Below are 144,179 nucleotides of genomic sequence, written 5' to 3'. Positions count from 1 at the left end.
TACAGCGTCACTCAGACATCATGTTACAGTGTCACTCAGACATAATGTTACAGCGTCACTCAGACGAGTTAATAGTTATTGATAGTTGTTGATAGTTGTTGTCCAACACACGCTCGGCCTCTGATGGATGGGTTCTGTTCTCATGGTTCTGGCTGTATGCTCATGTTGTCCTCCTGGTGGTTTTGACGTCCCTTCTGCGTCAAAATCTCCCTCAAATTACGATGACTTCATTGTGATTACGGCATTACTATAATCAGATTATTGATTATCAATACATACATGATTGAACTGTTTTGATGATTCTCAATGAAGTACCACACAGGCTAAACCATGACAGAGACTACGCCAGTTAACTGAGGAACTTCAGTATTATTTAGTAATAATGTTGCACCTTTATCTTTTTTATATTTTTATCTGACCTCATGGCTCAAACCTATAACATATGTTATGTACCTGGAGCTTCTGGTGCAGAAGACAACAGCGGAGATCTGGCGCTCCAGCAGCCAGCCTGAGGGAGGAAGGTTTGTGTGAGATGACACGCCCTGTACTCCCACCGTGTGGCATGTAGATTAAATCTATGAGCGACTTCAGAGCGTCGCAACAGGGACGGCTGCTCATCGTCCAATGGGACGGCTTCCTCTGGCGTGTGCGCCCACCCGTAGATGAAGTAGTTGTTCTCCCAGCGGTAACGCAGCTCAAGGACAAACTCCTGCCAGAGATGGGCGACCGCACGCAGGCCGCCATGGTTGTAGTTCACCAGACACGCACACAGAGCCAGCCGGTAGGTCAGGCTGTCGCTGGGGGCCGACTTCAGCTGCAGGAACAGGTTCTGGACAGCAGGGGGACGATGGAGTGGGTTAATGTTTAATGTTGTCATGGTTTCAGTCATTCTCGTTCCTTTGATAGCGATACATGTACAGTACGTACAGTGCAGTGTGTTGGTGGTGAAAGGCTCACGTACATAGTCAGAGTGTTTGTTGTGCTCGCCCTTCCCACTGGAGCCCAGCTGGGTGGTTCTGTTCTTGCTGTTCTCGGAGGACTTCTCCACGGCTGCATCTGGGAACAGATACTGAGACCAGAACCGACACATGAACACTCAGGATACAAGTCCAATTTACCAAAGGGCAATCCATCGGTCCACTGGAGAGGTGGATGAAGGGTGGACGTAGCAGGTGGAGGAACGTCTGAACTCGACCACCACGTCCTCTACGGAGGAGGCCGAGTTTAAAGACTCAGAGCACTCAGCTGGCTGAGGTCTCACAGCTGCATGAGGATGAAGCTCTGGATATTATGGGGTGTCTTGGCTAGTGGCAGAGCGGGGTGGTTCCTATTTTATTTTAATTATTGGGGTATCGCTACTAACGATTATTTTGATGATCGATTAATCTGTAGATTACTTTTGAGATTAATCGATAGATCGTATAATTATTTTTTTTAAACATTCATTTGAAACCCTAAATTCAAAAACAGAACTGACGGCGCTTTACTGGCGCGAGTTTACTCGTCCGACTATTTGCGGTTCATTCGCGTCAGAGAGGGGCGGGGCTTATCTCCATGGAAACAGTTATCATCTCCTTCATCCACCATGAAGAACTAACCACTAGTTCTGCTTCATACGTGTTAAGGACGTCCCACACACGTCTGAACATGTAACGCCCTCGTGTCCGAGTATATAAATGCTGATTGGCTTCCGCAGCGCAGCGTTATGGTCCTTCCTCTACCTCCGCTCTGCACTCTGCACTCAACTCAATACTCAAACATCTCTGAGACTTATTGATTGGTCGTAATAATCGCGGGACACAACGAATCGATCATGAAATTCAATGCCATCTATTCTAATCATCGATTTTTAGCATTTTTATCGATTCGTTGTTGCAGCCCTCGGTGTCTCACTGATCAGCCTCCCAGGAAACGTTACTCCAGGCTGATGGAGGCTCAGGGCAACTCAGGACCCTCTACCCTCACAGGGCCACCGGGGGAGGGGTCCGTGGGAAGAGCTGAACGCCTTGTGAGCCGGACTCGGATAAGCGGATGAACATGAACGGATGGATTGGTGGAGATCATCTTGTTGTAATATACTAATATGAAGACACCTAATGCAGTAATGAACCCATTACCAGAAGGATAGAATTGAGTATGTCCGTGTTGAGCGGGGACTCGTCGACGCGGCGGCGGCGCCGGATGTGCTTGCGGGCGCTGTGCACCATGTTGGACACCGACAGTTTGGAGATGGGCACGGCAGCCGACGGCTCCGTCAGCTTGGACAGAGCAGAGCTGATGTCGCTGCTGTCTGCAGAGGAAACAACAGCAGTAACAGTCATGCTACGCAGCGCAAGAAGAGGCTCCTCCCTCTAGTGATGCGTGTGATGTCACCACGGTGCAGCCGGTAACCTGACCTTTGCCCTCCTCTTCTGCCGATCCTCTTCCCAGTACCTCTTCTGTGGACTCCTTCCTGCAGCAGAGCTTAAAGAACTCCGTCAGCAAGTCACCTGCATGGAGAGATGACAAGAGATTTGTCTACTGGTAGAAGGTGGAGCATAAAGAGCTTTGTCTACTGGTAGAAGGTGGAGCATGAAGAGGTTTGTCTACTGGTAGAAGGTGGAGCATGAAGAGCTGTGTCTACTGGTAGAAGGTGGAGCATGAAGAGCTGTGTCTACTGGTAGAAGGCGGAGCATGAAGAGCTGTGTCTACTGGTAGAAGGTGGAGCATGAAGAGCTGTGTCTACTGGTAGAAGGCGGAGCATGAAGAGCTGTGTCTACTGGTAGAAGGTGGAGCATAAAGAGCTTTGTCTACTGGTAGAAGGTGGAGCATAAAGAGCTTTGTCTACTGGTAGAAGGTGGAGCATAAAGAGCTTTGTCTACTGGTAGAAGGTGGAGCATAAAGAGCTTTGTCTACTGGTAGAAGGTGGAGCATAAAGAGCTTTGTCTACTGGTAGAAGGTGGAGCATGAAGAGCTGTGTCTACTGGTAGAAGGCGGAGCATGAAGAGCTGTGTCTACTGGTAGAAGGTGGAGCATGAAGAGCTGTGTCTACTAGTAGAAGGCGGAGCATGAAGAGCTGTGTCTACTGGTAGAAGGTGGAGCATAAAGAGCTTTGTCTACTGGTAGAAGGTGGAGCATAAAGAGCTTTGTCTACTGGTAGAAGGTGGAGCATAAAGAGCTTTGTCTACTGGTAGAAGGTGGAGCATGAAGAGCTGTGTCTACTGGTAGAAGGCGGAGCATGAAGAGCTGTGTCTACTGGTAGAAGGTGGAGCATGAAGAGCTGTGTCTACTAGTAGAAGGCGGAGCATGAAGAGCTGTGTCTACTGGTAGAAGATGACTTCAATGTCTTGAGAGAAGCTGTCCTTCAAACCGGATGATGCGAGTATCAACTGGACACCGAGGGATTCATCTTACCCAGAAGACACTGGGGGTTTTCAGCTGAGCGGACTCGGACGGACCAGTGAGGAGCTTGGAGTGGGTCCAGGTCACTGCCGGGTCACAGAGAGAGAGAGATGGAGCCGGTTACATCACCCAGTATGGGATTGATTACTTTAGGTTGAAGCACATGAAACAGTGTTCTGAGAACAAACATGGCGTCAGCTGATGGTCATCACACACTGTGGTCAACCACCATCACGGAGATGACGTGCACTTGCATCTCTCTACCCTCATCTTCTGTCAACTCAAAGCACGTTAACACTACATGACATCACGCAACCATTCGTACACTGAATGGAGTCGCCCCTGGTGGTCAGTAGAGAGAATGCAGCTTTAAGACACCTCCTCATTGGCTTGACCCGGCAGAACCGGTAGAAGCTCCTTTGTTGTTTGTTTACCAGCAGGTAGATCGTCTTAGCCTGCGGATCGGATCAGGATTCTTCATGTACCGCTGCTAACACTAATGAAGTCTCCACCTGTCTATCTATGAAACTGTGGAGGCAGAGAGCTCAGGGCCCGTACCTGTACACGTCATTATCCACAACGATGCCTTCTGTCAGGTGGGACCAGGTGGTGGCCAGATGAAGCTCACTACAACACACAAAAACAGAGACAACTTCATTCATTTTGTCGGTGCACATTGCAGATTTAGAGATTCATTGTAAAACTATTTGTGAATTAAAATCCATCTCAGTTGCTTGTCGTGTGTCAACAGGGTTACAATGCCTTTACCTGATTGGCTCTTCGCAGGCTCCAAACGGAAGCTTCCCAAACTCCACCCCGCCCACCTCGCCTCCGAGGAGTGTGTCAAAGTCTGCCAAACAAAAGCCGACAAGAGGGTCGTCACAAAGTGACACGCAGCATGAATCAGTGGGAGGAGCTACAGCGAGTCAGTGGGAGGAGCTACAGCGTCTTCCTCCCGCGTGATACCTCGTGCGCAACATGTGTGCAATGTGTATGATCCTTGTAGCCACTTCACAAATATGAAATTAATTTTGCAATAATTCTTGTTTTCGAACAAAGCACTAACATAATAAATAGACTTATAAACACCGTAAACAGCTGGCATGCCAACATTTACAACATCTATTGAATGTCCGGGAGTTAACGCACCAATGTGAAGCAGATGTGTCAAATATTAAATGGCGATTATTGCCACATGAGATTATTTGGTTCTGAGCCCACCTGGAGGCTGCTGAGGCCACGCATACTGCTGCCAGTCCTGGAGGATGTAGGTGAAGCGGATGGCGATGTTGATGGGAGGCAGAGGGGACAGGGTACAGCCCTGAGGAAGGAAAGGAAAGGAGAGGGCTAGTACACTGTCCTCTGCATCTGTTCAGCCAACCAAATTATCTGTATCTGTCCTCAGAACAGGCAGAATGTAAAGCAGACCTGGGTTGATTATTTATCAGAAAACTAGAGAACAGAATCAGAGATGAGCTTCAGAGACAGAAACCCGTTTCAGATGTGGTATCGTCATCTTTTGAATCCCTATTTCTGTCCTTATATTTAAAAACATAAATAGTGTAAATCTTAAAGGAGCAGTGTGTAAGATGTTGTGCCATCTATTGGTGAGTTTGCAGATTGCACCAAACTAATACCCCTCCCTGTCCAGGTGTGGAGAGAACACGGCGGCTTTCAGGTAACGTACAACAGTGTTTGTCCCCTCAGGGCCACCGTAGGACGAGAGCCCTCCCTATGGAGACGTGAAGGGCTCATTCTAGGCAAGGTATACACAACAAGTCCTAGTTTCACCTGGATATACACCAATAAAAAAATAGTTATGAATATTATATTTCATTCCTGCCAATAAATCTTGCTTGAAACTTAACCTTTAATTATTTTCCTCATCAGTTATTTTTATGAGCTATAGTATGAAAAAAAGGGTCAGGCCACCCATCCCACAACATTTGATGTAGGTTTTTGTTGTAAGTTCTACATGTGTCTGTGGTCAAGTATTTAAGTGGTTCCTCTGGTCTTATTTGATATTATTAAATGAGCAGCGACAGCCTGTGCTGTGATCCATAATGTGACCGCACTGCTTTATGTATTTTATAAACCAGAAGCGAGCCGATGGAAGAAACTCACGATCTTGGACTTGAAGATGTCGAGCAGGCCAGACAGGTGGTTGTACTGGCTCGGCACCTTGCGCAGGTGGACCATCTCAAAGTCTGTGCGTACACCTGGACCCTGGCACTCCCCGGCATACACCCGCCTCCACTTCTGCTGGATCTGCACAAATATGGGCACTTGGCTGAGGACACAAGAGGAGCAGGCAGCAGCCATTACCCGGAGGAACTGAATGACTTGCACCGTCTGACAGCACGGAGGGTTCTCTGTGAGCCATGAGGCCTCACCGTCACGTGGACACACACACATCAATACGTTACTGTAACAGTTCATCAAAGTACTGCCGGCTCACTGGGTCATTTGATACGAGAGAACAAGGAACAACAAGGCCCAACGTGCCACCCCAGGTGTCCGTTGGAGAAGGAATGACGTTTCCCACGCAGCCGGCGGCAGCCGCGATGGGACGACTCACCTGCCGCTGTTGGCCAGAGAAATGGAGATGGAGCTGAGGAGCAGGTTGCATTTGGACTCGCTGATGATCGCCTCGCAGTTGGCTCCGGGGGACAGGACCACAAACTCTCGGATGCCATACCTGTCGCCGGAGACACAGTTACAGCAGAGCATAATCAGCATCACATCCCCCCCACCCCCTTCCAATGACCACTGCAGCTGGATCCTCGTGATGTCAGGAGATCACATGTCAAACGTACAGTGCATCCGGAAAGTATTCACAGCGCTTCACTTTCCACATTTTGTTATGTTACAGCCTTATTCCAAAATGGATTAAATTCATTATTGTCCTCAACATTCTACACACAAAACCCCATAATGACAAAGTGAAAACTGTTTTTTGCAAATTTTTGCAAATCTGTTCAAAATAAAGAACGAAAACATAACATGTACATAAGTATTCACAGCCTTTGCCATGACACTCAAAATTGAGCTCAGGTGCATCCTGTTTCCACTGATCAACCTTGAGATGTTTGATTGGAGTCCATCTGTGCTAAATTCAGTTGATTGAGAAAGGCACACACCTGTCTATATAAGGTATCACAGTTGACAGTGCATATCAGAGCATAAACCAAGCCATGAAGTTCAAGGAATTATCTATAGACCTCCGAGACAGAATTGTATCGAGGCACAGATCTGGCAAAGGGTCCAGAAAGATTTCTGCAGCATTGAAAGTCCCAATGAGCACAGTGGCCTCCATCATCCGGAAATGGAAGAAGTTTGGAACCACCAGGACTCTTCCTAGAGTTGGCCGCCCAGCCAGACTGAGCGATCGGGGGAGAAGGGCCTTAGTCAGGGAGGTGACCAGGAACCCGATGGTCACTCTGACAGAGCTCCAGCATTGTTCTATGAAAAGAGGAGAACCTTCCAGAAGGACAACCATCTCTGCAGCACTCCACAAATCAGGCCTGTTTGGTAGAGTGGCCAGACGGAAGCCACTCCTCAGTAAAAAGCACATGACAGCCCGCCTAGAGTTTGCAAAAAAGCACCTGAAGGACTCTCAGACCATGAGAAACAAAATTCTCTGGTCTGATGAAACAAAGATTGAACTCTTTGGCCTGAATGCCAAGCGTCATGTCTGGAGGAAACCAGGCACTGCTCATCACCTGGCCAATACCATCCCTACAGTGAAGCATGGTGGTGGCAGCATCATGCTGTGGGGATGTTTTTCAGCGGGAGGAACTGGGAGACGAGTCAGGATTGAGGGAAAGATGAATGCAGCAATGTACAGAGACATCCTCGATGAAAACATGCTCCAAAGCGCTCTGGACCTCAGACTGGGGCGACGGTTCATCTTCCAACAGGACAACGACCCGAAGCACACAGCCGAGATAACAAAGGAGTGGCTTCGGCACAACTCTGTGAATGTCCTTGAGTGGCCCAGCCAGAGCCCTGACTTGAACCCGATTGAACATCTCTGGAGAGATCTGAAAATGGCTGTGCACCGACGCTCCCCATCCAACCTGATGGAACTTGAGAGGTTCTGCAAAGAAGAATGGGAGAAACTGCCCAGAAATAGGTGTGCCACGCTTGTGGAATCATACCCAAGAAGACTTGAGGCTGTAATTGCTGCCAAAGGTGCTTCAACAAAGTATTGAGCAAAGGCTGTGAATACTTATGTACATGTTATGTTTTCGTTCTTTATTTTAAATAAATGTGCAAACATTTGCAAAAAACAGTTTTCACTTTGTCATTATGGGTTTTTGTGTGTAGAATGTTGAGGAAAATAATGAATTTAATCCATTTTGGAATAAGGCTGTAACATAACAAAATGTGGAAAAAATGAAGCGCTGTGAATACTTTCCGGATGCACTGTACATCTTGCTTCAAGTGATGCGTTGGTGTCCAGTAAGCCAGAGCACGGACCAATCAGCGTCCTGTGAGGAGCTGATGGTAGCTAGGGGCGGGGCTTAGGTTAGCGTAGCTGCTGCTGTAGCATCCGCTCTTAAGCACTAGAGAGTGTTTCTACATTGAAAGAAGACGAGAGAGCGACACTGAAGACTTTTCTCACGACTAGCTTCAGTAAGAGTTTGACTGACAGATAGTTCATCCAGTCACCTGCCATGTCTTTTTAAAGTGCCTGCCCTTTCCCAACAGCGTTTCCAGTGAGGGTTTCTCAGGGTCATCATTGCATAGGGTTAACCCTCACCCTAACTCAAGTCTGTTGTTCGCACCAGTTTCATCTCTGAAGTGTGGTAGTCACCAGTATTTAGTCTACATCAACATAAACTTATAACAATATTATAATTATTAGACAATTGACGAGGAAGACAACATCCACATTGTTACCCCTGCTACCAGAGCGCTGGTTTCCAACCAGAGAAACATTGGTGAGCGGTCACATAGTCACAAAGTCACACACAATGATGGAAGGAACAACTCTTCACTGAACTGCTGCATGTAAAGCATCCAGCTGCCAGGGCTGAGTGTCCGCGCGGCTTCCTGTGTTACCGGATTATGAAAACACGAGTCATGATGGAACTCACCATCTGACAAGACAGTGGGCTCGGGGAGGGAAGTCATTGTTCATACACAGAAGGTCCTGCATTGCCAGGGGGAATGCATCTGGACACCAGAAAAAGAGGTCACTCTTATTGTGCATCTTTACATAGGAGACATCTTTAAATCATGAACTGTGTGCCTCCGCATCACGACACACGTACCTTCCTCCAGCTCGTCCGTCCCCTTGTCCTGCTCACGCTCTTGTTTCAGGAAGTAATGAATGATGTGGAACTTAAAGTCGGCAAATTGGATATCCTGAGACTTCTCCCCCCAGGTGCCACTGGTGAACTCGCCCTGTGATGAAGTAACGTGGCGTCACACCAGAGGGACACGCTGTGGGTCAGTCAGCCACATGTGGAGGAGAACCATACCTTCTCTGGCGTGGAGCTCCCTGCACAGCTCCCAATCAGCTTCCAGTCATTCAGCACCTCCTCCACTTTGGACACAAACCTTAAAGGATGGAGGAACACACACACTTCTTTTCAGACTTTAGTTTCAGGAATAATCTCCAACAATCTCATTGAAGTAAATGTCAGCTGAGTCAACATCTAATGCAGACTTGTCGTTGTTATAACTGTCACTTTAGGACCATTCTACGACACTGAGGGCAATGCACTTTAATAATATTGAAATTCAGATAAATAAATATTCATTTTCTGATGTGAGGGTCCGAGGACAGAGACCGTCACATGCGCGTGAAGACCACGGAGGTAGTTTGTGTTCTCGGTGATGTGTCACTCATCATGATGAGCTGTCAGTGCGCGTGCGCGTCACAGAGAGCCAGGCCCGCTCACCGTTCCCACTCGGACGCGGTGGTGAAGTCGGTGATCTCGAACACCTCGGACTCGGGCTGCAAGAGAGAGAAGCGGGTCAGAGCCTCGCGGGGAGACGTGGAGCCAGAGACGTGACTCGGCTTAGGAACTCACGTCACTGTCGGCAGCCATGTCGATGTTGTTGTTATTTTTCCTCTTCCTCTTCTTCTTCTTCTTCTTCCGCAGCCTCTCTTTCCTGCTTCCGGTTGCGGAGACGCCGCGTGGCGCAGCAACGCCCCCTCTGGTCGAGCCCTGTAATGACACTCTGACCGCGTGGCGTCTGATCTGTGAGCGGACTCATGGTGGCAGAGAAGGAGGGAGGAGGTGGAGAAAGAAAAGGAAAGGAATCACAGTTAGTGTCTCTGGTAGTTTGGAAGGGAGAGAGGAAGGACACCGATGAGGAGGAGGGGTACAACGTCATTTTGAGATTCAAGGAAAGGCTAGAAGGGAAGTCAGGGGGGCTTAGGGATGGCCACTTGTTGATCAAACGTAAAGGCGATGAGCAGAGAGGGAGGAAGCAATGAGGGAGCGAGGAAGCAAGGATGAATCGGGATGGGCCCTCTGTTAGAGGCCTTCTAGAGCACAGGTGCCAAATGTGGCCCGCCACATCATTTTATGTGGCCCCCTGAAGGCTTGAAAGACACACGATCGCCTTTTCTAAGAAATCTGAGAAAAATATCCTGTGCTTTTATTTTGAAGGTTTCAAATTAAATGGATGATATGGCCTACGGGGGAAATGAGTTTGACACCCCTGTTCTAGAGGGTGAGATCAAGCATGAGAGCTTTATTGGGATTCAACATATGAGGAGGAAGAGGTGGATGAGGAGGAGAGTTGGGTAGTGTGTAGGTGTTGCCCGATGAAGCGACAGGGAGAGTTTATGTAACTTTGATGTGTTTCCAAGGCCAAAGTGGACGTAATGCAGTAAACAGGATTACACAAGAGCGGGGGCGTCTCTAGGATTTTGATACATCTGGGGCTTAGCCAGTGCAGCTGCTCGCCATGTTGGTGCCCTAAACATAACTCGGCGCCAAATCTTTTTTTTTCTTCTTCTTTTTAAAATTAACATTCGGGGCGAATTACAAAACATCCGGGGCTTTAGCTCCGGATGTTTTAGCCTAGGGACGCCACTGCCCACGTCTGACCTTCGCCTCCGCTCCGCTGCGTCGATGCATCGTGAAGCGCTGCGGCTACCGGAGCCCCTCGGCTCCTGCCGCTGCTCCACTTAGCCTTATTTAGATTTATTGATTTGTGTGTGTACCTACCGAGTACAGACAAAACAAAGAAGAAAAACAAAACGCAACAACAGGTCTATACATGGATTAATTTAATTACATTTACAAACAAAAACTCAGCAGAGCTGAGGGGAACATGTCAAATGAGAAAATGAAAAAGTACATATTAACTTATATGTACAGTTTATAAATATAATAAATATGTACATTTACGAGTGGCTTATTTGTCAACTAGCACCAGTTCATCATCATCTTCATCTGAGTCTCTGTCGTTGGAGAAGTAGCTGGCCTGACCTGCTGCCTCTTCCCAAAGGGTTTTATGTGGGCCTCAAACAGCAGAACCCTGTCTTCTGCATCACATCCACAGCATCACTGCTGCCATGACGACCCACATGTAGTGAGTAGGATTGTGAGTGTGACTGGGGTGGGTGATGGTGGTGGTGATGGTGGTAGTGATAGGAATGGGGGTTATGCTGCCCAGGGCAGTAAGAGTGAGGCTGTGGGAAATGGTGAGGAAGGAAAGAAAAATGGTGCTGGTGAGAAGCCCATAGAAGTGGCAGAGCAGGTGGGTAGAGGTGTAGAGGCGGAGGAGGAAAGTGTAAATAGGTAGGGAGGGGCTGGGTAGGTAGAAGGAGCGGAGATGGAGGAGGATGAGGTAGGGGAGCAGACTCCTCTGGCTTGAACTTAGAGTTAAAAAAGAAGAATTTGACAATATCAAAGCTTTTCCACAAAGAACAAAAAAGATGAGTTGGTGTTTGTACAGTCTTTAATTTATTTTCATGTCTTTATTTGGAAAAGAATAAATAAAAAATTCAATATGTAAAATAATGTGTTCTTGAAACCCACCACCACCCTATCTCTCTCAGATCCCTCAGGTGAGCTACGCCTCCACAGCTCCGGAACTGAGCGATAACACCCGCGACGACTTCTTCTCCCGGGTGGTGTCCCCGGCCCAGGCCATGGTGGAGATGGTCAAAGCCATGCGCTGGAACTACGTCTCCACGGTAACTACGGAGAGACTGGCGTTGATGCCTTTATTCCGAAGTCCAGAGAGGACGGTGAGTGTTTCCTCAAACATTCCTTCAAGCCTCCTGGGTGTAGATTACGTAACAATGTAGTAAAATATTCATGACACACCATGGGGACGGAATCCTGCCTGCTCTGAAGTGCTGAGCAAACACTTTCGCCCTCAGGCACTCAAAGACTGAGGAGGATGAGGAAGAGCCCAAAAGTAAGGAGCTAAAAAAACAACTGCAAGCATGAACCCAGTGACAGTCAGGAAACCAATGATTTCCTTCATGAGGACGGCCAGCAGCGTAAGCAGCAGTCCTTCTATAATTATATCGCTGGTAGGCTATATTACGTGTATTGTATGTTTACGTGCTCTTCTGTTCCAATAAAATCATGAGAATTTAATGAAGCAACTAAAAAATACAGACGGCAAAATAAGAAACAAAGGACTGTGACACCTCGTTACAACTTATTAGGGTGTTCATCATTATCGTGGATTGTGTAGATAACAATCCAGTGGTTGTGGTAAATGCATATGCATCATCATCATCATCATCATCATCTTGGGTTTAGTTTCAACCCAGCGAAAACGTTGTAAGGAGAAGAACCCGACTTTTGAAGTGGTGAGCAGTGAGACTCTCTCGGCCCTCAGGGGAGTCCTACTTATGGTTTTATGTGAGTTTAATGGAGAAAAGAACCGGAACCGGCAGAGCCGTGCCGGAGTATAACACTAGCTTCACTTTAATACCAATATCCCGAGGGGTAACGGCAAGCACAGAGGATTGAATGAATTGTAATTGCGGCAGAGTATTTTAAAATTCCAATAGTATTTGTTAAAATAGGCTAAGATTATGGAGAGAAATACTTTGAAGATGAAAAGCCACCCATCGTTTTATTTTGTACATACCCTTCCTCCCTAAATTGATCTTCCTCTGCACCCATTTGTGATTACCTGCCTTTCCCACAATGCATCTGGACAATTGCCAGAGAATCGGCATTAGTTCCACCAGAGCCGAGAGAAAATTAGAACTCGGCCAACTTAATGGCCGACGCGCTCTAACGTCACTCTTGTTTAGTGGTAAAAGTAATATGTTGGGTTCATGTGTTTGCAAGAGTGATGTATAGCCTTGATACCAGCAACAACAAAAGGTTCATTCTTCCCCATCACCTGAACTAAATACAATTATTAAATGAAATATTGAAATCAAATAAATTATTATTTTACAATTAGCAACATTAAGCACAGTGGGACCATTTCATCAACTTGTTTTATTAAATCCTGATGAGAAAATTACACAAATAAGGACATCACCTAAAACAAGAGGTGATGCATCTGCTGCACTACAATATATTGAAAAACAAGTACCAGGTCGACTTCATGCATATCCACTATCATCTTGTGACATCTTGTAACATTAATACAAACATTAAACCCTGTATTATTCTTTTCAACTGGGTACACTTCCGGGCCCCATACAAATCACATTTGCATGGCCTCTTGTTTACATATAAGTGTGATTAATGCACATTTTTTCGACGACGAAATGCAAGATAAGTCGATTAAAAGCTTTTAGAGCTTCCCAGTTCTCCACAATGTTTAACTGTCAGGATCTGGAGTTTTTGTGTCTTGTGTCCTGTTTTATTTTGAAGTCCCTGTCTCTCGTGTCCTCTGTTTCCCTGCACTTCCTGTCCCTGTGATTGTCTCCCCTGCCCCTGATTGTTTCCACCTGTGTTCAATCACCTGCACCTTCCCTGTGTATTTAAACTCTGTTGTCTCATCCCCAGTGTTGGTTTTAGAACCATGTGGATGGAGTGGTTTGACCTGTTATTTTGTATGAGTCTCTTCATGAGGAAGATTAAAGTTTCTGTGGAACGTCTTTGGCGTTTGGGTCCTCTCTCTCGGGCTACAACAGTCGTGATACTGTCAAAGGGCCAGAGACATATTTTACAACTAAATTCAGTACAAATCCTATTAAATATTCACTGAATGATAGAAGCACAATTAGTTCATCCTTCGAGCCGGAATTGAACCGGCGACCTGAGGATACTGCATACTTTCCACATGGAAATGATACTACAGTCCACTGCTCTACCAACTGAGCTATCGAAGGGCCTGAGACACATTTTTTTCTGTGTCTGTATTGAAGCTGAAAATAAAGCCAAAGCAAAGGTTGTTTCCAAATATTTGACAATGTAAAGATTCAAAAAATTACAAATAGCCTCCTGTTGTCTCCGTACCTGCTCTTTTAAAAACTGTGTAAAGTTAAGTAGTAGCTGTTTACAACTAAATTCAGTATAATCCCCTTTTTAAATATTCCCTGAATGATAGAAGCACAATTAGTACAATTAGTTCATCCTTTGAGCCGGAATTGAACCGGCGACCTGAGGATACTGCATACTTTCCACATGGAAAATAATACTACAGTCCTCTGCTCTACCAACTGAGCTATCGAAGGGCCGGACAGACATGCATTTTTTATTCTCTGGAAGGGAACCTGCATTGGAGATGATAATAATTCGCATTAGCCTAAATTTAAGAGAATATTTTTTTATTCTGTGGGAGGGAACCTGAGCACCAGGAGTAAACCTCAATTTGGAGATGAGAGTAGTTCGATCCATCCGGCCTAAACCCCCCCTCCTCCCTGCCCCCCCTACTCCCTGCCCCCTCCTCCCTGCCGCCCCCCCTACTCCCTGCCCCCCCTCCTCCTCTCTCTCTCTATCATATCTTAAGGAGCTTGTAGTACCATATTGCCCCACGAGAGAGCTACTCTCACTAAATGCGGGACTACTTGTAGTTCCTAGAGTCTTAAAAAGTAGAATGGGAGCCAGAGCCTTTAGTTATCAAGCTCCTCTTTTATGGAACCAGCTTCCAATTTCAGTCCGGGAGGCAGACACAGTCACCTCATTTAAGAGTAGACTTAAGACCTTCCTCTTTGACAGAGCTTATAGTTAGGACTGAATCAGGTTTGCCCTGGTCCAGCCCCTGGATATGCTGCTATAGGCTTATAGCTGCCGGGGGACGTTTTAGGATGCACTGAGCACCTATCTCCTCTTTTTTTTTTTCTCCTTAGGGATGAATTTTCATCTCTCAATCACACGTTACTAACTCTGCTTTCTCCCCGGAGTCCTTTTGACTTCACGTCTCATAGGGTCATCGGACCCTATGAGACGGCATAGATCCTATCTGCCTGATGGATCATCGAGGTCTGGGTCGTGGAATTCCTGCTACCGACGACGCCACTGTCCTGTTGAGACTCCGCCCACTGTTGAGACTCCGTCCACTCCGCCTCCCCACCGCCATCTGCCTGATGGATCGTGGAGGTCTCCATCGTGGAATAAGCCTACTATGAACTATTCATACACTCTGTCATATTCATTGAATGTATTTTAACTCTAAATCTGTCCCTCTGTACACATGACATCTATTGTTCTGTCCATCCTGGAGAGGGATCCTCCTCTGTTGCTCTCCTGAAGGTTTCTTCCCTTTTTTTCCCCCTGAAGGGTTATTTGGGAGTTTTTCCTGATCCGATGCGAGGTTTTGGGGCAGGGATGTCTATGTGTACAGATTGTAAAGCACTCCGAGACAAATTTGTAATTTGTGAAATTGGGCTATACAAATAAACTGAATTGAATTGAATTAAACCCCAAATTGGACATGATAATATTTTGAATCATCCTACAGATAATATCTTTGTAATCTTTGGGAGGGACCCTGAGCACCAGGCACCAGGAGTAAACCCAACATTTGGAGTTGATGATATTTAGAATGATCCTAAAGATAATATCGTTGTATTCTTTGGGGTGGATCCTGAGCACCAGGCACCAGGAGTAAACCCCAAATTGGACATGATAATATTTTGAATCATCCTACAGAGAATAGTTTTGTTTTCTCTGGGAGGGATCCTGAGCACCAGGCACCAGGAGTAAACCCAACATTTGGAGATGATGATATTTAGAATGATCCTAAAGATAATATCGTTGTATTCTTTGGGGTGGATCCTGAGCACCAGGCACCAGGAGTAAACCCCAAATTGGACATGATAATATTTTGAATCATCCTACAGAGAATAGTTTTGTCTTCTCTGGGAGGGATCCTGAGCACCAGGCACCAGGAGTAAACCCAACATTTGGAGATGATGATATTTAGAATGATCCTAAAGATAATATCGTTGTATTCTTTGGGGTGGATCCTGAGCACCAGGCACCAGGAGTAAACCCCAAATTGGACTTGATAATATTTTGAATCATCCTACAGAGAATAGTTTTGTTTTCTCTGGGAGGGATCCTGAGCACCAGGCACCAGGAGTAAACCCAACATTTGGAGATGATGATATTTAGAATGATCCTAAAGATAATATCGTTGTATTCTTTGGGGTGGATCCTGAGCACCAGGCACCAGGAGTAAACCCCAAATTGGACATGATAATATTTTGAATCATCCTACAGAGAATAGTTTTGTCTTCTCTGGGAGGGATCCTGAGCACCAGGCACCAGGAGTAAACCCAACATTTGGAGATGATGATATTTAGAATGATCCTAAAGATAATATCGTTGTATTCTTTGGGGTGGATCCTGAGCACCAGGCACCAGGAGTAAACCCCAAATTGGACATGATAATATGTTGAATCATCCTACAGAGAATAGTTTTGTTTTCTCTGGGAGGGATCCTGAGCACCAGGCACCAGGAGTAAACCCAACATTTGGAGATGATGATATTTAGAATGATCCTAAAGATAATATCGTTGTATTCTTTGGGGTGGATCCTGAGCACCAGGCACCAGGAGTAAACCCCAAATTGGACATGATAATATTTTGAGTCATCCTACAGAGAATAGTTTTGTTTTCTCTGGGAGGGATCCTGAGCACCAGGCACCAGGAGTAAACCCAACATTTGGAGATGATGATATTTAGAATGATCCTAAAGATAATATCGTTGTATTCTTTGGGGTGGATCCTGAGCACCAGGCACCAGGAGTAAACCCCAAATTGGACTTGATAATATTTTGAATCATCCTACAGAGAATAGTTTTGTTTTCTCTGGGAGGGATCCTGAGCACCAGGCACCAGGAGTAAACCCAACATTTGGAGATGATGATATTTAGAATGATCCTAAAGATAATATCGTTGTATTCTTTGGGGTGGATCCTGAGCACCAGGCACCAGGAGTAAACCCCAAATCGGACATGATAATATTTTGAATCATCCTACTCATCTTTCTATTTGTCCTCCTGCGGCTCCATTTTCCTCATCATCTTCTGCAGCTCGGTCCTTCTGTCTGCCATCTTTTTGCCGAAGAAACCTCTGCTCTTTTTTTTCATTTTGAGACAGATGTTTTCGAGGATGATGTTGACGTCTGTCAGATTTTGAAATCTAAACCTCCAGTTTAGACATTCAGCGGACAGTTCTTCTTCCATCTCTTCGAATTTAGTGTGCTGCAGCTGGAGCTCTTTCTTCAGGCTCTGATACATCTCAACCATGCTTTCCGTTTCGGCCCGAGCCCTTTTTAAAGTGGCCTCCAACTGGTTGTTTTTGTCCAGTTCCATCTTTAATTGCTCGACCAGAGCCTTGTTTTGGGAGTCCTTCTCATTGATGTCTTTGATGTTCTGCAAACGGAGGACATCCATCTCTTCGTTAAGAATAGCAACTGTGTTGTTGTAATTCTCACGGCTGCAGCGCTGAGTGTCTTCCAGTTCTTCTCGCATCTCTTTGACCTTAGAGTGCAGCAGCTGGACTTCTGTCTGATGGCTTTGATCTATCTCAGCCAGGCTCTTCTTATCGGCCAGAGTCATTTTTAAAGTGGCCTCCAACATTTTGTTTTTTTCTAGTTCCATCTTTAAATGATCGGCCAGAGCTTCGTTGTTGGCGTTAAATACTTGTTTACTATACTCCATCATATGGTCCTTTTCATTGAGGTCTTCGGTGAGTGTCTTGATCTCTTCCTCAAACTTAGCAACCATCTCGTTGTAATGTGGGTGACTGCGGCGCTCAGCGTCCTCTGTCTTTTCCCTCTGTAGTTGGAGTTCTTCTTGCATCTCTTTGATCTTAGAGTGCAGCAGCTGGACTTCTGTCGGCTTGCTCTTGCTTAGTTTGTTTAAGAAACAAGCCGTGAATCCCATTTTCTTCTTAATGTCCACAGCACCAACGGTGGCCTGTGGCTGCTTGACGTGGGGGACCTGTTCTTTAGGTGCAGGTCCTGAACAGTTCTGGAGGAAAGAAGCGCGAACGTCGACAGCACTGGACATTTTCTGTGGCGGTTTGAAGTACAGTGTAAAAACTTTGGTGAAGGTAAAAGAGTGTAGTCTGACAAACACTGCTTGTTTGATAAACACTGCTAGTCTGATACACACTACTTATCTTATTATATGTTTTCTTGAACACTGATTGTCTTGCAAACAAAGGCAGCACTGGAACACAAGAATCTCTCCTGAGCTGCTGGTATATACACTAAAAGAATAAAGCCACATGCTGATGTCACTGTCATGGATGACATCATCAATCAAAGGACGTTCCATTCAGGGGGTTTCCATTAGAAAATCTTCTGAGTGGAAACGCCCTCTTTGTGACGCATTCCATCTCCATGGATACTGTTAGAAGAAGGACAAATAAATGCGAATTTTTCTGGGATTAGCAAGAGCAAGACCAGACGGGATGGCACCTCTTGTGAGATTCAAATGCCTGGATTCATGTGTTTTAACCTGCCTGTAGATCAATGGTCATTGATAGGATAATGTGATATATGTCTCCCAATGTGTTCCTTATCCTGACCCCCGGTTAGAGGGTGTTGGCGGTCACTGGCTCCGGAGAGTCTCACCAGTCTGAAAGGATCAGAGAGTGTCGCCTGAGAGGTCAGAGGAGGCATTTACAACAGGCTGGTCAAGACAGGACAATGGCATCTCTGGTGATATTCAAATGAAGACCTGGTGGATTGTGTGTTGAGGAGCCCAAAGCCTGATCAAAGGGGCCAGAGAGGATGAGACTCCGGAAGTGAATAATCAAATGCATGGATTCATATGTGTTGGCCTGCCTGTAGATCAATGGTCATTGACATGATAATGTGATATATGTCTCTGTCACTGGCTCCGTAAAGTCTGACCCAGTCTGAAAGGATATAGAGGGGGGACCCAAAGTACCCAGAGACAGGAGGGAACAACGTCCCCCTCTTTGATGTGGGACAGAGAGTCTCTCCAGGACCTCTCAGGAAGAGAGGGGGGGCGGGGATGAAACCCCGTCAACTCCCCAAAGAGGGGGACGGATATCCGGTAAAAGTGGGAAGGGCCGGGGGTATAAAGGTGACGAACGGAGGAAACAAGAAGGCTTTTTTGGAAAATGAGGTTTTGAAAAGAAAAGAGGTTTTTTCATAGGTTGTGGTTTGCGTCAGGCGTCCGTGAAGAACTCACGGGCGCCTGATTTTGTCTATTTTTCTTCTTTCTTTTCTGAAAGGCTGAAGAAAAGAGTTTTTAAGTTCTTGTGACTTTGCGTCAGGCTCGAGAGGGAAATCATTAATAATTGTACTTTGTTTATTTCTTTCTTCCTTTTTTGAATAAAATACTTGGCTGCCTTGCAGTCTTAAACTTTACATTCGGTTCGTGGACCTACTTTTTTGTGAGTCCTATTTCTTCACCCGTCAACCCGCCCGAGGAGACCCAACGAGGAGACCAGCGGAACCCGCCGCCTCGAGGTGAGTCTGAGCGACATCTGCACGGCTACACCCACTGATCTACGTCACCAGGACACATACTGATTCCTCACACACTGGTAACTGACATTTTGTACTAAAGAGATATCGCTGCAACTGGTAGACCTCCGGCTCTCGGCCGAGCCGTGGTTAGCTCCGGGACCAGAGAGGGACTCATAACACTTGAGTCCTCGTCGGAGTTTGTCCTAAGAATAAGAATATTAATAAGTGTCCGCCCGCCGCTCTAAGAGCCTAGTAACCTCGAGCGTGTTTAGGAGGAGACTAGATTATTGAATACCCAGCATTTCTCTCCATGGAGATCGATCTGACATCATCCGGGTGCAGCGTGCGAGAATAACAGCTACCACTGTCTATGTGCACGCGTCATTCATCAGGCCCGAACGATCGCGGAATCATATAGAGGAGTTACTGATCTCCGCCTCCTCTCCCCTTAACTCGGTCTTCGCCTCGCTCGAGTTTCCCGTTCCCCTCGAAGCGTCTGGCGCGGAGACCGTGACCGGGCCGTTCGTCAGAAGAGGGACAGGGCATCGTGACGCGTGGTCCCGCGTCCTCTCCAGTGCGACAGGTTAGCAGATCGCGGTGACGCGCTGCGCTTGGCGCCGCCGACGGGCTCTACGACAGTTATCTACAGGTCTGTCATTAGAGCACGGTTATTTCCCTCAATGTAGTACCCGGTGTGAGCCGCCTCGCACCTCAATCCTTTCCCCTTCCTCTCCATCTCTCCGCTCCCGTCTCGTTCCGTTCCCCCTCTCCCCGCTCCTCTTCCCCCCCCGGGTTGCCCTTCCCAGAGAAGACTGAGGCGTGACTTTTTCTTCCCGTCTCTCACCCGAGGCGACAGAATTCGGTTCACGTACGTCGTCTCTCTTAACATGGCGCCCGAACAGGGACTTGAGAGGTAGATAGGCTTGTGTATCATACCTTAATTAATCAATACGCGGTTAATTAAATGGAAAATAACGATTCACGTTTGAAATCTTATTTTAACTTCGAGCACAAGGAGCGGATTCTTCTCTCTCAGGTTAAAACACACGAACCCTCCCCGGCGAAAACTGTATGAAACCAGTGAAAACGAACTGAATTGATTTGTTTACTGAGCCAGAGAAGGTAACGGGTGATTTCCGCGGGAGCATTCGGACTAACTGTATGTTCTGCACCCGTGCCGGCAAACACCCATTATCTGTCCTCTGCCCTACTCACCGAGGCACTCCACCTGTTTATCGGGGCAATCGAAGCCCGTAATCTGGCCGTCCTTTTCCCTGGAAAAGGAACCGTCCATTTAACGCGGTACCGATCGATTTTCAGCGTTTTGGTAGTTCCGGAGAGGAGGAAATCCTTTAAGACTAGAAGTACTTCAAGAGAGGGCGTTTTAAAGGGAGTTAGCATAAAGTAAATAAATCAGTGCGCAATAGGTTGAAGAGTTACCTAGCTCGTTGGAATAACCCGCTTGGCGAGAGCGTACATTTCTACGCTCGTCCCCCGTCTAAAACCCAGCTTAACCCTAAAAATGCGTTATTGGCACACAGAGAAAGCCGAGCTGAGCTGATCCCTTAGTGCGATAAAGGCCGAGGAACTGAAGAGACGAAAAAAGGCACAAAAACTCTCCTAGTACTTGTAATTAATATAGTCTAATTACAAAACCTTTAAACACAAGCCGATGAGTTAGGCTCCCCGCTCGGAGATAGCCGTCGCTAGGCATATGTGTTTAAATAACTAACCGCGAATGAACAGAGTGAGCGTATCACCATTTATTCCGACTGACGTGTGTGGGTGTGATTGGATATAGTGACGCCGTTCTAACCAGACTGCGGCTGTAACAATTACTCGAAACACTATCGGGGTCGAAATCCTTCTGGGATTTCCCCTCAAACATATTCCAAGAGGTGTGTGCGTGGGATCACAGCCTTTTTATTTGGAAGAGATGTGCGCGGTCTGAGCGGAGGCTGAGAGGAGGTAAAAGGGGCCGGACGACATCGTCACCACGGCTGGAAGTGACGTCCCACTCCCCCCGCAGATGGACCGTCCTGATACTGGTCTCCCTCTTCCATTATTGTGCATATTGATGTGCAGGGTGGCGTGAATAATATTGCAATAACGGCAGTGTTGTTTTGACCATCTATGATAAATCTGGCAGTGTTGGATAAACAATCCTTGTGTTCCCCCAGGACATGTGGAGATAAATATCTGACTAAATCCCGATAGGAGGCTGCAGTGTGTTACATGCTGGAGCTTTGTTTTCATTGTTTCCCCCCCTCTTCCCAACAGGCTGTTGTCAAATGCATTGTGCTTCATCCTGAACGATATCACCGAATACGGCAGTTTATGTACCCTCGGACGTCATAGTTATACAGAAACATATACCAGTAACCTAGAATAGGATAACCGATCCTTTATTTTTTTTATTTTTTAACTTCCAAAGCAAGTTAGACTACCGTGAATAGGGAAGGTCCCCCTTTAAGAAGGTTATGAGTGTTCGATTAAACACACTTTATTGACTTTAAATTAATTGATAGTTTAAATTTAAATGACCAATAACTTTAGTTTAATTTGATTTATCGACTTTGATTTGATTTATCGACTTTAATTTGATTTATTGAGTTTAATTTGATTTATTGAGTTTAATTTGTAAGAGGCGTTTTAGTTCAGGTTGATCTATTGATTGCGAATTTCAGTTTGGCGTCAAGAGTGACACGTTCGAAAATAGGCTTCTATTTTTAAATCGACGAACCAATAACTACCGGTGTACCCACACCACCCGCAGCAGGGCAGTACGAAGTCCACAACCTAATACCAATTTTGATTTGTTAAACAGTTCCCCAGATGATACTCTAAACTATATCCATAGGACTAAGACTAGGAAACCACAGACCCAAAGATGGACGACGGGGCGTCAGAATTCTCCGATGCCAGTGGCATCGAAGGGGAGACGTACACCCCGTACCACGCAGGCCAACGAAGGACGTTAGAGCCCAACCCCCATAATTACCGGGACCCGGGAAGTTATCTAAGGGACTTCATGGAGTACAAAGACCCCTCCGCACCCCCCGCCTATAGAGACCACAAAGCGCCCGAGCAGCACCAATACACGAACCAAGACCGCAACGCCCGACAGACTGAACCTGACTACCCGGCCACGCCCCAACGTGAAATTAGAGCGGCCAATGGAGGCAAAGGTCAGCTGACCCTCCTCCAGACAAGGTTGCAGGACTTAGCCATAGAACACCCCAGCATGTTGGTAAATCCCGCCAACGTTAACCTCCATCATGATAGTGGCGTGTCTTTAGAAATCCGACGAATGACAGGGGACCGCATGCAAGACGAGTCTCGAGAAGAGCTGAGGAGGAACCAAGGACCTTTCGCTCAGAACTCAGTGGTGACCACTCGGGAGAGTAACAACCCACTCATTTCCACTGTCCTACACACCGTACTTGTACCACGACAAGACGCGGCAACTCATGATCCAATCTATGCCTTAGGCGAAGCCTACGATGCCACGTTTCTACACGCCATAGAATTAGTCAGAAGGGACGAACCCAATTACCTCATAATGACTCCCTTCGGGGGCGAACCACTGAACTACCACGCCAACGACTCTAAGGCCGCTTTCACTCACTCATGGGAAAAACACGGCCGTCATTTGAACATACTATTGTGCCTTAAGGACCGGACAGAGTACCAAATGTGGGCCTCCGTCCTAGAGCCCTCGACACTTTCCCAAACCCCACACCCCATCCCCGCCAGACGTAGCGGACCCGTCCGACCCCAACCAACCGAGACGTTACTGGAAGCGGACTTTTCGGGACCCGACGTGACAGACACGTTCACACTAGGGACGACCAGATTCCTAATCGAGGTGAAAGCCCCGGATCAGATAGACCCCGCCCTAGGACGAGGTCCCTTGTTGACTCTACACGAACCCCTACTCACCACAAACCCAGACCATGAAGCCGAGGTCAGGAGAATGTTAGGCGAACCACTCGCCCGCCGCATTTGTGGAGTCTAATCGCAGAGCAAGGGCCATAGATAGGATCAATTGCATTTATCATAACCAGTAAAGATAAATAAAGTTAGATTGGGTTGGATAAGTAATTGAGACTCTGTTGGACGACGGATGGCCATTTAATAGATGATTCCTCCCACACGGGGTGAGAAGCTGTTCCTCCGACTCAGTTAAAGATTGCGATATTCAAGCCTAGAAAGTATTAGATACTTATTAAATATAGAAATTAAAATACAATTTTTCATAGTCAAGTGTCACATTCTGTATAGATCCGGCCTAGTGGCTGTTGTGTATTAGTGGACACCCCCAGCTTAAAAACCTACTTGAAGGCCCAGCTAGAAGAGGCCTACGCAGACAGCTGCAAGTCGACTGAGGAATCCGACAGTGAGGGAGAAGAGAGATACCTACCCCCTAGAAGCCCAACGCCCCACCCACTCCAGACGCAAGACATAAGACCGTCCCATCACAGCTGGCTACCCGACATAGGGAGACTTAACATGACTGACCCTCCTCTGACCTCAACTCCCAGAGACAAAGGCCAGGACCGGGGAAACCCGATCCGTCCTGATCCATCCCAAAACCCACGTGAGGCCCGCAGCGTGAGCTTTGCGCCCACTCTAGCGCCCATCTCCCGGGGCAATCATCCACGAGCCAAGCCCATAGCTAGGAGACAGTATGAACCCCGACAGGCTCCTGCCCAGGAACCGACCTGGTATACGCCCGAAGGCTACCCCTATAATCCAAGGACCACCTTTAGCGACCCACCAAACATCGCGAGTAATCCTGTCCATCCCACTGAGCCCTTGGCCCCATGGTACCCAGTGACGCAAGCCGAGGCTCAATATTCCCAGGCCGCTCCATCGGCCAACACCGTGTTAGGACAGCCCCGACTTCCCCGACCATGGAAGGATTCATACCTATCGGCCGGATACGACTGGTACCGAACAGGAGCAGTAAGAAGAGATGAAGCCGTACAGAACCACGTTCAAAACCCACCGGCGTCGGACCAGCGAGCAGACAACCCCCAGCCCGGCAGAAACCCTACAAGACGTTGGCGGACCCAAACCACAGAACAGAGCTCCCACCCGACATTAGGCTCGAAAGTAGCTCCTTGCTACTGCCCACCTCGACACAGGGGTCAGGTCTGACACACCCCAACATAGGCCCCAAGGAATTAAAGTACCTGATCCCAGGCGTTACAAGGGTGAGTCGGACCTCGCATTCTTCACCCGGTGCAGAAGCATGGTTCCCCACGAAATTCTGACCGATCCCGCGTACACGGGTTTTTTTCAGAGTAATGAGACAACAACAACATCAGACTTATCCCTCAGAGAGACAACAACAACATCAGACTTATCCCTCAGAGAACCGACTTCGCGAAAACCTTCCGCCCGAGGTAAATACCGCAGGGGCCACAGGGCAACCGTCCGACCCCCAGTCAAAACTTACCATCAAACGCCGAAAAGACCCGAAGACCCCGAGTCGACAACGCCACCTATCAGGCCATGAGCAAGGAGGAAAAGGACAGTCTACGGAAGCAGCAGGAGGACTGGGACGAGGAACACCCCAAGAAGAACCACACCCGATCTTAGAGATGTTGAGAGAGTATACTTGGGAGAACGGTACGGGAAATTTAAACGCAGATTTTAAAGGGACGGCTACAGAGTAGACACAGGAGCAGACCTGTCCGTTCAGCCTCAGGGCATGTTCACAGGAACAGAATCTCCGTTGAATTAGCCGACGGGAATCAAGTAATGTTAAAAGAAATTAAGCACTGTGGCCTGATCGGGGTTCAAGGCATGATAGATTAATTGCGCTAAAAGACCTACCATTATGCCGTAAAATAGCTTACCTAAAGGAGGTTAACATCGAGACCCAGATCCAAGACCAGGTAGCCAAGACTAACCTCCCGAACCCCCGAGAAACTGAGAGAAGTACTCAAACGAGGAACTTACGCCCGGTTCAAAAATGATGTCGGATACGCCCCAAGTACACACATTCCATTCAAGGAGGAATGCCACCCAGACAATCCCAATACCCGATTAAACCCGAGATCAAAAAAGAGCTTAGACAAACCATCCAGGAGCTAGAACAGCTGGAGATTATCGCAAAGGTGCAGAACCCGCCCACTAATCTCCCCGTGATGGGGGTTCCAAAGCCAGACGGCACCAATCGATTAGTCCACAACCTCATCGAGCTAAACAAACGATCGTACTCCGACGCCCGACATTTAATTAATCCTTCCCGCACTATGCGAATTCTCCCACAGAAACGATACAAGACCAGCTTGGATTTAAGCAATGGATTTTGGTCGATACCCATTGATCCGCAGTCACAGCTAAAGACGTGTTTTACCTGGGGGGTAGATGCGTATCGTTGGCTCCGGCTGCCAATGGGCTACAAAAATGCACCGAACGTTTTTCAGACGGCTGAGGTAAATGCCTTTTTGGAAGGCCTCTTAGCAGCTAAGAAGAACAACACTTCTAAACCAAGACTTGTAACTGACAGTGATTACTGTTACAAAGCGGGTACTCAAGAATTGGAGTACTGGAAACAAAGAGATTTTACCAATGTATAGGGTGAACCACTCGCCCACGCACATTTGTGGAGTCGGATAGCAGAAATAACTGGTTCTATGTACCTAGATTGGAATCATGTTAATGGTCACACCGACGTTAGAGATTACGATCAGAAAGGTAATAGACAAGTTAACCTAATGGCCCAGACACGACTCAAGGTGGCCAAACTCTCCCTGAAATTTCCACCGGGATGAAAGGGAGAAGACGCATTCACTGAGGTGCCGCCTGACGATGCCTATCAGGTGGTCACTGAAGTGCACGAAGGACTAGGGCATGTGGGTCATGAGAAGATTCTAAAGGTTCTGAAACATGATCGGCATCCCTGCTCTGAAAACACACACAACACAGGTCAGATCACGATGTCAGCAATGTGCCATGGTAGATGGGTTTAAGAAAGCTACGCTGTAGCGACTTAAGATATTGTGTAACAGACACATCCAAAACTAATTTGGAATGGCAAGTCCTTATCCCATCAATCCTGAACTTGAACTTGACATCGGTGACCTGACCACACACACAACACAAGCCATGTGGACGCTCAGCTGCCAGGGGGACAAAATCGGGGTTGGCGCAAGCCTGAGTAACTTGACGTTGGCCCTGAAAGGTACCATTGTTTCCAATTGGGAAAGAACTTGTCGCTTGCAGTGGCAAAGATACTACCCGGGGACATGCGCAGCATGTCAACAACCCGTCTCGGGATGTATCTGGCAGGGCGACCCCGAGGATCGCCCTGGCAAATTTCGATCCCCAATTGCGGCCACAAACCCCGTGGGTTTGGCCAGAGAGGGTCTTCCTTTCTGTCGCCTGATGTTCTGTGGGCCTTGCTTTACCGAGTACGGCCTCAGAACGACCATGGGGCGCTATGACCATCCGGTGGGGTTCAGAGGCGACTGCTCGTGTTCAGCGACCAGTGACGGCCTCCTTCCCTGTTCCGCGACCACTAAGCTTGGCCTATGTAGCGGCCTGTCCCTCCTACGAGGAGGGAATGATCTACACCCTTCTGACTCAGAGAGGCTGGGTTTCAGAAAAAAGACACGAAAGGGGCAGGACTGGGGAATGTACACCTCCACTCCCGATCTGACCCCAAACCTGTCTCCTTTGCAGAGCATGATTATGAGCCAGTTTCCGTCATGCAGAGAAGAGCGCCCTAGCCATTCAGTTGGCACTAAAGGTGACTCTATGGTCACCTTGCATCCGCACCCGTGCGTGAGGCCCTTTCCCATTAATGGCCAGCAAGAAATCTTACGAAGTTGAGTTTCAGAGTGTCGTCCTCCAGATGGTGGAGGGCACCTTTGTGAAACATGCAGTCCCATACCTGGGGCGCAGGCCGGGAAAAGGAGAAATGGATTGGGTGATACTGATGACTCCGCAACGTGACCGAGATATTACCTGTTGGGTGAATGAAATAACTCTACCCTGCTCTCACCCTCAGACTTTTTCCCACTACCCCAGTTCCAGCTGACGGTGAAACTGACGTTGGTGAGAGGTGACCATGGACAGGTTAGGACCACCCAGGTGTCAGTGACCAGCCAACCACTAGAGGACCCGGAGTAGCACTCCTCAGGGAAAAGAAGACTATTCAGGAGCCTATTGGGAAAATTCCTTAGGCTCCGAGGTTGAGTAAGCAGGTGTACTTGACCAGAGTTTGTTGTTATTCCTCGTCCTGCGTTTTGCTCTCTCCTCCACAGGAAAAAAGGAAGGGGGAGAAGGGCGGGATGACGGCAGACTCGCGACCACCAGGGAATTTACCTCAGACTGTGGACGAACCGACGATAGAACAGAGACCTCTAGAGACCAGACGACAAGAACGGTACCAACTGACGCAATCATGTTTGTTTTGTGGTTTCTACATACTGGCCTCCATTGGGATCGTAGCCATAATCCTCATGGACTATGCGGAGGTCACCACATACTCGCTGCGCCGATGGGAGGTGTGGCAGGTGACTATAGAGACCAAATTAGCATATGCCACGTCACACGTGAGTTATGTACATAGGTTTCCCTGCACCAGCGCCTGGACCGACTGTTCAGAGGCATCTTCCTGCGGTGAAACCAACAAAGGTGAATACAGAACACATATGGTACGAGAGATGCAAGCCCGTGGAGTAGACGTTCGTTCATTCCATACTTCACGGTTCATAGTAGATGGTGAATGGCCCGAATTCTCCATGCCCCATGAAGTCTGGGTGTTCGCTAAGATTAATCGCATGATAGACACCTTACTGAATACCACTGAATGCAGCTCTTCTTGGCATCAGATTGCCAAGGACAAACCAACCCGAGAGGAGGTTCCAGACGAATTATGGGTGGAACCCCGGACATATGCCAATGACACACACATAACTTCGACCTATGGTTGGTTAGCCCCGACCAGAGAGGATTTCACCTGCGTCAAGGTGCTAGCTAATTATACAACCTATTACTCGGCCAGGGCATCATCCGTACGTCGCCCCATGAAATCCTTATCGAACTGTTCTTTTAGGACCTATAAAGACAAAACATTGATGCGGAAAAGGTCTTTCACAAATCCAATTAATGTCATAAATGACGAAGTACTTGCCGAGCTTTTTAATAAAACCAAGAGGGGCAACCCCGTCATAACCTTGTCAATACCATCTGCATCCAAGGTGCACATCCAAGAACTCTTGGATGTGTTATTTCCCCCGACAGGCTCTCCAGGAGCACCTGCTCATACACCGGTCATAAGACCACCTCCACCTGCAGTAAACGAGAGCGTCAGCGCAAGGAGGCAAAGACGCTTCCGGCGTAGAATGGAGGATAGATCTAGTCATGTCATTCATGAGATGTACCCTACCATGTTTGGTTCAACTGACTTTTCCCTCTTAAAGGAGCGATTTTTTCCGTGGGGCTTACAAGTGCTCCTGTCTCAATATCCCCTGAGGGCCTACCCGAGCGGCCTTAACTGGCTGCAAAATAAGACTAGCGGCAACCTGGTAATGTATTATATGTGGGTTCCTGACTTCGACAATAAAGATAATCAACGATGGGTGGAGACTAACGGGGAAATAGCCATGACAAACTTTCTAAGGTGCGTCAACCACACGTTGATCAAACCGTATGATTTATCAATTAAAAGACTAAGAAGAAGACAGATGAGCGAGCCCGAGTATGAAAACGGGCAACAGTTACAACCTTATTGCTGGATCAAAGGGGAGTATTTAGATAACCAAGGTACCACAGGGTACAAGACTGACTGTGGGACGAAGCACATTAATTTAATGTGGAGGGAGATGACCTTCACAGACAATCATCCAGGTAATTTAAAAAGAGGATTCGACCGTTATCATGGGTTGGGCCTGTTACCTAATGAGACAACGTTATTAGGACCATGCTTTGCTACCAATACCTTTAACCCATTAAAAGACCCCATAGGCTCGCAATTAGAAATATTTCTCAAACAACAATGGGCCGCTATTCATGTTGGCCATCGGTATGATCTGGTTGACCGGAATCACCTGCGTGCATCTAAACGAACTCCCTCGTTAGAGCTTAGATTATGCAAGGGATGTCTGGCGCCACCTGCAGTCCTGGCTAAACATGTTGACGAAGGGGCGGAACCGTTTATCCATTATGAACTAGGCCTAGTAGGCACCTTACCAAACCAGTACAAAGCCCAAGGTGTGAAATATGGTTATTTTGGGCGACGGTTTTGCGCAGAGAGCGACAACTATCTGCACTGCTATTCTTACGACGAGTACGAATTCTTGACCATGATAGAAGCCAGAGAGGTAAATCGAAAGCTTAATTGGAGCCGGAGGTATCAAATAGCAGGAAAGATATTTAGGGGAAGAACTGTAGAGGAGCTTATCCAAGAGTGGAGTCGGTCTCCCCCTAGAAATGCAAGTAATCACCTGTGGGTTATGGCGCATACATATTTCAGTATGGCTGAGCCGTATCCCTCACGTAAATTTTCAAACCCTAATGTACATAACGAAAACCACTTTAAAAACCGACATGATCTGTGGATTTCAAAGAAGGCCGATCCCACTTTAACCGGAAGATCGACTGCATTTCCGGAGGCGTGGCCAGAGTTTCATCAGGTTTCTCCGTCCGAATTACGTATTGCCCGGACTAGCTGGGTTAATCAGGTTGTTCGTCGGGTCGAAGTAGGAGAAGCCCCGGGTACGCTGCTAGAGCTCGAGCCACTGATCCACAACTTAGACGTGCGGCTACCCTGGGGACCTTCTCGTAGACCTGTCAAATTCGAGGGGTTTGATATGAACATGTTTTGGCCTGCTAGCATGCTAGCAGAGATCGATTACCACAGCAGACCCCACTGTAAACGAGGATACCTACCAGGACCCTTTGAAGGGGGCTACGATGGGGCTATGGGTAATTCAAGTGACAGACTTCGCCCTCCCATTATGACCATTTGGGGAGGGGCAGCCGGAAGCCTGTGGGGCACCGTAAAAAATTGGGGACAGCAGACCATTGGCGGCCTGAGCGGAGTGATACCAGGATATTTCTGGTGGCGGAAATATCTGATACCTGTTCTGATTATGGTGATATTGGTTGCCATAATTGGTCTGCTGCATAAATTAGGTTTGTTACCCTTAGCCCGATACATCACGGCTAAAATTCTGAAGGGGATATGTTATGTCATCAAACACACCATTATCATACTGTTCCGGGTGTTAAAATATTGCATAGTGGCTCTAGCAAGGGCACTACATTCAACAGGTGCGAGCCCGAGGAATCGGCTCGTGCGGACCAGAGGTAGATCTCCCAAGGTGAGATTTGCACCTGGTACTAAATAGACAGGTAGAGCGCCTCCCACAAATGTTCCTTAAGAACAGGACGAGGGGCGCAAGGAGAGAGAGAGGGTGTTAGGGGAACGGCGGTTCTCTTAAACAGGATCTCCTGATGACAGGTAAAACAACAATTTTTTGACAGGTTTTTAAGACATTTTTAACGAACTGACTGATCGACGGAATGTGTGGATTTTTGTTTTTGTTTTTAATTTTTATATCACTTTTTTGCCAGTTAATGGTAAATGTTTAGACGGGGTAACTCTTTTGTTTTGAATTTTGGGGACGGGCGACCTGTTGACCTTTTTGTTTCTCTCACAGGGTGACCTTGTCACCTGAGGGGAGTTTACTTTTGCGCCCGTTTGACCTTTTATCTTTTTGTTTCTCTCACAGGATGACCTTGTCACCTGGGGGGAGTTTACTTTTGAACCAGTGAATGTCCGCTATATTTTTCTTTTTGTTAGTTTTTCCGTCACATTCCACGATAAGTCGTTTAATAGAATTTCAGTAAATCATTGATGCTGGCGCGGCTATCTAATAGGAGAGCACCGTGAATTGGAAGTCGCGTACAGAATCATTTGTTCGCGCCAAACCTGGCCATAAAAGGGCCCTCACTGTTTAAATGTTTAATTTTAATTTTGAAATTTTAATTTTTTTAATTTTAAAATTTTTTATTATTTAAATTTTTAATATTTTAATATTTTTTATTATTTTAATTTTTTTATTATTTTAATTTTTAATATTTTAATTTTTTATTATTATTTCCATTTGATATGAAAAACTAAAAAAAAAAAAAAAAAGAACATGCATTAATTAGTCCAACAGAAGGGTTCTAAAACGAGCTTTCTGTTTTTCTTTGATATATTCTTTATTATTACCTTTTGTGTTTATTGTTTTAACCTCACATCACCCATCGGTACTTTGACAAGTTCAAACCCTCCACCCAGAATGGGTGCACCATGAATCCCAATGTCAAGCAGGTCCAGGGCTGTTCGCGTCATCCACACAGCGAAGCCTGGATCTGAAAGAAAGAGAGAAGCCCTGCATGTGCATCCTGTGACCAGAACCAGTGATCCGTCTTCCTGAAGGCCGAGCAGCGCATGCAGTGACGTTCCGACCTCGACCTGGGGAGCAAGACAGACTGTCACAGATCCCACCAAGGCCAACGGCGTTTTGAGAATCCCCCGAGCTGACCTGCCTCTTGGAGGCAGAGCCAACGGACGTGGCACTACCAGGACCGCAGGGGAGCAGCAGAGATCGAGCAGTATGAGGCTTCATACTGGGGGCCCGAAGTTGACAACCAAGGTCAACACAACGACAGTGTGGGCTCCACCCACATTGTTTTTCTACAGGCAGGACCGGGGCAGACGCGTCCCGGTGCTGACCTTTTCGAACTGAACTGTTCGACCGGGGGGACCAATTGTAATTCGTGCAGAGGGTTCCCCCGAAGGAACTCAATTGCACCCGGTGCAGAGGGTTCGAAGAAGAAGACCCGGCTGTACATTGCACAGCGGGTCAGGACAGTTTGTCTACGAACGGAATATTGGACTTGATGGGTAATCATAACTCATAGACATTTAGCGGTCCTGATTTCTGGACTATGTGGATTATATGGTGACAACGATGCGGAAGAGACACTGGGACAATGGAGGGGTACCAAGGTGATTGAGCGTGAGTAACATGGGAAAAAAAGAAAAAAAAAATATGTGATATGACTTGTATTGAGGTATTCATTTTATGTTACTGATTTCAAGGTTTTCAATAGTTTATGTTGTATTTTGTTTTTTTATGTACATATAGGGGTTTTGGTTGGAGCATGATTCAGGTTTTGATGTTAAGTATCTGTGGCTAATCCGAGAGAGGGTGTGAGGAGTAGTCGGGTTAACACAGATAACTGATAATAAGGGAAACAAATTAAGTACCATTTGCCTAAAAGTAATTGAAATATTAAAGGGGCTTGGTTTATCAAAATTCACAAGAGAGGGTGTTAGAAGAAGGACAAATAAATGCGAATTTTTCTGGGATTAGCAAGAGCAAGACCAGACGGGATGGCACCTCTTGTGAGATTCAAATGCCTGGATTCATGTGTTTTAACCTGCCTGTAGATCAATGGTCATTGATAGGATAATGTGATATATGTCTCCCAATGTGTTCCTTATCCTGACCCCGGTTAGAGGGTGTTGGCGGTCACTGGCTCCGGAGAGTCTCACCAGTCTGAAAGGATCAGAGAGTGTCGCCTGAGAGGTCAGAGGAGGCATTTACAACAGGCTGGTCAAGACAGGACAATGGCATCTCTGGTGATATTCAAATGAAGACCTGGTGGATTGTGTGTTGAGGAGCCCAAAGCCTGATCAAAAGGGCCAGAGAGGATGAGACTCGAAGTGAATAATCAAATGCATGGATTCATATGTGTTGGCCTGCCTGTAGATCAATGGTCATTGACATGATAATGTGATATATGTCTCTGTCACTGGCTCCGTAAAGTCTGACCCAGTCTGAAAGGATATAGAGGGGGGACCCAAAGTACCCAGAGACAGGAGGGAACAACGTCCCCCTCTTTGATGTGGGATAGAGAGTCTCTCCAGGACCTCTCAGGAAGAGAGGGGGGGGGGGGATGAAACCCCGTCAACTCCCCAAAGAGGGGGACGGATATCCGGTAAAAGTGGGAAGGGCCGGGGGTATAAAGGTGACGAACGGAGGAAACAAGAGGGCTTTTTGGAAAATGAGGTTTTGAAAAGAAAAGAGGTTTTTCATAGGTTGTGGTTTGCGTCAGGCGTCCGTGAAGAACTCACGGGCGCCTGACGTACTTTGTCTATTTTTCTTCTTCCTTTTCTGAAAGGCTGAAGAAAAAGAGTTTTTTAAGTTCTTGTGACTTTTGCGTCAGGCTCCCGAGAGGGAAATCATTAATGATTGTACTTTGTTTATTTCTTTCTTCCTTTTTTGAATAAAATACTTGGCTGCCTTGCAGTCTTAAACTTTACATTCGGTTCGTGGACCTACTTTTTTGTGAGTCCTATTTCTTCACCCGTCAACCCGCCCGAGGAGACCCAACGAGGAGACCCGAAAGCGGAACCCCGCCGCCCCCGAGGTGAGTCTGAGCGACATCTGCACGGCTACACCCACTGATCTACGTCACTCAGGACACATACTGATTCCTCACACACTGGTAACTGACATTTTGTACTAAAGAGAGATATCGCTGCAACTGGTAGACCTCCGGCTCTCGGCCGAGCCGTGGTTGGCTCCGGGACCGAGAGAGGGACTCATAACACTTGAGTCCTCGTCGCGGAGTTTGTCCTAAGAATAAGAATATTAATAAGTGTCCCGCCGCTCTAAGAGCCTAGTAACCTCGAGCGTGTTTAGGAGGAGACTAGATTATTGAATACCCAGCATTTCTCTCCGCGGAGATCGATCTGACATCATCCGGGGTGCAGCGTGCGAGAATAACAGCTACCACTGTCTATGTGCACGCGTCATTCATCAGGCCCGAACGATCGCGGAATCATATAGAGGGAGTTACTGATCTCCGCCTCCTCTCCCCTTAACTCGGTCTTCGCCCTCGCCGAGTTTCCCGTTCCCCTCGGGCGTCTGGCGCGGAGACCGTGACCGGGGCCGTTCGTCAGAAGAGAGGACAGGGCATCGTGACGCGTGGTCCCGCGTCCTCTCCAGTGCGACAGGTTAGCAGACGCGGTGACGCGCTGCGCTTAGGCGCCGCCGACGGGCTCTTACGACAGTTATCTACAGGTCTGTCATTAGAGCACGATTATTTCCCTCAATAAAGTACCCGGTGTGAGCCGGCTCGCACCTCAAACCTTTCCCCCCCTCCTCTCCATCTCTCCTCTCCCGTCTCCTTCCCGTTTCCCCCTCCCGCTCCTCTTCCCCGGTTTCCCCTACCCAGAGAAGACTGAGGCGTGACTTTTTCTTCCCGTCTCTCACCCGAGGCGACAGAATTCGGTTCACGTACGTCGTCTCTCTTAACAATACATCAGGGACTACACAATTGTCCAGTAAAATACTACACGGTATTTTTATCGGTTACATCATTTATTTGATTCACTTTTTAAAAGGCACTTGCATTTGATACATACCCATGTATTCTCAGCTATTTATATAGCGAAGCACCATTGTGTTTCCGATCCCGTGAATCTGGCGTATATAAAGTGTTGAATCGTAATTCTCGCGGTACCATATGCTTCCTGAAGGCAACGTAATCGAGGGGGGTCCTCAGATCTCGCTAGAAGAAGGACCCGGAAGTAGAGCGTCCACAGAGTCAATAAGCAAAAGCCAAACATATCTATGTGCCGTTTGACGGCGGAGATATAAATATAACCACCGCGTAAACAACTCCTTCTCCCAACTCCAAACCACAGGTACACCTCATTTCCCGACACCCCACAGCAGGACAGTTATCAACTTCCACTTTTATTAACCATGTGTTGTGGCTCCTGACAAAATAAATAGTGGTCGGATAATTAGTTTCACAAAAATCTCCATTGTCGCTTGAGGCTATCTTTTAGGAGTTATTAGTCAGAGGAGAGACAAGTGAAAGAAAAGCAGCACAAAGGAGGGGGAACTAAACGTGAACGAGTTTGAGTTTCTCCAGTGGCGCAGGGGATGAAGGCTGCCGAGCTCACAGGCGTCGAGTCCTAAAACTCCTTAAAGTGCCGTAGCAGCCCGTGAAATGGCTTCTTAAAGTCGCGAAACCCCATTTGTTTAACGGAGTGTATTCCACCACCGCCTCCGAATAAACCACTGCGCGCTGATGGCAGCTAAGCATACACTATAACCAATGTGGGCAGAGTCTTCAGGCTGTGCTGCTGTTTGTGTCCACTGTAGGCGTCTGGGGTCATGGATTACAGTTATGTTGCCACGATATCATGGTTGAGAAAGAACTGCATATTTTCTTTGTCTCCATGTGAGGCCTGTGTCTTCAACTGGTGAGTTTGACTGATTCGGCCCCTGGCATGGCGGTCCAGTGTGAGTGAGTCATTTAGAACTTCCTATAGGCACTAAGCACATCTGGGCAACACTTCCTCTAGGCACTAAATACATCTGGGTAACACTTCATCTAGGCACTAAATACATCTGGGGAACACTTCCTGTACGCATTAAATACATCTGGGTAACACTTCCTCTATGCACTAAGCACATCTGGGTAACACTTCCTCTATGCACTAAGCACATCTGGGTTACACTTCCTCTATGCACTAAGCACATCTGGGTTACACTTCCTCTATGCACTAAGCACATCTGGGTAACACTTCCTCTGGGTTACACTTCCTCTATGCACTAAGCACATCTGGGTTACACTTCCTCTAGGCACTAAGCACATCTGGGGAACACTTCCTCTATGCACCAAGTACATCTGGCTAACACTTCCTGTGTCGTCCTGTAGGCGACGTGTTTCGTGGTGACCGCCCTTCCCCACCTCTTGTTCATGGCCTCCTTCTCCTGGATGCTGATGGAGGGCCTGCTGCTGTGGAGCAAGGTGGTGTCAGTGAACGTCAGCGAGGACCGCCGGATGAAGCTCTACTACGTCATCGGCTGGGGTGAGCTCTCTTCTTCTTCTTCTTCTTCTTCTTCTTCTTCTTCTTCTTCTTCTTCTTCTGTGGTTTGTTACAACAACAGTGGCAAACTCGAGGGATGTGGAAGAATGGTGGAGTAAGAGGCTGGCATGGGAGGGTTAAACATGAGCCTCATAATGCATTCAGAAACATAGATCTTTTTTTTTTGCGTGCAAAAATCTGAACACTTACTTACCCCCCAAAAAGAGTACTGCCAGGTAGGCCTACTATACCTGCCAAAGTCTGAGTGATGCCTTTAGTAAAACTGTATGAAACAAAACAAAAACAGAGGTTTTGGTGCTTGAATTAGTGTTTCTGTTTGTTGTGATTGTTGGCAAGAGGCATTTCCTCACGTGACTTGCACATATTTCTCAGAACAGAAACATGTAGATGAAATTCAACAAGAAAAACACAGACATGTGTAAGATTTCGACTCCAGTACAGAACACATTCCCAATTCAATTCAATTCAGTTTATTTGTATAGCCCAATTTCACAAATTACAAATTTGTCTCGGAGTGCTTTACAATCTGTACACATAGACATCCCTGCCCCAAAACCTCACATCGGACCAGGAAAAACTCCCAAATAACCCTTCAGGGGGGAAAAAAAGGGAAGAAACCTGCAGGAGAGCAACAGAGGAGGATCCCTCTCCAGGATGGACAGATGCATTCCCACTGCTTCCCTGCATGCATGTTCTGTCACAAGCATTCCTTGATGACTGTCATCATATGTCAGCCGTTATTTCTGAAATGTGAGCTTATGGAGGGAACAGATGATGAAACAATAATGCTTATTGATGCCTCCTGGAATCCTGAGCTGCATAAATTGTTTGCATGTTCAGCTTCATCTAATAGGTGCTGTTGTCAGCTTGTATCCTGCGGCATTGTTTTAAGAAAGCGTCACATCTCATCAATCAGGGGAGGACATTTACATATTTTTAGGGGGCAATTTTTGCCCCACTGACTGAAATCTAGGGTCATTTAAAAGGAAATTGGGGGCACTTTGTGAAACGTGTGAAAAATAAAACAAAACATGTGTAAACCTGAAACATTACATGTTTTGTCTGGAAGAAAAGGTGATTGAATACTTACGTTTTTATTTAATGCCAAATAGGGAATTTAGGGAAGTTATTGATGTTACATTAGAAGTTTATTTATTTATTTAGGCTCATTGCCACGATTAGGAAAAACAGATATTACATAACCTGACATTCAATTTTAAATGAATGCACAATATTTCACTCTGAAACGTCGGTCTCTTTTATCTCATAACTCCTTTAAGTCGAAATGAGATTTCCTCATTATCATAAGGAGTGTCCAGGAGCTCTCTGAGGGGTGTGTGGTTCAGTAATGCACATTAAGTGTGCACTTCTTGAGGCAGCAGAGGAAATAAATCAATGAATCATTGAGTGGGCAAATGGAGGAAAGGAGACAAGAGGATGTAAAAGGAGAGAGGAGAGATTTCTCAAAGGAAGTGAGAAAGAACACCTAAACTGAAAGAACACCCTTTCTCCTCTCTCCTCTGCACTCATTCCTTCTCTCCTTTCCTCACTTTGGGATGCTGTGTGGAGGATAGTGATCATAACCGCCGGACTCGTGTGCTGGGGTCATTGTGTTCATCGGCTCCGGATGCTTCTTGTGTTACTGTTTTCAGAGCGCCCGGAGACACAGAAGGACGCTTTCAGACCGGCCGGCATCATTTCCTCCGATAAGTGGAGACCGAAGTCTTTGGAGAAGTTTGATCTCAGACCAACTGGTTTTAGACCACTTTTGACTGACAGCGTCTGTAAACGGTGCAGGAGCAGTGATTAAAAACAGCAAAGTGCTTTAACATCTCAGTGCTGCACAGATCTGTATTATAAAATTAAAGGCAGGTGAATTTACTGGTAATTTCTAATATTTATGAGTAATTGTCTAGAACACTGCTCAGCTTAATGAGATGAGAAACCTGCTGTTGACCCCACAGCTTGAGATCACCGACCTCGCAACGAGACAACAATGCTCCAAAAATAGTTCACTAGTCTACGCGGGCATTTATATAATTTTCACACAGTGATTTTATATATATAAGTTAAATAAGAAATAAGATAATAATTTAAAACCAAAATGGAATTATGCAAACTGAGAAAATAAAAATAGAGGGAAGGACTAAAGGGAAAAAGCTGCAGGGATTTGAGATTTCTTCTGGTGTTCATTATGCAAAATAATACCATTAAAGCTGTGTGTTTAACAAACCACTGCAAGCACATATGGACGCAATTAAACGTTCTTCTTATTTATGAATGAGTCAATTATATTTTCAGCAAATATTTGCTCAACAAACAGGCCGAAGTTATAAGATGTTGATGTTTTAATGATATCAAAAGAAGAGAAAGCTGTAAAGCCTCACACAACGAGTATATGATCAATATTGTGATTCATCAATTAATCAAGATCACAATGAGAGGAAAGGAGGCTGAGCCTGAAACGACTTCCTATTAACAATCTACTGCACAACATTTACTTTACACACATCATAATGAATGTCAGTAATATGTATACAGATATATTGACCTAAATAAGTTAAATAATTTATTTAGCAGACTACAAAACAACTATGTGAAGAGTTATGAAACAACACTTTCCAGTGAAGGTGCACACATAATGATGCATAAGAATCTGTAGGGAAGAATAAATAAGAAAATGACACAATTAAACAAATAAAAACCTAAAGACTGTAGGTTTTGGGACAGGGATGTCTATGTGTACAGATTGTAAAGCACTCTGAGACAAATTTATAATTTGTGAAAATGGGCTATAACAAATAAACTGAATTGAAAAAAATATGTAGCTTCAATGATAAAAATCACATATTTTACAGTTATGCCCTTGTTATAAAAACTACAATCTTCTAAAGACTTCTAGTCTGTGCTGTGGACACATGTCAGTTGTTTTCACATGGACTTTCCCATTGAACACAGGAGGTGTTCCCGCAGTGCGCAGCGGCCGCTGCTCTAACCGTTGACTCCTCTCTCAACTTCCCAAAACGTCTGACCACAGATCCGACTTCCCGTGGCCTCTTCTGAAAAAGCATATTCAGCGGATCACGCCGGTCGTTTCCTCTTCCGTGTCTCGCGCGCGCGTTAAGTAACGCTGACGGGCGCTCAGAGGTCACGTGGCGGCGCGTTCACACGCTTCCATTCATTCACAGATCGAGGGCCTGTCAACGGATGAATGGAGGGCGTGTTGGACACGTTTCAGCGCGGCGCCTCGGCGCGAGGCAGCAAATCAATATCCGCTCAGCTCGCTCGGGGAGAGGAGGCCGCCGACTAAGCAGCCGACAACGAGATCGGTCAGACTACTCCAGAGCTAATTGTGTCATTAATTATTGACAGTGACAACGGGCGGTGATGGATTGGTGCTCGGCCTGCGGCGTGGACACGTGCGCGGGAGATTAGATGTGCCCCTCCGTGTTTGCACAGAACGTAATCCAAGACACGTTTAGTCCGATTAACAACATCAAAATGCCAGAAAGATGCCACAAAGAACATAAAACATTGCTGTCCTGGCTCCTCAGTGGTGGAATGAGCTCACCACTGACATCAGGACAGCAGAAAGTCTCTACATCTTCCACCGGCGACTCGCACATTGTTTTAGTGGCGTTTGCTTTTATTTTATTTTATTTTTTTGCACTTTTCTCTCTTTTTTTTCTTTTTTTCCACGTTTGTCTTAGTTACGGTCGGACACTGGACCATAACTACTTTTTTTGAATTATTTATGGCTTTTGTTCACCTTTTGTTCACTTTGGAGTAGTAGGAGGCAAACAGGAACGCTGACCGCTGGCCGACCCTTCAGCCGATCAGCTGATCGCTGTGCAGCTGGACTTCTGCCTGGAGACCGGAGAGCCTGGGGAGCTGGCTGCGGAGCTGGAGGGTCGCAGGGCTAAAACGAGAGGGGAGGGGCTAAAGCGAGAGCTAAAAAACCTGGGGTACCGTCGATCATAATAGAGATCATAATGATTGGCGTGCCCAGCCGGCTGAGCTCGGAGGAGGTAATTGATGAGAGAGGATCTTCCGTGAGCTTTCTCTGGCTACCACGGGGGAGGCGGATCTACGCGGATATCCGGGCCGCCTTCAGGACTTTTCGGGCTGACTGGCAGAGCTGTTGACAGACACAGGTAAGAAGTAAGGCGGGAGGGATCGCTGTGAATGATGAATGGGTGGTGTGTGTCCGGACCATGTGTGCGTGTGAAGCCGCTAGCCCGAACATTGAACTGTTGGCCGGGATGCGCCTGCCATATTTATTGCGAGAGAGTTTCGTCCGTCCATTTTGGTTTGTGTCATGTGCCGCATCATCAGCTGGCTGAGGAAGCTGTCTGTATGCTAATACTAAGGACGCATACAGCGCCACTGCCCTTCCCCTCGACTGTGAGTGGGTGGTCTGGGAGGCTACGACGCTCTACAGGACTTCATCAGTCAACGGACTGGGATGTGTTGTGTGACCGCACGGGAGGACAACAGGGTCCAGAGCAACCTGACCTGAAGGCTCAGGGAGGGGAGGACTCTTACAGGAGGAAGGGAGAGGCAAACCCAGCTGAACAACATAACTGGGTGGGAGGAGACAGCCAGGGGGGCCTGGGGGAGGAGCCAACAGGCTGAACGGTTTTTTTTTTCAATCAGTTCACAGCCTCTCCTGTCTCCTCCACACATCCCCCCTGGCTGCACTGCGCCTCAACCTCAACATCAATCACCTCCTCCCTCCCCCTCTCTCTCTCTGACTGCCCAGGTGAGAGACAGCTGGAGAACTCCAGCCAGCAGGGGCTTAAGGTCTGATGGGCATCAGCCCCAGGGTCCCTAAAGACCTCGCCCTTCAACCTCAGCCTGAGCAGGGGAGGAGGTCGTGCCGTGGAAGACGTGCCTGGCCTCCTACTAACCGGTCGCCTCCTCACCTCTCCAGTGAATGAATGACTGAAGCTGGTCTTGGCCACACCTCACACCGCCGCAGGGATCATCATCGCTGGACTCCTCTGCTTGCTTGCCAGCCTCATGGAGTGGACGACGCCCATCATCTACCTGCTGCATGAGCCTGGGTGAGTGAGAAAGCTGGTGGTGGTGGTGTGGACGTCCACCATCTAATGGGCCGTGTGCTGCTCAGGTGGGGTCAGTGATGTTGTGAGCCACAGGGAACTGTTCTGTCTCCTCTCCTTCACCTGTACACCACTGACTTCCAGTACAACCGGGGGGGGTGGTAGGGGGGGAGAGGAGGTACAGGAGGCAGTGAGTGGTGACTTAAAGTGGGCGAAATGAACCACCTGCTGACTGAGCGTGGCCAAGACCAGAGATGGCAAGGGATGAAGGGGATCTTTCCTGAGAAAGCTTCGATCCTTCAACGTGTGCAGGGGAAACATAGAACCGGTGACACCAGCCGTCTGAACAAACTGTGGTGGAAGAGGACGTTGAAGAAGGGAGTCCATATTGGACAAACCGTCCACCCTCTCACCCACCACCTCCTAGGGACAGAGTTCTTTCTTTCTCCTCTCTCTCGCTCCGCACACAGACAGATACACAGGCAGGTTTTCTGCCCAGACGATATGAGCTCTATATAACAGATCCTCTTGCCAGATCATAGTGCAATAACTACAACAATAACTGAATACTTACACTATGTTGATCACTTCACACATCTCATTTGTTTGCACTACACATACACACATTTTCTTTCATTTGCTCTGCACTCATACACACACTTTGCTTTTTGCACTCTGTCTATATTTAATATTTTTTGTATTTGATTTGTCAGTGTTGTTGTGTGTTGTATATTTACATATATATTTTGTTTTGTATTTTACTTTTATTTTACTTGTATACTTCTATATCTTTCATCCCTGTTTCTTATATTTTGTGTTTTGTTTTTTATTCTTGTGTGTTGCTGCTACTGTCACGACAAATTTCCCCTTGGGGATTAATAAAGTATATATCTATCTATCTATCTATCTATCTGGATTAAAACACAGATTAGCACTTCAGTGGCACTTACTTATGGTATTACTTTTGGTATTACTTATAATATTACTTATGGTATTACTTATAGTATTATAGTATTACTTATGACTTTTCTTGAAGAAATGGTACTTTCTGGATTCTTGTTGTTCTGAGTTTGTACTCTTGGTTGATGCACTTATTGTAAGTCACTTTGGATAAAAGTGTCTATTAAATGACGTAATGTAAAAAAAACATTGTTATATATTAGTATAGAACATCTCTGAAGTTAAAAAAGAAGAAGATCATGCTACTGTCAGTATAACAAACGGACTTCTTAAACCTCTTTATTGTAACCCGATTTACAATCACGTTTTATTTATAAAAAACAGGATACCAGAATATGTAAATATAAAGGAAACATAGATGCCACTAAAGAAGAAGCTTTGACATGAACGTCCCCTTCAACCTCCTAGAGAGGTCTGTGTTGTTTATACACAAACAGAGACAGGGGACATAAACCGTGTATTTGTTTAATCTTTTTCATTATAAAACGCAATCATTGTTGTTAAAATAGTTGGATGATACGCAAACAAACAATACATTATTATTATTGTTATTAGTGACAAGTGGATCAAACCGATAGACCTTAAAGAATGAATCACTTTTGCAAATTTATCAAGCAAAAGGGAACACAAGTCTGGTTTAAACAATTTAGGTTAATTTATTTAATTCCCTTATACTGAATGAATCATAAACCAGCAACATGCATACATATCCACATCTTTCCTACGCATGAGGCTTTGCAGGCCTGTTGACCCTAAATCAATAACCTGAAGGGGAGGAGAGACCAGCGAGAAAGACAAATAAACACGAGGGGAAGACAGTTTGAAGAGCACCATGCATTCAATGTGTTCCTATATTCTGAAAACAACATAAATCAGCTGCAGAGAAACAGCTGGCAATGCCAGAGAGACGACCTTCAGGCTGTCGAAGGCCGTCTCAAGGTCATGTGACTAACGTCTAGTTCCTCGTATGTCTCGTCATGGTGACAACTCAACATCAGAGGCTTTATTTGCTGCTCATTTTGAATGTTTTACTGAAGTGTCAAAAATGAAGTGGAAGTTTCAAAACAGCACATAGCTGTTGAATTATGATTAGATGGCAATGAAGGAAAGGTTGGCATATTAGAACACACAACAACATACAGAAGGATGTAATTAATTGGGACTGTGATAAACACAATAATACTGAAGTAAATATGTCGGATAGTTATGAGGTTTCGCTGTCCATTTTGAATGGCAGGACGTGTTTTCTATTGAGTCAGTATAAACAGAAGGTATTATGAACTGAATAATGTGTATTCAGGACCTGTTTCTAAGAGCTGTAGTACTCTTAAATAGCCACAAGAGGGCGTGGTGTGTCACCTGTAAACATTTAACTAATTAAAAACTGCTGTGCTGGTGCCTTAAACTGACTTCTCTTCTGTACTTTATTACTATGTGGGTCAATTATAATTGCACTCCAACTGTATTTCTGGTATATTCGATGTGTATTATTTAATTTAAAGTAATTAAATTTCATCTATCTTCTTCAATTCTAATCTGATATTTTTGTTATTTTTAATGTCATGCTTTTCTTTGTCCATGAATAAAATAATTAACTTTGAGCTGCATTGTCAACATGTGTCATTCATGAACAGTTAGTAAATATAAATGCTATGTATTACATCTGTTTAGTTTTGCACTTTGTTTAGTTTTGCACTTTTTTTGAAAATTCGACAACTACCACACTAAAAAAACGATTCAAGCCCTTCTTAGAGGTGACACATTTAAATATTGTTTGATACATTTAAATAAATCAATTACAAAACGAAGATATTTATTTTGAATGGGTGTAACACAAAATGTATGAATACTTTCATTTATTAGATTTATTTAGGTTACACTCACAAAAACGATTCAAGCCCTTCTTCGAGGTGACACATTTAAATATTGTTTGATACATTTAAATAAATCAATTACAAAAATAGATATTTATATTTAATGGGTGGAACACAAAATGTATGAATTCCTTCATTTATTAGATTTATTTAGGTTAGATGGTGTGCATATCAACTCAAAATAAAGGTGTTTCATTGAGGACTACCCTTTGCGCATGCGCCAGCTGAAAATCAGTTGTTTACATCAAATGTGATATGTTGTGACGTATTTATATAATAAAACAATCTTAATATATAAATAAAAAACATTACAATAAATAATGTCTCGGAATGAATGTATCTTGCTTTGTCCACCAGGGGTCAGTGTTTTCTGACAGATAATGCCATATCAGGGTTTATTTGTTTACTTGCCATCTTTAAAGGGGGGACGAAGTAAAGATATATTTGTAACATTTAGGTATATTAGGCGGGTTCATCACCATTTTAATCCAGTTGTTCATTCAATGATACACCTTTCTACCAGAGTCCATTTAAATATCCCCAATAGTTGGTGCTATTCCAAACATGCACTCGTATTAACCACCACATGCTAGCTGCATCGATGCCTGACAGAAAAACAGCCCCCTTCCCCCGCGCGCCTGCCTCAATGTGAACACATAGCACGCGGTCCTGTGTGCCCGGCGAAAATAACACACCACAGGTGTTTCTTTTTTTAAATTGCCGATGACGTCACAGCGGGGACGCCTAGCCCACGTGCGGGCGGCAGTGCGCGCGCTCCTCCTGCCTGCGAAGAACGATCGAGAGCAACCCGACCGCGCAGCACAGGCGCAGTGAGACGCGGCGCTAGGAAAAAATAACAACTAATTCAACCCGTTTCGGATTATTTCTTTTATCTAAACCTCCAGCCGCCAGAAACAGTGGCACCCCTCTCTCCCACCACCCCCTTGAAGATGATGATTCGCGAGGAAGATGCCCACGTGACAAGAGGAGACTGTAGTCACATGTTGCAATGCTCCATAAGGAGTGAAGGAAAGAAGGAGTGAAGGAATGAAGGAGCCTCGCAACCAGAGGAGAGAAGAGTCTGTTCTGTCTCTCTCCAGTTGCATATCCTTTGTAGCTCTTCTCAGGCTCCTCCTCCTACCAGCATCCCTGATGATCAGTAGAGGGTACAGACGATGTCCTTGGGCAGTGGTCCCCAAACTACGGCCCGCGGGCCGAATCCGGCCCGCCTCCACATTTGGACCGGCCCCCTGAACAATACCAGAGACGCGTTCCGATTTATTATTTTTTTCACCTGGCCCGCTGCCGTTGAGATTGCAGTGAGACGCGGAGAAAATGTGAAGTGGTGCTCTTCGCAATAGAACATCTTTGATGGGACGTGTCGCGTCTCGGCCAATCAGCGTTCAGATGTCCACAGCGTTTGGGAAGTTAGGTTAGCTTGAATGTCAGTCCGCTACATCTGCTGCACGGTGTAGCGACACTAACAAAGTACCCGTACGTGAAAAACGATGTGATTTAGCATATTTTTAGTATCGATACTTCATAAAAAGAGCGATCAGAGCGCATGCGCTCCTCCGTTAAAGGTTGTCTGCACGCGCAGCGCTCACAGCGAGCGTGAGTGATGCGCGCGCACCATAACTTTTATTATAGTCCATAGCGTCACTCACACATACAGGATTTACTGAGCGGTTCAACACTTTTACAGTAAATACATTATTATGACCTCACATTTATTTATGTTGATTACAAAACACAAAATAGTCTGAATGAAGTGATTAGCAAGAGACCTTTATTAGTCAGAACAAGACACACTGGAAATATTACAATACAAGAGATGAGCATTGTCTCTTCCTTCTCCTTCTTACTGAAATCAGCCAGCACATCAGCCTGGAGTCAGCTGACCCTTCATAGACCACATGAGGTCTCAGAGGTCAGGTGGGCCGTGCCGTCATGGAGTCAGAGACGCTCTTTGAGCAAAGATCCCAGTTCACATCAGTTATGTCCACACACAACTTCGTAGTCATTCAAACCTAAAAGGATGCAACGTTTAACTAAACACTGTGCCACCGGTCCTCGCTTCACAACACCGTGTTCTCACCGGAGTCGGTCATTTGTCAGCTGGGAGGACTGGTCCTGGACCCTGTCACCTAATGGACTGATCCTGGACCCTGTCACCTAATAGACTGGGCCTGGACCCAGTCACCTATGGAACTGGCCCTGGACCCGGTCATATTGGACCGCTGCGGTTCGCCCTGGAACAAATGCAACATCTTCTTTTCTACTCGTGTTAGTAGAATTACTGCACAGTATTAATAGTAACCGTTGGTTAAAAACATTAATAATTACATTGCATTAGTAACAGGGTATTTTTGTGGTATTGATAATTCTTTACACCCTAAATTAAAAAAGTTCCCCCATGTCCTGTAAACAGCATCTATTTCATAGATCAGCATGTTCCACAGAGGTCATTCAGTAACACTTAGTTATACGACATGGTGAGGACACTCTGCGTTACAGCTGCGCCGCATGAATCACAACGGCTGGCTTTCAGAAGCTTTCCAGAATTTGGGTGAGTTTTGGTTCACGAGACCAGAACCACAGAGGAAGAAAACAAACAATACACGGTGTGATCGAGTCCCCTGACACACAGGTAAACAGACTTCTTGTGGACAGAATAAACAAATAATAAATATATAATTAAAATAAAAACACACTCCAGAAGCTCGGTCGGTAGGAGGAGCCACACATCTACATGAGCAGAGCTTGGTTGTGGGTCGTGAGTTGGGGGTCATGGAATGACCCCGAGCAGCACGGCCAGACAGCTGACTGTGCATTGCTGAGCAGCAGCTGTGGCGCTACGCTAAGCTACATTACGTCCTAGTTGCTCATGTGTTAGGAGTACAGGTGGCGCATGCTGTGTACGATATTCTCTTACAGTCTAGACATGTTAGAATTGCTAGACATCACTGAATTGGTTTTAAAGCATTTGCTGACGCAGCAATTAATACCAGAATGGAGGGCTGTGTGACCACCACACTGAGCTGCAGCGTCTGTGGCCTCCGAGCTGACGGGGACTCCGTGGCGTGGTTCGGGTATCCGTACCATTCACCTGGTGGTCGTCTCCGCCGAGGATAAAACAGTTGAGAAAGTTTCAGAACCTGCTGAGCAACATATTGTGATCTGACCAGCCGTCCAACACACACTGCTGTCTCTCAGAGCTGTGTACTATACTCTGTTGGTATGTGTACGATACTTAAAGCTGCCGATATCCTCTGTGTGAATACTGCCCGTGTAAACAGTGACACATGTGGCATTTGATACATGAATAATACCTCATGACTTAAGGGGCAGGAGCTAGTTGAAGCACAGTAATGACAGAGAACTTAGAACAGCAGGAAGACGGCAGCTGACGCTCCCTCAGGGAGGGAGGCCGCTGCTTGACCAAGGAGATTATAAAAAAGATGCATTTGGGGCGTCGGGGCGTTAACAACACCGAGCGCAAACATGCTGTGTATTATTCTCACGGTATAAAACAAAGTTGGCAATGTTGTGATATTAGTGGGATGGGGGTGGGTGAGAGGGTGGGGGCATGTCTAGCCCTCCCTTGCTGTGAGCCGAGACTCAGCCAGTGAGCTGTGGATGATGCTGCTGATGGACTCCACCCCCTCCCCTTCCAGGATGGAGCGGTGGTCTCCCTCGATGATGTGGACCGACACCGGGCCATCGCACACCTGAAGAGACACGCAATCAGCATTCAGGGACACACACTCAGGGCTGTCTGGGGGATGGGACGGTAAACGCTGTGCATGATGATAATAATAATAATAATACAAAATGAATGCAATGAAAATTGATGCATGTGTAATATTTGAAGAATAATAAAAAGTATATTTTTTGACATTTATGGAAGCAAACTATGGAATACAAAATGTGTGGAGGCTCAGAGAGTGGACTGCATCTCAAGGAGACCCTGACCAGCGTTACACTAGAGAGTGTGTGTGTGTGTGTGTGTGTGTGTGGGTCGCTATTGTAGTGAGTGAATGTTCACATCCGTTTACACTTTGAGTAACAATGGAAGTCGACAATGCACACGCGTGTGAGCTGCTGTCCTTTACCTCGCTCAGCTTGTAGTCGGCGCCCAGGCTCTGTTCGTATTCGCTGCTGGTCTTGGCACGCAGCAGCGTCACGTTGCTGTGGAGCTTCGACGTGGGCACGTAGCCGTCGGCCGCCTTCAGCTTGTTGTAGAAGGTGGACGCGGCAAAGTGCAGCGACTCTCGGCTGATGCTCTGGTGGCTGGCGGTGATGAGGTCCACCGCAGTGTTGACACGGGCCTCCAGGTCGGGCAGCGGGAGGAGGGTCTCCAGGAGCTGCAGAATCAGGAGAAACGAGACAGGAACGTATGAGCAGAAGTAATGTAGAACTTCAAGAATGTCTTAGTGACATAAAAACATGATGAGCTGAACTTCTTGATGTTAAACTCAGACAAAACTGAAGTTATTTTACTCGGCCCTGAACACCTCAGAGACCAATTATCTGGTGATGTGGTTTCTGTAGATGCCACTGCTGTACCAGTACTGTATGTATTGATGGCAGTACCATGTTGCCCCACTAGAGAGCTGCCTCACTAAATGTGGGGCTACTTGTAGTTCCTAGAGTCTTAAAAAGTAGGATGGAGCCAGAGCCTTCAGGTATCAAGCTCCTCCTCTTTTATTGAACCAGCTCCACCTTCAGCCCTGGAGGCAGACACAGTCACCTCATGTAGACTGAAGACTTTCCTCTTCATAGTCTTATAGTTAGGGCTGAATCAGGTTCACCTGGTCCAGCCCCTAGAGATGCTGCTATAGGCTGATAGGCTGCTGGGGGACGTTTAGGATACACTGAGCACCTCTCTCCTCTTCTCTCTCTCCTTATGGACGCATTTTCATCTCTCCGTCAAACATTACTAACTCTGCTTCCCCCCCGGAGTCTTTGTGCCTTCTCGCCTCACAGGTTCCATTGGGCCTGGCTGTGTCTGAAGCTGGTCCTGCCTTCTTGCCCCTGCTTCCTTCATCCAGCCCCTGGCCCTGCCTCCTTCTCTGTGCCTCCTGCCTCAAGGGCCTGGCTTCATTGGTCCAGCCTCTTTCGCGATGCCTCCTGCCATGGCCCTGCTGACCTTCCTCTGTCCTCTATGTTATATTCTGGGATGTGTATGTGTGTGTGTGTGTGTGTGTGTGTCTCCACCTTGTTGTACGTGATGCCGGTGAACTGCTGGATGAAGGCACACAGGGCTTCGGTTTCAGCCTCAGACTCTTTGCCCGGCGTCAGCTTGGCTCTGTAGCTCTGGAAACCAAACAGTGTGTTAACTTGACATGAAATACACCTTTAAAAGCACATATTCTCCTTTTAACTCTGCTGAAACATCAAATCACACCCTGGTTTATTTCTGATCTCACTTATGCTGAGCCGTCTTGAACTACTGAATGCAATAACGCAATCCTCTGTCATCTGTTATATTCTGGGATGTGTATGTGTGTACGTGTGTGTGTGTGTGTGTGTGTGTGTGTGTGTGTGTGTGTGTGTGAGCTCTTTGCTCTCACCTGCGTGTATGCGGCCACATAGGAGTGGGATCCATCAAACAGGAAGAGGGACTCCACCGGCAGGTTGCGGGTCTGAAGCTGGGAGCACATCTCAAACGCCACGCATGCACCAAAGGAGTAGCCCGCGATGCGATAGGGCCCGTCGGGCTGGACTTGTCGGATGCAGTCCACATAGTAGGCTGCCAGGGACGGGATGCTGTCCAGAGGAGCGGCTGGGGGAGAGATTAGTCCGTCATTGTACAACCACTCCCATGAAAACCCTCTCAGTGTGTGCATCGACTTCAAAGCTGTGGCGATGTGGTCGTGATCAACAAGAGAAACATAAGCGGCCCAAAGCAGTCAACATTCTCCATGAATAAGCATGGCTCTGAATGAAGGGAACAAAGGACAGCTTTACATGATCAGTGACTATGATGTTCTGGACTGAGCAACTCAAGGACCGAGTTCTGTTGTGGCGGCTCCAGTGATATACTTGTTCTCTGTGTACCTTGGGTGCACTGCAGGCCGTAGCACGGCATGCTCATCTTGAGAGCCAGCGTCTTAAAGGCGGAGATGGAGCCCTCGATGGGATGGACCAGGAACAGCGGCCTCTCCTGGCTCTGGACCTTGTTGAGCGGCGTCACCGTGGGGCCGCTGGGGTTGACCAGCATCTGGGTCAGATCCGCCTCCAGCAGGGAGCGGACGCTGTCCCTCTTGGCTCCAGCGGTCTGAGCTTCTGGAAGCAGCAGAGACAGAACAAACTATTCTCTCTGTTGGGAGTGTCGCTGCAGCGAATCCTCACGGAACCAAGAGGCGCCCGCAGTCATACCACGAGCCCTGCCCGGCTTGCTGGTGGACAGCTCTCGCAGCTTGTTGATGGTGATCTGCCGGATCTCCCTCATGGCCATGACGATGTCGTAGTCCCGCTCCAGAGTCTGGCGAACCTCAACACCCATCAAGGAGTCCAGGCCCAGGTCGGCCAAAGAGGCGTCGGCGTTCAGGCTGCTGACATCACGCACGCCTGAGAGAGAAGCACATGGTGAACGTTCTGATCGCTGGTTGGATAGAACAAAATATACAAATATAATATACAGTAGAATGACTATGTAGTAATTAGATCGTGTTCAGCAGCCTCTGCAATGTACTGGAAGGTTTGTACAAACTGGATACATTGGTACTCAATCCCAGAGTAACCTTGTGGGTCTGTTAGCATCTCAACATGAAGAATACATTTCATACTAATGAGTATAAATATGTACATGTGTGTAAATTGAGCTGTTCTTAATTCCTCTGGAAATCAACAACAGTGTGAACCTTGGACTTGACCTTCACTTAGTACCAGATGAGATAGATATTTTCTGGTGGTTTTAGAAAGACTTTGTTTGAGATAGAACTTCATAAATACCATGAAGACTTAATTGCCCGATACCTGCGGGCTCAGTGGTAAACACAACAAGGTCAAACACACATTTAGTGGCAGCCATGACACCCACATGGTTGTGAAGGTGTCACCACATCATACATGTTATCGTATTCTGGCACGACTTTCAGCACCTGCAGTCGATGGTAACAATAAATACTCTCCAGCCCTCTGATTCCTCCCAGTGCACAGCATCACCTTCATCTTCCTCCAGCTGAACTCTTCCTCCTGCATGAACAGTCGCCCTGCTCTTCACCAAGCTTACCAAGAATGTGGGCGACGGCGTCCACCAGGTCTTTCCGGCTTCCTGCCTCGCTCTTCACGGTCGCCCTCTCCGCCAGCACGAAGCTGGACATCACCGGCCGCCGCTGGCACATGAAGAGGTCGAGCACCTCCAGACAGGAAGTGATGCGCTGCGGCAGGGTGCCGCCGATGACCGCGTCGTTGCCGCCCATCGTCTCCAGCACCACGCCCACGTCGCCAATGGCGCCCCACTGCACTGCCAGTCCGGGGAAGCCGTCGTGGCGCCGCTGCTCACACACGCGCTCCATGGCCGAGTTGGCGTAACCGTAGTTACTTTGGCCGGCGTTGCCGCGGCCGCAGCTGACTGAGGAGAAGGCCACGAAATGGCTGAGGTCGGGACACGAGTCTCTCGTCACTCTGGAGAGGGAAAGGACACGAGTCAGGACCCAGAGACGAGCCAAGTCCTTCGCTTCAGGTCCCCGGTTCAAACACAAGTCTTACTTGTCCAGGTTCACGGTGCCGTCATATTTAGGTCTGTTAACGTCGAGGAAAAGCTGAGGACTCAGGTTCTCCAGCATGCCGTCTTTCAGCACCTGAAAAGAACAGAAACAAAGCAAACGTGGAAAGCAAAGGTTAGACCAAAGTGGAGTTCAAGAGGTCAGTCTCAACAGCAGTGCTGCCATAGCAACAAGTCCAGTCAGTGGCGCCGCATCAGGGCCGTAATATACTGAGAATAATTCTGTACAAATTCGTATTTTCTGATATCAGGCTATAGAAAATAAAGTGAATTGTGTCAAAGACGAAGAAACGACAGCCGGGGTAAACTCCTGACTTCATGTAGACCGCTGCTCAGAGCCTCGTGTCTGAGGTCATGGGGCTGAGGGTCAACGACTGGCTGAAGCACATTGACTAAATATACAGTCAGCAGGCTTCATGAGGCCTCTATGGAGAACATGAATGGATGGAAATCCATCCAATAATTACTGAAATCTTTCAGCAAGTCACCAACGTGGCGTGGCTAACACTAAAGTCACTATTTAGTATGTATTTTGATCTGTGTGAATATTGGATCTCAACATTACCTGTAGCAGCTTTAACACACTGATGTTTAATTATTTATTATTTTGTCATGCAGACAAAGTTCTCCTGGAACGAGCTCAGGGCAGGATACACAACATACCCAGAAAGCTCAGCGACAAGCTAACCGCAGAGGGTCCGGCACGGTGAGAAGGTCTCACTCCTCCATGGAGCGCTACATTAAACATTATATAGCCAGGGTTTTCCTACATTTGCAACAGCGTTTATGATTTCAGGAGTGAACTGATGATCCGTTACCATGGCGAGGTGGAAGACGCCGCCCACTGGGCCCAGTAAGGCGGCCTCGGCGAGGAGTCGCTCGGTTCCCTCCAGCGTGCAGACGTCATTGGTCGACACCAGCACCTCCACATCTCGACTCTGCCATTCACGCACTCGCTTCGCCTGGTAACCTAGCAACAGTCACACAAGTTAAAACTGTGAAGACGCAAACTGGTTACGGCCAAATGTCACGAGAGCAGATCTCAGGTCTGTTGCGTGTGCCTTACCGTTCCTGATGCCGGATCTGGAGGTCAGCACCAGCTTGCGGGCTCCTCTCTCCGTCAGCCACTGAGCCAGCTCCAGACCGAAGCCCCCCAGTCCACCGGTGATGATGTAGCTGTGGGAGGGGGGGCAGAAGGTGCGGCAGATGGCTGGGAAAGACAAAAGGGGGGCAGTTTGGACTGCTGAGCCCTTCTCCTCATGGCAGACCTGTGGCGAGAGAGACGCATGCTGTCGTTATAGTCACATGACAGTTATGTGAAGGGAATCGGACGCATTGACCTCGTCTACTGAGTTCAAGGCTGAAGGCCAGATGAGATACTGACCTGCAGGAGGACCTTTCCAATGTGTTTGCCCTGAGCCATGTATCGGAAAGCTTGCTCCACTTGGTCCCTCTCAAACACGGTGGTCTTCAGGGGCTGGACTACACCTCCCAGAATGCCCTCCTTCAGCAGCTCGGACACTTCCTCCCACTCCCGGTTGCCCTCTTCAAAAAGAGCATCCAGCAGGATGCCGTGGAACGTCACGTTCTTGAGGAACAGAGCCATGCCTGCAGAGATCACAAGGACACGACGCTCACGTGAGGCTCAGCCGGCGATGGCGAGTGTTTGTCATCCGAGGTGATGTTATAGTTTTTCAGAGGACGCTGAGCACCATGACCACGGGATCACTCGTTTGGTGGGTGTGTTTTACAGAAGTGTGAGCACAGCTTCAGCCTTTATGAACACACAAGTCTTTTTTTGGTAAATATTTGTCTTTTTATAGTATTAGTAACAACCCTTCTTACACCCTGAGAGAAATCAAAGATTACTTATATAATATGTAACCTCCCAGACAGTTTATTCAAGATGGTCATTGAAGATAATAAATCCTCCTATTCAGTTTCACCCAGAATCCGTTCTGCAATTCCCTCTTTGTCCTCTGTACTAAGTACTAGCAGGAACAACAAGTGGGATGTTTCTCCTGGTGTTTCGAGGAACATGGACTCACTAACATTTATATATCCGTCTATTTAAGAAATGAAAGGAGTAGCTGACGCCGTGACGGAGCCTCCTACTGACCCAGTGGGGAGTTGTTGGACAGGTCGAATTTGCCGATCTCCAGGAATCGTCCGTGTCTGGCCAGGCAGCGAATACTCGCCTGCAGCTTCTCCTCAGCCAGAGAGTTCAGCACCACATCCACGCCTGAAACACACACACACACCGCGTGATGAAGTGGCTCTCGCTGTGGAAACCCTACAGAGAGAATGTGTGAAGCCTGGTTTGTCAACCGCAACTGGTTGTTCCAGAGAGAGCGGTCTGACCTTTGCCCTGCGTCTGGAGCAGGACGTGCTGCTCAAAGGAGGAGTCTCTGGAGTTGGCGAAGGACTCTACTGAGAGCTGAGGGAACCTCTCCTGCAGGTAGGCCCGCTTCTCCACCGAGCCTGGTGGTCCAGCACCAAGGGGAGAGTTAGTTCTATCAGATTCTATCTCTTAATTACTCATAATACGCCAAGTCTCACAATTACTAGACACATGACATACGTGTCATAATTACTGCAACACAAGAACATACTTCCACAAGTGTGTCCCGTGAGTATAGTCATGGGTTGAGTCAATACTCACCGACGGTCGTGAAGACTTTACAGTTCTTGCTGAGTGCGATGGCGATGGCAGCCTGACCGACGCCCCCTGACCCCGAGTGGATGAGGACCGTCTCTCCGGGGCGGAGCCTGCCGCGCACCACCAGAGAGTAGTAGGCCGTGGTGTAGACCAACGGCACCGAGGCTGCCTGCTCCAGTGTCCTACACACACACACACACCAAGAGGATGATTGCCTTCATAGAGTTGTAAGTAACTGCCCCTACCGACACTCAGCTAATCCTTAAAACCAAGTCTGAAAGTGAGGACCGGCTAAGATGTCTTTAGGTCTAAAGGTCAAACACTTCCATCACATCAATAGATGTGAAAGTACACGCCTCGTGTTTAACCATGTGACACTGACCAGCTGGAGGGAACGCTCCACAGGAAGCGCTTGTCAGCATCCACACTTGTTGCCAGGCCTCTGGCGGGCAGCAGCCCCATCACACGCTGACCCGTGGGGTCACGACCGGAAAACTCCATACCCAGCATGCACTGCTGCAGAGCCAGGGCACCTACATGGTGTGTGATGGCAGGAGAAGTAGAGGGAAGGGGAACAGGGACACCGTTATTCACGTTCTGTGTAGTCTGATGTCGAGGGTTGTCACGACAACATTGCTCGTCTCCTCTGCACACTCTACCTGGAATAGCATCCGGTGGCAGTTTGCCGGTGGCCAGCATTATATCCCTGAAGTTGAGCGAGCTGTAGTAGACGCGACACAGTTGAATGTTGGGGTTGCTGGTCACAAAGTGGCGGAGCGGGGAGGCGATCCAGCGCAGAGAGGAGAGGTCGCCTCGAGTCAGCACGTTGACGTAGGCCTGCTCCGTCAGTTCTTCATTCAGATCTGACAAGACAGACAAAGGCTTCAGTGGAACCAGAAGCTGAGAGCGTCTCTCCCTCTTAGCAGCTGCAGTGCCTCAGGCCACACAGTGGGACAGCGCTCACCAGCACTGCTGCAACACTGATGTCCCATGGAGCGTGACCATTGGAAGAAAAACAACCTCAACCTCAAAAGCCATGTTATTTTCTAGGAATGAATTCCAGAAGAACACATCTGCCATCGCTCCACTAACCGTCCTGAAATAGAGCTTAGTTCATGAAGCTGTGGACTTATTATTTCTAACTTTATTCTGGTTATCATGCCGCCACTGTTACGAGCAGAGAGAACTACTAACGAGAAGCAAATGAGGGCCCGTCTGATGGATTGGTACCTCGGGTGATGAGCTGGTGCCTAAAGACGCCCCACTGTCCGTCTCTGAACACGTTCATGACCAGGTCCCCGTCCAGCACCGACCGCATGGACGCGTGGGCCGGCTGGAGGCTCGGCGCTGGCGACGACGCATTAAGGTTGGAGACAAATGCACAGCTGGAAACATGAAGAGGAGACGCAGGACACAAAGCATTACATTGACCCAGGACATGGCTCACACAGTGAACGGTGCTGTGAGTGATGTGATGTCATAATGCCAAAGCACCAGGTTCACTTCTCAAAGCTGCAGTGGGAACCACTAACTGAATAAACTGCTCAATATGAAGCAACGTTTAAGCTAAGCTAAAGAACGGTTAAAAGCTGTAGATAAAACCCCTTCACATTGCAGTGAAGTCTTAGATGTGTTGTGTGTCTTATAGTAGAGGAGGTGTCCTACCGTATTCGGTTGCCTCCGGGCTCCTGTCGTAAACAATTGACCATTCCCACAATGCCGCAGTGGGATTTAGAAGCAGTCAACCAAACTGGACCGTCTGATGATGACTCTGCCATCTCCGCCTGCAGCACAGAACCACACAGGAACCGTGAGGAGGACATAATACCAACTGTGTTCTCCTCACTGCTGCTTGTCATTCAGACTGAACATCACATTCAAGACAGTGTCGGACCAAAGCCAGGAGGACATGGAACCCACCTTGAGTGTTTCCACCCACTTGTAGTCGGTGCCATCCACAGGGAGGAAAATGGGCTGTTTGCTTGGAGAGCGGCAGCGGCACAGGAAGAGGGCGGAGCCATAAAAGGACTTCCTGACAGCCACAAGGCTGAGGGAGGCCTCAGAGAACACCTTCTCCCACTCGGCCTGAGGAGGAGGAGATCTCATCAGCACCGCGTCTCCTCACACTCAGCCTACTTCACAGAGAGGATGAGGAGTGTTTAACCGTTATCATTGGCTCTCCACTAACCTGTGTGAGCAGTCCTGATTGGCTGCTGCTTTGGGCGCTGCTAGAGAGAAAGGCAACCATCTCTCCCAGAGTCTCTCCCTTCAGCAGCGTGTGGAGGAGGACAAAGCCCCCTTGTTTGGCTCCAGAAGCCAGGTTGGCCACCAGGAGTCCAGGGTCCCCGCTTAGAGGGCCCCATGCGTGGTTACACACCACGAGGTCAGCCCCGCCTACCACGCCTCCAGGAGCCGGGCCCGTCGCCGGGTCCCACTGAGCCGACGCGACCGCCAGCTCCTCCAGTGTGGCCTGGTGGGGGGTCAGAAGGTCCAGGTTGGTCGCTGTGGCGGTGTAGTCCACGCGCAGCATGGGCTGGATGTTGAGGAGCGCCACCATGCGAGAGAAGAGCTGGCCATCGTTGGAGAGCGCCTGGTAATGGTCAGAGAGGGGAAGGAGGTTGAGGACCATATATTCTGAGACTCAATATTGCATCTGCATGACATTTGCCCAATTTCTTCTGTTGTGTTTGTATCTAGTTTGCAGTCTTACCTCCAGGACTTTGATTTTGCCGGGCGTGCTGTTTTCGATGGTGGTGTCCAGGCAGTGTCTGAGGGCCGGGCTGTCCAGCAGGCCCTGCAGCAGGCTGTCCTGCAGCAGACACGCCCTCTCCTTCTCCACGGTCTGCTCCAGCTCGGATTGAAGGTTCCCGTTCAGCTCCAGGCCGCAGAGCAGAGCCAGCAGCCGCACCAGGCTGGGCTCCGAGGCTCGGGGCTGGGCAGGGGGCCATCAGACTCCCCCTGTAGTCCGGGGATGGAGAGCTTGACACCGTGTGAGGCCAGCTTCTTCTGCAGTCTCTGGGTCAACCCTGGAGGGAGAGAGTTGGACAGAGACTTAGAAAGACATGTGGAGGCAGAAGGAATCTCAAAATGATACACACCTTAAACATTATGTTAACTAAAGTGATGAAAAGGGAGTGTGTCGTACCTTTACAGAGCCTCAGCTGCTCTGCAAGTTTCCCATTGGCCGTCAGGCACTCTGTGTCCACATATGGAACAAACACAAACTCTTCCAGGGTGGGGGGGCTCTGCTGCTGCTGTCGACGGGGGGCCACAGTGGCGTGAAGGCCGGAGATCTGGACTCCACCAGCAACGATGTTGTCGAGGTAGCGGTTCACGTGGACGGCCATCGCTACGGGAACGAGAGGGAGGAGTTACAGAAGCACTCCAACACACGCAGGAGGAGGACATTGAACACATCGTCACCAGTAGATGAAACTAAATGCTCCTCACCGCTCCTTCAGAGGGAGCGGAGTGATAGTGGCCGTGACTAGTGGTCAACAAAGCAACCGACCGGTGGGTAGACATGTTTCATTTCATTTCAATTCAGACTCCCATACAGCTGAAAGCGATTGTGAACGCGACAAACTAAACTTCAAACTGTAGAGATTCGGTTTTGAGAGAACACAACTTCTTTCTTTGGGCTCTGCTGCACAGAGTTCAGTCCTGCATCACATGCTGTTTTGAGGGCGAGTAAGGGGACCCTGGACTTGGGGGATGGTGGGGTGAACTTTGGCCTGGCGCCGGAGATGTCGGCTCACCTCGGCACGCTTAAACTGGTCGTGGAAACGCCAATCAATGAGGCATGTTCTGACTGAAAAAGTGCTAATGGCTTTAAATAGTTTCAACTGGTTCACATTAAAACATTACCATTTGATCATCATCATCATCATATATATACATATAGACAGACATTTATTCCTAAAACATCAGACTTCTCAACACCATGTGACCCTAAAAGTTTACAAATGAACAGATATTAGTGAGATCAGTGAGTTACGTAACGCCGACACCGAATCAGCTGCACTAGAATCAGTGATAAACAGGAACGCGTGTCCATGTCGATGAATGTGCAGACAATCCGTGTCGACAACAGCGATAACACACACCTGGCTGTCCATCAGTGTGCTGGCAGACCTTCTCCAGGTGGACGGCTGGATCCACACACACCGAGCGGATCCTGGTTGGCAGGCGTAGACTACGACCCGACAGCCCGACCACGATCATCTGCAGCATGTTGTCCAGAAACGTCACCCAGTTTCCTGTCCACTGCAGTTTGCCACAGTCACCTGGAGACAGCAAAAACACGGTTGACCACCAGAGTGTTGTAGTAGCAACCTATTGTCTCTTTCTTTTGTCTTCAGATGCAACAGTAGAAACACACACACACACACACACACCTGCATTGTTGGACTCCAAGATGCCCTGGAAGGTCTTTCCATAGTCATAGCCTCGCAGTCGCAGCTCTTTGTAGATGTCGTGTGCCGTCAGCTTCATTTTGGGATCGTCGTCGTCGTTGGTCGCTTGCTGACTGATCTGATTATGGAACGACTCGAGCGCTACGTCCTCCAGAATGCTCACCTTACCTGAAGATCACATGCGGGACAAGAAGGTAGACATTTGTGGGGCGACTGGGTGTTCATGATGAAAAGTGGTCTCACTAGCTGCCTGACACTGTTCCATTGTGCAAATGGAAATAAAGCAGCTAGGACACCTGATGCAGAGGAAGTCGAGAGGTAGTGGGACACTCTACACCAGGGGTGTCAAACTCATTTTCACTGTGGGTCACATCAGCATCAACTGAATCATATAAACGTATAAACTACTCCCCAACATAATGTTATAATTCTTTGCATTTGATTATTATTTACTTGAGTGTAGATATATTGTACATAAGAACATTTCTCTAATATTACATTCACATATTAACATAAATCCATTTAATTTGAAACCTTCAAAATAAAAGCATTTTTTTAATTTCCCCTATTAACCCTTTGGAGTCATTTTCTCGATTTTACACAATTTCTTAAATTCACCTTTTAAATGCACTTACATAGGACACATACCCATGTGTGTTTTACATAAGAAATTGCAGAACGATCTCAGCTCTCGATACAATGAGGCACAATTGTCCTCAGGCACAGTGGAATGAAAAAAGTTCAAATTTGTTTAATTATTCATATCTATGGTGAAAACACACCTTTACTCATGTGGACTAACTGTGTTGGTGTTTGAAATTGGTTTACCAAAGGTCCTAGGTTTACCCGCCACGTCCTCGCCCCTAATTTTCTCTGTGAATCGAGGACGAGCTCCTGGGCGGAAGGAGCCGGACGAGGAAACCCTAATGATTCATCCAGTAGTTTAAACTGATTTCTGCTCCATATTTTTGCGGAGAAATACATATTTTTTAAACGGAAACAGTGTCAAATGCGAGGGCGCATGCGTCGACCCCAGAAGGTTAAGAAAAGGTGATCATGTGTCTTTCAAGCCGTCAGGGGCCACATAACATGACGTGGCGGGGCCAGATTGGGCCCGCGGGCCTTGTGTTTGACACCAGTGCTCTACACCATCATCTCTTATTCAGAGGAACATCAGAATAAGATCCACGCCAGGACGGTACTCATGAACAGCTGTGACCGAAATACTATGTGCTTCATTAATTCTAAAGGACGCCGAAACAATGCACCGTGAATAATGTAGAAACAAATTAAAAAATTATATTCAACTAAAATAGTGGTCAGATACTTAGAACACCTGCAGCTCAGTGCAGAAAAGACGTTTAGTCTGGAGTGTTGAGGCACCACTAAACCTGGAGAACGTTGGACTCACCCTATGTTTCATAGCATATCCCACAAGAGTCTCTAGTGCTAAGGCGTATAACAATATATATACACACATGAGTATCACGATCTAATGCTGTGGGATACTTTGTTAACTTGGATACACTGTATTGTTTTATCAATAGTTTAAAGCAAAGACTGTACATAAAGTGGTGCTATGATAACTGTAGATGTCACTGATGCATTACACTAGTTCCACTCAGAGGTAATGATGTAATGCAGGGGTTCCCAAACTTTTTAGGCCCTTCTGCATCCCGACCGGGTTCACGCACCCCCAATCCCCCACACTTATTCATTCTTTTGCTCCGAGAAGAGTTGTTGAGGGGGGGGGTGCTCACCTGTGTGCGCGGATGTGTCAGCGCGTAACACGGCAGAGCGATGCGCGTTATGGGAGCGGCGGCGCTGGGCTTAGCCCAGAGGAGTGAAGCAGCGAAATTTGTAGACATAGAAACACTCTCAGACAGAAGCTTGCTGTTACGTGCGCCTGCTGCCAGTCTGACTCCGCTGTTTTGGGTGAATGACGTCACGTGCGACCTGGAGGTGTTAACCACTTGTGTGCCAAATCTTTTTTTTAATTTATTAACATTCGGGGCTAATTAGCCTAGGGACGCCACTGAGTCTCACGCTCAATGCGTGACACTTGAGAGCCCTGAGAATGTTTAATATTAATTATTACACCATTAGACCGCCATTACATTTTTCCTCTCGCGCACCCCCTAGAGACAGCTCGCGCACCCCCAGGGGTGCGCGCACCACACTTTGGGAATCCCTGATGTAATGCATATGGTGGTGTGTTCAGTGTCACTATGTAACCCCGTGATGGGTTTTGTATGGCTAGGTTCTCTCCAGTAGTTCTCCCTGTTCTTAAAAAGGTACGAAATGATGTTGATGGCATGACCCAGAAGTAATGTTGAATTAAGCTCAATCTACAATAACACATGATGACATTCTAATACTTGTAATGAAACATTACAATGAACCGTTGTGTACACAAACTACCCACCACTGACAGCCAGGTTTCCATTCTCTGAAACCTCAAAGCGGTTGGTGGCAGGCATGAGATGCACCTTCAGCTGGACGGAGCCTGAGAAGAGACAGACAGGCGGTCAGAGAAGCCGTCAGAGGCTCAACCCCCCCCCCCGGCCCCCAACACAGACCCGCTGCTCACCGCTCTTGGGCAGGATGGTGGCCCTGTGGATGGTGACGTCCTCAAAGGTGACGGGGGTGCTGTCCATGACGACCCCCAGACTTCTCACTAAGGTACGCCAGGCCAGCACCAGGTAGCCCGTCGCCGGGTACAGGACACGCCCATCAATGCAGTGTCCAATCATGTAGTAGTCTGGAGACTCTGGGTTTATCTCTGTGGGACAGATGATGAGATGAAATGAGGACGCACCGTCTCGCGGTGTCTTATCGTGACACAAGGGGGCAAATGCAGAACTGATGCACTTTTCTCACCAATATTATAGACGGTAGACGAACTGGATCCTCCTGAGCCACAGGGGAAATCCTCCACCTTGGGAACATACCAGGTCTGGGAATGGTCCCACTGAATCAAGGGGGAGATCAGAGGGGTACCGACTGGCACGGGGTACTTCACCTCTGGGCAGAAGCCGTTCCCGTCCACGCTGACGCTAAAGAGGTGCATTAAAATACAATTCTAAAATCTCTGAACGTGCGGAAAGAACTCACAGAGTTTGAGGCATTTACTGACCCGTTCATGTAGACTTTGCCGATGTTTGAGAGGAAGAACTCCAGGTTGTTGGTGTGGCCTCTCTTCATCAAGGGCATGATGGAACACGTGTGCTTCAAGCTACGCTTCAGGATGGACTGAAAACGCGTGTGGAAAACGTCAATAAGATGCAGGATCGGCTTTAATAATCACATAAATGGTGGACAATTTGTTGAGGCTCACTGAATAATAATAAATAAATGTATTCATCAACTTTAACGACAGGAGATGTTCACCAATGACTTATTTAGTACAAAGGATTTGGAAAAACTCGACAGATATTTATAATTAATCTAAATAATACATCAAACTTTTGTCTTCTGTAGTTCAGGAGCAGTTCAGCAGCCGGGATGTGTTTAGGGCCATGTAGTACATCGAGGAGTAGCATGGCGTACCTGCAGCAGAGCGTGAGGAGCGATCTCCACCACCACGGCGTTCTCAGGCACCAGGCTGAGGCCCTCGTGGAACAGCACGGGGCTCACCAGGTTGTTGACGTGGTAGTCGGCCGAGCTGTACTGAGCCAGCGGAGAGTCCCACTGAGCCTGAGGGATGCTGGTGCTCACCCAGCGGGGGGAGCGCTTACGTGGCTCCTTAATCACCTACACACAACATGTCACGGTGTGAGAGTAATCCATTAGGAAAGACCACGATTTTAGATATAAAGCAGCCAAAATGGAGTTGGAACCGCATTAGAATATTAAAAGAATATAGATCAATTCATTGACAATAAATAAGCTACTAAAAATAACATAACAAAAAAATAGTTAATTTACAAATGAAAAGATAATTGCACAGTGTAGTGACTGTATAATTCATATACAGTCACTACACTGAAGGACAGTGAGCATGCGTTTCCCAGTGTCCCCAGCAGGCGGCACAGTACCAGCAGAGCTTCCTACCTTCTTCAGGGCAGCCAGCAGGGTCGGAGCGATGGAGGCCATGTAGTAGGAGTGGAAAGCCACGCCAGCGCTGCGTACCTCCTTTGCAAACACTCCCTCCTCTTTCAGCTTGGCCACAAATTTCGCGATTGCTTCCTGATGTGACACACACACACACACACACACCATTAGATTAAAGAGTTGCCATTGTGTTGGTCCAACCTGACAGTGAAGCTTTTTAGGTTAGCTCAACAGCTCAATACTGTTTCCAAACCAGCAGCATTCAGTTGAAGCACTGGGAACATTTAAAGTCTTCTCATGAACGCATGAAGTACATCACAAAGTTTCCCTAACTTCACAATGTCTAGCACAAAGAACAAGCAGAAGTACAACATGTGAGCGAAAGGAAGCAGAGGCTGAGTGAAACGGGGCTATGACAGACTGATAGGTCTGACCTGAGGACCGGAGATGGTGACGGTGTCCTCAGAGTTATGGCAGGCTGGGACAACTCCCTCAGGACACTGAGCCATGCACTCCACCCACGTCAACCCTGAAACAGAGACAGCATATGTAAGATATGCAACAGTGTTTCAAGCCCAGAGCTGTGCTCTGTGTGGCAAGAAGACACAAGAATGAGCTGCATCCATTTGATGAATAATGAGTCATATCAACAGAAAAGTCAAAGCTTGACCCATAACGTCAGACAGGAAAAGGTGCTTCTATCAGTGGATATAACTTATATTGATAAGTGGAGTTGTTGTTCTCCAGATACCAGTATCAGACAGTGTACCTTAGTCCGAGCACAGAGCTAACGAGTTAGCTGAAGTTAGCTTCTATTGATCTGTCCATTCAGTAAAACAAGTATTGGGTGACGGTAAACAATAACATTGTCATGGTGCGTTTAAATGTAGTCTCGGGGTATTGTTTGAAGGAGATGTTTTTACAGCAACATTAAATTGACTTTAGAGATAATTGTTCAGCTATCTGAAGAGAAGAGGGTATGGGAGCATCTCTAGAAACAACTTTCCTTTGCATCCTAAACATAATCTTTCTGTTGTCTGAAAGCTTGATCAGGTCAACATCAAAGAACTATGGCATCCTTCTTTCCAGGCCGTTGAAACAGTTGACACACTTCAACTCAGAAGGTTTTCGTTCATGATTTTGTTAACTGTAGGAATGCGGTGAAGGCCCTCTTACCGACTGCAGCCATGCCTCCTGGAGGAAGGTTGGCCTCCTTGATGCAGCGGCCTCTCCAGTAGGCAGCCAGGACGGCCTCCGTGTGCGTGAGGGAGCCGTCTGCGTAGCCACAGGCCAGCTCTCCCACCGAGTGGCCCACGATGCCGTCGGGCTGCAGACCCAGCTTACTGAGCAGGTCGATCTCAGCTATCTGGAAGGAGCCACACGACACGCATAGTATTCATGATATGATAATCACTTCAATTCAGTGTACTTTGTACAGCCAAAAATCCCAAATTGGCCTCAGAGGGCACTTCTGTTTGATGTGGTTATGCTTCCTGTTGTTTGTGTCACTCAAAGTTATTAAAGGACCCTCTTGAGAAGGCTTTGCTGCTTGAATACAGGCTGTAAAAAACAGCTGATATGGCAATGCCTCAGAATTATTGCGATACGGATTTTATACACTACAGCCCTGTTAAAGGTCCCAGTAAGGAAATTATGTTTTTGGTAAAAAAGGAGAGAGCCAAGGAAAAAATAATAAGAAACAACTAAGAAAAAGAACAGGGGGCCAAACTGTTTCCTGAGGTTGACCAGGATAAAGCCCTTCAGATAACTCATCTCTGAGATAGGAGTACGCTCAGAGGCACATGTGGATCTTTCTAGATCTTTAAGTCAAACACTCATCAGCACTTTGTGTATAGAGTCTACCGATTCTCCCGGCTTCCTACACCAAACACGCCGTCCGTACTCTACCTGTATGGCGGCGAGGCCGACAAAGGCGTGAACAGTGTCCTCAAACGTGGCTTCGTCTGCGTCCATGAGGAGGCTAGACACAACCAGGCCCGTGTCCTTCAGGGCGGCGTCCGACCGCAGGATGGACTCCCTGAAGTATTGCAGCTGCATGAGGCTGCGGCCCATACCGGCCCACTGTGTTCCCATACCTGCCAATGCAACACACAGTCACACACCTTCATCCAGCCACACACACCTCCCGGCTGTGGAGATCTGAATCAAACCCCAACGACAAACTGGAACCTGCACCGACGACTCACCTGAACAGACATACCAGAGCGGCCGGGTGGTGGCCTGCACCTGCTGCACCTCCTTGATGTCGCTCTGGGAGCCAATCACAGCGTAGCCTCGGTAGGGCATGCTTGCGGCCGGCGCTCCGGAGAGCTCATTGAGCAAAGACAGGAAGCTGTCGTTGTCCTTCTGTTCCTTCCCCTTTTGCAGCAAGGCCTCCACGGCGGCCTCCGTGCGCCCACAGGCCTGCAGCAGCCGGGGAACCGTCCTGGCCGGCACGGTTTCTGTGGTCGGTTTCTCAGCCGGGCGAAGGATCACGTGAACGTTTGAGCCTCCGAACCCAAAGGAGTTGATGCTTACAAGGCCACCTCGGACGGGAATAGGCCGGTCAACGACTTGAATCCGCCCGTCGGAGAGCGCTGGAATGTTAGTGTTCGGAGAGCTGAAGTGCAGGTTGGGAGCCCAGAGTCCTCGCTCCAAAGAAAGCACCACCTGTGAGCGGGATGAAAAACAAACAATCAAATACAAAGAAATACATGAAGCTGCTCTTTATCTACTACTTTTCTCTTGAGTTGCTTGGGTGCCTCCTCTCGTTCTGGGAATAGAAATATTCATGTGCCGGCGCAATAAATTAGAGGTTAAAAAGAGAAAGAACGCAGCGAATATGAAAAGGCAGAGAGCAAAGCCGATCCCTGCAGTATATTTTTATAATGACTTTATTATCTCCCATGAAGAAATAAGGAAACGGTTTGATGGACTGGGCTTTGTACATCCCTCTCCAGCTCTCTGTTTTCATTCCTCACACATCTACTTCCTTCCAGAAGGGGCAGGAATTAAAAGTGTGTCCCCAATTCTACAATTCTTCATGCCGCCATGAGTGTGACTTGCCTTGGAAGAAGTCTGCTATGTTCTCTGCAACTGTACACATAAAAATGACCAGCCAGCTACGTGGATGTGAAAGGGAATCTCTGTTCTACCGGCGCTGTCTACGGACCTCATTGCCGGCGGGTGCAGACTAGACGAGTCTCCACGGCAGGATTCACCGTCCACTCGCATATCAGGAAGAATTACGCAGCAAGAGAACTAAAGGGGATGTTGTTGTTCCCTCTCACCTTAGCCAGAGCAGCCAGACCAGAAGCCGGTTCGGCATGGCCCATGTTGGACTTGATGGAGCCCATGAGCAGAGGCTCTCGCTCCGTCTCACAGAAGACGGCGGCAATGCCGTTCACCTCCTGCGGGTCGCCGACCTGCATGCAGAGAGCAGAGAAGCCAGAGGTGAGACCCTCCCGGGTCATCGGTCTGGTGACGCAGGGAGCAGCGCAGGAAACGGGCCGGACCTGGACCTGCTGCGATCACTCACCTTTGTTCCCGTGCCGTGGGCTTCCACGTACTCCACCTGCTCGGGAGATATATTGGACTCCTGGTACAGAGAACGAACCAGCCTCTGCTGCATCTCCCCTGAAGGGAACGTTACACCTGAGGGGCCGAGAGCAGCGGGTCAGGACAGGTGTGGAGCTACTGTACCGACGGTCCCAGCACAGACCCAGTCTCACACAGCATCTCGCATGGATCCACCAAAGACCTCACCACGAGGCAGAGGTTCTCGTTGCAGCCATAAAGTCAAGAGGCTAAAGCAGTTATGGGACCAACAGTTCATCCACATTCTCTAAATGGTTCTGGAGGACATGAGAGGGAACCAGAGAGCTCCTCTTGCCGGTGAACTCTACCCTTTCCTGGGATGTTGTGCTTCATGCGGAGCAAGAGAGGGACGAGGAGACCTTCAGCTGCTTACTTTAGCCGGTTAACGTTCAAGCCCTTACCTCCTGTATTCCCACATGTTAATCCATTTAGCCTCGATGCCGTTGACTGGTTGCCCTGGTGTTCCTCATCCATTCATTCATTGTCGCACTCGTTTGTTCATGTGTGTCATTAGTGGTTAAATAAACCCCTCACTGTACACAAACCATGTTGTCAATGAGAGGTTTATTGGACGTTAAATGCGTGCTCACCCTGCTTCTTATATCCGTCCGTGTTGTTGCCGGCGTTGACCACGGTGGCGTAGACCCTTTTAGCCGCCGACCTCTTGGTCAGCAGCACCGCCACAACAGCCTCAGAGCGGCAGTATCCGTTTCCTGGCAACAGCAGGAGAGAAGTATGAATGTGTAGGTACTACATCGTATAATCAGTATGACTGATGTGTTGAGGTAAACACACTAAGGCTCGTTATACACAAATATTGCACAGAGCTGTGCAATATTTAAAAACCAGAACATTTTAACATGAATAATGTTTGATTAATAATAATGTATTCATGCCAGCTAGTCATGGTCCAGTTCGAGGACTTGGTTCTCAAATTCATGAATTAAATATAATTTGATATTTATATGACATAATAAATGACCCTAAATCTGAGCCACAGATTTGAAAACAAAAGAGAAGTGGAGCGGGAACCAATGGAAACCGAGAGCGGCCGGCAATTTCCTTTTACCTGACGCGTCAAAGGACTTGCAGGCCCCCTCAGGGCTGAGCATGCCCAGCTTCATGAACTGCACCGAGGTGTTGGGCTTGAGCAACAGGTTGACCCCCCCCACCAGAGCGGCATCGCAGTGGCCCTGTTGGATGGCGTGGAAGGCGTTTTCTAAAGCCAGCAAGCTCGAGGAGCAGGCTGTGTCGATGGCCGTGCTGGGGCCTGGAGGAGAGGAGAGGAGGAGAGGAGGATGAGAGCTAGAAACCACATCTGCAGAACCGGATACCCAGGAGTACATGAAGGCATTTAAACTGTGGGATCATCCTAAACTGAGGAATCCCCGTGTACCTATGTAGCAGCTCACATCACAACCACATCTCACCACATGGTTGGATCCAGATGTGCAGATAGAGGAGGACCACCAGGACAGAGTTCGAGGCCACACAACAGCCAGTTAAAAACAACGACACTGGGCGAACAAGAGTTTGCCTACAATACTAGCGGGGAGTACGTGTATGAGGTCGTGTCTGTGTGATGTCTGGGACGAGCAGAAAAAAAACATGGAGAGAGCTGTTACGACCCGATGTGCTGGGTGGGGAACAGAGAATGAGCTGGACTCTAGTTCTGGTCAAATATTCCTGGTCTGAGCAGAACACAGTGTGAAGATGGACGGTTTCCCTCATCTTATTTGCTTTGTCCGTTTTGAATGTGTGAGTCTTCTTGTTGTCTTGTTAGTACTTGACAACGTCTAAGAGTATATTCACTATTCTCACTCATTGGAAAGCGTAAATATTGTACAAACGTTGTATATGTAATCTTATGTTTTTAGGTTTGTTGTATGACCTCTGCCTCTCAGGACTACAGATGAAAAACAGCCTCTTGGCTAACTGGCACATTTACAGACATGTTGTTATTGATGTGCCCTGACGGTCCCTTATCAAATACACCGAAGAAAAAGAAGAGATAGAAAAGAAGCACCGTGTGTGACGTCTCCCGCTTAGTCCATTGGGGTGTGTGTGTGTGTGTGTGTGTGTGTTTCAGAACCGGGCCGTCACCAGACCAGCATCAAACAGCCATAGAATGGCATGTGTATGTGTCCGTGTGTGAGACTGCGTGTGTGTGTGTGTGTGTTTCAGAGCCGGGCCGTCACCAGACCAACATCCAGAGTATGGTGTGTGTGTGTGTGTGTGTGTGTGTGTGTGTGTGAGAGTGACTGGGGGTGTGTGTGTGAGTGAGGGCGTGCATGAGTGTGTGTGCGCGTGTGTGTGCGTGTGGGAAACTGTTAGACTGTGTGTGTGTGTGTGTGTGCCGGGCCGTCACCAGACCAGCATCAGACTAGTGTGAATAGTGTGTGAGTCTGTGTGTGTGTGAGAGTCTGTGTGTGTGTGTGTGTGTGTGTGTACCGCTGAAGTCGAAGAAGTAGGACAGCCTGTTGGCCAGCATGGCGCGCTGGCAGCCCGTCATGCTGTAGCCCAGCAGCTCCTCGGGATCTCGGCTCAGCGCCTCGCCGGCCTCCGAGCCGCTCACCCCGATGTACACGCCCGTCTTGCTGCCGCGCAGCGCGGCCGGGTTCAGTCCTGCATCACAACGGCGTTGACTCACTCGGAGAACACGCTTCATGAATCACAGAAGTACAACTCCTTCTCTCCAGCTGCCTCACCTCCGTCCACGATGGCCTCGTAGGCGGTCTCCAGCATGAGGCGGAGCTGGGGGTCCATGGTGTTGGCTTGTTTGGGGTGGACTCCGAAGAAGGCCGCATCGAAGTGGCTGATGTCCTTCAGCTTCCCGTTCCTCTTTGGGAGGCCATACAGACCTAGAGAGGAGAGGGGTCATCTACCCGGATCAATAGAGCTGTTTGAGGCCTGTGAACAACCGACGGGCTTCAACCGAAGAAGAGCGGCCCGTTTCAGGGGCCGTCCGCCCCGCTCGTCAGGGGACCAATGTTGTTATTAGGTGATCATTTAATACAAGTTTAATATTATTAGGATTGTTTTTACTGTGGTTAAAACCAGACAGTTTGGTAGTGAAGCTGTTGGCACATTTCAGTGTTTAACATATTCGTCAGGACTCACTGACCTCCGGCTCCAACACACCCAGAACCCAGAACCTCCTCACTGACCTCCGGCTCCAACACACCCAGAACCTCCTCACTGACCTCACGCTCCAACACACCCAGAACCCAGAACCTCCTCACTGACCTCACGCTCCAACACACCCAGAACCCAGAACCTCCTCACTGACCTCACGCTCCAACACACCCAGAACCCAGAACCTCCTCACTGACCTCACGCTCCAACACACCCAGAACCCAGAACCTCCTCACTGACCTCACGCTCCAACACACCCAGAACCCAGAAACTCCCACCACTCTCAAGCACCAGACCTGGGGGGGGGGGATCTGCCTCTAGACACACAGAACCAGTCTGCCTCTAAACACACAGAACCAGTCTGCCTCTAGTCACACAGAACCAGTCTGCCTCTAAACACACAGAACCAGTCTGCCTCTAAACACACAGAACCAGTCTGCCTCTAGTCACACAGAACCAGTCTGCCTCCAGTCACACAGAACCAGTCTGCCTCGAGACACACAGAACCAGTCTGCCTCGAGACACACAGAACCAGTCTGCCTCTAGTCACACAGAACCAGTCTGCCTCCAGTCACACAGAACCAGTCTGCCTCGAGTCACACAGAACCAGTCTGCCTCGAGACACACATAACCAGTCTGCCTCTAGTCACACAGAACCAGTCTGCCTCCAGTCACACAGAACCAGTCTGCCTCGAGACACACAGAACCAGTCTGCCTCTAGTCACACAGAACCAGCCTGCTGTACGTCAGTCCTCATTTTCAGTTAGCAGGGCCTCCCTCGGTCCATGAACCTCGGGTTGCTTGCTCCGCTTCCCTTTCTGTTGGCCCTGCTCTCCCATGATGCCGGTGTGGTCTAAAGTGGCACAGTCCGACTCTTTCAGCACATGAATGTGTGCTCAAGATGGTTGCCAGGCACCGAGTGAGGGCTCTTATTCACAGAGAGAGGGGGGGGAACTGCAAGCTAGAGAGGGAGGATTGGAAAGAGTGGGACAAGAGGAGGAGGGGGGGGGCACCTTTTTTAAGTCAGGACCAACTTTAGTTCAGTTTAGTCCCGTGTGAAAAACGCCAGCCCCCTCATTCATATGAATGAGTCCAGTCCAGTAACAAAGGCCGCCGCACCGGCCAATCGAATCCATGCAAGCGCGCATTCCTGGTGGATCACTTTGTAACTCTAACCAGGACACCGGTCGGCCATCTGACACCAAACTATCACTCGCTGGCCTCGGACTCTCTGGTGACAACATGTGGGCTTTTGTCCTACATTCAGGTCCCTGTTCTTGCAGAGCGTCTCCTCTGGGGGTTGCATGTGTCCTCTCAGGCGGCACCTCAGCACACCATCAACACCATCAGACGTCATAAATGTTTACGACTCCACCTGCTGCGATAACCTGCTCCGGGTCACGCTGTTAATTTCAACAGGGAGGAAAAGAAAGTCATCTCATAAACGGGACCGATAAGAGGTCATCACAACGGAGTCAGTTAGTGACTAAAGCCTCAACAGGGACTGACAGAGGTGATGGCCCTCTACACAATGATAGGTCTGATACATGAATTAGAAGTATATACGACACATAATATAAAAAATATGAAGAACTAAACTCATAATTTAGACTAAAAGCAGCACGAGGTGCAGGAAGGTGGCCAAAGAGTCAGACGCTGTGTCTATGTAAATTGACAGATTATACATTAAATATCACGGCTTCATCTCGAGAGCACGATAGATCTGACTGATATTACAGGCGTGTATTCTGTTAGGTTAATGCGCAATATTGTTTTCATTCAGCTGACTGGGGAGTAAGTAAAGAATAAACATTATCAATTCACAACATATATTAATTTATGTGCGACAGCTTCTTGAGCTGTGTTTCCGTGACATGTTGAGTCGTGTCTTAAAGTCACACTTTATAAGCGCACGTTTAGGTTTCCTGTGGTTATGGAAGAAAATCTTCTTATCATTTTGAATTCTGTTTTTTAGATTTATTCTTTATCTACCCACACGTGTGTTTCACTGAATAAATAATATGGTCAGACACTATGTATTTGTCCAATATCAAAGATTTATTTTCCTTTGTAAAATGCGCCGCTGTGCTGACAGCAGGCGTGTCCATGTCTGTGATTGGAGGTCCACCTCCAGAAATTCAATCAATCCAGTAGCTGTGTGAGGGGTCTCACCTGGTGTCCACCGCCGGTCGTCCTCCGTCACCATGTCCACACCACCGATGAGGTTTTCCCAGAATTCCTCCAGATTGTTGGACTCGGGCAGACGGCCCGATATCCCCGCTATGACTATCTCATCCATGCTGAATTACTGCGAGTAGAGAGAGAGCGAGAGTGCGAGAGAGTGAGAGAGTTAGACATCGAGGCGAGGCTAAAGCTGCATGGACACATCAACATGGGCTACTGGAGCCGGGGATCGAACCGCCGATCCTCTGATTGAAGGACGACCCTGCTCACTTCTGAGCCAATCGCCAACTTCAAACCATGGTCTAGTGTTGAACAAGTACAAATAAAATCACAATAGACAGTAATATCAAATCACGACGCCCGAGTATCTCGTCCCGGCTCACGTCCATCAACACAAAGATCATGAACGATGTTTGCTCCTCAACATCCTGCACAGACCGTGTTGAGGGAGCTTTAGTTTAATTATGTCTGAGAAGTTGTTTTTTCCATTGCAACATTGAAGGACCAGACTAAACTACTGTTCTCTCTTAAATCTCTGATGGTTTAGTTACTCAACTAATAACTGAAGGTTATTCTTAGCCTCCTCTGAAATACCATATTTTGGAGGATAAATATGTTGGCTGTTAGATGTGCATTAAAATGCTCTCTCTCTCTTGGAATTTCAAGAAATACAGAGGAAAAACAGGCACGTTTCATGACTCACAGATACACTGTTGGGAAAATAAATATGTGGAATAGCTTTGAAACTCTTTGCCACAGCAACAATGAAATATCAAATGTATAAAAAAAGGTCCCAGTTATCCAATAATTCCCACTAAACATGTGTAACTGTGTAGGCGTTGACTGGCAGGTTTGGGAATGAGGAGTCCCTCTGAGCATGCATGAGGGAGCACTTACAGCAGAGTCGTCTACTGATAGAATACTCTGTGTACATGAGTGAGCATCTCCATGCTGTACTGTGTGTGTGTGTGTGTGTGTGTGTGTGCACACGCTTTGTTCTTGTTTCTAGGCCAGCGATAGACCCATGGACCAATGGGCTAGCAGCTTGGGACAGAGCCACTGGAAATGAAACTGTGTCACCAGCTGAGTGTATGGAGACCCCCCCCCCCCCACACCCCCACCCTCATGACACAGTGTACACAAGGCTGCCCCATCCAGTACACCGCCTAAGCCCTGATGGACACACATGGAGCTAAGTTCCATGGTCTGGTCTTGTGCCTTGTGGACAGGGAGATGAACGTCCGACGTGTCCTCAATCTTTATGACATTGTTATTACTGTCAACAGATACCAACTGGTCCACGCCAGCAGAGCTGGAAGTCACTTACGGAGGTTTCTAGGCCACATTAGCTGGTGATAGATGTGGTAATTTTGCCTCTTTCGACTCTCCATACTACCGGTCTCACCTGTACGACCGGTTTGATAATGGAATGCACGAAGTGAAGTACTCCCTCCTTCATTCTAACCAACAAACCTCAGCTTCATCACGACCATCGTCATCCTCCCTCGTTCCTACCAACAGCTGACTGAAACTCAAAACACATACAGTTTGACCAACAAGTGAAGTTTACAGGCAATTAAGGGGGCACAAATTCCACTGCCCACATTACCTATAATGCACTGTGATAACAATTTAACACAGACACACACACGCGCACACACACATACACAGACACCCACACACACACACACACATGAAACGGTAGTCAAAGAGGTCCGTTTCAATTTGGGACAGGACACGGTGGTAGAATGCGAATGATGTGATGCTACATCATTGGCTGTCTTTTATACGTCAACAGAACGAGGCGGTGAGCCCGGGTAGACGCAGGATGAGCCCGGTGTGACGGGCTGTCCCGGTCCCTTTATGAGGCTCAGTAGCCAGAGGGATTTGGCCTCCGGGACAGTGACGCCAGGGATTAGAACTAATGTAGCAACTTCAGGACAACATGTCGCCTTACCTGACCCGGATCACACACTAACACCCCCTATCTGTTTGTCAACGCGCACACAGCGGACTTACTCAGCACTCTATGACGAGTCAGCCCGCTCCAGCCTCATGCTGGACTCTACGTCAGCCCGAGTTATATATTCAATAGGGGGGAGTGACTGCATGGTCTTCTCGTTATTACGGGCCAAATTAGTCTGAGGTTCGGGGACCACGTGCAGCCCATAAGTAACCTGCGAGTGGTCAAGCACACATACATCTGATGTATGAATGTGTGTAAACTCCATATTTAGTGTCTGGAGGTAGGACCAGTGAGCCAGCTGGCTTCCTTCTCTGTTGAGTTACACATGCTCAGCACCGATCTGACAGCATGCTGACCCGCTACACCACCTGATCCTGAACCCAGCACGGTGCTCCTGGGTTCAGGAGGGATACACTAGTGGAGAGAGAGGTACAGAGTGTTAGTGTTGACTCTTTTTGTTGCTTTGTGCACTGAAAGCTCTTTTTCTATTTTGTGCGTCGATCAGATCTTATTTATTGTACTTTCACAAGAGTGAAACAATGATCATTGCTAGCTTCGCCTAAAAAGTGTAATTATAAAACTGTCCAGGTCAATTACATTCCCTTCTAAAATCTGGCCCCATTGAAATAGTAATTGAATAGCCCTGCCTTGTTGTTCATAGCAGCCCGGACATTCTGGATGTTAGACTGCTGAGCTTACCCTGAGCACTCACCAACAAGACCTGACCCGTCACACAGCCCGGGGAGGGAACGCAACTGACAGGTACACACACACACACACACACACACACATTAATAAACTGCTTTCAATTTCATTCAAGCCTCATATCAAAGTTCACAAATAACGATGGTGGATGCCCCCCATTCACACACACACACACACACACACAAGGAAGAGTCAATTTACTTTTGTATCCAAGTCATATAATTTTGTTCCTGCTCTGACACAACAACAAAAACAAGCATGACATAAGACTCTTGAACCAGTGAGGGACTATTCTAAGCTCAGTACAAGGGGTTCTCACCCAGTGGTCATGCGCCCACGGAGACACAGAACAAGTGAAAGACACCTTGACATCAGAGGAAGGCCGAGGGGAGTTCACAGTCTTCCATTCATTCCCCCTTCACTTTGTGGCCCAGGTCCAGGATGGCTGCTGGCCTCAAAGACCCGTGAGTCATCATCAGACCAAGGCCTTCCTGTGGTGTTGCTGGACTCCTCACCAGTATCTCACTACTGTGACAAGGTGCCAGCAGGGATCAGGGCTCGACTGCAGCACGGAGACAACAACACGGAACCGGCCTGCTGACCTGCGCACTGACTGCTTCATCCAGGCAGAAACATACACACCGATCTTTGTGTTGTTGGATGGGGGGGGGGGGGGGGGTCAATGGTTTCTATCCCATAATACAGCGGTTCCCAAACTCAAGAATGCCGCGGCCCAATTTGAAATCTGAAAATCTTCTGCGGCCCAGCCAAGCCTTTAATCACAACCAGCGTTGCGCGGATGTGTCGGCGCGCATCACCTCAGAGCGATGCGACCCGAGAAGTGTTAACTGGGGGTGCTGAGCGATTACATATATCTCTTGTTCTGCCTGTTTTGTGACATACATGCCTAAAAGGCGCCTAATATTTCTAGACTGAAATAATATCGGCATTATAATTATTATAACTATGAGGATTTTTTTAGTTGCCTATTTTGTGGTGCCCCCTCAGGACTTGGTGCCCTACACGCAGCGCGTAGTGCGCGTTATGGGAGCGGCGGCGCTGATCACAACTCTGATCAAAACATAAACTAGCAGGGCTCTCAAGTCTCACGCATTTCGGTCTTATCTCACGCACTCCCGCCACACATCGAATTCCTCACGCTGAAAAAACCTCTCGGCTATTTAATGCTTGAATGCAGGGGTGCTCAATACGCCGATCGATTGTTCCGCTGCAGAGCTCCGACGCCGGTCTGCGCGCATTGGGATGGAGCAAATAAATAGTCACTAGCACCCCCCGTCAACAACTTTTCTCGGAGTAGAAATAGTCACTAGCACCCCCCCCCCCCCCCCGTCAACAACTCTTTTCGGCTCGATGCCGGCGCGCGCAACGGTCAGCTGTATCGGGTGCTGATGGAAATCTCACGCTTGCCTGTCTTCAAAACTTGAGAGCCCTGAACTAGGGATGATTAAATGACCTTCAGAATTTAACCGATTAAAAATGTATTAACCGACAATGTATGTTTTGGATACCATTTTCTCCGGAGCTCATATATATTTACTTTAATACTACAAGAGGGCGCCCCATTTGACATTGTTTTGTTTGGCGGTCAGAAAAATAGGTCAGATAAAAGAATAACACGTAATTTAAATCATAAATATTTTTATATTAATTTCAAACTTTTCAAAATTGAAAATTTAAAACATTTTATTTATTTATTGTAAATGACCTCTCGCGGCCCACCTGCAGTACCTTCGCGGCCCACCAGTGGACCGAGGCCCACACTTTGGGAATCGCTGCCATAATACAATGCATACTATTCTGGATAAATAAGTCACACAAAAACCCAGTTCTCATCCGGGTCTGAATGTGACCCACCAACATGGATCATCTCCATCCAGAGGACGCAGACGAACTAAGCGAACCAACTTCGCGCTCGCGCTGTATCAACGTAAACGTCGCAGCTAGAATAATGTACTAAAATAAACACTACACCGGTAACTAACGGACTAGTTATCTGATTTTTGACATAACACTGTCACACACTAGTGGTTATAAAACAACAACTATGACACAGTGAACGTCAATGCGCTTTTTATTGTTTTATGTAGCTCACTATTGTTCCGTCATTTAAGTGACAACGGCACGAACACGGCAGCGAAGGGCAAGTTAGCGACGCATAGCTTAGCGGTGTTTTTTATTGTTTTATGTCGCTCACTATTGTTCCGCCTGGGTCCAGGTTGAGTGACAACCGCACGCGCACCGCAGTAAATGACAACAAGTTAGCAAAGCATAGCTTACCGGTGCGGGCCGGGCGGTGCTCCTGTGACTTTCGCGCGGTGCGGGTCGGTTTCGTTTGTCTGCGAGCTGAGCGTTAGCCTCCGCGCGCCTCTCCGTCTCTTTTCTCGGATGAATTTAAATGTCTCACATTCGGCCTGGCCACGCCACATAGGCTGACAGTTTGGCTCGGCCGTGCAGTCCAATGAGAAAGGAGGCCGGGCTCTCGGATCCAGCCAGTGATGGAGCAATTCTTAGCACGCCCCTCAGCCACAGAGCGAGAGGAAACGGACGAGCCGGGGTTACTGCAGTTTAAACCGCTCCCCTGTAGCCCCGCCCACCGGGGAAGAGCTCGTTTGCCTGGATCAAATAGTGACGGGATTAAACTGTGCGGTATATTGATATGTTATACTCTTTCTGCTGTCATTGGATAGCGAGTGAGTGTTGATGCTGTCATAAGCCAACTCGACCACATTTCCACGGCGGACGGCTACAGCACCCAAACCCCCGGTGGATTGGTGGGTGCCTGCCGGGTGCTGTTTCCCAGCATGCACCTCTCCGTCACCGCCGCTGCACATGTTCGCGTGCTGTGCGAGCGGGTGTCCTATTGTTGACACTCTTAGTTCAGCGTGGTGAGGAGGCCAACATTTGCCAACCATCACGAAATAAACAACTCAAAGTGAGATCTGACGAATGCACCTTCTCTAAGTATCATTACAGCAAGTATCATTACGGCAGGTCTAGTATGTTGGTGCTGTCTATTAGTTTAAGATATATAAGTAGTGGTCTGGCAGACCTGTGCAGACTTGCTGGATGTCGGCAGCATTAGCAGGCATGAAAACGGGTCAAAAAGGTGAGGAGGATAGGCGCGGGGGGGGGGGGGGGGGGGTGATTTCCACGAACATCGATGTTGGCCGTTGTATGATAATCTATAGGTCCTCCATTCTGACACCAAGTCAGTGATCGGGCCCTATAATACTATAATAATAGTAATATTGTGTATAATATGGTCATTCATGAACCAACTTCCTTTTTTTGTTGTTGGCGTGAACAAGTCTTCAAGTCTTGTGCTCTGCTGGAGCCATGACTCTGTTCCTCGAGTCTGTTCTGCCTCGACCTGGTTGTCACGATCTTCTATACCATACCTGCCATAAATATCATGATACTGATACAATACCATAAAAACAGTATACCATAAATACGATAGCCTACTGGTATATTTATCTATAATAGTAATAAGTAAAATATCTGTATGGTTCACTTTTTACCAACTTTTTCAACACTTAACAAATGGCAGTAATATTAGTATTAATACAGCCAGATATGAATGAAACTACATGGAGCCATCATAGCATTGATTATCACTATGAGGCCGTTAGTCTGTATCTGACCAGAGGATACAGAGTTCATCAGGATGAGCAGCTGTAGAGTTACAGAACTTTACAGACTGAACTTAAACATTTCACTTCTGGCATCTTTTTTTATTTTTATTTTTAAAGCCGAAAATTCCGCCACTTCAGGCCACTCTCTGTGAGCGCTGCGCGTGCAAACAGCTTGACACGGAGCAGCGCGTGAGCACTGATCCCGCGCTCTTTTAATGAAATATCGATACTAAAAATATGCTAAATCACATCGCTCTTAACGTACGGGTACTTGGTTAGTATCGTTACACCGTGCAGCGTGACAGCAGCTGATGTAGCGGGCTAACATTCAAGCTAACCTAAACCACCAAACGCTGAAGACATCTTGACGCTGATTGGCCAAGACGCGACACGTCCCATCAAAGATGTTTTATTGCGAAGAGCACCACTCCACATTTTCTCCGTGTCCCACTCCAATCTCATAAACGCCGGCCGGCCAATTGACCCCCCCCCCACCCCAAAACAAAAACTCTTCGGATCTACACGATTCACGTAAGTCACCTATTTTGGTTTAAAAACGGCGAATTTCGCCGAAAGGTGAGGGATTCTCATGCCTGATTAGATTCCGTACAGGATGCATACACATGGTGATTAATGGATTTCCATGACTTTAAAATAAATTTCCATGACCAAACATCTCAAACATGAAAAAGTGAGAACATGCAGTATTTAAACTAACAATGACAATTCCAAAGCATACAGTATACCTTAAATGACACGGATGAATGATAGACAATAGTTTGATTAAAAGAAAACATGTATAGTCTATACATGTTTATTCTTTTAATCAAACTATTGTCCCTTACGTGCAAATCCATCTGTTTGGACTGTAAATAGTGATTCAGGCTTTCATTAAGTTGAAAGACATCGGCCCTTTGCTTGAAGTGAAGGAGCCTGAACGAACACCATTGCTTTCACCACAAGCTATCGGGAACACTCGTGGAAATAGCAGGCTGGCATGATTTAAAAGAAAAAAGCCATTTGGTAACCTTCAGTGGCCACATTACCTCCGCAGTCAGGAATTCACTTTTCGTTGCAGCATCGGTTATCGACACCTGCTTGTTTCCGAAGAGAGAGAGACGTGCTGCTAGTGAGAGTGTGCTCAACTGTGTGCGCGGATGTGTCGGCGTGTATGTGCTGATCTGGAGTCAGTTTGGTAGGATTTGGGTATAAATAAATTATTTCATTTTAAATATGGATTTTTATTTAAAGATATTCATGTAATTTGCATGCAAAATAGGTCTACCCGAACCAGCGGACAAAAAATTCAATCCGCGGCAACACTTCAAAAGTAGCCCAATTCCACGGGAAAACCGCGGACCTGGCAACACTGGCCGTAGCTCCCGTTAGCCGTAGCTTCCGCTAGCCGTAGCTCCCGTTAGCCGTAGCTCCGCTAGCCGTAGCTCCGCTCTGATGCCTGCTTCCTTTAGCATGGCTCGTTAATGGCGCCTCTCCCATGTTTAAAATGTTGAACATTTTTCCACCACAACCTACACTATGCTCATCCGGGTCTTTATCGGTTGTAACCCATGATATGTAGCCAAGCATGTAGAATCTACACTTTACTACTGGCATAGTGGACTAACTTGACCACTTCCCTGAGCTACTGTTGCTATGGCCTCCAAACCTTTAAATTAAGGTGCGTTCACCTGCAGCCTGTGGATATGCCTGCTTATATTTTCAGAGCCGCCAACTTTTCAAAAAACCTTGGAGTGAGATTTTGTCGGGGGTGACCAAAATGTTGCTGCGCACGAAGCCACACACGTTGGTGGCTCAAATATCAGGAAATTTGAATTAATGTGGCGTTGTACCCATGTTGTACCCTGCACTCTGGCCTGGCAAAGGTCTTTTACGAGGCATCTTTGCTACCTTAAAGAATTAAAATGTTTTTTAATAACTCTACTCTCATTTACAAAAACATGCCTAATTCTATTGCACAAATGTCCTGTCTTTATGTTAAATTCTTTATAATACATCTTACTTGTTCAAAGAGCTGTTTTGAAATTTTTTGAGAGGGTCCTTTTCCTAGGCCTGCAAATAAAGTGATAAATGCTATGTGGGCAGCTTTAACAAACAATGCTCTGATGTTTTGAGCATGCAGTATACCAAGAGGTGCTCTCCTGCTGCTTGTTATGACAGCTGAGTTTACATCACCACACAAAATCACACGCACAAACACAACACATTATTTCAAGATTTAAAGTTTAAGAGAGTGAGAACTTAATTGAACCACATGTCATTAATAGGGCTCTTAAGTTTTGAATACAGGCAAGAGTGACATATCTATCCAGGATGCTTTATTTTCATTGGTTGCTGGATTAAATCTTACCCAGATACAACAGATACGTTTTTTTCTGATTGGCTATTGTGTAGCCCATTTCTTTTTTTTGATTGGCTGATAAGTGGCACCTCACAGCAGAACTCCAGGGGAGCGCTTGATTCCTCCACGGTGAGGGCAGCGCGGCCAGCTCATGTTTGCGTGCTGCGGCACATTAAAACATTAAATAGCCGAGAGTTTTTTCAGCGTGAGAAATACGATGTGTGGTGGGAGTGCGTGACTTAAGACCGAAATGCGTGACTGTCACGCTCAATGCGTGACACTTGAGCCCTGCTGTAGCTCAGTGGGGTAAGGGGGTCGTCCTGCAACCCCAAGGTTGTCGGTTCGATCCCGGCTCTCCCCATTAGTTGTTGCAAGTCGAAGTGTCCTTGAGCAAGGCACTGAACCCCCAGTTGCTTCCCGGGCGCATCACTGCAGCCCACTGCTCCTTAATAACTAAGGATGGGTTAAATGCAGAGAACTAATTTCCCCTTGGGGATTAATAAAGTATATATCTATCTATCTAACACACCGTAGTCTCTGCTCGTTGTGTCTGTTTGAAAATCTTCTTCTATTGCTAACTTCGGGACTCTTTGTGGTAAATAGGATGTCTATGCAGCGAATAGGTTTATAGATGCGCTCCTTAGCGCCATCTATCGTCGCGGAGTTTGAAAAGAAACCAACGCGCCTCGGCCCAAAATCGGAATTTCTTTTGCCGTCAGATATTGGTTGTGTGGCGTGAGAGCGTGTGAAAACATGCAAAAGCGTGTCACACTGCGAAACCGTGAGAGTTGGTAGCTCTGTATTTTGAGCATCTTTTTTTTAATAAAGCATATTAATTATTTCCAACTCAGTATAAATTTACATATGAATATGAAATATTTTCAAGACTTTGGGGATTTAATTTTGTTCAATGAGCTTTCCAGACCTGGAAATAAAATATATATATATATATATATATATACACTACCGTTCAAAAGTTTGGGGTCATCCAGACAATTTCGTGTCTTCCATGAAAACTCACTTTTATTTATCAAATGAATTGAAAATTGAATAGAAAATATAGTCAAGACATTGACAAGGTTAGAAATAATGATTAATATTTGAAGTATTAATTTTGTTCTTCAAACTTCAAGCTCAAAGGAAGGCCAGTTGTATAGCTTATATCACCAGCATAACTGTTTTCAGCTGTGCTAACATAATTGCGCAAGGGTTTTCTAATCAGATATTAGTCTTCTAAGGCGATTAGCAAACACAATGTACCATTAGAACACTGGAGTGATAGTTGATGGAAATGGGCCTCTATACACCTATGGAGATATTTCATTAGAAACCAGATGTTTCCACCTAGAATAGTCATTTATCACATTAACAATGTATAGTGTGTATTTTTGATTAATGTTATCTTTATTTGAAAAACAGTGCTTTTCTTTGAAAAATAAAGACATTTCTAAGTGACCCCAAACTTTTGAACGGTAGTGTATGTATATATATATATATATATTTATTTTTTTGGATGACCATATGAAGACTGTCTGTAATATCTAATGTCTTTGTGTGACCCGTTCTGTTCTGCATATTGTCCTACTTTCATGAATCCCACTCTAACTGGTGGTGTGTGCGTCCTTGTCCCATCCATCAGCAGATCTGTTGGGATCACTACAACACAGACCTGGGTCTGGCTCCTCGCCCTCACTGTGGCCGTGAACTTGAGGACCGGCGTGGGCAGACTAGGTGCGCAGACCAAAGCCCACTGAATGACGTGCACATGGACCAATCACAAAGCGTGGGTTTGCTGCATCGTCCAATCACAACAGAGGGGATGGTGCTGTTCGGAGTTAGGGTAACTAAAAGGCGGGACCTGAGTTGTGACGTAGGCCGGAACGCGAGTCTTACTTCTTGGGGGTTACGGTAGTTCATGTTTCAGATAACACGATGTTCTCAGTAGTGCTTTTTTCTACTGACCTACTGAGGCAACAGTGAGGAGCCAGTGACCCAGTGGTAAATAATGAAACAGTCAAGCGGGTTCTTTGAAATTAATAAGCTCTTTTTTACGTTTGTATATGTACTGGCACATTAATGCATACTTAAGTTTCATAGAAATAGTTAAGAATTTGTGAGCACAGATCAATTGAATGTACAGCCCATGTTGTTTGGTTGCATGTGGAAAGAGGTGACTGTCATCACTTGTGAGGAACCGAGCAGGGGACTGAGCCCTGCAGCATCATTTCACATTTCTGAGACATCACACAGTTTTTTACGATGTTTCAGTTCATATCACCTGCAGTCATGATGCCGAAATACAAACATTGAGTTTACTACAATGCAATGAAACATACAGAAGGGAAGTCAACAATACACACATTAACTATTGAGCATCACACACAACACTTGAAACCTGTACATCTATGTGTTGCCGTGGTCCCTTATGGCTCACACACATAGAAGTTGTGATGTTGAAAAGAGCAGCATAATATTAAAGCATGTTGTCACCATATGTTTTATTCTGAAATGTAACCCGTATGTTCATTAAGACCCTCCCTTTAAAACCCCCTCGTTAGTGATGCCTCTCTGTTATGAATCTGTCTCTGACATCATCCTGATGACATCTTCATGGTTATTTTCTCAGACATGACAAAGTGTTCTCCCAGGCTGAGTAGGACTCCCCATGAGCGGCACACTGACACGTTTGTGTGCGCGTGTGTGCGCGTGTGTCAGTCTTTAACGTTGTAGTTTCTGATCTTGCAGGTCCTGCCGGTGGATCCAAGTCTGCTGGTCTTGGTAGTGCTTGATGGGGTTTTAGAAGGGAGCACCCTCTGCTGGACCTGGGCTGGGGGCCGGCCATGGATGGGAGCGCGGCTACCGCGTGCCGCCATCTGGACTCCAGCGTCATCAGGCTCAGCCACGTCCTTCCTGCTCAGCTCACCCTCGCCATTAGGGGCAGACAAGAGAGATACGATGTGTAATGGCTGTTACAGATGACACCTTGTCTTTGACCAGAGGTAGATTCATCTGTTGTAATAGTGGAACCAGGAAGATTTGCCAGGATGCAGCCGAGCTACCATCAGTTTCCTTTCTAGCATTGAGGCACGTGCAGCTGTGGACCCGGTAGTGTTTTACAGCACCGTAACATCACAGATACTTCCTCATTACCTGCTGACTGGGATAAAAGAGAACCAGGAACCTGAACATGTTGCCTGTCCCTGTGTTCCTGACATGTGAATGGAAGAGGGCTCCATTTATATCTTTACATCTTTTATCCAAAACACTTTACAAGGTATCTAGATCAGAAACATATCTCGATACATATTTAGTTAGTTACATATCCAGCTGCAGATCTCGAAACAGATCTAGATCCGGATCTAAATCCAGCTTGCGATACATATCTAGATACAGACTTTTTAAACAGATGGAACATTTCTAAACTTCTCTTTCTCCTGCTCGGTTTTCCATGTCGCAACAGCTGTGTGATATCTGCAATGCACTATTTGATCCAGTGAGGACATTTAACACAAGTGTACAGAAACCTTGTGCAAGGTTTGTCTGGTTTCACAACGATTAGATGGCGCGAAGCTCGTCTGGTTGAGAAACTGTCCCCTGATTGGTTGACGGAGACGACAGCCACACATTGGGCAACGACCCTCTGTCCATCTGCCCACCCACTGCAGCCGTGTTCACACCGGGCCGTTAGTGACTGAGTGACATTGTGAGGGCCTACCGTCCCTAACACAGGTATCCCTGACCACAGGACTAGGGTAAAAGCTCGTTATGATGCAGGGCAGCCAGCCCGAGACAGGAGACATCAGAAGCTGCTCAACGGCTGTCCACCCACCAGACTGGTTGACCGAGACCTGGCAGATTCTGGTCTTACTAACCGAGACGCGCTTTGTCCCAACCAGTCTGTGAGGTTTAAAGGGGACACACACAATGCACTCCAGTGGTTTACATGGATTTGACTTCTAACCTTGACCCATCTTGTTACCCACGTTGGTTTTCTGAGGGGCTCTTAAGGTTAAAGGCTCTTAACTGAACATATTGTAACAGCATATAAAACACACTACATTTATTGTGACAACTTGCCCATGATGTCATTAATGTAACTCGTAAAACATTGTACTGGTTATCATGTCATTGTTGGTGGCAATTTTGGACTTTAAAATGTACCAACTTTGTTACATATATTGTAATAAAAAAGTTAGACACATATATATGTCAGCCATCATATATATATATATTAGAGATGCACCGATCAGGTTTTTTGGTGCCGATCACCGATCACTGAAATCAGTATCTGCCGATCCGATAATACCGATCACCGATCACTGTCGATTGAAGCATTCTATTTATTGTGTAGCATTATTGCCTAGGACTATGAGGAAATACATATATAAAGCACCTCAAACATTAAAGAAACTACAGATTTCTTTAAACATTTAGGACTTTTACTTTGAAAAATGTCCTAATTGATACATTCAAATTGATTGATTGCCAGTGATGGGGATTTTTCAGATATGTATGGAACACATCTGCATTATTCATTTCCTGGAACTCTTGGGGAAATCTATATACAGGACTTTTTTTAACATACAAAAGTCTGATTTATTTTATGAACTCTTCCTTGGTACAGTAAAAATGTTTTAATGTCAGCATAATTTAAGCTAAATCTCAGAAACGATCTATAAAGATACAAAATCAGTTCATTGTTTACTTGTACGTGTTAGTCAGTGTATGATTTGTCGACATCTTATTTTGATAAACGGATGTTGTTTCACGTGGTTCTTTCCGCTAACTTCGCAAAACCGGATGTTGCGTCACGTGAATCCTTCCGCTAACTTTATCAAAACCCTCGCGCGCTCCCGATCGAATGCGTTTATCGTCAACATCAGTCTATAGGGGCTCAGACATGTGAGAGTCGGCTGAGTTGACCCAGAGATTCAACTCGGGGGACGGGGACGCCGCTCGGTGCGTGAGGATCCCCTCGTGGACCTCTCACTCTGCGGCCCTCGCCGGGCGCATCGTCTCCGTTGCGGTTCGCCGGGATTGAAACGTCACTGATAGTTCTCGCAGATTTTATGTCATCTGATCGACCAAGTTTGATCGGCCGTTTTGAGAACTCCGATCAAAACCGATAATGGGAATATCGGCCGATATGGATCGGCGCCGATCAGATCGGGGCATCCCTAATATATATATATATAGAGACACACGTGACAGCTGAACCTGCAGGATGTATCATTACCACCACTGTCACAAGCACTTGTCACACTTCACCATCACCATATGCTGCATGTCATTGTTTAGATGTAACAATCGATCTGATATGCAGATGTTACATAGATGCTTGATAAATTATTCTGCTGCAGTTACCTTCTGAGAACATAGATGGACTGAGTCCATGGTCCAGGATCTCCCACAGCTCTCTTAAGGAGCGCAGTGACTCCTCTGATGACAGACCCACGTCCACCGAGCTCTGTGACCGGCTGGGTGTGTTCTCCTTTCTCTGGGAGGGGAGACAGATGTTTTACTTACACGCTGTGAGAAGAGTCTGAAATCATAGAGATAGCTGGACGTGAATTTAAAAAAAGAAAGAAATATATTTTCTGTACTTTCTGTACCTCCCAGAACATTACTATTATTCTAAACAAGTTTTGGACTTAAATATGGACTATTGCTTATCAGTGAATGCAATATTGACTATGCCGTTACCTCAGGCCTGTGTGAGGCTTCATGTCCCTGGGACCGAGGCTTGGCAGCCCCCTGTGTGCTGCTTCCAGGTGGGAGGCGGTCAGCCAGCGGGCCAGCGCTCTGCCTCAGAGCGTACTGCAGCTCCTGAAGGCACCAGAACATTAGTGGAGAAGCCCTAATCCCTCTGAGGTCCTTCACACTGTGTTCTGTGGTTCTGGACATGTGTGTAGAGGACCGGGGACCCCCGACCTGTCCCCATTATATACTGATGTTGTGTGATTCTGCTTCTAGGGGCACCCCCTGCCCCCCCCCCCCCTAGTGGATGCAGCTCATCACTAACACCAGCTTTGTGGACTCAGCCTGTGAAGTCTGGTTTGAAGACACGTCTTCTGAATGCTGTATGGACCAGTGTGTCTTCATGTCTGTTTTCATGCATTCCAGTCATTGAAAGTGAAAGTTAGTCACCAAACCGGTACGTCTTTAGGCTGTGAGACTGAGAGAAAGGCCAACCGGCCTTCAGAAGAGGAGCTGCAGTATCTACACCCTGAACTCAGGCAAACAAGATTCTCATGTCTAGCGTGCCGTTACCACTCGGGTCTCTTTCCTCGTGAATGTGAGGAGGCACACAAGGAGGGAGATACTGTACAGCTGTGTAATGTAGAGGAGCCTCCGAAGAACAGTGAGTTGATGAGTGGGAGCAGATACCTGTGTGGTGAGCTGGTACTGCAGCTGCTCCAAAGCAAACAGCCGATCAGGCTGCTCTCCTCGCCTCCTCTCTGGCTCCACTGGCTCTGTTAGACACACACAGTTATTTTACATTGAGATCATAAGCTTCTTACTCCCCTAGCCCCTAGCTCCTCATCTTCTGACTCAGCACGTAAAGCTTTTTATCCAAGGTCTGACGTCATCGATCATGTTCTAATCCTGTAGGAGGTGTTAGGTTGTCGTGGATTTTATGTACACTTTCACATGTAAATAAGGAAGTCTTATGTTTGAAATAATGCATATAGAAAGATAATTTACATAGTGGATATTAGGGAGGAATATTCCGATTAATGTATTAAGAAGCATAGACAAGTATGATCACTGTATTATATGTGTAACTGTAATGTTGATTTTATGAGGTTTATTGTTATCACAACTGTAGGATGTGGATAGTATGAATGAGATTGGTTTTATTATGGTAGAGGTGCGTTTCCCTTGAGATCCTAGCTGGTTTCCTGTTTAGGCTCTTATTCTGAAGTCTAAAACCGGGGGTAGGGCCAGTGTTGCCAGGTCCGCGGTTTTCCCGCGGAATTGGGCTACTTTTGAAGTGTTGCCGCGGGTTGAATTTTTTGTCCGCTGGTTCGGGTAGACCTATTTTGCATGCAAATTACATGAATATCTTTAAATAAAAATCCATATTTAAAATGAAATAATTTATTTATTCCCAAATCCTACCAAACTGACTCCAGATCAGCACGTACACGCCGACACATCCGCGCGCACAGTTGAGCACGCTCTCACTAGTCGTCGCACACAAACTGGGAGCTTTAAGCTCACTAAATGGAGACTAAGTACTAATCTTATTTGCGAGACATTAGATTGGCTGTCTGATTATTGGAGGTCGACAGAAACTTTAAAGCAACCAGAAATGACTGTCAAATAAATACTCTTAAATGCATCCCTAGTGTTGAGACTTCTTCCACAAAACACATTGCTCCATCCAGACTCTTTTGAACACCCTTTGACTCTTTTAGAGGCAAGGAGAGAGGAGGTATCCTTTGCCTTTAATCGGGTGGCTATGACGCTTGGATTGGAAACTGTTGTGGTAATTGGTCATGTGATCTGATCGGGCAGTAAAACGTGTTTACAGACTAACAATAACACTCATAACTATCATTGTGTGTTCATGATCGTGACGGTGTAGATTAAGTTAAACTTCAAAGTGGAAACAGAAATAAACAGAACCAACGGTGGCTCTGTCACCTGAAAATGACCAAAATGCACCCTCTCACCTCTCTCACATGCCCACTGAGAGGAGGCACAGCGCGAGGAAGTAAAACTGACAAATACCAGGATGTTCTGCATCCGGCGTGCTTTTCTGACCCACAATCCTCTGCGCAGTTCAAGGTGCAGTTATGAGGAAGAAGTATGTTGCAATTGAATGGATTCTGCATCCAGCAGTGTGGACTAAAATTACAAAGAAGAAGGCTGTGTCTACTACCGCGCACTTAACGAAGTACACTGCAATGCAGTGCACTGCAATTCAGTGCACTGCATTGCAGTGTACTGCGTCGCTGATGAAGTGCTGTCTCAAATGGAACACTTAACCGTTAACCACTTGGCGGAAGTGACGGACGCAAATCTGTTCACGGCACCCGCGAAATTAAGCCGGGAGTGACATATGCAAATCTGTTTGCGATACCCTAACCCTTAGTGACAAAATGAATGCACTTCTTGCCCTCTTGTTGTCCCTTGTTTACCTTTCTCCACCCCATGTGGAAACTGCGATACCTCCACAATCGCGGCAGGAGCCTCCGCCTTCTGGCTGAAGTCGAGATGGTATATGTAAATTTAATTGTGATTTTGCCTTACCTTCACAGCATAGCTTCATGTAGTAGTTGCAATTAAATTCTCCTCGCTAGGTATGCTAAATTCTCAATTATCTTTGTCAGAAGTAGCCTTCTTCTTTGCAATCCACATAACCACCATATGGAAATAAAACATGACAAATCTGTACATGTTTGTCCCAGATTCCAATTAGTTTTAAGAATTATCCACTGAAATGATAGGCATCATCTGGGTGAATTCACACAGTAATAGGCCTACTTTGACTGACTGTACTTTTATACACATCTCTGTTGTAGTGAAGTTCACCCTGATACAGGAATCAATTAGCAATTGAACACACAGGCATATTAATTATTGTTACAAACATGCATCAATTCTAATATAAATCAGAAAACGCAATAAAAGACTACAAAACCTCAATGACAACATTTTATTGATAAAATGACTTACATATTAATATAATCTTCCCCTCCCCTCCCCACACTCTACAGCAGCCACCCAGTCCCAGGCGGCGCTGCCGTATCAATGTTGCAATGCCACTGCTGGCGTTGTATTGTGATGGCCACAGTGACATGAGGGTGGACTTCAGGCTCACCGAGTCATTCAACGCCCTCATGGCTGTGCTGGGCACTGACTGACCACGGTTGGGGCCCCGAGATCTCCTGTCTAGTTTTTATTTGTTGGCTTGCCAGCGCCACCTCCTATCGGGTGGTGGCCAGGGCCTTCGACAGGCCCCGGGGCTCAGTGCATGATGCCAGGGTCCTGAATAACAGCCCCATCTTCTATGAGCAGTCATCCCCTCCACCAGGATACTGTATCCTTGGGGATGGTGGCTACCCCTGCCTGTCCCAACCCATCTGCCTCATGACCCCCTTCAGGCAGCCTGTCCGCAACCACCTCCAAGCTACAACTGCTGCCTGTCAAAGGCGAGGTGTGTTGTGGAGAGGTCCTTCGGGATACTTAAGACGCGATGGCGGTCCATCTTCTTAAAGGCCCTGGAGGTGGATGTGAGGTGCCAGAGGTCATTGGAGCCAGATGCAGATGTCGGGAGGGCAGCAGAGGACCAGCACCAGCACCTCCAGGAAACGTCTCTGGGGCAGGAAACAGAAATAGGATAGCCATTCAGTGCTCTGTCCCAGACCACGATTACATTTAAATTAATACATACACGACATTAAAAAAACAACACAACGATGATTGAAAGCTACAATTATTTCAAGAAGGACAAGCTTAGATAGCGATCGTAACGGTATTAATTATCGGGCGGCGTGTTGGTAAACGTTCGCGGTGTCATGTTAACCCGTTATTAAACTGAGCATATCCATTGTTAATCCATAATTAAAATTGCTATTTCGATTGTTTAACAGAACAGCCGTTGTTTAACACTGTCCGATGACTGACATAGCTATCTGTCGTCGGACTTGCCGCTGGAGCAAGCGCCTGGAGCCGACCTGCCCCGCTCGTCAAGCGAAAAGTGTCCGATAAAAGTGCACCTTCGTCGGACTGGCCGGGTGGTGGATTACCCAGCTAGCTTATCATAACTGCCATGGAGATCCAATGGCATCTAATGCTACCTAGGTATGATCACTAATCTGAGAATGGCATGTTAGTAGTACATTGTAATACCAGTACAATGTGTAATTACCGCTGATACTTACATTACGGTCTGTAGCTTCGTGGTCTACCGCTTGTGCTGTCCGCCATTGTTTTAGAAATAAAATGAAAAGCTGGCGAAAGGGCTCCTCCTCTTCCGCTACGTCGCCAAGATGGCGGCCGCTTAGTGCGAGTAGTGTCCATCGTTTTACACTACATTTTTGGCCCGTTTGCAGTGCACCATCCGGGTACTTTCAGTGCACTGAATTTTGCTGGTTTTGTCAGTGTGGCGCACTTCGAGCACTTCGAGCACTGAAAGTCAGTGCTCGAAGTGCTCAAGTGCGCGGTAGTAGACACAGCCGAAGTCTCCTCTGTTGGATGAGTGTGATACTCCACTCATCTGTGAATCAAGCTGAGAAAAACAACTGACGGCGTATGCAGAGAATTGCTGGAAGGGTGCATTTACAATATTTAAAAAGATGTAGAAATGTCCTTCAAATAAAAGAGAACATGTGTTTGTTGGTTGTAGATGTTAGCTGTGGTACCGTGTAAACAAACAAACCCAACAGACTGCCGTGCGTGTCTGATGCTGGACCCAGTGGTCCAGCGGCGGTGGTCTGGGCTCGGAGGCGGTTCCCCATCTCTATCAGCTGCTGCTTGTCTTTGCTCAGACGGGCGATACAGGACGCGGCCCGCTTCAGCCTGGAGCGCAGCAGAGGGGGGTCGCCCTGATCCCCCCGCACGGTTTCTAACAGACCGGCGGCCATCAGACCCGAGGCCTGCCACCGGCGCAGATTCAGGTTCTCCTCCTGGAGCCGTCGCAGCAGTGCACTCTGGGAGGAAGACAAGCTGGAACGTGAGGGAACCGGCTTGCTGCAGCAGCTGGATCCCTCCCCATCATCTCAGAGCTGACCCAGAGTTACACAGGACCGAGACACAATAGAAAGGACTGGTCTCGTCCCACTGAAGAGGACCGTCGGTTTGACTCCACACCACTGATCCCAGCAGCCACCTGGGCATGACCCCTTCAATAGTTTACCTGCTCCCACTCCGTATGTATGTCCTCCTGCTCCGCCAAAGCAGAGACGTTGGCCCTCTTCTCTGAACACTGACCACCTGAGGACAGAGGCGAACGAAAGGAGAGTCACAGTTTAAGTCATTAAAGCAAAAATCTTATAATATATATATATAGATTGTTTTTAAGTGTCACTGTGTGTTGATACCCCAGCCAAAGTGTATATTTTAGTAACATTAATGTTAAGTATATTATTGGAATGAAATTCCAATGTTTCACAATGAAAGCCTTGTTAGGGAATGAAGGTCCTCTGAAATGCTACGGGACTCTGATGGATACAGGAAGTAAGAAGTTTGTATGACAGCATCATTTTGCAGCAACTGCTACTGAAATATGAGCATAACAACTTAACCAGTGAGGCTTGTCTCTCGTAGGAGCCTGCTTTACATATAGGAAGCAGCTAGATAAGGGCCCCGGGGACTATTGGAGAATGTACATAAACTTATATGCGAGCGCAAGAAGAACATAAGCATTGATTAATACATGTAAATCTGTCCTTCTTTACACATGACATCTATTGCACCTGTCCATCCTGGAGAGGGATCATCCTCTGTTGCTCTCCTGAAGGTTTCTTCCCTTTTTTTCCCCCTGAAGGGTTATTTGGGAGTTTTTCCTGGTCCGATGCGAGGTTTTGGGGCAGGGATGTCTATGTGTACAGATTGTAAAGCACTCAGAGAGAAATTTGTAATTTGTGAAATTGGGCTCTACAAATAAACTGAATTGAATTGAATGTGTTCAAAGAATTTTTTTCACTGAATGTTTTGAGAAATAGTTTTCCTTAATAATTTAGCTTCCAAATCCCTTGCCTTTTCATTATTGAACTAGAATGGGCACTCGGTAGAGCGCATACCTTCGCATATCACAAGATTGGGCATTGAATTATGAACATTTTGGCATTAGTTGCATGCCAATTGGATACAAATTGACCGTGCTATGGTAAAAAGAAGATTTTGACCTTTCCTTGACCTTGACCTTTGACCCGATCGATCCCAAAATCTAATCAAATGGTCCCCGGATAATAACCAATCATCCCACCTAATTTCATGCGATTCAAGAAGATTTTTACCTTTTCATGACCTTGACCTTTGACCCGATCGATCCCAAAATCTAATCAAATGGTCCCCGGATAATAACCAATCATCCCACCTAATTTCATGCGATTCGGTTTAAAACTTTTCTTGTTATGCGAATAACACGCATACAAATAAATAAATACACGGCGATCAAAACATAACCTTCTGCATTTTCAATGCGAAGGTAATTACACTTTTGTTCATGCAGGGCCAGTAAAGCTTTCACAGAGTTGCTCGTGAGCCACCATGCAGGATACCTTCTGTAGGTCCCTGCTTCTGCAGATGTGTGTTGTCTGGAAGTAAAGGGGCCAGATGTTCTGTGGCGCTGGCCGGGCTGGGCTTCCTCGTGGCGTCTTCAAGCTGCCCCTCCAGATGCCTGCACCGAGCTGTTAGTAGGGACACCTGCTCCAGAGTGTAGTCTGTGGACAGTTTCACAAAGATCATTCAGACCGGCCTGTAGCAAGTCTTCATTTCGACCTGAGGAGTGTTTAAAGCCTGACATTAAGCTTTATGAAGGAGCAGAGTAATGCATGTAAGGCTGAGGCCGTGAGGTCCTGAGCGACCCATTTCGGCCCGGCCCAAGCAGCTGTCCCCACATGCTTTAACACCTCCATCATGCCGAGGCCCAAACACTCCACTGCCTTTATGCTGTGAAATGTTCATCAAAGCTGCAGTTTATCTCTTGCATACCCTCCTGATACTGAAGAGAATATTGTTCACTTCATATTGGCCTTCTTCTACACTGTAGCCTAATAAAGTTTGACTGTGCAAGAGGAATTTACTAGGCTACCTGTAGTAGGCTAAAGAACTATAAAATCATCGCCAGGATGTAAAAGAAACATTTATTTTTAGACACATGCATAGGCTAAATACAATAGCCTAAGCACATAAAGATCACCCGTTAAAAAGGAGAGATTTATGAGATTCAGAGCATTTATTTTTTATTTTACATTCTCTTGTGTAACTGGACGGTTCCCCGAGCACGGAGACGCTCTGGACAGGAACTGTCCCCCCTCTGAGCCCGCAGCATAGGTCTGCAGCGTAGATCTGCAGCGTAGGTCTGCAGCGTAGGTCTGCAGCGTAGGTCTGCAGCGTAGGTCTGCAGCGTAGGTCTGCAGCGTAGGTCTGCAGCGTAGGTCTGCAGCGTAGGTCTGCAGCGTAGGTCTGCAGCGTAGGTCTGCAGCGTAGGTCTGCAGCGTAGGTCTGCAGCGTAGGTCTGCAGCGTAGGTCCGGTGCGATTAGCCCCAGCGGAGGCAGATTAGGCCTCCACCTGGTACCGTTACCTGAGCGCACTCCCCCACTCCCCTCTGCAGCTGAGCCTAACCACGCCCCGCCACCACATCTTGTTTGACTGAAGCATGCCACCTGTCCAGCAACAACTTCCTGTGATGGTAGCCTACTCATGATGGAAGGAGACTCTGGTGGCTCCAGGAAAACAGGGCAGACTCAGCATGTTTCATGTTTTATCACCATTCGTGTACATTTGACTGATGCAGAGAAGCGTGTTTCACAGGGCGGATGGTGATTTTGGGGTCGTCTGGAGCTCATGGGGAGAGTGGTCGTCTCATGACCACAAGGTACCCGGTTGGATCCCCGCTCTTCCTATAGTTCATGTTGAAGTGTCCTTGAGCAAGGCACTGAACCCCCAGTTCCTTCACTGCAGCCCACTGCTCCTTAATACCTGAGGATGGGTCAATTCAGAGAAGAGTTTACCCTCGGGATCAATACAAGTGTCCCTTTCTTTCTGTTTGAGTTGTATCAAGCAGCCTATGGAGGATGGACACCGCCACGCTCTGAATTCCTGACAGACTTTACAGTTTACAGTCTGTTTTTCACACATTTACCGTCAGGGCTGGTCAAGTAATCTTCATACATTCAATACAGCGCAGCGCGGCCGTCATGTACCGACAAAGCCAGCTGAACCTGCTGCAGCAGAGAATTCTACAAAGAGCAACATGTGAGAACAGTTACCTACAGCCAAGATGGGACTGCATTAAAGAATCTACTCAAGATGGCGGTGCGGCTCGAAGCTAACGGTGCCAACAACGCTAACAGTACATGCTGCTGCAAAAGTGACGGCAGAGCTAGGGGGGGGTGGGGGGGGGGGGCTACGCCTCAGCAGCGAAGGCGCGGGTCTGCACGGCGTTACCAGCTGCATGAGAGCGGCAGCCCTGAGCTAACCTGTGGGGCTCTGATGCACCAAAGGAATGTGTGCCAAGTTCAACAGGATAACCTGCTAAATAAACAGTAAAAGTACATAGAATTAGGCAAAACTTACATCTTTCGAGTTTGAAATTGGCACACGACAGTCGGCGTCTTCAGTGCCGTGTGCTCCAGTTGTTTTGGGGACATGTCAGTCAAAAGTCTTCACTTCATCAGCAGAGTTGCAGCGATAGTGAGATCAGATACCGGTCTGATACCGACTGGAACAGCTGGCCAATCTGCATTACTTTGCTATATTGTGTTTTACGACATTTAGAAAGCAGTGTTTAAGTCGAGTCTGATTGGTTTCCTTTAGCATAAAAGACCCGTTTCCCATGACAAGCGGGGCAAACGGCTTATTACCCAACGCCATCAGTATCAGGCCTGAAAGGGTTGATCGGTGTAGCCCGAGTCTTCACACCCTCAGCTGGTCAGCATGAGTTCTGGTGCTAGTTTGTTGTCAGGGAGACGATAGCCAGGAAACATCAATGTCAGACACTCATCGGGGAGGCCACATGTTGGAGGTGATCCCCATCTTACCTCACATCGAGCTACATGTCTGACTAACTCGTCATATTGTGGTCGTCTGTAGACACACTGGGGACACGTCAATGTGGAAAAGCCATGAACAAAATATGTCCCCTTGAAGATACTCCAGAACTAGAAGGCGTTGTGCAACATATTCATTGAGATGTCTGAAGTTGTATTATTAGTTTAATCTAAGTCACAAAGTAAATATGTGTGACAGTGGCTCCTTGAGCTACACATTAAAAAGGTCAGTGTAGCTTGCCAAAGTACATGCAGTTATGAATATGAAAATCATCAACCATGTTAGTACAGAAGAGCGCTCTGCACACCTGCTGGGCTGACTTTGAAGGAGGTGTTTGTGGATTGGTCCAGTGGTCCGGTTGCCATCTGAGGGGTTGCTGGAGGAGGGATGGGGGGCTGGCCTGGCTGAGGAGAGGAGGCCTGAGGAGGAGGTGGGAGACGGTTGAGACCCTCCATGTCCTTCCTCATCTGAGTAACCACGGCTCGCAAGACGGCGTTCTGCTGCTGTAGACAAGACATCTCCTCTGATGCCAGAGAATCTACCTTTGGTGTGAGACCCTGTGGGAGGAGGAAAACAATTCAGGTTATTTTATATAGCCCAATATCACAAATTATGAATTTTCCTCAGAGTGCTTTACAATCTGTACACATACGACATCCGTGACCTTTGACCTCACATCGGATCAGGAACAACTCCCAAGAAATAGAAAACAGACGGTGGACTGTAACAGTACATGGTCGTGTATCAAGTCACTGATGTTTCACATTTCTTTGTTCATTATTTGCTCATCTCAGTTTTCATTGCATTCATTCATCATCACATTCACTCACTCCCTTTAGTATGTTTATTAGTTATTAGTTGTGTATGTGTAACAGAGTTAATGATTCCACTTCACTGGCCATTATTTGCAAGTATTACTGTTATTACTATTCCATATAATTTATATATTGTTTCTTCTTATATTTTATTATTCCCCGGCTGTGAACGCCTCGGGATCCCCCAGAATGAGCTGGAAAGTGTTGCGGGTGAGAGGGAAGTCTGGGTCAGCCTGCTGGGTCTGCTTCCTCTGAGACTAAGCAGATGAGAATGGACGGATGGCTGGTATTATTCTCTCTTTTTATTTATCATTTACAATGTATTTTTAGTTTCCCACTGGGACTAGTGTTGTGACATTAGCGCCCTCTGCTGGGCCCCTGCAGACGTGGGCGGGTCGCCCGTGAGCTCTCTCTTGTCTTGTCTGCCTGATTAAACGGCTGTTGGAGACAAATCCAGGACAATAGTTCCGTTTGTTTAAAAAAAGAGAGTTGAACCTGAAAAGTTTTGGTCTTGAACGTTGACGAATTAAACAATTTATTTGAAATTAAAATAAGTGTATAAAGAGCTTCTGGGGGGATAAATGTAATTTTTATTCAGTTATGTTTTATTTTTAAAATAAAATATATTTTTTTCATTTTTCAGTAGCAGATTTTATATTGTCAACTTTCAATCATTTTTTCACAGTTTCGAATTCCATTTTTTTTGGTTCAAATCTTTTTCCCAGGTTCAAATTTTGTTTTCACTTTTAGATCTTTATAAAGAAAACGCAGTTAATGATGATTATTAGTGATATATTGACTAATGTGAGTGTTACATTAATAGCAATCTGTAGATCCTTCAGTTTCTTCTAAGCTCAGCAGTAGGAGACTCAAAACAGGGTCAGACGCCGGACGTCTTAATGGGAACTGTGTGTCCAGATATTGGTCGCCTTTTAATAAGTCATATTTTAATGGTACCTTTTCTAATATTACGGGGTACAGAATTAACTAAAGGTATTGTTGAATTACTGGTAGTTTTTCTAATAGTACGGGGTAGAAAATGAACAACTGAAGGTATTGTTGAACTACTGGTACCTACCTAACATCACGGGGTACCAAATCTAAGAACTCTAATGGACAATGGGCTGAGTCCATCAGGACGGAACCCGGGGTCAAGACGTTCGTAATCGTTAATGGTTCTATCTGTGGGCCCGGGATGAGGTGGATGTGTTCTCACCTGCACTGCCTGGTCTCTCTCTGACCTTACAGAACGTAGGAGGACAGTCAAGTCCTGCACGTCTTGTTCTCTCTCCTTCAGCTCTGCTTTCGCCTGAAAGAGACCAACATGTCAGCGTTTATGAGATCGGAGTGAGACGAGGAGAAAGGTGATGTTGTGATCTTTGCAATAAAACATCTTTGATGTGACGAGTCTAAGACGTCCATAGCGTCTTCATTCGGGGGTTAGGGTTAGCTTAGCTTGAATGTCAGCTCATCTACTGCTGCAGAGGAAAGGAAGCAGGAGGGAGAGGCAGAACAGACACAAGGGACAGGCTCATGGCCACGCAGCACAAATGAGTCCCTGAAGGAAGTTGGTTCATGAATGACTTCAACCATATTGTATATAATGACAATGTATATTTGTTATTATTAGGGCCCGAGCTCTAGGGATGGGTATCGTTTGGTTTTTTCCGATACCGGTGCTAAACCGGTACTTTTAAAACGATACCAGTGCCTGAACCGATACTTTAAAAAAGAAGAAGCACAAAACGACGATTGACAATGACGACATTAAAAACCTCTTCGCCCAGATTCCCTGTATCAAACTGTCACGCACGTAGCTCGTAGCTAGCGCAAGCTACAAGCTAGCGTAATTTAAACATGTTTATAATGGCTAATTTATAATTTGTTGGCCTACTTTTATGAATGCAAGACTTGCAATCAACGTTACGGTACTAATCTGAGTTCAGGCTGCTCTTATCATCATCGGTCGCCACGCGTTCAGGGGGACCGTCTCCCCATCACTCTCCGAGCGGAGGACCTAATTATTCTTTAAATGTTTGTTAGGTGGGGGTAGGTATGAAACCTCAATCCTTTATTGGTTCTGTCCAAAATGTTTATTATTATTACCGTACGTGTTTCGGCTTAATCTTTGTTTTTAATCAGATCAGTTTCGAATTTTGGTCAGACCGATCAAAAGACCGTAGTTATAAAAGCTTGAGGTTTCATCAAACCACGTGGAGGTTGTGACGTTTGGCCTAAGGGGTGTCACCTCATGAGATGGCCGGTGTGGATGAAGATCAAGCCCACCAGCCAAACTAGTTGCAGATTCTAAATGTATCACGCTCCAAGGCTGCCGCTCGCTACCCATCAGACGGCTTGGACTCGTCTGTGATGCGCTCTGCATGCGGGGGCGCACGGCGTCCGTGTGTCGGCACTACGGTGTGACCATCTGCTTCTGGCATCACGCATCGGAGGAAGATTGTGCAACCGCCTGTGACCGCCTGTGACGGCTCATTCTGAGGTAAGCAAAACACACCGAGTCTCGTTCTCAGGTGACTATACACGAAAGAAAACATACTTAGAGATATGATATTCCATTTATGAACGCCGTTCTTTTAAAACGTTCAATTTGAATGTGCCTCAGAGGGCTTTACAATCTGTACACGCATGACATCCTGTCCCGGGACCTCACATCGGATCAGGAACAACTCCAGAAAAAACAGAAAAGAAAGCGGAAAAGGGGGAGAAACATTCAGTATTAGTGCGTTTTTAAGCCGGGATAATGGTGACATGAAATGTGCATTGAACCCATCCTCAGCATTGGGAGCAGGGGCCTGCTATAAAGGGCCCGGGTTCAGTGTGTTGCTGAGGGACAGCGACCCGCTCCCCCCACTGAGCTACAGCCGCCCTCTGCATAACCTGTTAACCTGTACCATCCTCTCTTATGTGCATAATCAGGAGAGAGCTGCACCTTGCCATCACACAAGCAGGGCTCCCCCTATACAGTATGCAGTACCGCCGCCTGGTGGTACTGTATACTTATACAGTAAGATGTCACATTGGTGCCATTTGATTGGCTTCCACATAATTTTAAAAACTGTTGCATCAGAGTAAATCTAGCTCAGTATATTTAAATCTGTCCTTCTGTACACATTATATCTATTGCACCTGTCCATCCTGGAGAGGGATCCTCCTCTGTTGCTCTCCGGAAGGTTTCTTCCCTTTTTTTCCCCTGAAGGGTTATTTGGGAGTTTTTCCTGATCCGATGTGAGGATTTGGGACAGGGATGTCTATGTGTACAGATTGTAAAGCACTCCGAGACAAATTTTTATTTGTGAAAATGGGCTATACAGATAAACTAAATTGAATTGAACTGAATATACTGATCTTACTGAAGCAGCATCCGCTTCAGAACACAGGCGAGGTGAACCCCACTGTGCATGTGTACCAGTAGAGCAACGTGCACTGTGCAGAGGGGGGGGGGGGGTCGTGTCATGCATGAGGGGCTGACCTGGTCTCGAGCCTGGGTCAGGTCTTGTATGAGCTGCTCATTGGCGAGGTAGTGTTGGGCCTTCATGTCCTCACAGCGTCTCTGCCAGTCCACCTGGACCTGGACCTGCATCTGATCCAAGACCCTCTCTCTCTTCAGACCAGCACTGAGCTGCTGCTTGTACCTGATGACACACACAAGCAAACAAACACAAAAACACACACACACACACACAAAGATGATATAAATCATTACAAGCCATTTATGTTTGTTTTTGTTTGGTTGGACCTCCCACCACTAGGGGGCGTAGGGTCACTGCCAATTAAGACAAGTCAATACAATCAGGAGGAGCACTGGGGCCAGGTGTTGATAGATTTTGACCATGGGAGAACAGGTGACAATGTGTTTTGATTTCTTTCATTTTTTGGGAACAGACAGATGGGTTTGGATAAGGAACGTATGTTTAGGTTGGTGTTTGAAGCCGTACAACTTTATGAATAAATAACGCTTCACATTACAGACTGGACATTGCATCTGTTGATTGCACATGTCAAAACTAAACCTCCAAGCAACCAAAGAGACCTTTATGATAAGCAACAGGGTCACGACATCATTCATTAATTCATATCTCAAATGTAACCTCTTGGTACTAAACAAATGTATCTTCCTCTCCCTTGCTTCCTGCTCCTCGTGTCCTCTCACCTCTCTGTCTCCTTCCTGCTCCTCGTGTCCTCTCTCCTCTGTCTCTTTTCTGCTCCTCATGTCCTCTCTCCTCTCTGTCTCTTTCCTGCTCCTCGTGTCCTCTCTCCTCTCTGTCTCTTTCCTGCTCCTCGTGTCCTCTCACCTCTCTGTCTCTTTCCTGCTCCTCGTGTCCTCTCTCCTCTCTGTCTCTTTCCTGCTCCTCGTGTCCTCTCTCCTCTCTGTCTCTTTCCTGCTCCTCGTGTCCTCTCACCTCTCTGTCTCTTTTCTGCTCCTCGTGTCCTCTCACCTCTCTGTCTCTTTTCTGCTCCTCGTGTCCTCTCTCCTCTCTGTCTCTTTCCTGCTCCTCGTGTCCTCTCTCCTCTCTGTCTCTTTCCTGCTCCTCGTGTCCTCTCTCCTCTCTGTCTCTTTCCTGCTCCTCATGTCCTCTCTGTCTCTTTCCTGCTCCTCGTGTCCTCTCTCCTCTCTGTCTCCTTCCTGCTCCTCGTGTCCTCTCACCTCTCTGTCTCCTTCCTGCTCCTCGTGTCCTCTCTCCTCTCTGTCTCTTTCCTGCTCCTCGTGTCCTCTCTCCTCTGTCTCCTTCCTGCTCCTCATGTCCTCTCTGTCTCTTTCCTGCTCCTCATGACCTCTCTCCTCTCTGTCTCTTTCCTGCTCCTTGTGTCCTCTCACCTCTCTGTCTCCTTCCTGCTCCTCGTGTCCTCTCTCCTCTCTGTCTCTTTCCTGCTCCTCGTGTCCTCTCTCCTCTCTGTCTCCTTCCTGCTCCTCATGTCCTCTCTGTCTCCTTCCTGCTCCTCGTGTCCTCTCTCCTCTCTGTCTCTTTCCTGCTCCTCGTGTCCTCTCTCCTCTCTGTCTCCTTCCTGCTCCTCATGTCCTCTCTGTCTCTTTCCTGCTCCTCGTGTCCTCTCTCCTCTCTGTCTCCTTCCTGCTCCTCGTGTCCTCTCACCTCTCTGTCTCCTTCCTGCTCCTCGTGTCCTCTCTCCTCTCTGTCTCTTTCCTGCTCCTCGTGTCCTCTCATCTCTCTGTCTCCTTCCTGCTCCTCATGTCCTCTCTGTCTCTTTCCTGCTCCTCATGTCCTCTCACCTCTCTGTCTCCTTCCTGCTCCTCCCCAGCTCAGCGTGGAATTTGGTCTCCCTCTGGTGCAGGGCGATGATCTCGGTATCCTTGACAACCATCTCACTGGAGACCTGACTGATGTACTTGTCCCAGCCAGTCTGGGTGGCTTCCACCTCTGAGCGAAGCCTTTGGAAAACACACACACACACACACACATAATCACACACAGACTCACACCCTGAATGAGCAGCCACATGCAGCAGGTGTGTGTGTGTGTGTGTGTGTGTCTTCCTCACCTCTGGATAGTGTCCTCTCTCCGTTGCGTGGACTCCTGCAGCTCCTCCTGCACGCCGCGTAGCTGTGCAGCCAGAGCTTGGACCTCCCCCTGCAGCCGGGCACTGTTCTTCTCGGCCGTCTGCAGCCGCTCTCTGTGGGTCCGACGCCGAGCCTCCAGCTGAGCGTCGCGCTCCTTCAGGGCCCGGACCGCCTCCTCGTATCTGTCCACAGACAGAGGGCCGGTGTTTCCACTCGGGTCTCTTATGCACACGGTGACGTGGACAGTTACGATCACAATGAGACACAGGCACAGCTGTGTGAGGCGGCTGAGGAGCTTTAAGAGTGTTGTGGTGGAATTATGTGAAACTATATTCACAAGATGTTTGAAATGACGAGATTCCATAAACAACCTTTAAGCTTCTGAGTATTTCTTCATGCAAGATGGAAAAAGTCTGCAGAACGATGAACGTTCAGCAGAGAAGCACCAATGGCTATATATATATATATATATATGATCAAACATCTAACAAGACATCTGTGACATGAAAAGGTCAGACTTAACTTGTCCTGATCTAGCTAGAACCCCCTGAAGAGAAACCAGGATAAAGGGCCCTCTAATGCGCTCCATTAGAAAGAAAAACATGATGAAGTCTTCTTGGATGCTCTATAGCAGCGGTCAGGAACCTTTTTGACTGGGAGAGCCATAAAAGCCAAATATATTTCATTGAGAGCCATATAGTATTTTTCACGGATAATAAATTAAATATGTCTTGCTTTTAATGCGACTTCTGGTGCTGCATGATGCTACGGGTGACTTTTTCTTTGCTCCGCTCCGATGCGCGCACAGGCCGGCATCGGAGCTCTGCGGCGCGCGAGACGACGAGCCAAGAAGTGTTTCCGCGACACGTAGAGACAGAAATGACATGCTGTTGTGTAGATACGATCAAGAACAGACGTTTAGTTTAATAAAAGAACAAAGACGTCTTTAAGAAAAGGACCTGACATTACTTCTGCTGTACAGGGTGGCGGGCGGAGATTATTTTTTTTTCAACTCAAAATTCTCTGTGAGCCATATGCCGTCACCGGAAGAGCCATAGGTTCCCGACCCCTGCTCTATAGTGAAGATAACATGATGAATTGTCTTCTTGGATGCTCTCTAGTTGAGAAAAGATGTGCATGTTTGTGTGCTACCTGACCCCTTGGAAGGAAGGGTATATAACCACAAAAAGGATAAAATAATTATACACGTATATATTTTTGTGTGTGTAGTTATATACCCTTCCTTCCAAGGGGTCAGGTAGCACACAAACATGCACAGATGTGCATGTAAGGGGGAAAGGTACATCAGAGATGACAGATCATAACGATACATCTGCAGAGCGTTCTGTACGCCTCTGAACAGAAGAGCATGTGTGCAGTGTAACCCACAGCGGTTTCCTCATGCACACCGTTTTTGAAAGTGTGCGTGTGGTTGCACTCGGTTGAAAAGAAAATAAAGTGCAACAAAGAAAAAGGTGTCATTGCCAGCAAAAGCACATTCTCGTGATACAACATGGGATATGATATTCAAACCAGCAACAATTACAACGTGCAGTATTTTTACATTCCAGTGTCCTCCACCAATTCTACATAATAAAAACAATTACAATCAGCTGATGATCACACATCACATCACAACAATTCTGTGTTTCTGATTTCTTATTTTCAAGAGGGAGGAACAAAATTAAATACATGGGATGAGAAAAAGTGAAAAGATCCTCTACTGTCTCTGCACCCAAAATATAGACAACTCTTCTTCCAGCAAAAAACAAATAGAATAGTTCCCACCATGCTGCTGTGCCTGTCATCACACTGCTTTAACCCCGGAGGAGGAGCCAAGCTACAATAAGACCTGAGTTTGTACTCCTGGTTGAACGCACTTATTGTAAGTCACTTTGGATAACAGCGTCTGCTAAATGACATGTCATGTAATGTGTGTAAACAGACATAAACATGGGTTCTACTACAAGGACAAAGGGTAAGAAAGGGAAGAGTTCCTTGAGTGTGAACTGACCAATCACCTGCTGCCTGACCATGTGACACTGAAGCGGTTTAATGAGCCAGCTTTCTTTGAATAAACTGCAGTGTATTACCAGTTTGATCTTATCTGTAATACAATACTACACTTCTGATGTCGATGTATTTATTTACGAGTTGAATGCATGCGGTTCGACGTGCCACATGTCTAGATCACCCAGCAGCGTGGCCTCTGATTGGACAGTCCCAACAGCTCCTGTTCACTTTCCTGAATGAAGAAGATGGCGTCATATTGTCTCCTGTTGCATGTTGGGCCCCGACCCTCAGATGGGAAAGGTCGTGTTGTAGGAGCGCAGGAATGAATGCAGCAGACAGGGCTGGTCTCTTTGGCTGCACACCTCTGAGGACGTTTATCACAAACAAATCACCCGTGACACTGACACCTCGTCACCTTTAACCCCTCAACGCCACTTCGTTGCCCTGGTTACGATACCAGCTCTTAAAGGGACCCTATCACCTATACCGTAAGCCACCCCACTCGTCCTGTGAATGATGTGCTCCATGCTCCCCTACAATCTGTTGATAAGACATTCTGCGGCGCTCTTTTTAGGTTTGCCTAAAATGGCCAGTCCAGAGGAGGGCAGAGTCCAGGTACCTGGTCCAGAACCGTGGCAGAACACCATGCAGCTCCAGTATCTGCTGTGGTGGTACGCACACAGCACAGATGAATACTAGAGGAACCTCGGAGGAAGGCACAATGGACGGAGTGATAGAAAAGAGGCTCAGAGTCTCTGGCGTCACACCGACTGTTGCTCCTCACTGGACGGACTCCTCTGCTCCGTGCACACAGAAAACAGAGACGAGATATCTGATGGTCAGCTTGATCCAGACCAGGTCTCCCAGGTCCTGTTAGGATCCGACCCTTACCCTGAGATCATCCTAACAAAGAGAACTGGGGTCTGGACTGCTTTTTGTTTCTGTTGCCTATAGCAACGGGTACTTCACTGGAAAGGATCTTCACACCTTCTCCAAACAGGTGTGGAGGACACTAGTGATGACAAGCAGACACCGGCCTGTCATGTTGCCTTCTCGCCCACCAGCTCTGACTGACAGGAGTTTTGTGACTCACTTCTTGATGTGGTCCTCCTCCTGTTTCTTCAATGTGGTCTCCATCCATTTCAGCTCGCCCTCAAGCTCCTCTATCCTGAGATACCAGAAAGTCACAACATCATACACACATTTTGAAAACACACACGCACACAGAGTACAGGAGCGTACCTGTGGTCCTTGGCAGCAGTGAGGTCGTTGACCTCCTGCTCTTGCTGTCGCAGCCGGCTCTGTGTCTGCTGACAGAGCTCCTCAGAGGCCGTGAGAGCGTCTGTGGACCGATGCCGAGCCTGGAGGTGAACTTCATTCTCTTCAGACAGCAGCTTCACCTGGACGAGGACACAACACAGGAAGTGGATTAATGGTCAACAAGAAAATCACGTTGTGGCCGTCATCACTTAGATTTATAATACATATCCTGGATATTTACATAAGTGGGGCATTTTGAATAAGCGTATGTGTTGATGTTCATCTCACTGGTATTTATAGACAACACAGGAGGAACAGCGCTCATCACTCTCCTCACCTTCAGCTCACAAGACAGCAGCTCAGAGCGCATCTCATCCGTTCTCAAGTTGAACTCGTGTTCCCGTTCTCGGACTTCACGATCGGAAGCTGCCGTCATCTCCTAATGGACGGAGACAGAGGCCAGAACTGAACACCACACAGCTTCCCTCAGCAGCCTCCTCTCTACGCTGTGTGGTGTGGTACTAATTCAGACTGCTTGGTTGATACGCAGTGCAAACACAAGCACAACGTTTAACTTGTTGTAAAGATGAGCATCAGATCTGTTGGGTCAGAGAATTCATGAGAAAGCTTTTGTGAAACCATGAACACTTCTTTCGTCAGACTGGTGTCGTTTATAGATACTTGTTTCATGCTGCTGTGTTGAGACTCCAATGCGTCGGCCATCTGTGAAACAGAATCTACGCTCGTAGCCACAGGAAGAGTTCAAGCATGCAAACTCAGATGGAACAAATGTTTCCTGGAGCCTTTTGTAAGGACATGAAAAAGATCAGACAACTGATCTGGAACCATCTGTTGTCGAAAACAAGTTTAAAAAAAAAAAATACAGTACGATTAAAACATCTGTAGACAATAAGTCTATTTTGTGTGTGTGTGTATGTGTGTGTCCACCTGTCTCTGTAGGGTCAGGTCTTGTTCCAGCTCTTGTATCCTGCTCTGAAAATCCCTTTTCATCCTTTCATACGCCTCTGTTTGCTTTTGAATGTCACCAGTCATAGAGCTACAATCCAGTCACACACACACACACACACACAACAGACAGACAGACACACAGACGCACACATGGATTGATATACATTAACACTTAAATCCACGATGACAACAGACACACACTCCTCTGATCTCTGCCTTACAGAACCAATGTGTTGGTTCTTATATTTTGGGGTTGTGGCAAAAAAAGAACAGCAAGTAAAGATGTCACTTGTGGAATGAGCAACAATAATGAGTTTTGAAAACTCTCCTGCAGACCTGGACTGTTGGACGCCAGTCTCAATGTGACGTTACACGTTCTGTTTTTAGGTTTGATTTAATATGACACCATACTGCATAGAGTGAAGGCATCTCATTTCTACTGTGTGCTGGGATTCACACTTCTTCGACCACCACCAACGAGACACTTCATTGTGACGTCATGATGCTGAATTCATCGTCTCTTATTCTCAGCTACTTCCCTCTGACTCACCGCTTGAGCTGGTCCAGCTGCAGGCGGCCCTCAGTGAGCTGCCGCCGCCTCTCCTCGGCCTCTCTGGCTCTCTGCTGCTGCAGCTCAGAGACCTGCAGGCGGAGCCGGGTCAGCTCCCCTTGCCTGCAGAGGAGACCCGTATTACAGGATGGGTCCATGGAGGCTGGGGACATTACTGTCGACCCTTAAATATGATAATGCACTGAGTGATTGCTTCTGCTGCAATCAATCAACACACAATGAATCCATGACAATGTGATGTTGGTTCTCGCACTCTCATTTATTTATCATATATTGCAGTACATTTACTTCATGCACATCGAGTACATCTTTGTTTTTAATGTATTTTTCAGTTGTTTTCTCATTTTCTATCTTCCACTGATATTGTAAATGCAACTAGGTTCTTATTTTACTTCTCTGTCATCTCAGTTACAGGTCACCAGGGTCACCTGTAACACTGATGAGATCAGGTTCAGTAACCTGAACCTGATCTCAGTGTTACAAGTGACCCGTCCCTGGACTTGGTACCTGTCGTGCCCCGCGGTCAGAGCTCTGGCCGTCACCACATCGTATCTCTCCAGCTCTCGGTCTCGTTCTTCCACGATGGTCAGGTTGAACTGGAAGTCTTCCCTCAGTTGCTGGTAACGTTCTCTGACGAATGAAGCGTGACAAATGATTCAGAAGCCACCACTGGACTCAAAAATAAATCATGTGTTTAAAGTCAAGTCACTTTTAGTCTTAAAAAACAGAACGTTCCACTGAGTTCTCTCAGAGAAACTTTAACCACAAAGTCCAGAGTCAGTCTGCGAGTGAACAATGATCAACGCCATTAAAAGCTGCACTTTTCAACCTAAATGGTCCATAATGTACTAAATGATGACATCATGCTGGATTGAAGAAGACTTGAAACTAGAGATTGAGACATAAACTCATATTTACAATGTTTGTTTACTGAGGGAATACATCAAGAGAGAAGTAGAGTCATTTTCTCATAGACTTCTCATAGGTGGCCCCCTGGTGGCCCCCCACAGTACAACATCACTACTGTGGCTCTTGTTGTCACTAATGCTTAAAGTCCTGTTTTCAAAACATGTGGAAAAAAATCTCTCTGCATGCATAGATAGCTTTACAGGTAGGTGAGAAAATATGCTCTTTTTGTTAGTTGCACTAAGAGTTCACATGTTCTAACTGTTGTTGTGTGATTTGTATTCACTGAGCTGTGGAGATAAAAGTTCACAACAAAGCTGTAGAATCCTCTCTGACTAACTCAGGGTTACAGGAAATATCAGTTCAACAAAAGCTTCTCAAGAAGGACAGGGGAACATGAAGCTATGAGCACCTAACGTTAATTTAGAGAAGTCTTCTTAGGCTCTGCAAACATTGTGGAGGACGATTTCTCGTGACCATTTTGTGATATTTCATATACTAAAAGATGCAAAAAAGGAAATAATCAACAGATTAAGTGAAAGTTAAAATAATTGTGTTGTAACGCCAACAACAAACTAAACAGCTCAATGGGTCCACGAGCAAATCCTAGATTTATAAAGGACTATTTCCAGCTAACAGCTGAGGTCCCATTGCCTGTGGTGCTGATGGGAGGGGGAGAGAGCAGGTACCTGAGGAAGAAGCTCTCCTGTTGGGCCTCAGTGAGGGAAGCCTCCAGCTGGTGGTCCCTTGCAGCCAGCAGCTCCTTCCACTCCTTCTCTTTACTGGCCAGCTGGGCCTCCAGGGCTCCCAGTCCGCTGTGCCCGTCTGACTGCATGGTGGAAGTGGGATACACCTGGGGGGCCACAGTAATGGTCGTCATGCGGTGCAGCATGTAGTACACATGTTAATAGTGACGGTGTTTCCTGGAGCAACATAGTTTCTGTTTACTTCCATGATTCATGAAGCATATTCACAGGCGCCTCATTCCAGACTACTTCTTATACAGTTGAAAGTCAGAGGACCTCCCTCTCTGAGATGATGATTAGTACATCTGACGTTACAGTAGCAGAAAAACGACTCAACAGAAAACAAACGCTAGCTTACCATAACACCGGTACCTGCAGACTTCCGGTCCGGGCTCACGAGCCCTCATACGTCACAGACCACACGACCCGCAGCGGTCCAACGAAGAGCTGTTTCCCGCCTCGCGTTCACCAGAGTTTTGGTCAACCGCAACTCGGCGGGACGCGAAGGTTTGCCATGGCAACCGTGCGTCTGTCAAATCGTTCCCCGGCTACAGCGATACGACGGATGGTTCCCCGCGCGCCGCCGCATATGAAAAAGCCAGCGACAGAAGCGCGCTCACGCACTGCGGTCAAGCCAGCCGCCACTTCGGAAAACACAGTCAAGCCAGCCCGCACGATTTTTTTCAGTACACGTATATACCAGACATTACGGTACGAGCGTGTGAAAGCTGTCTTCAAAATAAGAGCGAACTTCCGGTGAACGTGATATGACGAAACACGCCTTTAAATACAGATATAGTGATAGATTAAACTAAATGAAGAGATGAAAAATCATGAATGGTATTAATGATGAACACATTAAATGAAATAAAGTAATTATTCCAATATTGGGATATTCTGATTTAGAATTTCAAAATAAAAGCTAAAGAAAATCACATTCATGCGCAAAATTTCAGAATATATTTAGAACACAATGGTGCGTAGTTACAAAATACTTTCACTTCTGATTCATGGTAGAGTACCTCAAGGTGTCATCCAGAGATAATCAAGACATTCTGACGTTTGATTTCTAAATGAAAGCACTTCATAAAGAAAATAATAGTAATATATTTCCAATATTTGATATTTCTTTGAAGCAAATCTGTAAGTTATTTTGAATAAATTGAATTTCTTCAAAATCTACACAGTAATATCTCATGAGAATAATCATGGACCTAGCAGAGGTCACCCTTAACAAGACTGCAGTGTACCTCTTTTGAAGAAAGTTTCAGATTTGCTTTAAATAAAATCCAAATATTGTCATAATATTAATCATATTTATTTCTCGCTAACTTTAAAGTGAATTTATTCAAAATCTCACAGTAATATCTCATGAGAATAATCATGGACCTAGCAGAGGTCACCATTAACAAGACTGCAGTGTACCTCTTTTGAAGAAAGTTTCAGATTTGCTTTAAATAAAATCCAAATATTGCAATAATATTAATCATATTTATTTCTCGCTAACTTTAAAGTGAATTTATTCAAAATCTACACAGTAATATCTCATGAGAATAATCATGAACCTAGCAGAGGTCACCCTTAACAAGACTGCAGTGTACCTTTTTGAAGAAAGTTTCAGATTTGCTTTAAATAAAATCCAAATATTGTCATAATATTGATAATATTTATTTCTCGCTAACTTTAAAGTGAATTTATTCAAAATCTCCACAGTAATATCTCATGAGAATATTCATGGGTCTAGCAGAGGTCACCATTAACAAGACTGCAGTGTACCTCTTTTGAAGAAAGTTTCAGATTTGCTTTAAATAAAATCCAAATATTGCCATAATATTAATAATATTTATTTCTCGCTAACTTTAAAGTGAATTTATTCAAAATCTACACAGTAATATCTCATGAGAATAATCATGGACCTAGCAGAGGTCACCCTTAACAAGACTGCAGTGTACCTCTTTTGAAGAAAGTTTCAGATTTGCTTTAAATAAAATCCAAATATTGTCATAATATTGATAATATTGATTTCTCGCTAACTTTAAAGTGAATTTATTCAAAATCTCCACAGTAATATCTCATGAGAATATTCATGGGTCTAGCAGAGGTCACCATTAACAAGACTGCAGTGTACCTCTTTTGAAGAAAGTTTCAGATTTGCTTTAAATAAAATCCAAATGTTGCCATAATATTAATAATATTTATTTCTCGCTAACTTTAAAGTGAATTTATTCAAAATCCCCACAGTAATATCTCATGAGAATAATCATGAACCTAGCAGAGGTCACCCTTAACAAGACTGCAGTGTACCTCTTTTGAAGAAAGTTTCAGATTTGCTTTAAATAAAATCCAAATATTGCAATAATATTAATCATATTTATTTCTCGCTAACTTTAAAGTGAATTTATTCAAAATCTACACAGTAATATCTCATGAGAATAATCATGGACCTAGCAGAGGTCACCCTTAACAAGACTGCAGTGTACCTTTTTTGAAGAAACTTTCAGATTTGCTTTAAATAAAATCCAAATATTGTCATAATATTGATAATATTTATTTCTCGCTAACTTTAAAGTGAATTTATTCAAAATCTCCACAGTAATATCTCATGAGAATAATCATGGACCTAGCAGAGGTCACCAATAACAAGACTGCAGTGTACCTCTTTTGAAGAAAGTTTCAGATTTGCTTTAAATAAAATCCAAATTTTGCCATAATATTAATAATATTTATTTCTCGCTAACTTTAAATTGAATTTATTCAAAATTGACAGTAATATCTCATGAAAATAATCATGGACCTAGCTGAGGTCACCAATAACAAGACTGCAGTGTGATTTTTTTTCAAGAAACTTACAGATTTGCTTCAAAGAAATATCAAATATTGGAAATATATTACTATTATTTTCTTTATGAAGTGCTTTCATTTAGAAATCAAACGTCAGAATGTCTTGATTATCTCTGGATGACACCTTGAGGTACTCTACCATGAATCAGAAGTGAAAGTATTTTGTAACTACGCACCATTGTGTTCTAAATATATTCTGAAATTAGACACCCATTTGCGCATGAATGTGATTTTCTTTAGCTTTTATTTTGAAATTCTAAATCAGAATATCCCAATATTGGAATAATTACTTTATTTCATTTAATGTGTTCATCATTAATACCATTCATGATTTTTCATCTCTTCATTTAGTTTAATCTATCACTATATCTGTATTTAAAGGCGTGTTTCGTCATATCACGTTCACCGGAAGTTCGCTCTTATTTTGAAAACAGTTTTCACACACTCACACCGTAATGCCTGGTATATACGTGTACTGACAAAAATCGTGCGGGCTGGCTTGACTGTGTTTTCCGAAGTGGCGGCTGGCTTGACCGCAGTGCTCACGCGGACCTGTAGAAGTGCTTGTGAAGGAGGGACGCAGCATCTCGGCAGGTAACGGCACCGTGTGATGACTTTTCTCTTTTTAATCCGTGGTTGTTCTTCATGTTTTTCCCTGTCACGGCCTTCTTCAGTCTATGTCCCCTTCATTGTCAGTGAGTAACAGGTAATTGCATACCAGCTGATCTCAGTCAGTACAGACATTTAGTAGTGTCCATTGGTGTTATAATACATGTTATTATTGCTGGTGTCGCCTGATGCTCAGTCACACATTACCTTCTCCGATCAGTCATGAGGCACTTACTTACGCCTCGATCCACATCTGCCCGTGTCGCCGAGACGACAGCGAACCCGCCTCAACAAGTGAGAGACGGCAGAGGAGTTCAAAGCGGACATCGCACCGCTGGAGGAGGTTTCTTTATCGCGCTCTTGCTTTCTGTGTTTATGAAGGTGGCCGGTCTGTCGGCTCGGTGCCACGTTAAGTGGTCTACATACCGGACAGGTGCCTTCACATAGTTATGTATATGTCAACTAACAAGGCGACACACCAACACCAACCAAAGTTCCCCCGTCATTCAGAGCGTGTTTCCTCGTCCGTGATGTTGCAATCATCCTCCCGCCGCTGTAACCATGGTGATGAGGGTGGAGACACTGCCTACGTGCGCTCGGCCGCATACCGGATGCTGCCTGCATATAGAATATTAAGAAAATAAGAAGATAATATTAACCTCAACAGACTATATATATATATATATATATATATATATAAAATATATATATATTATATATATGACCAAATATTGAACAAGACATCTGTGACACATGAAAAGGTCAGACTTAACTTGCCCTGATCTAGCTAGAACCCCCTGAAGAGAAACCAGGATAAAGGGCCCTCTAATGCTCTCCTCCATTGGAAAGAAAAACATAATGAAGTCTTCTTGGATGCTCTATAGTGGAGATAACATGATGAATTGTCTTCTTGGATGCTCTTCTAGTGGAAAAACATAATGAAATGTATTCGTGGATGCTCTATAGTGGAGATAACATGATGGAGTGTCTTCTTGGATGCTCTATAGTGAAGATAACATGATGAAATGTATTCTTGGATGCTCTATAGTTGAAATGTATTATTGGATGCTCTATAGTTGAGAAAACGTGATGGAGTGTCTTCTTGGATGCTCTTCGAGTGGAGATAACATGATGGAGTATCTTCTTGGATGCTCTTCTAGTGGAGAAAACGTGATGAAATATCTTATTGGATGCTCTATAGTGGAGATAACATGATGAAGTGTCTCCTTGGATGCTCTATAGTGGGGCCCAAAGATGGAGGACATGTGATGTGGCAATTGCTACAGCCTTAGATCATGTCCTGATTAAAAAGGTAACGCATCATTGTAAGAGCTGTTGAAGCTCCACTCGACAAATTTCACAGAGGTCAGAAGTTATAACCATGAACATTATTCAGTTTGACCTCCTGCAGAGCAGCGTCCATCACAATGCAGGGCAGCGCCCGCGGGCCCTTCGTCTTCATCAGTCTGTGTGCCGGTGGAATGTCAGGTCTTTTTTTAGTTTGAATCTTGATACGAGGTCTCCTAAAGAATGCTGCATGGGTCACAACTCACAATGGGTCATGGAAAGAGTAGATAAAGTGTGGGGGCACAGCCAGTGGGATCTCCCACGTGGTACAGAGCAGGGCTGGTGACGCCACGTGTCAGAGGTCAAACCCGTCTGACTGAAGCAGGACAACTGGTCTAAAAGTGTTCGTTCAATCTGAACGACACAACAATGGGTCTTTTATTGTATTAATTATTAATAATGCAAATACAAATTAAATCTGGAGGTCACATGTGCTCTTCCAGTCCACTCTGTGTTTCTCTCCATGGTCAGAACCAAGAGGGAGGTTATGTCAGACTGACACACCATGTTTCTGCAATAACAATGGTCAAAGTGAGATGAACCCAGTAAAAACATATTATAAAACACATGTTGGGAAATAGAATCATTTGCAGTTGAAGAAAAGGTGATATAAATATGCTTCCATATCACAAAACGTTATTGTGATTTTGTACCGTGAGAATATCGTGTGGTAGTTTCTCTGAGACGCCATGAGTCTGGAGCATCTGGGAGGCTGTGTGTGTGTGTGTGTGATGGGCTATGAGGTCATTGTAATGTCCAAGGTCTTCCTCATTGATGGTGTTTTGGTTCATTTTGTCAAAAGAAAAATGAAATAGAGGTCAAAGTTATTCTGGAATACATGTTGTACTAACTTTGCAAGTGCATTCATCATTTCAAATGTTATTAGTCAAAATAAATGTTGATATAAGAACTGTCCTGAGAACAGCACCTCTCAGATTTTATCCGTGAAAAAATGTGAGTGTGAGTGTGTGTGTTTGTTTGCTCCTGTTTGAGTATAAGTGTGTGTGTGAGTGTGTGTTATCTGTGTGTGTTTGTGTGTGTGTGTGTACATGCCATATTCCCACCGTTCACTGCAGTGACCACCACACACATCCTCTAAGAAGCTCTCACTGAACCACGAGGCTCCTGAGGGGCTCAATGCTTCTGATTGGTGTATTAATCATCCTCTCTGCCCACATTCATGCGTGTCTCTGTTTATTCAGACCACACACACACACACACCAGAAGTTAAAGGATAAGTGTGTATCTTGTTTCCTCCAGTGTTTAAAGCCACAGAGCTCGACAGCCAGAGAGCATCATGGGAGGAGCAGTGGTGGACGACGGGGCTCCCGGGGTGAAGGCACCGGATGGCGGCTGGGGCTGGGCGGTGTTGGCCGGCGGCTTCGTCATCACCGGCTTCTCCTACGCCTTGCCCAAGGCCATCAGCGTCTTCTTCAAGGAGCTGATCCGGGAGTTCCACGTCGGCTACAGCGACACGGCGTGGATCTCCTCCATCCTGCTCGCCATGCTGTACGGGACAGGTAGGGCAGGGCAGCGCCGCGGCGGGCTGTACGGTCCGGTACCGCACGCGTGCCGACGGCTGGTTATGCTTCCTCAGGCCCGGTGTGCAGCGTGCTGGTCAACAGGTTCGGCTGCCGGCCGGTGATGATGGTCGGGGGGCTGTTTGCCGCTCTGGGGATGATCCTGGCCTCCTTCGCCACGAGCATCATTCACATCTACCTCTGCATCGGAGTCATCACAGGTACAGCAGCTGCTGCTCAGCTGACTCTAAGCACTCACACTCAACTCACTTCAGTTTGTATAGCCCAATATCACAATTTACAAACTCCCCTCAGAGGGCTTTACAGTCTGGACAGAGACATCCCTGACCTTTGACCTTTGACCTCACATCGGATCAGGAACAACTCCTAAAAAATAGAAAAAAAACTTTCAAGGGGAAAAAGGTGAAGAACCCTTCAGGAGAGCAACAGAGGAGGAGCCCTCTCCAGGATGGACAGAACAATAGATGTCATGTGACCAGAAGGACAGATTTAGAGTTACAACACATTCAATGAGTATGACAGGGTGTATAATAGTTTGTAGTAGGCATGGACCACATGCAGAAAACAGGGGCAAGGGTGAACTTCAGACACAGCCAGGAGGAAGCAGAGTAAGTAATGTGCATTAGAGATTTAAATTCATCCATAAGGAGAGAGAGAAGAGGAGAGAGGTGCTCAGTGTATCCTAAACGTCCCCCAGCAGCCTATAGCAGCATCTCTAGGGGCTGGACCAGGTGAACCTGATTCAGCCCCAACTATAAGACTATGAAGAGGAAAGTCTTCAGTCTACATGAGGTGACTGTGTCTGCCTCCAGGACTGAAGGTGGAGCTGCTTCCATAAAAGAGGAGGAGCTTGATACCTGAAGGATTTGGCTCCCATTCTACTTTTTAAGACTCTAGAAACCACAAGTAGCCCCGCATCTAGTGAGCGCAGCTCTCTAGTGGGGCAATATGGTACTACAAGCTCCTTAAGATATGATGGAGCATCACCTATCAAGGCTTTGTAGGTGATCCATCCTTTCATGTTGGTCCACACGATGAACATTGATATCTTTGGTGCATCCCTGACCTCTCCTCTATAGCGCCATCATCTGGAAACATATTTGGCACACAAAATATATTTGTAGCACCCCAACACTTTGAGTTAACAAGCTGGGGTGGTTGGGTTCAGGTCTCCATTATTATTGAGCAGAATTTGAGTGATCAATTGGATCGACCATATTAGAAGTTAACAGACTGACCACAGATGACCGCTTTTAGTGACCACCATTAGTTTACTGATTTAAATTATACATCCAACGAGACAATCAAAACAAACAAAATAATCACACTAAGAAACCGGATTTCTCCAAACAAATCGGTAACATTGATGATGGTGATTAATACTTCATTTAAATACCCCCCCCCCATTGGGCCCACATACACACTCACACACACTCATGCTCCCCAACACATTGCAGGCCTGTTGCAGCTCCTTCCTTCCAGCGCTGTCCTTTTTTCAGGTGCAGCGTCCTCTCACAGCAGTGTCCTCTCTCAGCAGTGTCCTCCTCAGTCAACAGCACGCTCCTCCACACCTCATTCACCCGTCATTTCTCATCTCTCCCACTCTCTCCTTTCCCCTTGTTTCTTCTAAACCCCGCCCCCACCAGGTGAGACCAATTGACCCCTGTGTGCCCAATCAATCCAATCAAGACTAATATATATATAAATATATATATATATCTTTGTGGCTTATTTTTATTATTTCCCCCCAGGGCTACACATTCAAAGTGACCTCACTCAGCACATTCATGCTCCTCAGGGGACGAACTTTACTCAGTTCAGCCTCCACAGTGTCCAGAGCCGGGTTCAAGCAGGCTGTAACGATGTGTTACATCGGGCTTACCCCCACCCATCACTGCCTGTCATTAGGAATCCAAGAGTAACGCTGCAGGTCTTCCTCTCCTCAGGTCTGGGTCTGGCGTTGAACTTCCAGCCCTCCCTCATCATGCTGAATCGCTACTTCAGTGAGAAGCGGCCTCTGGCCAACGGGCTGGCGGCGGCCGGCAGCCCGGTGGCGCTGTGCTGCCTCGCCCCACTGGGTCAGGTCCTCCAGGACAACTATGGCTGGAGGGGGGGGTTCCTCATCCTGGGAGGCATCCTCCTCAACTGCTGTGCCTGCGGGGCCCTCATGAGGCCCCTGGTGCCCCCTAAGAAGCTGGAGGAAGCCCCTCCCACCGCTGCAGAGGAGCAGAAGCCCCCGACCAAGAAGAAGCTCCTGGACTTCAGCGTGTTCAAGGACCGGGGCTTCCTCATCTACGCCGTGGCGGCGTCCATCATGGTGCTGGGCTTGTTCGTGCCCCCTGTGTTCGTGGTCAGCTACGCTAAAGGCCTGGGCTACGAGGACACCACGTCCGCTCTGCTGCTCACCATCTTGGGCTTCGTTGACATGTTCGCCCGGCCCGCGGCGGGGCTCGTAGCGGGCCTGAAGTGGGTGCGGCCCCGCAGCGTCTACCTGTTCAGCTTCGCCATGTTCTTCAACGGGATCACCGACATCGTCGGGTCTCAGGTAACTGGAGCTGATCCTGTCCTCTAAGGTTTCTGTTGGTCAGTTGCCTGACATGGTAGCCTGGAGACCAGACGGATGGCTCCTTGAGGCCGGCGTGTCCTCAATGCTCAGGGCTCTTCTGTTCCTCTGCGTGCAGGCGAAGGACTATACGGGTCTGGTGGTCTTCTGCATCTTCTTCGGTATTTCCTATGGCATGGTGGGGGCGCTGCAGTTCGAGGTCCTCATGACCATCGTGGGAACGGAGAGGTTCCCCAGCGCCCTGGGCCTGGTTCTGCTGATGGAAGCCATCGCCGTGCTGCTGGGACCTCCTGGAGCAGGTCAGACCATTCGAACCATAAAGGACGTTATCTTCAGGCTCAGACGTTGCAGAGGCAGCCGTACGAGAAGCATTTAAAGGTGTATTTTTGAGCTGTGAACACAATTAAATGAGGGTGATGCGTTAAAGAAAGACCGACGCTGAAGTTACACGTTGACCTCTTTTCACATCAGACCAGCATCGGATTTACAAGATGTTTTTTTTACCAAAGGAGAGCTCGATGCAGCCGGGTTAGAGCAGAGGAAACTGATTCAGAGTCAGTCTGAACCAGGTCAATAATAGCGTCACTTGATGTGAAAGAATCTAAATGAACACATCCCATAATAAGTGGTCTGGTAGTCGGCTGAGCTCTTACACCGCAGCCCAAGATAAAGACTCGGGCTGAAGCTTCCAGTAGCTCTCCAGCCAGAAGACGTTATTCTTATGTTTCCCTCCTATATGTGGTTCACTTCATGAGCTGCTTGGGAACCAGAACTCACTCCGATGGCCTCGTTCTCCCCCCAGGTCTCCTGTTGGACGCCACCCATCAGTACATGCACGTCTTCCTGTTGGCGGGCTGCGAGGTCGCGCTGTCGGCCATCGTCATCGCCGTGGGCAACTGCCTCTGCCTCCGCCGGGGGAAGAAGGAGCCAGAGGCCGAAATGGAGATGGTGGTCACTGCTGCAGAGAAGGAGGGACTGAACTGTGGGGTGGAGGCCGAGGAAGATCATGAAGATGAAGAGGAGCTGGTGGAGGAGGAGAAGGGGAAATACAGTGCTCTGATCACTGGGGAGGAGGTGGTGATGGTGAAGGAGATGGAGGAGAGAGAACACACGGCCAAGAAGAACAAGACGAGGGATGACTGGGAACAATTAAAAATATAAAGAATAAATAAGTATAAGGAGAAATATATTCCAGAATTTCTGTGTAAATATAAAGACAAATGTCAAAATATGAAATCATTGTATGCACTTTTATTTATTTTCACACGTATTGCTTTATTTTAATAAGGAAAACAAGTGATAAATAATTACATGAATTAAAATATGCAGACAAAAAAAGAAAAATATTTTTGTGAGAATAGGACTAATATACAAGTAAATAATATGCACAGAAAAGATAAATGCCAAAAATTGTTTATTTATATAATAGTATTTCCTGAGTTATCCTTTCAGGCGTCCAGCACCTCAGACTCCGTGGTTGTCAGAATGGACTCTGTAAAGGCCCAGTGTGTCGTGGTCTCTGGCAGAAGAAGGGACGAACCAATCACTGGAGACTATTGTTCCCCTTTGAGACGTCGTCCCGTTGGATACTTTGGTCCGTGTGAACACTGTGTTGACTCCGTGTGGTGAGTGTGTGTGACTCGGCTGATGACCGTCCCCTCAGGTGAAGGTCATCTGTGTGTGTTCTACACAGCCGGCTGCACAGCGTGATGTCCAACACAAGACAGACATGTGATGCCCGTTTAAATAAATACATGCATGTTCTGTGGTGAGATGCCTAAATGACATATTGGTTTCATTCGTGACACATGTCGATGATCCGTGTTAACCCCTCCCCCTCCCCCAGAGACCACCGGCTTCATTCATAGGAAAGTGACACAAACGAGGTACAAGTAGTTCCTTTATTTACAGTTTAAGTACACAAATACAGTGGAAAATATAAATGTGAGAAAGTGAATCTTGCTGATCTGGTCGCTGACAGAATTCACTGAAGGTGTTGAGCTGCTGACCAAAAAGGTCAAGGGTCAAAAGTCCAAAACAAGAGAATGAGCAGCAGCAGCGAGGATGAACTACAACCGGCCACTTAAGTCTGACCCACATGGCACGTTCTCACAGCCAGGAGCGTGTGACCAGCCGTGTGAATTAGAAAAGAAAACAGAACACGGAACAGAACATTCAGTTTCCCTCCCGACCGGACGGTTCAGAGGCGGTTCAGAGGCGTCCTGCACCGCGGCATCCCCACCGCGGTGCAGGACGCCTCCAAACGGAGCAGTGACTGCAAAGAGTCTCACAAAATGTCTTTCAGTGCAACATCTGCCCCCCCCCCACCTGACCGCGGGTGGACTGACGGAGACCACCACATTGACAGCAGCCCCTCGGTTCCTGGACCGAGCCTGGCGGTCCGGTTCAGACCCACCGGCACATTTACACATCGATATTACGTTATTCACAGCTTCCAAAGGACAGAAATAAGAATGAGAACGCTTTTCTGTACACGGTCAATGAACACCTGGTCCGACATGCCAGACGATGCTCTGCTCTGCTGCCCCCCCCCCCACGAAGTGCACTTCCCGTGTACAGCACACCGGGGGCCGGAGCCAACCAACAGGTGACGACACAGAAGCTCCTCCCACGATACCAAAGCACTTCTTTGGTATGTCCATGGGCCTCGCTCGCCTGACGCTGAAGACTCACCTCTAAAAAACATGCAACGTACTTTCTTTTTATTTCATACACATGGCTATATAGTTACTGACGAGAGCCGTCAGTGGGGATGGGACCTGAAACCAGGAAGGACGAGGGACTGGAACCTGCAAATACCAGTGAAGAGCATCACACCCCGAAAAGTAGCCACACATATATATTTATAGAAAATGAAGAGCTGCTGCTTCAGCTTCATACACGTTACTGCACAAGAGAGAAAAAGGCTTTTATTGATCAGTATGACGTAGCAGACAGTGATGACAGACTTGGCCAGAGGACGGAGCCTCCACCTGTTTCAGCAGTCAGTCAGAGTCCTAGAAAAGACCGACTGCATGTTTGTCCAGTCAGAATCAGGTGGTGGTGGTGTGTGTGTGTGTGTGTGGGGGGGGGGGGGGGGGGTCCTGAGGTTTGGTGCCATTTAATGTTTTGGTAGGTTCAGACCAGCACACATAACCAGGAGGGGGGGGGAAGAGAGAGAGAGAGCCTGAAGGAGCAGTTGGGTAGAGTTAATGGATGTCGGATGGCTTCCGAGTGAACAGGGCTCGATCCACCAGGGTGCATTGTGGGGGCTCATCGAGGAGCTAGGAGATGGAGGCCAGCAGTCGGCACGGCGGCGGACACCATCTGGAGGAAACACAGGACAGGAAGCAGGGGGGTCAGAACCAACAACAGTCTCTGGGCATCAGGCTCTCAGGTCAGTGGACGTGGAGCTTTTCACTCGATGCATTCAAACACCCTTTCAACCGAGGACTCCGCCGCAGAGGCACGCGTCACAATGTCCCAGCACTGAACCAAACATTTAAACTTCTTTTCAATGGTCTGAACCGACAGTGAGGGGAAGAATCCAGACCATCAGAAAGATAAAGCTGTTGCACAGAGGAAAGGAACAAACTCCAGAGGACCGAGAGCGTCAGGCAGGATGAGTGGCAGAGGAGTCACACAGAACCTCACAGGTGGACAGCACGACATGAAGCTCGTTGCAACCAATCACAAACACTCGTCTGCACAGCAACAGCAGCAGGGAGGAATTAAGGGAGGTTGGGATGCGTCTCATCAGGAAACAATAAGGCACGTCTCAGGTTATTGTTCTCCTCTCCATCTCACTCGCTGTGAAACACTAGTGTTAGCTCCTCTACTCCAGGACCCCTAGCCACCCGGAGCTTCTCATAGCGGTCCCTGGGGGAACCCATCACGCCCGGGCTCTAGGTTCTAGGTGCTGCTTTGTTCCCTCAGTGTGTTTTACAAACCACAAGGTGTGTTTGCTCGGTTTGGGAAGCAGGTGTGCAGCAAGAAGTGGCACCAACATAGATTTGTATTGATATTTACAAGCATCGCTGGAACGTAACGAGACGTGAGCTAACGCGACGTGTTCTTAGTTTGGAGAAAATGTATTGACGTTCATTTTTTTTTTTTAAAGAAAGAAAAAACCTGTGCAAAACAAAAGGAGTGCAGATGTGTGTGAGCTATCAAGTTGTATTGGCTGCAATGAGCCCGCTTTCCACTACAAGTCTGTTTAAAACGGGGTTGCAGACTTGATACGGCCACTCTCACTTCATGTTGAGCTTTTGTTTTGAAGGGCAACAGCAGAAAAGCCCATCAGAATAATCTTGGCCGTTACGCAAGCGTGATCAGTCAACGGCGTCACGTAAACATTTACACAAAAGGTTTATAAATTAATTAGATTTATGTCTGTACTTTATGTGTGAAGTTCTCAATAAAGGGTCTTTCTGATTTCCCCCTGCGCCCACGGTAAACACACAGTGGACATGTGGTGGACACACGGTGGACACAGTGGACACGCGGTGGACATCATGCAGGTGTTTAGTGCAGCGACCCGGCTGGAGGGAGGCACATTCCTTTAGGATGCGCGAGCTGTTGACCGTCACACCAACTGTGCAAGCAACAAGCCACAGGCGCCGGTTCAGGGGGATCAGGGCAAAGTGGGCAAAGAGGGAGTTGCATTCTCAGACACCGTGATGCAGGATCCAGTCCAGTTCTCAGAGGACCCTCCCGCTCCGACTGCTCAATGAGACGTGGGCCGGCTATGATGTCATCGACAGCCGAGTGGACGTAATGGCATCGTGCAATATGACAACAGCCGTTTGCTCAGGCCACGTCTCGATGGCTGGGGTCAGCCTGGTGTGGCTCGTCTAATCTCCAGCACACCACTTGGGTTCTTTCCCCTCGTCAGGGAGCAGAACATGTTGCAACCGGGGCTGGCAGCCCGGTGGAGAACTGGACTCTGGACCCATGCATCCCTGGTGCTGTAGGGACAGGACTCACCCAGTGTTGCCGCCGTCACACAAGGACGTGGCGAGCGTCTACTTGGCGTGATGCTCGTAGGGAATACTATTCTGAGGTTGGGGGAAGGGAGAGAAGGCTCAATATGTCAAGTCAGAACCCACAGAGCTGGAGAAAGGAGTCTTAGTTACAGCAAACAAGTGTGGAGACTTTCTGCTGCTCCTTTTATAAACCATGTGACCTCTCCACTCATGTCTAATGATCTTATGAAGTAGCGAGATACAGACTTCGGTCCAGGAAGTTTAAAGAATGTCAAATGTGATTCTAACTATAATTTAAAACTACCACCTGCATGCTCAGAGCCGGGCTGCTGCCTCGCCTGGGGGGACTTTCCTCTTTCTGCTCATAGGGAGAAGAGACGCCAAAGGAAGGGAGTGAGTGTGTCGCCGGGGGGGGGGGGGGGGGGGTCTTGTACCTGTGAGGTGGACATGCGGGACGCGTCCTGCCGTCCTGTTAGATCCGACGATGACACGTTGACGGGAGCGCCGCGGTGCAGTCGCATGCTGACCGTTCGTTCACGCTCCATCCCAGACACTGGAGACCAGAGAGCAAGAACAAAGACCCCCATCAGGACGGAATGGATATGCAGACGCACATACTACCCTATGTGCATCATATTCAATAACAAAGGGACTGGCTTTAGTTTGGGATTTAAATGCAATGACATTATTTTCAAATTCATTTTAAAGACGAGTCAGAACAAAGAACATCGTAAACCCTGGATTCTAGCTTTGAAATCCTAAAATCCTTCAACACTGATCACGTCACAGGCGGCTGCAGAGAACTGACCTGGGTTTGAGGCGGGCGTGAGGGGGGCGGCCGGGGCTCCGTCCTGGGCTCTGCGTGGTCGTCCTGACACAGCAGGTATTCCTCGGGCCACCGGGTTCCTGCCGTGCCTCAGCCGGTCCTCGCGGTCCCGGCGTTCTCTCTCCGCCTCCTCTGCTGCGCGGTTGGCTCCCTGTGTGCAGCGAGAACGAGTCGAGAGTCAAACAGGACGACGACGTGCTTTCTGATGATCTGAAGCAGAAACACACAAATCCCTCCCCTCGAACGATGATACACACTCACAAACTTGAGCATGTTCCAGTCGAACACGTAGTCGTAAGAGAAGCCCTGTCGGTGGAACAGGTTCCTGAAGAGCTGCCGCAGGTACGAGTAGTCCGGCTTGTCATCAAAGCGCAGCGAACGGCAGAAATTCAGGTAGGTTGCAAACTCAGCTGTGAGGGGGAAGACATTCCTCAGCTGACTATTCTTATTTACCATCAGGAAATGTAGAATATTGCAACAACGATTAGATAAGTAGGCACTCACAGGGGTAACCCTTGCAAAGCACCTCAATGGGGGTGGACATTTTTTTCTCACTGATCCGTTCATACTTCTGCCTCTTGGTGGCGGCCTTGAGGCCTTGCCAGGGCAACGAGCCCAGATTAAAATACATGAGCACATAGCCCAACGACTCCAGGTCATCGCGCCTCGACTGCTCTGTAGAGGGAGACAGGAAGGGGTCGTGACTGAGATCACAATTAATTGCAGTGATGTGTCAAACAGGCCACTTCAGTGTTGAGTTTTTTTACCGATCCCCAGATGTGTGTTGATCGAGGCGTAGCGGGCAGTACCCGTCAGGTTCTTGTTCTCGCGGTAGGGAATGTGCTGGTGTGTGCGAGCGTCACGATACTTCTTAGCCAGGCCAAAGTCGATGATGTAGACCAGGTTGCCCTTTTTTCCCAGTCCCATCAGAAAGTTGTCCGGCTTCACATCTCTGTGGATGAAGTTTTTGGAGTGAATGAACTCGATGCGACTGATCTGTAGTGAAAAGAACAGAATGGTGTCACTGCACCGCGTTGACATGAGGGTATGCACTCACCTGTCTGACCGGTCCTTAGTACACCAAGTCAAGTCACATTTTGATCACCAATAATGATGCTACGATGCTTATGTTGACCCAATCATAAAGTGTAAACTAGACCAGATGAGTGTGGAGCATGCAGGGTGCTGTGGTTGAAGAGCATTAACACCTGTTTACATGAAGCACAAACAAGTCAAATCATTTACTGCCAGCTGTGATGCATGTGCAAAGCTGAGTGGCCACGCCCCCGTACGGGAGTTAGCAGCCACAACGTTATTGTCGAGAGCATGTGATGAGCAGGTTAGCAGTGTGTGTGTGTGAGTGTGTGTGTGAGAACGTAGCAGTGCAGCATGTGTGTGTGACTTATGCATAGGGATGGGAATCGAGAACCGGTTCTGTTTTAGAACCGGTTCCCAGTGAACCGATTGTTTGGGATCGTCAGCCAAATTCTTTAACGGTTCTGCTAACGGTCCTCTGTGGCGTTGCGCATGCGCAAACTTTTTTAGTTTCTTCTTCAGACTGCAGCAAACATGGCAACTAGGCAGAAGCGTTCTAAAGTTTGGCTCTATTTCACACGACAAAAAGTGCTAGTGTGAGGTGAGAGAGTGCTCACCTGTGTGCGCGCATTACGGCTGAGCGCTGCGCGCGCCACTCGCTGTGAGCGCTGCGCGTGCAGACAGCATTTAACGGAGCGGAGCATTGCGTGCGCTCTGATCGCTCTTTTAATGAAGTATCGATACTAAAAATATGCTAAATCACATCGTTTTTAACGTACAGGTACTTTGTTAGTATCGCTTCACCGTGCAGCGTGACAGCAGCAGATGTAGCGGACTAACATTCAAGCTAACCTAACTTCCCAAACGCTGTGGACATCTGAACGCTGATTGGCCGAGACGCGACACGTTCCATCAAAGATGTTTTATTGCGAAGAGCACCACTTCACATTTTCTCCGCGTCTCACTGTAATCTCAACGGCACCGGGCCAGGTGAAAAAAAAAAAACAATCGGAACGCGTCTCTGGTATTGTTCAGGGGGCCGGTCCAAATGGGGAGGCGGGCCGGATCCGGTCCGCGGGCCGTAGTTTGGGGACCACTGGTCCAAGGTAAACTCCCCAAAAGTGATCACAACCACTCACTGTGTGAAGCAATTTGCCTTTATTGTGTGGAGTCGATCAAGTTAACTTCTGTCCCTTCGTTTGAAGCATACATTTTAGCTCCGGTGTTCCACCCCTACTGGTTTTCAAACCTACTGGTTTCCCTACGCGTGCGTGCGTTGTGTTCTCTTAACATCTGCAGCGGGGCTGTCTCGCTCACCAGATTCGTCACACATTCACAAACATATTGCTGGAGATCTTTAAGCCACCTTTCATATCCATTTCGGCGATTACGATTGTATAAGTGAGCAGTGCATCACAGCCACGGATGAAGAAATACATTTTCGAAAAAATAAAAATATCGCCCGACCTGGTTTCGATCTCTTTCACGCAAAAGGAGTCTGCACTCAAAGACATGCAGTCTGTGCGCTGCGCCACCAGATATTAGTTTCAGCTCAAGTAATTTATATATTGATCCATTAAGTCACATTTCTTATGTTTTCATGGGAACAGTTTGGTCGAAGGGATCTGAAACAACTGGTTACCGTGAGCGGATATTTACACTTTGAAACATGTTTAGTGATGCTTGTTCACAACACTTTTGCCACACAATACCGACGCATTTTGACAACAACTAATTGACTTATTCAGCGATGCTTTTATAAATAATATTCAGACTATCATAATACAAAAAATGTATTGATAAACTTTATTTACATACTCCACGAGTTTAGCAAATGCTTCACAGACCTCAAAATCTTAAAATAAGCCGTCCAATTGCAAATCATGTAATCAGAATCAATTAATAACTTAGCGACATCAGTATGAATGGAAAAAGTGGCAGACACTGGACTTCTGCTGTCCAGCATGTTTTCTTTCACTGTCTATCTTGGCCGTTGTGTTATATTTTTGTTTTGACGGCTATGAATAATTTGTGTGATATGTAAATATAGTTATTATTTTTGTATTATGGTATGCAAGTCTGAATATTATTTATAAAAGCATCGCTGAATATGTTTGGAAGCTTTAATATCCGCCCGAGGCAACTAGTTGTTTCAAATCCCTGACACCAAACAGTTCCCTGGACACGAGATGTGACATTAAGAATAGCTTTTTAAATGTCTTATACTTTTGTGTTTACTGGTAGTGCAATCAGAAGCACCAGCGATGAGGAGGACATCATCGTTTTTGCTCGACAGAGATCGAATCCAGGTCGTTGCGATCTTTCATAAAAATGTTTCTAATTTATTTTCACAGTACCATCGTCATTGAAAAATGCGTCGGTATTGTGTGGCAAAAGTGTTGTGAACAAGCATCGCTAAACATGTTTCAAAGTGTAAATATCCGCTCACGGTAACCAGTTGTTTCAGATCCCTTCGACCAAACTGTTCCCATGAAAACATAAGAAATGTGACTTAATGGATCAATATATAAATTACTTGAGCTGAAACTAATATCTGGTGGCGCAGCGCACAGACTGCATGTCTTTGAGTGCAGTCTCCTTTTGCGTGAAAGAGATCGAAACCAGGTCGGGCGATCTTTTTATTTTTATTTTTTCGAAAATGTATTTCTTCCTCCGTGGCTGTGATGCGCTGCTCACTTATACAATCGTAATCGCCGACATGGATATGAACGGTGGCTTGAAGATCTCCAGCAATATGTTTGTGAATGTGTGACGAATCTGGTGAGCGAGACAGAGCCCCGCTGCAGATGTTAAGAGAACACAACGCAGGCACGCGCAGGGAAACCAGTAGGTTTGAAAACCAGTAGGAGTGGAACACCGGCATTGGTCTCCCATTATTGATCACTTCACGTTTGGATTAAAAGTCCAGTTTTGAGAAATGTTTGATCGTAACGGTGTTAATTATCGGAGGGCGTGTGTTATCAGCAAACGTTCGCGTTATCATGTTAACCCATTATTAAACTGAGCATATCGATTTTTAATCCATTATTAAACTTAGCATATAGCTACGCTAGCTTAGCTACAGAATCTTCCATTGTCACCCTACATTGAGGCAGAGGTCGTGTTTGCCTCCCCTCTTAATGTGGCTTTATGTCAGCTCAGCAAATTCAGCAATTTTGTTAGTGCCATTTGTTTCATTGTGTAAACCAGCTTTCACTATATAAATAATCTCCATTGCCATCCAATTTAGCTGATGACATTCAGAGTCAGACCGGTTCAGAGGCTGGTAGTCTGTCTGGGTCACAGGCTACAGCACGTCTTGTACACCTCATATCTTTGTGTTCATCCTCCATCTGAGAGAGTGTTCTCCACGGCTGGAGACACAATAAGTCCTGAGAGATCGCGTATCCTCCCGGAGAAAGCAGACATGCTTATTTTTCTGCACAAGAATTGTTGATGATCCATACAACAGGCATGAAAACGGGTCAGGGGTGAAAAAGGTGAGATGGATAGGCGCGCGCGCGGGGGGGGGGGGGGGGTGCTGGTGACTTCCACGAACATCGATGTCGGACGTTGTATGATAATCTATAGTTCCTCCATTCTGACACCAAGTCAGTGGGCCCTATAATAATAGTAATATTGTGTATAATATCGTCATTTATGAACCAACTTCCTTTTTTTTTTGCGTGAACAAGTCTTCAAGTCTTGTGCTCTGCTGAGCCTCGAGTCTGTTCCTTGAGTCTGTTCCTCGAGTCTGTTCTGCCTCTAGCTGGTTGTCACGATCTTCTATACCAGGGGTGTCAAACTCATTTTCACCGAGGGCCACATCCGCCTCATGACTGCCCTCAAAGGGCCGGTTGTCACCAATACGGCATAATTCTAACTTCTCCAGAACATATTGTTAAATAACTGTCTTTGCATTTGTTTATTGTTTATTTAGGTTTACTTATATAAATGTATAACTATATATGCAAATGTATTTAATATTATAAAATACATCTATTTAATTTCATTATATTTATTTTAACCCACATTACTTTATCAAAGATCAAACAAACATTATTACATTAACATTGTTAAAAGCTTTGTCACAGTTGAGACAGGTGGTTCTCCACTGGTCTGGGTAGTGGTTCTCCACTGGTCTGGGCAGTGGTTCTCTCCTGGTCTGGCTTTGGGATGCACTATCACCCCTGCATGACAAGCTGAGACCTAAATCGAGGGACATTTTTAACTTCTCAAATGTATTTAATGAAAAGATGGTGCAGTTTGAACCTGAGTTCAGAATATCACAGTATGCACAACACAACTATTAATATACTAGTAATATTCCCTTTTACAGTCAATTATGAACCAACAAGTGAATCTTAAGGACACAAGAATGCCGCCGCGGGCCACATAAAATGACGCGGGCCATGAGTTTGACACTATGTTCTAATCTATGCCATACCTGCCATAAATATCATGATACAATACCATAAAACAGTATACCATAAATACGATACTGGTATATTTATCTATAATAGTAATAAATAAAATATCTGTATGGTTCACTTTTTACCAACTTTTTCAACACTTAACAAATGGCAGTAATATTAGTATTAGCCTATAAGATATGAATGAAACTACATGGTTCCATCATAGCATTGATTATCATATGAGGCCGTTAGTCTGTATCTGACCAGAGGATACAGAGTTCATCAGGATGAGCAGCTGTAGAGTTACAGAACTTTACAGACTGAACTTAAACATTTCACTTCTGGCATCTTTTTTTATTTGTATTTTTAAAGCCGAAAATTCCGCCACTTAACGCCCCTCGCTGCGCAGTGTGCGCAGACAGCTCGAAAACGGAGCAGTGCGTGCGCTCTGATCCCGCGCTCTTTTAATGAAGTATCGATACTAAAAATATGCTTAATCACATCGTTTTTAACGTACGGGTACTTTGTTAGTATCGCTACACCGTGCAGCGTGACAGCAGCAGAAGTAGCGTCTAACATTCAAGCTAACCTAAACCACCATACGCTGAAGACATCTTGACGCTGATTGGCCGAGACGCGACACGTCCCATCAAAGATGTTTTATTGCGAAGAGCACCACTCCACATTTTCTCCGTGTCCCACTCCAATCTCATAAACGCCGGCCAATTGACCCCCCCACCCCCACCCCAAAACAAAACCTCTTCGGATCTACACGATTCACGTAAGTCACCTATTTTGGTTTCAAAACGGCGAATTTCACCGAAAGGTGAGGGATTCTCATGCCTGATACAATTGATGGTTGCACACTTGGCATTTGCCACTGCTAGTTTCATTTTTGGCAGCTCAGTTCATATACCCTTTAAAAAAAGGAAGGAGCACTGTAATTTCTAGGAACATGTTTAAATTAAACAGAATACATTTTATTTAAGTTATGTAAGTTTTATTTTAAGTTCAAGAGGAATATGTCTAAATGTTTTTGGTTATTTAAAAAAATGTAAATGTGTATGTATACATACTGTATATGGTGTGTGCAGCATTATAGAAAAGAAAATTAATGTAAATAAACCCGTTTGTGCTCTTTTTTTCACCCCTTGCCCAATAAGAATCGATAAAAGAATCGAATCGATAAGCAGGAATCGATAAGGCATCGGAATCGTTAAAATCTTATCAATTCTCATCCCTACTTATGCATGTGTGTGTACATAGCAGTGCAGCGTGTGTGTGTGTATGTATGTAGCAGTGCAACATGTGTGTGTGTGTGTTTGACCATAGGAGTGCAGCGTGCGTTTGTGTGTACATAGCAGTGCAGCATGTGTGTGTGACTTATGCATGTGTGTGTACATAGCATTGCTGCATGTGTGTGTGTGAACATAGCAGTGCAGCATGTGTGTGTGTGTGTACGTAGCAGTGCTGCATGTGTGTGAGAACATAGCAGTGCAGTGTGTGAACGTAGCAGTGCAGCATGCGTATGTGAGAACGAAGCAGTGCAGTGTGTGTGTGTGTGTGTGTGTGTGTGTGTGTGTGTGTGGCAGTGCAGCACTCGCCACAGTCCCGTGCTTGTGTCACGTTTCCCGGTTAAAAACAGAAAGTTGGAGTTGGACAAGCAGTTTTCAAATCTTTTCATACATTTGAACAGCGTGATTCAATTATTATTTTTAAGTCCCAACACCACAACTGATGCCTCAAAAGAAAAACATGGAGGAGGGGGAGAAGGAGGAGCTCCTGTGCCTTAATTAATAAGCTCCTTGTTGTTGTTGCAGAAGTATAAACCTGGCATAATTAAACTGTGTGTGTGTATACATCGTGGAAAATTCAAAATGATCCGTTACTGTTGCCCAAAAAGCAACGCCAATGCAGCAGTCCATCTGATCATCTTCAAAAGCAACGTGAGGAGGAAGAGAAGAGGAGAGACAACAACGGGTTGACTCAGACTCACTGGTGGAAGTTCTATGGTCCGAGTACCAGCCTGAGCCAACATTTTGAAAAACACTGCGTTGCAGAGAGAAGTCCTGCATTCAAAATCTTAAAGTAAAAGTATGTAAGACGATAATCAAGAAAATGTACTAAAAGTATAGGTAGTAGTTATAACATCATTATATATAGGGCTGCAACAACAAATCGATAAAATTCGATTATTAAAATAGATGGCAACGAATTTCATTATCGATTCGTTGTGTCGCGCGATTATTACGGCACTCAATAAGTCGCGGAGAATAAACAGAGTTGAGCGCAGAGCGGCGCAGGAGAAACAAGAGCGGAGCGGAGGGAGAGGAGAGAACGCTGCGTTGTGAGAGCCAATCAGCGCTGAGCTGCTCCTCTTTTGAGGAATCTAATTGGCTGCTGCTGCTCACGTGGCGCTGGATGCGGAAGTCATTCACGTAGTCGGAGACATTCACGGAGCTGTGTGCGCCTCCGGGTGACGTTATGAACCCAGACACCAGGGCGCTACATGTCACGACGTGTGTGGCATTTCCACAAGAGTATAACGTAGAAAACGTGGTTATTTATTCCGTGGCGGATAGCGGAAAATATTTTTCCACGGAGAAAGGCAACGGAGATAAGCCACGACGCCACTCGCTGTGAGCGCTGCGCGTGCAGACAACATTTTTTTTTCTCCAAATCTTTTTTATTGGATTTTTGACAGACATCACAATAACGATACAGTAGGTATACAACGTAGAAAAGATGGTCTGTAGGAGAATTGCATAGTTACCCCATCCATCCCACCCTCCCCCCACCCTCACCCCTATGGTCACAAAAGAAAAAGAAAAAAAAAAAAAGAAAAAAAAATACATAACAAACAAAAAAGACATAACAAACAAGCGAAAAAGAAAGGGAATTAAATAAAAGGGGGTCAAAATTACATGAAATAAAAATACGGGTGCTTCTTCATATTAATAGTCAATAAGAGTAAACAGAGAAAGCAAATAGAGTAATGATCAGTGTATTAAGGAGACAAGGAAAGGGGAATTGAAAAGTCTCTCCCTCCCACCAGATTTCATTCACACCTCATCAGCATCAGGGTTAATCGTAAGGTCATTGATTAGCAGTAATAAGGGAGTCCAGGTCTTGTGGAAGAGTGTCAGGGATCCTTGTAGTGAAAATCTTATCTTTTCGAGATTAATACACTGTAATAGGTCCTGTATCCACCTGTCATGTGTGGGTGGAGAGACGTGCTTCCATTTAAGGAGAATGGCGCGCCTGGCCAGCAGGGTTGTGAAGGCGATGACCCGCTGGGTCGTGGTGGGCATGTTCTGTGTTGGGGGGACGCCGAATAAGGCAGTTAGAGGGTTAAGGGGTATGGGTGTGTTAAGGGCCTGTTCAAGGGTATTGAAAATACTAGACCAGAAGGCCTTCAGGCTGGGGCATGACCAAAACATATGTGTGTGATTGGCAGGAGACTGCTTGCATCTGTTACAGGCATCGCCTCTAAGAGGGAATATTCTGGCTAGTTTAGCATTGGTAAAGTGAGCCCTGTGTAGCACCTTGCACTGCATTAGACCGTGCCTAGCACAGATAGATGAGGTTTGCACCAAATGAAGAATGTCCCTCCACTTAATGTCAGATATGTCTACACCCAGCTCACCCTCCCAAGACTCTTTTACAGATGTAGTAGAGGCTAGGTCCAAGGAGGCAAGTTTCCCATAGATAGTAGATACCAGCCTTTTTTGGTCGCAATCAAGGGTGAGAAACTGGTCAATTCCTGATTCAGGGGGGCGGTTGGGGAAATGGGGGAACTGCTTTTGAGCAAAATGCCTAATTTGGAAGAAGCGGAAAAGATGACTGTTTGGCAGGTGATACTTGGCTGACAGGGATGAAAAGTCAGAGAAAACCCCATCTTTGTAAAGATTGTTGATTGTGACAAGCCGTTGGCAGCCCACATTTGGAAGGTGGGGTCCGAGCAGGATGGAAAAAATAAGTGATTATTTAATATCGGAGCTTGGATTGAGGCTCTGTGTAAGCCGTGTTGTCTTCTGAATTGAAGCCAAATCTTAATGGTACTGGTAACAATTGGGTTGGCTGAAATTTTGTGCGCCATTATGGGAAGTTGGGAGCATATCACAGAGTGTAAGGAGCTAGAAGAAGAGGAGATCTCCATGTGAACCCATGGTGGGCTGGGGTTAGGAATCTTTTGGACAGTCCAGTAAAGGAGTCGGATAATGTTAGAGGTCCAGTAGTAGTGGCGGAAGTTCGGGAGTGCCAAACCACCCTCCGACTTGGGGAGCTGAAGAATAGATCTTTTAAGACGGGCGGGTTTGCCATCCCAAATGAACGCATTTAGTTGGCTGTCAAGACTGGTGAAAAAGGATTTATTGATGCAAATTGGGATATGTTGGAAGAGATATAAGAATTTCGGCAGAATTACCATTTTAATAAGATTGATACGGCCAGCAAGGGATATGGGAAGTGAAGACCACCTAGATAGGTCAGATTTGCATTTAGCTAAGAGTGTTTGAAAGTTTTTGGGAAAAAGATCTTTAAAGGAGCTAGTGATGGACACCCCCAAGTATCTGAAGCCGTCTGAAGCAATATTAAAAGGGAAAGTGGTTGGGGGGAGTGTCTTCGCCAGTTGGTTCACAAAAAATAGTTCACTCTTATGGAGATTTAATTTGTAGCCTGATAAACGACCAAACTGCTCAAGGATTGACAATATAGGAGGGAGAGAGGAGGCATTTAACGGAGCGGAGCAGCGCGTGCGCTCTGATCGCTCTTTTAATGAAGTATCGATACTAAAAATATGCTAAATCACATCGTTTTTAACGTACGGGTACTTTGTTAGTATCGCTACACCGTGCAGCGTGACAGCAGCAGATGTAGCGGACTAACATTCAAGCTAACCTAACTTCCCAAACGCTGTGGACATCTGAACGCTGATTGGCCGAGACGCGACACGTCCCATCAAAGATGTTCTATTGCGAAGAGCACCACTTCACACTTTCTCCGCGTCTCACTGCAATCTCAACGGCAGCGGGCCAGGTGAAAAAAATAATAAATGGGAACGCGTCTCTGATATTGTTCAGGGGGCCACATGGGGACCACTGCTCAGGAGAGGAAAGCTGTCAGTCTGTTTGTGACGGGTTCATCACCATGGTGACCAGTGGGTCTCCAGGACCTTTCCATGACTTTAAACCACATTTCCATGATTAAACATTTTGTGAAAACTCTGTCTATACGTGACAAAGTGAGAAGATGTTGTATTTAAACTAACAATGAGAATTCCAAAGCATACCGTATATATACCGTGTAAATTAAAATTTGAATAAAACAAATTTTCATTACTTTTTCAAATATTTTGGGATTTTATTTTTTTCAATTACTTTTCTAGGCCTGCTAATAGCCATTTAAAAATTCCATGACTTTTCCAGGTTTTCCATGACCGTACGGACCCTGTTTTGAATAAAGGGTTGAAAATTAAAGTTTTAGTTTTTTTATCCGATTAATCGAAAAAATAATCAACCGATTAATCGATTATCAAAATAATCATTAGTTGCAGCCCTAATTATATATTACAATATTAGATGATGATCGACACAGTAACATTTACTGAAAAACAGTAAACAGTGCATTTAAATTTACTCAGAAATAAATGTAGCAAATTAAGTATGAAGTTCTATATTTATCTCTGAAATGCCGTGGAAGAGAAAATACGATAAAAATTGTCCTGAAGTAACTGAATTAATTCACTTATTTACTTTCCACCAATGGTTAACATCAGTGGCGGTGCGTCCATAGAGGGCGCTAGGGCGCCGCCCCTCTTAAAATGTTTAGATGAAGAAAAAAAAGAAGAAGAAAAAAATATAATATATACTGTCAAAAAACATTATATACCAAATCATTTAAATAGTAAATATACCGTGACACTAAATGTGTGTGGGAGACCGTCAGCCTGTCAACAACCACTTAAGTTAAATGTGACATAAATAATATATCGCCACTCATCATCACTGAGAGAAGCCCCTCCCCATTTTCGGGGCGCCGGCCCAACGTGTGTGTGCGACAGCGAGCAAACATTTCACGGTCGTTTCGGCAAGGACGGCTTCTCATTGGCAGATGAAACGTGAATCTTGGGGCGCAAAAATTTGCGCCCTGGCCAATGACATCGTTTTATTATTTCACGTGGTTGGACTATTCGGCCAATCAGAGACCGGTATCGTTCCCTCAGCCAGAGAGCTCCACGGAGCTATGCGAGCAGGTAGCTAACGGAGCTGGTTAGCTGGAGGCTCAGTGAGTAATGCGCCGTTTAGTTTCCCCTGTCTGTTGTTCCAAAGCACGAATCTTGCCGCAGTTATCTAGCTAACAGCATGGAGCTAACTAGCGAACAGCATGAAGCTAACCCTGTTTGCAGAGCAGAGCAGCAGAAGGAGACCGAACTGGCATCGAAAACACAACGAAGAAGTTCTGAAAAACAGACACATTCCCTCAAGAATAATAGAAACAGGCTCGTCACAGATATGATTGACTTTAACCAGAGAGTTATTGAGAAGTTTGCCAACTTTAAAGAGAGGAGGGCTACTTTTATTTACAGTAGTGGGTCTACTCTGTCAAACACCCAATGTAACATGTGCTGCATCTCTTTCTGACTCTATTCTGCTCTGAACCTCTCATGCCCAAAGTTACAGTGTGTTGATAGTTGTTATTGGACAGTGTTGAGCACGGTGTGTGCTTTAAATAAAGCTTTGTTTTTTACAATATTCTACTCAAAACCTCTTTTCTTCTCATTGTTGAGTGCTATTTAAACCGCGTCGCCCAACTGCACCACCCCCCCCCCCCAAAAAAATTCACCAGCCGCCACTGGTTAACACAGATGACAGACATGATTCAGATCTCTGAGCAGGCTGCTCTCGACAAGGCTCCCATCTCCTCAGATTCATACACGGTGGGTCGAGTTAAAGTTAAACATAGCACAGTGAAGTACTGAATCAATGCCACAGACAAAGATAAAAAGTGGCAGTGAAGTGCCCAATGATGTGATGAACATTGAAGCCCTTTCTGCTCTCATCTTCAGGGGCTTACTACGACAAAGGGTGACACAATTTGAGAGCACGATGTGGGATGTGTGCAGGCAGCGGTCAGAAAGCGTGCTTGTGTGCGAGTGCGAGTGTGTGTGTGTGCGTGCGTGTGCAGTCTCACCATCTGATCAGCGAGCAGCAGGACCGTCTTGAGGCTGAATTTGCGGGAGCAGAAGTTGAAGAGGTCCTCCAGGCTGGGCCCTAGCAGCTCCATCACCATCACGTTGTAGTCGCCTTCTGCGCCGCACCACTTTATGGTTGGGATGCCCACTGAAGGAACATGGAAACGCAAATACACGGGTAAGAACACAACAATGGACAACACCTCCTCATGGTGCATTTCACTTGCTGAAGGCAAGAACAATCCACTCACTCAGGTGTGACGTAGCATCACTTGGGAGGATGCCAAGCCTCTACAGATGTGCATGACTTACGATATTTTCTGTTCCACTCCTCTTCAGGATGGCAGGAAGCAAACATGCTGAGCTAGCAGTGGAGCACCATATATTCTGGATTTTAAATGTATATCTATATAGAACCGTAGCACTTTTCTCCTACATAATCCACATCTTAGGCAACCAAAATACACACATATCTCTATATATATTTGTGTATATAATAAACGGATAAAGAGGATGTCAAAATAACTACACATTGATGTAAATTAGTAAATAAAAAGTCTAAATGTATGCTTTGTCAAAGCTATGCCAAATACAACAAGTAAACTGCTTTGAACATGTTTGTTCTCTGAATGAACATGTGTTTTATACACACACACGCGTTTAGACACAGATCTGTCCGAGCTCTGGACACGTGGGGGCCCATCGAGCCTACAACTTTGTTTTCCTGCATTTCTGATTCAATGTGAGGATGTCAGTGATGACAGGAAGAGAATCTCAAACCTGATAGGCTTTTGTTTTCACGCTAACGTCCTGCTCCAGTTGAAATATTTAAACTCGCATGAATACGGCACATCACTCACACCACCATCTTTGCATTGCCTTTGTATGAAATCTCAACGTGCAAAAACATGGCTTTGCGTTTGGTGTGAACTCAGCGTAGGGATGCGAGCGGATTCAACGTCTCTCTCTCAGCTTTGTTTGGTCACTCATGGAGATCACATGGATCCATCACATGTACACGGAGTCGGAAGGGTGGGTCAAGAAATCAGATAGGAGGGTGATGAGGAAACGCAGCACACGAGGGCTGAGATGCAGCACAGGAGCATTGTGAGCCGATACATCACCTCCTCCCTGCATCATCTTGTAGATCTTGCTCTCGATGTGGAGCTGGGGGTGTTTGGTCTTCACACATTCCAACTTGATGGCAACCTCCTCACCCACTGAAATGTCTGTGCCTGGAAAAAAGGACAAATGTTATGAACAATGGGTACCTTAAAACACCAGAGTACAAGAAGAAACACCACGTACACACCTAGTCATCTGGTGTTATTATTTAAATATATTTATTATCTGGCAGACTTTTAAAATATCCACTGCTGAGACTTTTCATGAAAACTGTTCAAGACATTACTTTGCATAACCTCACACTGGTTGACAGCTTGCGGCTTTATTTTTTTCAAATGTATGCGTTAATGCTGTGAATAAGGATGCGTTTATTACAAAGTCTATGCTTGTGCGGCATTTGCTGAAATATCTAGTCCTACAAGTTATCACTGATGGTCCCCGATCTGTACTGAGCATGTGCTTCGAGTTTTGTGAAGAATGTTATGGAAGAAAACAAGTGTTTTAATCTTCTGGAAGCAGTCTGATGATGCATATGATAAGCATACATAGTGACTCAGTGTGTACTCATATCCTCCGTGTTTGTTACGTTATAACGGGGGAGTCCAATGTTTGAGGTTGCACAGAGTATCACATACAATATACATTTCACGAATTTGAAGAGTTTTAGTGTTGAAATGATATAATGGATTCATCAACAGACAGAAAATCAGTTTATCAAGACAAAACCTCAAACAAGCTCTTTCCCAGATTGTCCAAAGGTGTACCGGTTTAGCAAGAAGCCTACTTATAATATTGGCAGAGAAAAGCTAAATTATTCGTTGTAGCCCACAAAACAGCTTTTGTGTTGGTACCGCTGGGTGGCCCAGGTTCTTGGTTCAGTTTCTAATCCTGTCAAATACAGAAACATGTCAACATCTAGTCTGTGAGCGGGCAGAAGACACGTCAGCTCCTCCAACAGCTAGTTATACAACGGAGCCTCCTAAGCCTGCATATCAAAAGGCTTTTCTGCACGAGAGATAACTGGTGCCTTCATAGTCTGCCCAGTGTTGATGTGATCACAGACACATGACTACTCAACAGGAAATCAATGTCCGACATCAAATGGGTCAGAAACAGCCCTTTGTAAAACAGGGTGGGCGTTTAGGTTGCCTGGTTCCTGTTAATCGGGCCTCGGGTCGATGCAGAACCTCAGGTTCAGGGGTCAAGCTGGCTTCGGCTACTCATCCATTGTTTATTCAGGTTTACATGTTGTCAGAACATTTGAAAGAGACACATAAAGAAAGCCCGGTGTTGCTTCGGTACTGGTGCTGTGAGGGTGCGCGGTGTTGAGCCGAGGGACACCGTGAAGAAGTGGACGACGGTGTCATTTCAGCGGTTCTAACGCGAGACCACGCCGGAAACGGCCGTGTGGGGGTGGGGGTGGGATCTGGCGTCTCGACCAAAGCTACCGTTCAGGGCAAAGCACCGTCACTTGTGGGCCCGGAGCGTTCCGAAAGACGCCTTTGAGAGCCAGCGGCCGGTCGGAGTTGTCGCTACTCGTCTCCAACATAACAGTGAGACCAGCTGCTCGCCGTCTCACCTGCAGCTCCTGTCATGGTTGGGATGCCTCACGTCGGCCAACGGCTCCCCAACGAGCAGAATGTCTGTGGACAGTTTGACGTTTCACTGGAGTTGGTTTGACTTAGCGAGACAAGGACCAGTTTAGGTTAGCTTGAAGACTCGAACCAAGCACACGGACGTTTACGGGATTCGGACCGTGACTCGGGCAGATAGCTTAAAACACAGATTACCGTTCGTGTTGTGAACGTACCTCCGGTCGAGAGATGACTGCTTACCTAAATAGATGTCACCGAAAGAACCGCTTCCGATCTTCCTGCCCAGTCGGTATCGGTTTCCCACTCTCAGCTCCATTTCGGACAATAACCGTTGACTCCGTCCGTCGCGTGTCGGTGGTTAAACGCCTCGTCCGGTTATCGTTAAGCTTTTCACCTTTTGTTTACGTCGGTTAGTCCACCTTCCTGGACTGCTTTACAACCCCCTTGATTCACGTCCCCCCGCCCCCCAGAACCTATTGTAACAATGTAAACTGTCACCATCCTTTTTGTGACTTTCCAAGGGCCGAAGACCTTCAATAACGATATCATCCGATAGTGCGAGACGCGTAGTTTATGTCCTCCGTATTCTGAGGGTCATTATTGCCCCGAATTAAAAGGATGGAGGCGGATTTCGCCGAGAGACTTAAAACCTAATCGTTCGCAGCGTCACTCCACTGTCCGATTTATTTCCTCTCCCGTGAAAGCTGCCGTTCGCTGCTGGCGTCACTTCCCCTAGCAACTAGGGAAGAACAACACCAGTGTAGTAAATGTCAGTAGGCTATGTCAAGGCAAACATGGCCAGTTGAACATCTAGCAATACTATTAACATGTTCTTGTACTATGATATTTTATGAACTACAATCAGGTCTCCAGGTATAACATACGTCACTGTTATTCAAGAAGATTAGAGCATCTGTACATTAGACGACTATAACGCTGTGGCTCCTGCATCCTGAAATAATACATTTGTATTATTATATGTTGTGTTTTACATATTGGAATGCTGTAAAATATGATCAGGCTACTGAGTCACGCTTACTCCGCAGGAAATGCACGTTGTATTTGTATCCAGGCTTAATTAAATGTATACGGAAAGAATAAAATCAGACACAATTTAAAAAGCACAACCTTATTATGTTTGGGCCATGGCTTGAGCTGCTGCTGATACATCAACAAGTGTGTATTTGTGTGTGTGTTTTGCACATCTTGTTATATTGTAATGAAAACAGGAGTAAGGCAGTTTGTATATCTGAGCAAAACTCACTTCTGCAGCCTCCTGTGCCACAAAATGCATTTGTTGTTCTAAATAGAAACATTGTTCTGTGCTTTGCATACAAGTGTGTGGTTACCACAAACATCTGACTTCTTCCCTTTGAATGTAATTTGATCTGCTGGTGGCCAGACCCATTTCCTTTGTTACACAGACAGGGATTGGTTTGAGAAGAGAAACATACATATTATGGGTTGTTACAGCATTCACCGAACAGAAAGGTGAAAAACAACCGGTACAATTCTGTAGTGGTTCTGTCCGTCAGCCTGTTGAATGGACATGCTCCACGTTCCCCTTTGCACACATCACATGACAAAACACGGAGTCAAAAGTGGAACCGTCACATGGAAATACATTCAAATGCAGTCGGAGTCATGCCCTCATTGTCAGACACCATGTTTGCATCTAATATAATACGTAATTTCAGCAATTAAAAAGGCAGAGTAAGGCACTCTTACAATGATGTCAAATTAGGCATAAGTGTGTGTGTGTGTGTATATATACAGGACTGTCTCAGAAAATTAGAATATTGTGATAAAGTTCTTTATTTTCTGTAATGCAATTAAAAAAACAAAAATGTCATGCATTCTGGATTCATTACAAATCAACTGAAATATTGCAAGTCTTTTATTCTTTTAATATTGCTGATTATGGCTTACAGCTTAAGAAAACTCTAAAATCCTATCTCATAAAATTTTAATATTTCCTCAGACCAAGTAAAAAAAAAGATTTATAACAGCTGAGTGTTTGTCAAGGCTCAGGAAACCCTTGCAGGTGTTTCGAGTTAATTAGACAATTCAAGTGATTTGTTTAATACCCTACTAGTATACTTTTTCATGATATTCTAATATTTAGAGATAGGATATTTGAGTTTTCTTAAGCTGTAAGCCATAATCAGCAATATTAAAAGAATAAAAGGCTTGCAATATTTCAGTTGATTTGTAATGAATCCAGAATGCATGACATTTTTGTTTTTTGAATTGCATTACAGAAAATAAAGAACTTCATCACAATATTCTAATTTTCTGAGACAGTCCTGTATATATATACATATATATTGTGTATATATTTGTTTCTTCTGTATATTTAGTATTTTAGTATTTAGTATTGTTATTGTGTTTATTTTATTTTATTAATGCTCTAATGCACCCGCTGCTGTGATCCTGACATGTTTCCACTGTGGCACTAATAAAGGAATATCTAATCTAATTAAATGTTATAATTAATATAATATATATACATATATATATTATAGTTTATAATTTAACGTGTTGGGAGAATATGTATATATATATACATATATGTGTATACATATAATATATATATATATGTATATGTTCTGTAAACTCTGCATTCAAACGTTACATTTTCTGCACTTTTGGTTCAACTTCAACACAATGAATATTTAAAAAAATACACACACGAAAACACAAAAACAAACATACACTCACACACACCCACAAAACACACAAAAACAAACACACAGAAAAACACACACACACACACTCACTGACACACACACGTACACAAACTCACAAACACCCACAAACACACAAAAACCCACACAAACTCACGCACACAAAAACACACACAAACACACTAATACAAACACTCACAAAGACATAAATAAACACAGACACACACTCTCACTAACACTCACACTCTAACACACACACAAACACACGCACACACTCAAAACACACACACACACACACACACACAGACTGGTTGATGGACAAGCAGAGGAGGTCGTACTCATCTCAAGCTAGGTCAGCTCCAGCTCTCTAGCCACGCCCACTGATTTGAGTTGAGGTTTTTCTGATTGGCTGCATCTGGAGCCGGCGCGTAGGATTTTTCTCATTGGCAGCCCGCATGCCAGTCATACAGCCCAGAGGCCGCTCAGGTGGCAGACCTATTGTTCCGCGGGTTGAGTAACCGCCGTGCACGTGCACACCGACGCTCTGCACGGAGTCACATCCTGCAGGAAGAGTGAGTTCAGTTCTAGACCTCCTTACTCTGTCCACGACGTCAGATTACAGTTATGGACTCGTATTAATCTCAGACCACTAGGTAAAAATTGGTTTTATACTTGTCAGTTGGTGAAATGAGCCAGAGGTACTACCAACTCTCACGGTTTCGCCGTGTGACACACGCTTTTGCATGTTTTCACACGCTCTCACGCCACACAACCAATATCTCACGGCAAAATAAATTCTGATTTTGGGCCGAGGCGCGTTGGTTTTTCAAACTCCGCGACGATAGATGGCGCTAAGGAGCGCATCTATAAACCTATTCGCTGCATAGACATCCTATTTACCACAAAGAGTCCCGAAGTTAGCAACAGAAGAAGATTTTCAAACAGACACAACGAGCAGAGACTACGGTGTGTTAATGCAGGGCTCAAGTGTTACGCATTGAGCGTGACAGTCACGCATTTCGGTCTTACGTCACGCACTCCCGCCACACATCGTATTTCTCACGCTGAAAAAACTCTCGGCTATTTAATGTTTTAATGTGCCGCAGCACGCCAACATGAGCTGGCCGCGCTGCCCACACCGTGGAGGAATCAAGCGCTCCCCTGGAGTTCTGCTGTGAGGTGCCACTTATCAGCCAATCAAAAAAAAGAAATGGGCGACACAATAGCCAATCAGAAAAAAACGTATCTGTTGTATCTGTAAGATTTAATCCAGCAACCAATGAAAATAAAGCATCCTGGATAGATATGTCACTCTTGCCTGTATTCAAAATTTAAGAGCCCTGTTAATGACATGTGGTTCAATTAAGTTCTCACTCTCTTAAACTTTAAATCTTGAAATAATGTGTTGTGTTTGTGCGTGTGATTTTGTGTGGTGATGTAAACTCAGCTGTCATAACAAGCAGCAGGAGAGCATCGTGTTAACCTCTTGGTATACTGCATGCTCAAAACATCAGAGCATTGTTTGTTAAAGCTGCCCACATAGCATTTATCACTTTATTTGCAGGCCTAGGAAAAGGACCCTCTCAAAAAATTTCCAAACAGCTCTTTGAACAAGTAAGATGTATTATAAAGAATTTAACATAAAGACAGGACATTTGTGCAATAGAATTAGGCATGTTTTTGTAAATGAGAGTAGAGTTATTAAAAAACATTTTAATTCTTTAAGGTAGCAAAGATGCCTCGTAAAAGACCTTTGCCAGGCCAGAATGCAGGGTACAACATGGGTACAACATGGGTACAACGCCACATTAATTCAAATTTCCTGATATTTGAGCCACCAACGTGTGTGGCTTCGTGCGCAGCAACATTTTGGTCACCCCCGACAAAATCTCACTCCAAGATTTTTTGAAAAGTTGGCAGCTCTGAATGAGCTATGAAATGACTTAAAATCCCCGCCACCCTAAAATAGGATAATCGGTTCGGATAATGGAAATGGAATGACATGAAATTAATGAGTTTGCATGACACCATTAGCTATGAAATATAACACAGGGTGTTTGCCTATAGTATAGTTTAAAATGTAGTTACTGTTTATTCCTTCCTACAACTGACAGCAGATGTGCCCCCCCCCTCCCCTCCCCCCCAGGCCTGCTTCCTGTCACGGGGTCCATGTCAGTGTTTACCTCCTGTCAGCTGTAATGGAGCTCATGTTGCTTACTATTACCGTTCATTCCTGAGTTGTTTCAATTCAGTTCAGTTTATTTTAAATCGCCCAATATCACAAATTACGAATTTGCCTCAGAGAGCTTTACAATCTTTACACATATACGACATCCCTCACCTTTAACCTCACAAGACTCCGGGGAGGAAGCAGAGTTAGTAATGTGTGAGGGAGAGCTGTAGACTCATACGTGAGCTTGGCTCTGAAGATCCAGGAACACAATGTTGTGCTGGCTGAGTTTGAGGAGCAGTGAGCATGTGAAGCGTTTCAGGACACAGCGTGAGATTTATTAATCCAATCACTCAAAACATCAAAACAATCTCCAGTCACGAGCCTTCAGAACACACTAACTCTCTCACATGGGGGTGGTTGGCATATAGTACAATACTTTTTGTTTTTTAAACTTTAAATATTAGGCATGGAAATGATTGAGTTGTGTTGTGTTTTACATTTCCCAGGATATCGATGGTCCTTTAGATTATTCTTTGGATTTGTTACGTATTCACCAATTTTTTGTATGAGTGTCTAAGTGTCATGTGATGTGTGGCATTAACATTATATATACAATGACAATGGGGTGTACTTTCTATAATACCTAATTTTATTGGTATTAGTCATTGTCATTAGTATCTCAGTATTTCTCGCATGTGTCTATTTTTAAATGTATAATCACTTAAAGTAAATCTGCCCTCAGTATTTCAATGTATTTTAGATTCATCCTGACAAACCATGTTCAATCCAACAAGATGCTTGTTTCCAATGTGTTCCATTCAGATACTTTTTTTTGTCCCACCCAATGATATTGCGTCCACCACAGTGTATCAGTGAACACAAGTTTATGATATGCATTTCACACTCAAACAAAACTAACTGTGAAAGAAAAATCACGGAGCATATAAGATAAGTATATGTGAAAGAAAGTGATTTTATAGAGACACAAGCTGTAAGAACATGTTCACACCGATGTGCCTGCAGAAAGAAAGCCGAGCACCAAAGAGACCGATGAAGACAACAGGAAGAGGTTAAACAGCTGAGGGTCAGTATGCAGGAATTTAAAATATAAAACTATCCAATGATGACAAATAGCTGACGCTGTGATTATGATTACGAGGGTCAGTGATGTCTTCAG

General features: G+C 46.3%; 5 protein-coding genes and 1 long non-coding RNA gene across 14 annotated transcripts in view; 1 reads left to right on the top strand and 5 right to left on the bottom strand.

The window, feature by feature from the left end:
• The window catches only part of rab3gap1 (RAB3 GTPase activating protein subunit 1), a 19,583-nt gene extending 10,112 nt beyond the window's left edge, over positions 1–9,471 (bottom strand). For 3 of the 4 annotated variants that reach the window (XR_008833485.1, XM_056429402.1, XM_056429403.1), the window contains exons 1-16: positions 9,426–9,471; positions 9,294–9,349; positions 8,871–8,949; positions 8,661–8,793; positions 8,484–8,562; positions 5,960–6,079; positions 5,506–5,671; positions 4,603–4,702; positions 4,150–4,231; positions 3,940–4,008; positions 3,394–3,467; positions 2,397–2,489; positions 2,118–2,290; positions 962–1,069; positions 657–829; positions 454–508 (exon numbers count right to left, since the gene is read on the bottom strand). Coding sequence is in view for 3 of the 4 variants with exons in the window: in XM_056429402.1 (XP_056285377.1) it covers positions 454–508; positions 657–829; positions 962–1,069; positions 2,118–2,290; positions 2,397–2,489; positions 3,394–3,467; positions 3,940–4,008; positions 4,150–4,231; positions 4,603–4,702; positions 5,506–5,671; positions 5,960–6,079; positions 8,484–8,562; positions 8,661–8,793; positions 8,871–8,949; positions 9,294–9,349; positions 9,426–9,443 (1,578 nt within the window). In the remaining variant the exon portion in view is untranslated. Of the gene's footprint in view, positions 1–453; positions 509–656; positions 830–961; positions 1,070–2,117; positions 2,291–2,396; positions 2,490–3,393; positions 3,468–3,939; positions 4,009–4,149; positions 4,232–4,602; positions 4,703–5,505; positions 5,672–5,959; positions 6,080–8,483; positions 8,563–8,660; positions 8,794–8,870; positions 8,950–9,293; positions 9,350–9,425 lie in introns of those variants that run through there. The other variant, XM_056429404.1, reaches the window with a different exon arrangement.
• Positions 9,472–45,827: 36,356 nt separating this feature from the next.
• On the bottom strand, positions 45,828–76,969 carry fasn (fatty acid synthase). Its single transcript, XM_056429401.1, is given in 43 exon segments — positions 45,828–47,791; positions 48,176–48,427; positions 49,281–49,379; positions 49,637–49,848; positions 50,124–50,351; positions 50,445–50,636; positions 51,301–51,695; positions 51,780–51,871; positions 52,614–52,765; positions 52,862–53,063; positions 53,180–53,403; positions 53,915–54,037; positions 54,157–54,276; positions 54,458–54,636; positions 54,837–54,987; positions 55,114–55,317; positions 55,685–55,839; positions 56,120–56,238; positions 56,375–56,539; positions 56,643–57,044; positions 57,165–57,401; positions 57,404–57,480; positions 57,600–57,803; positions 58,561–58,740; positions 58,852–59,037; positions 61,295–61,375; positions 61,460–61,651; positions 61,750–61,925; positions 62,006–62,121; positions 62,419–62,622; positions 62,923–63,057; positions 63,357–63,451; positions 64,099–64,288; positions 64,831–65,018; positions 65,130–65,592; positions 66,213–66,347; positions 66,461–66,576; positions 67,110–67,232; positions 67,589–67,789; positions 68,971–69,144; positions 69,228–69,380; positions 71,827–71,962; positions 76,808–76,969. Coding segments are annotated over 42 exon segments (7,557 nt in total). The 5' UTR covers positions 71,954–71,962; positions 76,808–76,969; the 3' UTR covers positions 45,828–47,653.
• Positions 76,970–80,484: 3,515 nt separating this feature from the next.
• Positions 80,485–108,995, bottom strand: ccdc57 (coiled-coil domain containing 57). Of its 2 annotated transcripts, XM_056429379.1 has the most exons (20): positions 108,427–108,995; positions 108,012–108,175; positions 106,924–107,046; positions 106,396–106,518; positions 105,825–105,933; positions 105,214–105,315; positions 104,859–105,016; positions 104,710–104,784; positions 101,585–101,785; positions 101,316–101,474; positions 99,558–99,720; positions 97,284–97,376; positions 95,560–95,809; positions 92,758–92,919; positions 91,392–91,468; positions 90,915–91,185; positions 86,912–86,997; positions 86,228–86,350; positions 85,890–86,021; positions 80,485–83,454 (listed from the first exon to the last, which is right to left on the bottom strand). In XM_056429379.1, the coding sequence occupies exons 1-20, from the start codon at positions 108,427–108,429 to the stop codon at positions 83,236–83,238; spliced, it is 2,793 nt and encodes a 930-aa protein (XP_056285354.1). In that variant the 5' UTR covers positions 108,430–108,995; the 3' UTR covers positions 80,485–83,235. The 2 variants fall into 2 exon arrangements, with proteins under 2 accessions (XP_056285354.1, XP_056285356.1); XM_056429381.1 differs by lacking the exons at positions 105,825–105,933; positions 106,924–107,046; positions 108,012–108,175; positions 108,427–108,995 and having other exon boundaries at positions 106,396–106,483.
• On the bottom strand, positions 89,176–90,906 carry LOC130203315 (uncharacterized). The gene is made up of 2 exons (XR_008833484.1): positions 90,418–90,906; positions 89,176–89,850 (listed from the first exon to the last, which is right to left on the bottom strand). It is a non-coding gene; the product is annotated as an uncharacterized LOC130203315 (long non-coding RNA).
• Positions 108,996–111,384: 2,389 nt separating the features above from the next.
• On the top strand, positions 111,385–118,754 carry LOC130203235 (monocarboxylate transporter 4-like). The gene is made up of 6 exons (XM_056429201.1): positions 111,385–111,503; positions 114,126–114,385; positions 114,463–114,606; positions 116,353–116,951; positions 117,088–117,268; positions 117,772–118,754. The coding sequence occupies exons 2-6, from the start codon at positions 114,163–114,165 to the stop codon at positions 118,128–118,130; spliced, it is 1,506 nt and encodes a 501-aa protein (XP_056285176.1). The 5' UTR covers positions 111,385–111,503; positions 114,126–114,162; the 3' UTR covers positions 118,131–118,754.
• A 102-nt stretch (positions 118,755–118,856) lies between these two features.
• csnk1db (casein kinase 1, delta b) lies at positions 118,857–138,972 on the bottom strand. Of its 5 annotated transcripts, none has more exons than XM_056429202.1 (11): positions 138,383–138,971; positions 136,547–136,657; positions 135,422–135,570; positions 123,548–123,776; positions 123,285–123,455; positions 123,042–123,190; positions 122,763–122,931; positions 122,389–122,507; positions 122,262–122,312; positions 121,956–122,026; positions 118,857–120,296 (listed from the first exon to the last, which is right to left on the bottom strand). In XM_056429202.1, the coding sequence occupies exons 1-10, from the start codon at positions 138,456–138,458 to the stop codon at positions 121,994–121,996; spliced, it is 1,257 nt and encodes a 418-aa protein (XP_056285177.1). In that variant the 5' UTR covers positions 138,459–138,971; the 3' UTR covers positions 118,857–120,296; positions 121,956–121,993. The 5 variants fall into 5 exon arrangements, with proteins under 5 accessions (XP_056285177.1, XP_056285180.1, XP_056285179.1 ...); XM_056429205.1 differs by having other exon boundaries at positions 138,358–138,442; XM_056429204.1 differs by lacking the exon at positions 122,262–122,312 and having other exon boundaries at positions 138,383–138,968.
• Positions 138,973–144,179: the final 5,207 nt, after the last annotated feature.

This window comes from Pseudoliparis swirei, chromosome 13, assembly GCF_029220125.1.
Source record: "Pseudoliparis swirei isolate HS2019 ecotype Mariana Trench chromosome 13, NWPU_hadal_v1, whole genome shotgun sequence".
Lineage (NCBI taxonomy): Eukaryota > Metazoa > Chordata > Actinopteri > Perciformes > Liparidae > Pseudoliparis > Pseudoliparis swirei.
Note: the sequence above shows the minus strand (reverse complement) of the source record. Positions and strands in the feature narration are given on the sequence as shown.

Coding starts and splice junctions, on each gene's coding strand:
- ccdc57 (XM_056429379.1), bottom strand. Junction 101,786..104,709: donor GAGGAGGACCACATCAAGAA/GTGAGTCACAAA, acceptor GTCTGTGGACAG/ATACGAGGAGGCGGTCCGGG. Junction 91,186..91,391: donor TACATACGGAGTGGGAGCAG/GTAAACTATTGA, acceptor TCTTCCTCCCAG/AGTGCACTGCTGCGACGGCT.
- LOC130203235 (XM_056429201.1), top strand. CDS start 114,163: ATGGGAGGAGCAGTGGTGGACGACGGGGCTCCCGGGGTGAAGGCACCG. Junction 114,386..114,462: donor CGCCATGCTGTACGGGACAG/GTAGGGCAGGGC, acceptor ATGCTTCCTCAG/GCCCGGTGTGCAGCGTGCTG. Junction 117,269..117,771: donor GCTGGGACCTCCTGGAGCAG/GTCAGACCATTC, acceptor TTCTCCCCCCAG/GTCTCCTGTTGGACGCCACC.
- csnk1db (XM_056429202.1), bottom strand. CDS start 138,458: ATGGAGCTGAGAGTGGGAAACCGATACCGACTGGGCAGGAAGATCGGA. Junction 123,777..135,421: donor TGCTGCTCGCTGATCAGATG/GTGAGACTGCAC, acceptor TTTTCACTACAG/ATCAGTCGCATCGAGTTCAT. Junction 122,508..122,762: donor CACGCCCGCCTCAAACCCAG/GTCAGTTCTCTG, acceptor TCTGGTCTCCAG/TGTCTGGGATGGAGCGTGAA.